Source organism: Meriones unguiculatus, chromosome X (assembly GCF_030254825.1).
Source record: "Meriones unguiculatus strain TT.TT164.6M chromosome X, Bangor_MerUng_6.1, whole genome shotgun sequence".
Classification (NCBI taxonomy): Eukaryota; Metazoa; Chordata; class Mammalia; order Rodentia; family Muridae; genus Meriones; species Meriones unguiculatus.
In genome coordinates this window covers 136415827-136519554 of record NC_083369.1, presented here as the reverse complement: position 1 = coordinate 136519554, position 103728 = coordinate 136415827, and the positions used below count along the sequence as shown (strand labels likewise).

General features: G+C 41.0%; 1 protein-coding gene and 1 long non-coding RNA gene across 3 annotated transcripts; both read right to left on the bottom strand.

Moving 5' to 3' along the window:
* Window positions 1-13820: 13820 nt before the first annotated feature.
* Ca5b (carbonic anhydrase 5B) lies at window positions 13821-69814 on the bottom strand. 2 transcript variants are annotated; one of them, XM_021663389.2, is made up of 8 exons: window positions 69703-69814; window positions 58043-58232; window positions 41405-41602; window positions 29786-29904; window positions 28329-28424; window positions 26383-26445; window positions 24949-25104; window positions 13821-14868 (listed from the first exon to the last, which is right to left on the bottom strand). In XM_021663389.2, exons 2-8 carry the CDS (start codon window positions 58182-58184, stop codon window positions 14689-14691), a joined length of 954 nt encoding a protein of 317 aa, XP_021519064.1. In that variant the 5' UTR covers window positions 58185-58232; window positions 69703-69814; the 3' UTR covers window positions 13821-14688. The 2 variants fall into 2 exon arrangements, with proteins under 2 accessions (XP_021519064.1, XP_021519066.1); XM_021663391.2 differs by lacking the exon at window positions 28329-28424.
* Window positions 69815-75403: 5589 nt separating this feature from the next.
* LOC132650091 (uncharacterized) lies at window positions 75404-100475 on the bottom strand. The gene is made up of 3 exons (XR_009588450.1): window positions 100403-100475; window positions 77415-77453; window positions 75404-75966 (listed from the first exon to the last, which is right to left on the bottom strand). It is a non-coding gene; the product is annotated as an uncharacterized LOC132650091 (long non-coding RNA).
* Between the last annotated feature and the right edge of the window lie 3253 nt (window positions 100476-103728).

Sequence of the window (103728 nt, the reverse complement as noted above, 5' to 3'; positions counted from 1 at the left end):
GCTGTTGTAGACCAGGCTGGCCTTAAGCTCTAGGAGCCTCATGCCTCTAGTGCCTGGGTGCTGGGGTTAAAGATGTGCACCACCAGGCCTGAGTTGGTCCCTGTACTTAATCCATCAACTTGAGCACAGAGAACAGAACTTTGTTAAATGTGTTCTCCCCATCTACTGCAGCTGTGCTTCTAGGGTCTTGGCCCTTGTGGATTTGTTGAGGAGAGTCTCCTTCAGCTCCCTGCTGCTTGAGGAAACCAGACCCCAGCCTCCTGCTGTGGAGTCTGGTCTGCATCCATTGCTTTGCCTCCTCCCTCACTGTTTTTGTTTTTGTTTGGTTTTTTCTTTAAAGCATAGAGGGTTTGCCTGCATGTACATGTAGACCACATGCTGCCCAGTTCCTGTAGAGGCCAGAAGGTGTCAGATCTCCAGGAAGTGGAATTACTAGTTATAAACTGTGACCTGGGTCCAGGGAATCCAACCCAAGTCCTCTGGAAAAGCAGCCCATGCTCTTAATGGCTTAGCTATCTCTCAAGCTTTCTCACTTCCTCCCATCCTCACCTGAAAGAGTCTGGTGGTGGAGTTTTGCCTCTTGGCCTTGGGAGATGTTGGCTTAATCTAAAGTTCAGTTTCTCAGAGACTGACCTTGGCTGTCTATCCAGCAAGGTGCTCTGCTCCTGAGAACTAGATAATAAACCTTGTGTAACCTTGAGTGAATCCTTGGGTGTTTTGCCAAGTAAAGCAAATGGGCTGTTGCCATGAGAAAGTTGCTTGTGGCTTTTTGCTTTAAAAAAGCTGTTTGAGTGCCTAATAAACGAGCCTTGATCAGAAACCTGTCTTGACTCTATTCTTCGAGTCTCTGGCCTGATCATTCCCACTCCCTCTTTCAGGTAGACCCTGCTCGACTTGTCCACTGGACAGGTCACTCACCCCTCCACACACACTGCCTTTTTTAAGCATTATAAGCTTTGATACTGCTCATTATACCTTCCTTCCTTCTTCTTTTATCCTATTATTATTATTATTATTGGTTTTCCAAGTCAGGGTTTTCTATGTAGCCTTGCTGTCCTGGACTTACTTTGTACAGACTGGCCTCGAACTCACAGAGATCTGCCTGCCTCTGGCTCCATGAGTGCTGGGATTAAATGGGTGCACCAACACAGCCAGCTTCCTTCTTTCTTTTATAGCATTGTTTCTTTCATCTCCAAATTGAAACTGCTGATGCACCCAGTTGCTAAACTGTCGCTGTCCCTTTTAACTCCTCTTTGGAATCTTCCATCTGAACTCCAACCCCTGTAGAAAATATCATCCTTCTCTTATTAGGACACCTATCAAGCCAGGTATGATGGTGTATGCCATCATTCCCAGTACTTGAGAGGTAGTGGCAGGCAGATCTCTGTGAGTTTAAGGCGAGCCTGGTCTACAAAGTGAATTCCAGGACACCCAGTCCTGTTACACAGAGAAACCTGTCTCAGAAAAAACAAAACAAAAAAAAAAAAAAAAAAAAAAAAAAGGACACCAAACAACAAGTGCTTCCTTTTGCCTCCATGTTTACTTTGCCCAGTCCAGTGCATCAATAACTAGGGAAACTGAACTTCACTTTGGAGCTAAATGAGCTCGGAAACTCAGTCTTTCGTTCTTAGCCATCTGATATGAATCCTGTAATGTCTAGTCTTTAGATTTCTCATCTGTAGATATCAAAGATGTAAAAATAGTTCTGTTAGTATTTGGGCAGCCTGCTTTTGGGTTGCCTAGCAACCTATGATGTCATCATGTGTGACCCACCAGGTGTTGCACCTGGCAGGCATGGCTCCTTAAAAGGATCAATCCTCCACTATGTCGCTCTCTTGCCCTCTTACTCTTACTCTCTTGCTCTCTTCCCTTTTTCTGTCAGGGCACTGCCCTCCCTTCCCACTATCACACCTCACTTTCTCCTTCTCTCTATTCATCCCCATCTAATAAACCTCTTCCATATAAAATCTCTTGTGTGCATCATCATTTCATTGGTCCTAACAAGTCCCTACCTTAGGAAACATTTTATTGTGAATATTGAATATGATAGCCTGTTGCAGGATATTTTATCCCATTGTGAACCCTAAAATTGTGAACTATAAAACAGTATTTATTGTTTAGTGTGGTTGAGCCCTATCACACACCTTTAATCCAAAACTTTCTGTTTATTGTAAACAGATCATTATGCTGTGCTTCAGCCAGCCCTAGAACACACCTTTAATCCAAGAGTTTTCTGAACATAGGATTCAATAAAGTTAAGCCTAGGTCAAGTTAACCCTAGGTCCAGAGTAAGAAACCAGCCGACAGATTAAAGAATAAGAGGGACTTTGAGTTGAGGGGTATTTAAGACATTGTGGAGGAGAAGAAAGGGCTTTTTGAGCTGGTTCTTTAGTGTGGCATTAGCTTTTTGGCTTTAACTCTTTGCTTGGGCTTAAGCTTTAGCTCTCTGGCTTTCTTGGAAGTTTTGGACTTTGAGGTAGCAATCTTTTTTTTTGATATTTTGGGCCTTTTCTTCCTGGGCTGTCAGCTGATCTAGTGAGCCTTTTGGGTTTTTTTCCATCCGGACCTGATCTGAAAAGGAAGGTCAGCTGGGTGCTTTCTCTGCCTCTCTGAGCTAGCAGGTTTTCACCCCAGCATCTGACTCTTGGTCAAGTAGAGCAGCTGGGATTTTCATTATTTTAAAACAACAATAGCCCATGGTATATGTGCACAAAATGCTTAGCAATTGTATCCCCAAACTTCAGCTGAGACAGTGTCATTACCATCATTAACATCATCACCATTATCACTACTTGCTGACTAGTCTACCAAATGTGGGTAAGCACTGGTGGTGTCACATTCCCATCACATATATTTTACATCTACTCCAGTATGCTGGACTGACTTCCTTCACTTGTGTGTTTCTTACATTAAAACTTTTGGAGTTTTTTGTTTGCTTGCTTGCTTGTTAATTCTTGCAAACAGGGTCTCATACAGTCTCAAATCTACTAGATAGCCCAGCATGACTTTGGATTCTGGATACATCCATCTCTGTATCCCAGGTGCTGGGATTATGGATGGGTACCTCATGCCTTGCATAAATATTAACTTTTTCTGATATTTGGCAAAAATAGACCCAAACTACAAACAGCTCTGGATTGCACTGATGATTTTAGCTGTGTGACTCACTGATCATAAGATCCCTGTGACTAGGATTTGTGATTCAAATTGCTGCCATTCTAAAAGCACAGCTTTAGGGGCTGAAACATGCACTCCCTGTGACTATCACTTTAGAACAAAAAGCTTACCTTCCAGGAAGATGTTCCAATTTTTAAAAAGACACAGATGTAGGTTTCGTTTTTACTATGATTGATAAATGAATGTAAATCTCCTTCAATTGAAGTAAGACATTTATTTTCAAGTTAACTACTGGATTCATTTTCAGAAAACAAGCTTGAATTGCTCAAGTTAATTTCTTTGCAGAAGGAGCTCTGGAAGCCAATTCCATTTCCAAACTAAAATTATTGTCATTTGAATTCAATAAAGAAAAATATCTTCCTAAACTTTTCAGGGAACAATGCCTAGTTTTAGGCTACACAACCTTAGCCTAACTTATGTGCAGGAGAGCTCACTGGATGACTTTTTAAGCTACCCAGTTCTCCCTCATGTCTTACCTATACATCTACAGAATAACTGTAGACTCTGCTAGCAAGGCATGGCCTGCCCAAAATAGCCTGGACCTTGTCCCTACCCTTCCTTGGGAATGTTCCGATAAGGGATGAACTACTATGTATAATCCAAACTTTATTTCACTCCATTCAAAGCACAATTCCCTTTAAATTTTTGCTCAGTATGTCCCACAGCCCTTGAGGTACACAACCTGGAGACAGAGACCTTTGAAGGGTAGAGACCCTCAGCTGTGATAAAAGTGAAGCAGATGTAGTACAGACTCTCTCTCTCTACCCCAGGAAGCTTTTGGAGGGCCAGCTCACAAATGATCCTTGGATTCCCTTGTGCCTTAAACCTACCTGTGAGAAAAATGTCTGCCTTGTCAAAATTCTACACAAACATGCTCTGTTTTACCACTTAGATGAGTTGGGAATGTCTGCACAGACAGTAAACCTAGGATAGTCCTGGGAAGGAAGATTGGGACTTGCAGCCAGCTATTCACAGAGAGGGGCTATTCACTGAGAGGTGAGCTGTGGGAAACTGGCTGGTTCTCCCCATTCCTGCTTCTCTAGCAAATCCCTTATGTGATTTCCAGTTGCTATCTAATCTGTTAAGGGGTGTCTCATCAATTTTACAGGCATCTTAGTATCAAAACAACTAATGAGAATGAAAATCCATTAAGAGCCATTAACATTGTAAATAATTATAAAACTGTATGCTCTACTACTGCTTACTGGAGATGAGCAATGCTTTTCTTGCAAAGCTTTTTATTATTATTATTATTTTTTTTTTTTTTTTTTTTTGGTGATGGGGTTAGCTCAATTGGTATTGCGTTTGCTGTCAAGGTACAAGGCACTGCATTCAGGCCACATGAAATTTTTCATGGTGATTGTTGTGGTTTGAATGAGAACTGTCCCCCATAGACTCATGTGTTTGAACACTTGGTCCTCAATTGGTGGCACTGTTTAGAAGAGCTATGGATCAAACCTTTAGAAAGTGGAGCCTTGCTGGAGGAAGTACATCACTGGGGGATAGATACTGACTGTGTATAAATCCACTTTCTCTTCTCTTTCTGATTCCTGTGTGAATGAAAATGTGATTAGCCAGCTTCATGCTCCTGCCACCATCCCTGCATTCCATGTGCCTTCTGCTCCATTGTAGATGCTATCCCTCAGGAACCATAAACCAAAATAAACCACAAGCACACATGTGGTGCACATACAAACATGAAAGCAAAATACCCATACATGTAAAATAAAAATTAAAAAAAAATCTTATAAAAACAAGTATCTGAAATAAAAAAAAAAAACTGTTAACTAACTGGCTCTGTATGGATTGTGATACCATAGTGTTTTGTTTATTTGTTTTACATTTCCAGAACTCACAGAAACCTATAAATAAGAGAAACTATGGACCCAAAGTTCTTATGACCAGTTACCTCAGATAACACCAGTGGGGCCCTGGTACTCTTCCCAGTCCAAGTGACTAGATTCCAGGGCCAGATGAAAAGTGATCTCCAAGTGAAAACACCAAAAAGACAGAGAGAAAGGATGCTTGCTTAGTTGATTTGCATATTTTTGGTGTATAGTAAGCCATGGCATTGAAGGGTAGAGAAGAAGTTCTGCTACCAAATACAAAATAAACATTATATTTCATTCCTGGAGGAATTTTCTTCTATCACCACCACCACCACCACCACCACCACCACCACCATCATCATTATCATTATCAGTATTATAGAGAATTTCATGTTTATCAGGCACCCTCAAATTCACTCTAAGGTATTGGTAGCAACAAGGGAATTTGGTCTAAATAAAATCCACATTTTCCTTGGTATAGTGTGCTTGGTAGGGATTAGGGTACTTCTTAAAGGCTTTGGCACACACACATACACACTCATAAATTCTCCCTTTTTTTTCATCTTTATTAAAATTCTTTTATTCAACCATAATAACAATGTATGTCTATTTACGGGTAATTTTTACTGATTAAAAAAAAACATTTAATTGGTGTAGCTTTTTTCTTTTTTTTATAAAACTTTTATTTTTTAATATTAGTTACAGTTTATTAACTTTGTATTCCAGCTATAGCCCACTCCCTCATTCCCTCCCAATCCCACCCTCCCTTCCTCATCTCCTCCCTGCCCCTTTCCAAGTCCACTGATAGGAGAGGTCCCCCTCCCCTTCCATCTGACCCTAGCTTATCAGGTATCTTCAGGACTGGCTGCAAAGTCCTCCTCTGTGACCTAGCAAGGCTGCTCCTCCCTCGGGGGGAGGGGGGAGGTCAAAGAGCCAGCCATTGAGTTCATGTCAGAGATAGTCCCTGTTCCCCTTACTAGGAAACACAATTGGGTACTGAGGAACCATGGGCTACATCCAAGCAGGGGTTCTAGGTTATATCCATACATGGTCTTTGGTTGGAGATAAAGTCTCAGAAAAGACCCCTGTACCCAGATATATTTGTGGAGCTCCTGTCCTCTCCAGGTCATACTAACTCCCCATTCTTTCATATGATTCCCTAAAGTCAGCCGAAGGTTTGGTTATGAGTCTCAGCATCTGCTGTGATATCTTGATGGGTAGAGTCTTTCAGAGACCCTCTGTGATAGGCTCCTGTCCTGTTTCTTGTTTTCTCTCTCTTCTGATGTCCATCTCATTTGCCTTTCTGAGTGAGGATTGACTTCATATGGAAAAACAAAATACCCGGAATTACCCAAATGATCCTTTACAGCAAGAAATTATCTGGAGGCATATCCATCCCTGGTCTCAAGCTGTACTACAGAGCAATAGTAATAAAAACTTCATGGTACTGGCAGAGAAACAGAATGATGGATCAATGGAATCAAATAGAAGGCCCAGAAATAAACCCACACACCTACAGATACTTGATTTTTGACGAAGAAGCCAAAACCGTACAATGGAAAAAAGACAGCATATTCAACAAATGGTGCTGGTCCAACTGGATGTCTACATGTAGAAAAATGCAAATAGATCCATACTTATCACCCTGCACAATACTAAAGTCCAAGTGGGTCAAAGACCTCAACATAAAACCAGATACACTAAACGTGTTAGGAGAAAAAGTAAGGAAGAGCCTAGAACTCGTTGCACGGGAGACAACTTCCTGAACAGAACACCAACAGCACAGGCTCTAAGAGCAACAGTCAATAAATGGAACCTCATAAAATTGAAAAGCTTCTGTAAAGCAAAGGACACTGTCATCAGAACAAAATAACAGCCTACAGACAGGGAAAGGATCTTCACCAACCCTATATCTGACAGGGGGCTAATAGCCAGAATATATAAAAAACTCAAGAAAATAAAAAGCAACAAAACATGTAATCCAAATTAAAAAATGGGGTACAGAGCTAAACTGAGGATTCTCTGTAGAAGGATAAAGAATGGCAGAAAAACACTTACCGAAATGCTCAACATCCTTAGTCATCAGAGAGATGCAAATCAAAACAACCCTGAGACTTCACCTTACACCCATCACAATGGCTAAGATCAAAAACTCAAGTGACAACACATGCTGGAGAAGATGTGGAGAAAGGGGAACCCTCCTCCATTGATGGTGAGAATGTAAACTTGTACAACCACTTCGGAAATCAATCTTCCGCTTTCTCAGACAATTAAGAATAGTGCTTCCTCAAGATCCAGCTATACCACTCTAGGCATACATCCAAAAGATGCTCCAGTACACAATAAGGACATTTGCTCAACCATGATTGTAGCAGTTTCATACATAATAGCCAGAACCTGGAAACAACCCAGATGTCCCTCAACTGAGCAATGAATACAGAAATGGTGGTATATTTTTACAATGGAATACTACTCAGCAATTAAAAACAAGGAAATCATAAAATCTGCAGGCAAATGGTGGGATCTAGAAAAGATTATCCTGAGTGAGGTATTCCACAAGCAGAAAGACACAAATGGTATATACTCACTTATAAGTGGATACTAGAAATATGATAGAGGATAAACATACTAAAATTTGTTAACCTAAAGAAGCTAAGCAAGAAGTAGGAACCTGGGTAAGATGATCAAAAACATGTTTTTTTAAAAAAATATATGTTGTGTCTGCATGAGTTTATGTGTACCACATGTGTGCAGAAGCCCTTAAAGGCTGGAAGAGAGCATCAGATCCCATGGAAACTGAAATTACAAGTGATTGATTGTGAGTTACCACGTTAGTGCTGGGAACTAATCTCAGGTTCTCTGGAGGAGCAGTAAGTTCTCTTAAACACTAAGCTGTCTCTCTGTCTAGCTCCTTATTCTAACTCTTAAAGTAGCTCCTCTTCATGTTTTAAAGTGAATCCTCTTGTGCTGGCTCAAAAGCTAGAGTCATAGGAGAGGGGGAAGCCTCAATTGGAAAAAAAATGCCTCCATAAAATCAGGGTGCAGGCAAGCCTGTGGGGCATTTTCTTAGTTAGTGATTAATGGGGGAGGGCACAGCCCACTGTGGGGTGCGGTATCCCTGAGCTGGTGGTTCTGGGTTCTACAAAGATGCAAGCTGAGCAAGCCATGAGAAGCAAGCCAGTAAGAGCAACACTCCCCCATAGACTGTCTCCAGGTTCCTGCCCTGTTTGAGTTCCTGTCCTGACTTCCTTTGATGATGAACAGTGACATGGAAGTGTAAGCCAAAATAAACCTTTTCCTCCTCAATGTTCTTTTGGTCATGGTGTTTTGTTACAGCATATAATCCTAATTAGGATATACCTCTTCTTTCCTCTAAAGCCACGTTTAGATCTCCATATAGTGCCTTGTTCCTGTCTAATACTCTTCCTCTTACGTGAAGGTTCTTTCTCCCATAAATAGCATCTTCTGAGGAGAATGTGTCAGCTTCCTTTCTTGACTAATATCTGATATTTTATTATTACTTGATTTATTATTGTATTTAAAAGGAAGAAGGAATGGGGCAGTAGGAAGGGAAGGATGAGGGAAGAAAGGATGGATTTGTATCTCTAAGATATAAAGGCAAGTCAGTTATTCTTTATATTGGTCCTTATTCCAATCTGGAAGAGTTGCTGCAGTACAGTGTAAAACGTGTGTAAAAGACTAGGAAAGAAGTTCATGTACCCTGAAAAATGACTATTTTGAGTTTGCACTTTGGAAAAAAAAACAGTTTGAAATACATGATTTTTATTTATTTTATTTTTCCATTTTGAAGATTATAAGGTTTTTTTTAATTTGATTAATTACATTTTATTCACTTTGTATCCCCCCTGTAGCTCCCTCCCTCCTCCCCTCCCAATCCCACCCTTCTTTCCCCCTCTCCAGGCATGCCTATACCCAAGTCCACTGATGGGGGAGGTCCCCCTCTCCTTCCTTCTCATCCTAGTCTATCAGATCTCATCAGGAGTGGCTGCATTGTCATCTTCTGTGGCCCGGTAAGACTGCTCCCCCTTCAGGGGGAGGTGATCAAAGAGCAGGCCAATTAGTTCATGTCAGAGATAGTCCCTCTTCCCATTACTATGGAACCCACTTGGACACTGAACTGCCATGGACTACATCTGTGCAGGGGTTCTAGGTCATCTCCATGAATGGTTCTTGATTGGAGTATCGGTCTCAGAAATGGCCCCTTGTGTCCAGATTTTTTGGTTCTGTTGCTCTTCTTGTGGAGCTTCTGTCCTCTCCAGTTCTTACTATTTCCCACTTCTTCCATAAGAGTTCCTGAACTCTGCCAAAAGGTTGGCCATAAGTCTTAGCATCTGCTTTGATAACTTGCAGGGTAGAGTCTTTCAGAGGCCCTCTGTGGTAGGCTCCTGTCCTGTTCCCTGTTTTCTCCTTTTTCTGATGTCCATCCTCTTTGCCTTTCTGGGGATTGAGCATTTTAGTCAGAGTCCTCCTTCTTGATTAGTTTCTTTAGGTGTACAGATTTTAGTAGGTTTATCCTATATTATATGTCTAATGTATATGTATAAGTATAGACTTATAAGTGAGTATATACATGATTTTTATTAAACCAGACAGTGATGCTGAACCATTTTCAAAGTGGATCGTATGGTAATTCTGGTTTTAGTGGCTATAGGATGACACTTTTTTGCATCTTCACAACACTTGGTATTTGGTTTTTGTCTGACAGTGATATAATGATGGGCATGCTGTGATAGCTCATTGTTGTTTTGATTTGCATTCTAACACTTAGGGCTGTTGAGTAGACTTTTGTGTGTTTACTGGCCCTCTGTGTACTTGCTTTAGAGAATTGTGTTTTCAAGTACTTTGCTTATTTTAAAATTGAGTTATTGGGGCTTTTGTTCCTAAGTTATTGATGTTTTTTAGTGTATTATGGATATTAAGCCCTTATCATGTATGTGACTTGCAATGATTTTTTTTTCCCAATTTATGGTGTCCTCTTCACTTTGTTGGTTGCTTTCTGTGATTAGCAGAAGCTGTAAGTTTATGTTACTTCAGTCTTGTTTTGAAGACTAATTAAAATACTTCTCATATTTGAAGCACTATCTTGGAGAAAATTGGAAACGTTCTAAGATATCTAGAACAGTGTTGTGGATTCTTCAAAATACATAGAATCATCTGGAATTCAGATTGACAAATGTCTCTGTTACTATAACAAAGGGCTTCTAAACCAACTGTATAAGTCAGGAGGTTTAAATCAAGCACCTGCCTTATAAAGAACCACAGCAGCACTACACATACACTCTCACATGCACCATATCTTGGCTAATGAGTAAGCAAAATAGATTTTATAAAATGTTAAAAGGTGCTGAAGAAATGGCTTATAAGTTTAGAGCACTTGATTCTCTTACAGAGGAACCCACAAGACAGCTGACAACTAACTGTAACTCCAGTTCCAGGGGATACAACACCTCTTCTGGCCGTTTGGGCACCTGGTATGCATGTGGTGCGCATACATGCAGGCGAAATCCCCATGCACATAAAAGAAAAATAATTATTGTTATGTGTTCATGACTAGTCACACGTTGACCATTCAAACACTATACTCAGAGTGATAGAGGTTTCTTGAATGCTGGACAAGGACTGACCAGTCAAGGACACAATCTGGCTAGGTGCTGGTATAATTTTTTCTTTCTTAAAGATTTATTATTATTTATGCAGCATTCTGCTTGCATGTGTGCCTGCACACAGGAAGAGGGCAACAGATCTCTCTATAGATGGTTATGAGCTACCACATGGTTGCTGGGAATTGAACTAGGGCCTTTGGAAGAATGACCTCTGAACCATCTCTCCAGCTCCCAATGCCAGTCTATTTCTGAGGAAGGCTTTTTATAAAAACGACAACAACAAAACATAACCAGGTAATAACCAGGCAACCAGTTATAGAAAATAAGGGGGGGCAGCATTATATCATTTTGACAAGTTAAGCACATCTCCAAACTGATTGGCTATGATACAGGCTTGGAGACTTGGCAGTTCATTACAATTCCAGGAGAAAGGATCATAGCAGGGTATTGTGGTTTTGTTTAAGTAAAACGTATACCATCAATTCAAGGAGAACATCCAGTAAGTACTGAATTGTAAGTAAAAAACTATTCAAGTTCTGAGGCAAGCAGAGCCTGCAAACCTGAACTTAATTTCATCTTATGATCAAAATGGCGACTTAAAAACAAAACGGTTATGATTATGCTAGGCAGTAAGGCTTAGACATGTCAAGATATGTCTCCATGTTGGTGTGCCTCAACAGTTGTTGTAAATATCATTATATTATATGTAACAATGCATAAACAATGCAAACTAATACTGCAAATGATAGACTAGTAGATGATTAGTCCTTTGAAACATATTTCTGTAAACTTAGCATGAAAGAATTCTATATTTTACCACTTCAGTCATTAGAACATTCTGTATGTGCTTTGTACTGGCTAGTTTTATGTCAAATTGACACAAGCTAGAGTCATCTGAAAGGAGGGAACCTCAATTGAAAATGCCTCTAGCTAGGAGTAGTGGCCCAAGCCTTTAGTCCCAGCACTCAGAGAGGAGAGGCAGGCTGATCACTGTGAGTTCAAGGCCAGTCTGGTGTACAAAGCAGTCCAGGACAGCCAAGGCTACAGAGAGAAACCCTGTCTCAAAAAAACAAAAACAAGCAAAAAACAAAACAAAAGCAAAAACAAAAACAAAAAGCCTCCATGAGATCCAGCTGTTAGGCATTTCCCTTTTTCTCTCTTTTTTTTTATTAATTACACTTTATACACTTTGTATCCCCCCATAAGCCCCTCCTTCCTCCCCTCCCAATCCCACTCTCCCTCCCCCTTCTTCACACATGCCCCTCCCCAAGTCCACTGATAGGGGAGGTCCTCCTCTCCTTCCTTCTGATCTTAGTCTATCAGATCTCATCAGGAGTGGCTGCATTGTCATCTTCTGTGGCCTGGTAAGGCTGCTCCCCACTCAGGAGGAGGTGATCAAAGAGCAGACCAATCAGTTTATGTCAGAGGCAGTCCCTCTTCCCATTATTAGGGAACCCACTTGGACACTGAACTGCCATGGGCTACATCTGTGCAGGGGTTCTAAGTTATCTCTATGCTGCCACAGAGGGCCTCTAAAAGGCTTTGCCCTGCAGACTATCAAAGCAGACACTGAGACTCATGGCCAACTGTTGGGCAGTGTGTATGGAACCCCACAAGGAGAAGAACAGAACCAAAAAATCTGAACCCAGGGGTCTTGGTTGGAGACTAATACTCCAACCAAGTACCATGCATGGTGATAACCTAGAATCCCTGCACAGATGTAGCCCATGGCATTTTCTTAATTAGTGACTGGTGGGGATGGCCAGTCCCTTGTGGGTGGTTCCAACCCTGGGCTGGTGGTCCTGCATTCTGTAAGGAAGCAGCCTGATCAAGCCAGTAAGCAAGATCTTTGCATGACCTCTGCATCAGCTCCTACTTCCAGATTCCACCCCTGTTTACAGTTCCTTTCCTGACTCCTTCTATGATGAACAGCACTATGGAAGTGTGAGCTAAATAAATCCCTTCCTCCCTGCAAGTTTCTTTGGTCGTGGTGTTTCATCACAGTAGTAGTACCCTTAACTAAGACATGTTTTCTACATAATCTCAAGCTTTATGGTAAATAAAACATCTGACTTTCAAAAATGCAAAAGAAATTCTAGATACAGTAAGACTTTGTTTTCTTGTGATTACAAAATATAACTTCTTTTATATTCTTTTAAAGTTTTATTTATTGTTTGCATCTATAATGCACATGGGTTTGTGTGTATGCCATGGAGCATTCTTGGTCAGACAACAACTTTGTGAGGCTAGTTTTCTTCTCCCACCATTATGTGGGCTCTGGGGATCAAACTCAAATAGTCAGGTTTATATGGCAAGTATATTTACCCATTGAGTCAGCCCATGTTTATAAAATGTATTTTCTATATACTAAATTGATAATAAGTAGACACATCATATGCTAGGAATAGCAACTAAAGATTGCTATTACTATGTATGCTTATACTATTGCTAAAGTACAAACATACTCATTGAGAAATCTGAATACAAAAATTTACATCCAAGTTTTCAAACAAAATATTCCTTAAACTATGGCCAATGTTTATCTAGGAGTTACCAGACTATATAGATGTTTTCTGAGAAGCCTGGGCTTTGGCGGTCAGTGTCTTCACCTTTGGTAGTTGTTAACATTTTGATGATAATCTCCACTTGTAATTCTTCAGAAGTATGAACACTAAAAGATAGCTAAAGCTCAATGCAGTGGCACACACTTGCAATCCCGGCAGTTGGGAGGTGGAGGCAGGAGTATCAGAAGTCTAAGAGCAGCTTCTGTTACAGAGTCCAACCTGAGCTACCTGATAGGTTGTTCAAAAAAATAAAAATGATAACCAAATTTGTCAAATATAATAGTTGAGTGTGGTGATTGGTACCTATAATCCTAGTACTTGAGAGACTGAGACAAAAGGATTCCTGTGAGTTCCAGGCCAGCCGGGACTATAGAGTGAAACACTGTCTCAAAACACACACTTCCTGTCTCTGTCTGTTTCTGTTTCTCCCTGTCTCTTATCTGTGTGTCTCTCGCTGTCTCTGTCTCTCTCTCACATACACACAATCTCAGATATAAAAACAAACCACAGTTACCAACAGGTTGCTATAAGAGCAACTTGCATATCACGTCCTGCTTGTGTTCCAATGGCACATATCGGCCAAAGAGCAAATGCATTTGACAAGACAAATGAAAGAAAGCAGGGCATGGTGGCACAAGCCTTTAATCCTAGCACTTGGCAGGCAAAGGCAGACATATTTTTGTGAGTTCAAGGCTAGAATGTTTTACACAGTGAGTTCCAAGACAGCCAGGGATACACAGTGAGACTTTATAATAATAATTAAAAAAGACAGATGAAATACTCTGAAACCAATAAATGCACACCTAACTTTTGACTGCCATTTTGAGATGGGCAGGTCCAAATGATGGTAAGTAGCTAAGAGTGGGACCAATACTGAAAGATGAGACAATTTAACAATTTGAACAAAAGGGGGCATTGTTAAATAAAATTCACAAGATCTTCTTGTTGTAGGTTAAGCTCCTCTATTAGGCCCAAACAAGGGGAAAAAAAAATCAAGATTGGGCACTAACATTAAACTTCCATGTCACCAAAGGGAAACTAAACTGTTTATCTGACTTTCTAAGAAACAGAGATTAGAGAGATTTAACAGCTAATAAAGAGTCCTCTGCCTTAATCCTGTCACAAGAAAGGGTAACCTCAGGTAACTTGATGTTATTTGGGTATTGGTTTTTGTTTTTATTGTTTTGTCTCCCTGTCTTTGCTTTACAAGAACAGGAATTTTGAAATGTTGTTACAGAAAATAAAGGGGGAAAAAAAAACACAGAAATATATATATATATATATATGTATATGTATTATTAAGTGCAGTGTTCCAAAATAATGTAGTTAAATGTATGTAATATATAAGCATTATTAAGTGCAGTGTTCTAAAATAATGTAGTTAAATGTATATCTATATATATAAGCATTATTAAGTGCAGTATTCTAAAATAATCTAGTTAAAATTTTAAGCTAATATGCATTAAAGCAAGATGCTGCCTAAATATGAACATCTTAGGGGGTGACTTGGCTGGCTGTTGGCTTGGGCTTCACTTGCATATTGAGCACATAATCATGGCGGAAGGATGAGCGGACAGTGCGATTCATCAGTGGCTGAAGTGGCCGGAAGTTGTCCACCATTCTTTTCTCTTTCTCTCCCTCAGAAGTGAAGAGCAGGGTCCGAAACTGCTCAAGCTAAAAATAGAAGACATTAAGAATATCAATCAAAAACCAGCTTTAGTATATGGATAAATTATTTTCATTTTCTTTGTTTTGAGACAAATGTCTAACTCATTATGTAGACCAGGTTAGCTTCAAACTCCCAGAGATCCACCTGCTTCCTGTCTTCTAAATGCTGTGATTACAGACATGCACCCCCACACTTATATAATTTTACATCACTTTGTCTCAAATTGAATTCAGAAATAGAAGTTATTTCTGAGAGAGATGTCTTTACCCCTTACTAAGGAGTTAAATACCATGTTGTTGGCATGGTTGTGTGACAGCAGCAGGAAGTGATGAAAGCAGCCAAGCTTTTAGGATCTGAAGTTTAGGGACAAAGGTCCTGATCCCCACATATTAGCTGTTTGCCATAGGTGAGTTACATCGTCTCTTTCATTCTGAGGTATGTCAGTGGAGAAAAAAGACCCTTTTTACTGCGGGCACTTTTTCAAATGCACACGCATTTTCACAGGGTTCCTCTGGAAGGATTTCCCATTCTCTACCAACCCTTTGCACTGTGGGGACCCAAGATAGGCAAGATGTTTCCTCTCAAGAGCCTGATGAGGGCCTTGAACTGTAACACTGTTCTCAGTGAGCATAGGCTTTTGCTTTCCAGGGCTCTATCTCCAGGAAGGCTGGGGTCCTGCTGGGCAAGAGGGGGTGTTTCAGTCATTGCCAGGACTCATGCCACAGGTACACACAGCTTCACTCCCCACCCCTGTTCCAGACAGTGGCAATTTCATCTTTCATTATTAGTCTCGCCTTGGCAGCATTGAGCAGACAGATGGGGAATGTGGGTGCCTGAGCAAACAGGCTTGCTTTGCAGTGTTCCTATTCATTTTCAGGAAAGCAACTCTAAAAAAACATAAACAGCTTTTAAAAGAGTCAGACCCAGAAATATGGCTACTCCCATCAATGAGGCTGAAAATGCTCCAAACTAAACTCTGTGCAGAATCTGAGGTACATCTGCACCACTGAGGGGGAAGATCTTCAACACCCTTGGTGTGGCCTTGGGGACACAAGCCTATGGGAGCAGCCAGTGGGTACCTGAGGAGATGGCATGTTTTTTGGTTAACATAGGAGGCTTTGAGCAAACCCACTTGGTTTGGAGTCCGTCCCCACTCATCTTATTTAAAGACCCTGGAGCATTGTCCTGAGTCCTGTGTCACAGAGGAAATGGATCTTATGTGACACTCTGATAAACAAATACATCAACGTGTCAATTATCTTTATACAATACTGAGCAACAATCATATGCATTGGGGTTAAGCATGAGTGGCCTAGGAAATGCTGAACCATGGCCTCACACTTAGTTCTCTGCTGTCTGTTAGTTCTGCTTTGGTAGGGTGGTGACTCATGAGAGAACAAGTTATTTCCATAACTAATTAATCTTCTCATGAGAGAGCTTTCTTATCCTTGGGAATGGCACAGCAGTGGAGAAGGAAAAGATTATTATGAAACAAGGCCTGCCAGAAGCTGTTCTTCTGAGCAGCATGTTCTTACCCAGTCAACTAAAGCATCCCCACTGCTCTAGGCCAGTGTTGTACAAACAGTGCTACACAGAACACTGGTCCCCTGAGTTAATCTCTGAAAGCAGTTTTGTGCCTAAATATGATGTGTAAGCCCAGCAAAATGCAGCCCACTGATGGAGACTCAGAATGCGTGCACACAGACTCTGAGAAGCTTCACTGTGGAGAGGTTCACTATTCCCCACATGCATGAGACTGCGTCTGCACTTACACAGAACACCTTGCTTATTCCAGAGGCCAAAGACCTCCACAGTCCTGTCGGCCTGGGTTTCCCTCTGTAACTCACAACTCCCTGTGGACTACTGTGAAGGTCAAACCTGCCTATGACCTGTCCCTGACTGCGTTTGTTCTTTGTGGCTTTAAGTCATTTAACACTATGCACTCAACCTGGTGTTTTACTGCATTTTGTTTGTCCTGATCAAACTGCTTGGCCTGTTCAAGTTTAACCTGCTTCTGACAGAATACTGTAACCAACTTTACATGCTTTGGGTTGCCCATGGAATCATCTTTTACAAACCTAAGTTAATGCCTAATTTTAAATTATGTACGCCTCCATGGCCTTAACCCAGGTTTTTGTTGTTGTTGTTGTTGTTGTGTGTGTGAGTGTGTGTATGTGTGTGACAATCATTTGCTAAAAGCAAACAACAGGCAGGTTGAAGGCAACCTTAAAACAAATATCCCATACATGCTGTTAATATGTGTTTGTAGGTTGATAATCTGTGTTCAGTTGGGGGTGTTATTCTGGGTTAGTTGGGGTCAGTAAAGCAGCCTCCCTTGTAAGACTCTGTTATATTTCTGTCTCATTTCTTTCCCTTGTCATGTTTTCTGTTCTGTTCAATAAACACAGAGCAAATATATATACATATACATATATATACATATACATATATATATATATATATATATATATATATATGCACTGGATGCTCTTCCAGCAGTCCTAAATTCAATTCCAAGAACGCACATGGCAACTCACAACCATTTATAACCATAGTCCCATGGTGGTCTGATGCCCTCTTCTGGTGTACAGATAAACATATAGATGAATACATAAATGAATAAACATTGAAAAAGCAAACAACAACAAAAAACTCGTCCAGACTCAGTTGGACTCCCTGGCAGCCATTATATTACAAAATAGATGGAGATTAATGTTGGGATTCAGACCCAGGACAAGTGGCTGAGATGCCTATTTAATATACTAAAAGTGGACTTTGTCTCCAGGTTCTCCTAGCATCCCTCAGTCCCTACCTATTACAGGGCATGGCTGGTATACCCTGCCCAGGGGCTGGGCATCCCCTTTCCCAGAAGCTCTTCCCTATACAGTCTAGACATTTTGGTCTCTTTCTCTCTGCATTTTTTTTTCTCTCTCTCTGTAAGTGGGCTATCTCTCTCTGCCCACCCCCTTTTGTCTCCCTCTGTATGGTGACTTCTCTGACTTCCTCCTGTGAGATCCATGAACCTACCTGAGAGCTTCCCCCAATAAGCCAGCCTTTATATACTCTAATTTGGCTTGACTTAGCTCATTTTGCTGGTGAAAGAATACCTATGAATTAGATGGCATTATGGCAGAGATGGTAGGAATCTGTGCTATACTAGTGGAGGAATATTGTTTCTACATGAATTTATCAGGTGTCATAAAGGAGAGGATAGGAGCTCCACAAGGAGAGCAACAGTACCAAAATATCTGGGCATAGAGGTCTTTTCTGAGACTGATACTTCAACCAAGGACCATGCATGGAGATAACCTAGAACCCCTGCTCAGATGTACCCATGGCAGCACAGGATCCAAGTGGGTAATGGGAACAGGGGCTTTCTCTGACTTGAACTAAGTGGCTGTCTCTTTGACTACCTCCCCCTGAGGGGGGAGCAGCCTTGCCAGGCCACAGAGGAAGACAATGCAGCCAGTCCTGATGAGACCTGATAAAGGTCAGATGGTAGGGGAGGAGGACCTCCCCTATCAGTGGATTTGGAGAGGGGCATGGGAGAAGATGAGAGAGGGAGGGTGAGATTGGGAGGGAATGAGGGAGGGGGCTACAGCTGGGATACAAAGTAAATAACCTGTGATTAATATAAAAAATAAATTAAGAAAAAGAATTGATAGTCCTATCACACTTCTTTCTGTGCTTCAGGGTCTGGAATGTCAGAGGGCCTGGATGTAAAAACAGGGCTCCCATGAAATTGCAGATGAGCTTGCTCATCCTTATCAGTCAGGGGCAACCTGACTGATAAGGGAAGAACTATTTGCTCTGATAGCCTATCTCCTAGGATAATATGCTCCAGCAAAGAAATTCAGGAAGGAGATTTGTAGAGCACATCTAGCCCCCTGAAGCCACATCAGCTTCCTTACTCCCAAGCCCACTACCCATCTCCATGAAGGGTTCTAGCTAGCTTTTTCTCTCCACAGAACCTCTATCCTATGGGAGAGTGCCTGCCTTTCACTGTTTGAAATAAGCAATGTCCTCTGTGGAGGTCAGGCTCTGGTCCCTTTCCAGCCTTCTGTTTCATTATTCTGCGTGTTTCAAAATCTAACACTTTCCCTCTTCCTAGCTACTTTCGTGTCTTTTAAAACATTATATGACCCAGTGAGTTTTATTAGGGTCACTTACAGGAGGATAGGCACCTTACTAGTGGCTGTGCTACTTAGGAAAATGTATTTCCCTCCCCCAGTTAAATACTGACTGTGTAGAAATCCTCAGGTAACATTTTTTAAATTACTGACTTATGTATGTGTACTGGTTATTTGTTGTCATCTTGACTAAACCTAGAGTCAGATTAGCATATAGGCAAGTTTGTTTGGGATATTTTCTTAACTAATAATTTATTTGGGTGGGCCCAGATCACTGTGGGCAGTGCCACCTCTAGTTAAGTGGTCCTGGCTTGTATAAGAAAGCAGGCTGAGCAAGCCACAGAGAGTAAGCCAGCAAGCAGCGCCCCTCCATGGCCTCTGCATGTGTGCGCTCTCTTTCTCTCTTTCTCTTTCTCCCTCTCTCAAATTTGTTTTATGTATATGAGTGCTCTATCTTCATTCACATCTGCATGCCAGAAAAGGACATAAGATCCCAGAATAGCTGGTTGTGAGCCAAAATGTAGTTGGGAGAACAGGCAGTACTCTTAACCACTGAGCCATCTCTCCAGTCCCTCCCTGACTTCTGTTAATGAGGAACTGTAAGCTATAAAAACATAATAAACCCTTCCCTGTCCAAGTTGTTCTCAGTTACGGTGTTTACCACCAAAAAAATAAAAAAAAAAGCAAACTAGGATACTATGTTAAAATTTTATAGAAAATTTCTTACATAAGCAACTGACCCTCTGGTTTACCTTTCAGGGTTACATCATTTTTTAATTATAATTTTATAATTTATTCACTTTGTATTTCCCTCCCTTGGTTATATCAATTTTTAATTATGAATGATAAACTAGGTCTGGTGGTGCATGCCTTTAATCCTAGCACTTTACACAGAGAAACCCTGTCTCAGAAAAAAAAAAAAAACATATGAAGTATAGTAGTATGATCAACTGAATATGTAGGTAACAGAGGCCAAGTTTATGAGCAGTCAGCCCAGCTCTGCGCTTTCTTATTTCTCTGTAATTCCTGTGTGTCAGTTTCCTCATAAAGAAAGTGTTTGGATGTAGGCTAATAAACCACTTGAGTTTCTTCAGACCTCTGGTTTTCTTTTATACTTAAAAGAGTGCCATTCATGTTGCACTATGAAAGGGTTTCCCTATGCTGAACTTTTATGATGCCTTCCTGTTTTGCAGTGTGTGGGTGCTCTCAGAAGCCAGACAAAGAATGGCTTCTGTTTTGCAGTGCCAAGTGTTAAATGTGGGGCCCTGTGTATGCTGGATAAGCAGTTTACCACTGAGCTGTATTGCTAGTTCCAACCAATTACACTGTTTTTGCACATTTTATCTATTGAGAATATGTTCTCCTATAAAGTTTGACTGCTAAACCCAACTCCCATTTTACCACCAACCATCACCCTTACCACATTTTATAGAATGTCTTATCCATTTTCCTCATTGAGTTGAGAAGCTACCCTCATCATAAAGTAAATTCTTATATGTAGTTGAACACATTTTTGAAGCTACTACTTTCTTCTTGCAAAGTCTAATCTTGTCTATCAGTTAGACTGGAGGTGTGCTGGTATCTGGTTAATTGTTATTTCTAAGTGTGTCTGGGAGGGTGTTTCCCTGAAAAGATTAGGATTTGAATTGGGAGACTGAGTAAAACAGATGGTTTTCTTTTTTGAAGTCTAAGCCACTGAGGAGAGCCTGAATAGGACAAAAAAGCGAAAGGTTCACTTTGCTCTCTGCTGACTATTTTGTGTTTTGTTTTGAGAAAGAATCTTACATAGCCTAGGCTGGCCTTGAAATGCTTTTTAACTAATGGTGGCTTTGGATACCTGATCTTCCAGTGGCTACCTCCAAAGTGCTGGTATTATAGGCTGTACTACCATACCCAGTTTGCATGGAATTAAAGAACTTACTGTTCTGTTTGTTTGTTTTCAAGACAGGGTTTCTCTGTGTAGCACTGACTGTCCTGGGCTCACTTTGTAGACCAGGCTGATCTGCCTGCCTCTGCCTCCCAAAGTGCTGGGATTACACACATGCACCACCTTGGTGGGCTTGAGAACCTACTGTTTTGGATTAAGTTCCTGCAGTAGGTCCCAATAGACCAACATAAAAACCAAGATGGAGGAGTTGGGTTTAAGGGTGGTTCCTCAATCCCAGCACTTGGGAGACAGAGGCAAGCAGATCTTTGAGAGTTGAGACCTGCCTAGTCTACATAGGGACTTTCATGTCAGCCAGGGCTACATACATGATGAGACCCTGTCTCAAAAAAAAATTAAGATGGAGTCACACTAGACTTTCATTTGGGAAACTGAACTGTTTATCTGACTTTCTGAGAAATAGAGATTAGTGAAATTTAGCAGTTAAATCCCAAACACATCATTTCAATTGGCATTGTAATGAACATTTCTCTTCCTTAATCCTGTCATAAGAAAGGAGTAAGCTGTTCTTGGGTTGTGGGTTATTTGCCTATTTTTTTGTCTCCCTTCTGTGCTTTACAAGGTTCACCATGTCTGCCTTGACTGCGTTTGAACTGAGCCATCAATCTGCCTCTACACTGGGAGCGCCTAGTTCTCACTGGGAGTTCTAGTTTAAAGTCAAAACTAGAACACACACCATTGGCTTTCCAGCTATCAGGCCTTTGATCTCACCCCTCGGGTGACCTTCAGATCCCAGTCTAATTCATTCCCATTTCCCTTCATTTTTCCCTTCCTTCTTCCCTCCTTCCCTCTCCTCTCCTCCCCCCTCTCTCTCATCTCTCCCTCTCTCTCTATCTCCCTCTCCTTTCTGCCCCCTCTCCTGCTCTTGCCCTCTTCCTATTTCTCTTTTTCTCTTTCCCTCCTCTGCCTCTCTCTCTCTCTCTCTCTCTCTCTCTCTCTCTCTCTCATTAGCTTTGTTTCTGTTTCTAAAAACGTCTCTTTATTGTTCTTGTTATTCCTGTGCCAGTACCATGGCATTCAGTTCTTGAAGCTTTATAGCTTCTGTGAATCTAAACACTCCTTCTTTGTTCTTTTAGAAATATCCCTGCTTATTTATGCATCTTAATTTGACTCAGATTTATGTCTGGAGAGATGGTTTAGTGGTTAAAGGTGCTTGATAGTCTTATAGATGATCCAAGTTTGGTTCCCAGTACCCATTCTGAGCAACTTATTAACAGCTTCTAAGTCAAGCTCAATTGGATCTGAGCTTTTTTTTCTGGCTTCTGAGAGCACTCACACATGTGAGTGCACACATATTTTCAGTTATAAACAGAATAAAATGTTGAAGAGGTGGTTCAGTGGTTAAGATCACTTGCTGCTCTTGCAGAGGGCCTTGATAGTCTTACAGAAGATCCAAGTTTGGTTCCCAGTACCCATTCTGAGCAACTCATTAACAGCTTCTAAGTCAAGCTCAGTTGGATCTGAGCTTTTTTTTCTGGCTTCTGAGAGCACTCACACACATGAGTGCACACATATTTTCAGTTAAAAACAGAATACAATGTTGAAGAGATGGTTCAGTGGTTAAGATCACTTGCTGCTCTTGCAGAGGGCCTGAGGTAAGTTCCCAGGACCCACACAGAGGCCCACAACCTTATCTGTAACTCCAGTTACAGGGGATCCAATGCCCTCTTCTGGTTTCCTTGGAGACTAAGCACAGGTGTGGTATATACACATACATATAGGCAAACATTCATATACATAAAATAAAAATCAACAAAATTTAAAAATAAAACTTTTTAAAAAGTAATGTATTTACTTTAAATCCTATTGGCATATTTATTGGAGCTACATTAACTTATGGAGAATAAACAATTAATGAAAAATACAAGTGAAGGAAAACTGACATCCTTAATATGATGTCTTTCTAGCCAGTAATATTATTAAGTTTTCTTCAGTGTCCTAAGTCTGAGTTTTAATATTAACATGTAATATTTAACATGGTAACAGTTACTTCTAGTGGGCATGGTGGAGTATGCCTAGAATCCCATAATTTGGGAGGACAAGGTGAGAAGATCAAGAATTCATCTTTAGCTATACTGTGAGTTAAAGGACAGTGTAGGCTACATGAGACAAAACAAAACAAAAAGCTTCCATATTAAACACAATTATTGGTACTCTGTATCCTTGGTTTCCACATAGATAACAGAAAAAAAACAAAAAACAAAAAACTGATGGTACTTAGGAGGCTGAATTGTAATTTCAAGGCCAGCTTGGTCTACATAGCGAATTCTAGGCCATTCAGGAAACTGCTTCTATTGAGAAGGTACAGATTCTTCTTGTATTTAGTCACTAACCAATACAGTAGGAAAATTATTTACATAGCATTTACACCATATGGCAATATGCTTGTAAGAGTAATATTGATGTGATTTAAAGTATATTGGAAGATGTATAAAAAGTAAGATAGATGTGATTTAAAGTATATTAGAAGATGTGTATAGGCTATATGTAAATGTTAAAATCTTAGGCAATTCTATATTATGGACGTGAGCCTCTGGATGTTTTGTATATTGGGGGTTCTGGAACTAGTCTTCCACAGCTACCAATGGATGACAGTATTTAATTTAAAAATATATTTTTTTATTTATGAGAGAGAGACAGTAAGAGAGAGAGAGAGAGAGAGTATGCCACTTTTGTATGGTACCTGTGGAGGCCAGAAGAGGATGTTGGATCCCCTGGAGCTGAAGTTATACATGGTTGTGGACTTTCTGACACAAATGCTTGGATTTAAACATTTGTCCTCTGGAAGAACAGCAAGTACTCTTAACTGCTAAGCCACCTTGCTAGCTTCTATATTTACTTTTGAACAAAGATCAATTGGCCATGTTAAGGAAGTCTCTATTTACTTGTATTTTGTTAAATTATTAAGGACAGAATAGATCTGGGTGGTGGACATACAGGCCTTTCATTCTCGCACTCAGGGGCACAGTCAGGAGGATCTCTGAGTTTGAGGCCAGCCTGGTCTACATGGGGAGTTCCGGGACAGCCAGGGCTACACACAAAGAAACCCTGTCTTAGAAAACCAAAACAAAATACAACAACAACAAAAGAATAGTAATATCCTTCTGCTTCTGCTATACTGCTGGATTCTGTTTCTAATATTTTATTTTACCTTTTGTTCCCTTGTGTATCAGTCTACAGTTCACTTTGGTAGGGGCATCACTGGCGTTGTCAGTTATCTTGGCTTCATAAAAAGAGCTTGGAAGGTTTTGTTTATTTCTTGTGACAGTGCTTTGAAATCAATATATATCCCTCACAGCAACTATGAGAAAATATTAGAAATTATTGGTTTGACGTGTGTGTGTTTAGAGTGGGGGTGACTGGGAATTGAACCTGGGACTAAGCTAGATCCCCAGCCCATGAGCAAATATTATTGCACTTTAGTTGTAAACTAAACAAGACTTTGTGTATATGTATAGTAATTAATATCTCAACTGATTTGCTAAAGAATAGACCATAGGTTTATTATTTATTATGAAGAAATATTAATATTTCTTTACAATCATTGTTAGAATCTCTTTCTCCTGGGCTACTATTGCAAATTTCCTTTAAGTATTATAAATGCTTGGGATATCTCTATATTTCACTCTTCCCTTCACCTGGGTCTTGATTTTAAGTAGAGATTCACAGTTGGAAAGAAAGCACACAATTCATAAGCAAATATTGAAGCAAATACTGTATGCCTTCTGTGCCTTAAGTCTTTTTCCTGATTAAATCTGGGAATATAATCCCAAATGCTTGCATAGTGTGTGCAAGGCCCTGAGTTCAATCTCTACCACCACAAAATAATAAAACAAGCACAAAAATAGTTCATTTGAAGTTCTAGGCCAGCCTAGGTTGCATGAGACCCTACTTCCCTCCTCAACCCCCCAAAAAAGAGCAAACAAACAAACAAGAATGATGTCAAGATTTGATGCCAGCTTGACCAGGCAGACTAGCACTTCCACAGATGGAAAATGGATGAGGAATACCTGATCATGGTCAACCTCTACTGGCTCCTTCTTAATGATCCAGGTAACAGACTCTGAGAGGGGCGGAGTAGTGAGAGACCCAGAGTAGGTCCAGTAATCTGGGCAAGTAGGCATCAGACAGGAGGGGTCAAATGAGCCAAACTCCACCAGGGTGTCCTGTCCAAGAGAAGGAGTTACTGAGTTATTAATTATTGGTGAAAGTCACTCATGTATCAGAGGGTGAGGCAGTGGCTCTACTGGAGTGTCCAGGGACCAACAGTGGTCCAAGGGAAGTTAAGGGACCCTAGGCAGCTTCTGAAACAATCATCACTACTTAACACAAAATCACACTGTGTATTTCTGAAAGTTTTCTCTGAGAAAACAGCAAAAATAATTTTTTTCTTCTTCAATTTTCTTGGGGAGGGAGTATTAGGTAGTGGCTGTTCATAAACAGAGAGGCTTCACTTCTTCAAGAGAAACTAACACAGATTTGTCCTTTTAAAACTAGTACAGAGCTGAGGGTGTAGCTCACTGGTACACAGCTTGCCTAGCATTCTCGAAGCCTTGAGTTCCATCCCCAGCATTGCAATGAAAAAGAAAGGGAGGGAAGGAAAAGACTGAAAAAAGGAAGTGAATGTCAAGATCCTAGACTAAGGAAAAAGAAAAAAAGAAGGAGACAGGAAATAAGGGAGAGAGGGTAATAAAAAAGACAGAGCTTCTTTGATCACCTCCCCCTGAGGGGAGAGCAGCCTTACCAGGCCATAGTAGAGGACAATGCAGCCACTTTTGATGTGAACTGATGGACTAAGATCAGAAAGGAGAGGAGAACCTCCCCTATCAGTAGACTTGGGGAGAGGCATGCATGCAGAAAGGGGAGGGAGGGTGGGATCGGGAGGGGAGGAGGGAGGGGCTTATGGGGGGATACAAAATGAATAAAGTGTAATTAATATAAAAAAAAGACAGAGCTTTATATACTATACTGATTTCTGGGAAGCAGCCCCTCTGGGATTCTGAACGTTGAAGAATTCATCTTGGGAGTTAGACAAAGGAGATGGGGTTCTTCACTTCTTAGACACGTTAAATCCATATAAAACTTTTCTCCCTGCCTACTTGTGGGAGGTAGCTAGAGAAAATAAGACTGCTCTGTGTGTTCATTCAAAGATGGAGAAGGAGCTGGTGTCAGGAACCCTGCGGATTCCTTAGTTAGCAAGTACTCAGCAAAAGCAGAAAGACACCCCCCCCCCCCCCAGGCAACTGCTCCTGTGCCCTGCAATGTATTAAGTAAGGGATAATCATCATCAATACACCATCATCCACAGCCAGTCTCCTCCTGCAACGCTGTTGAAAGAGACCTGAATAAAGTTCATTTAATTTGTCTCTCTGTTTCAAAGTGTATTGTCTACGCCGAGATTTAAATACAAAATACACTTCAAGTGATGTAAGGGGGGAAATTACCTTGTGCTTAATTGATGGCAAAGTGTCTACCAATTTCTGTAGTTCTTTATGATGTTTACCTAGCTAAAAAAAATAATAATAAAGAAGAAATATTACATACAATGGCCATCTCGCTGTAGAAATTCAAATAGAATGTGAATCAAAATTAACCACAAACAAGCTACACAACGGAAACTAGATTTCAGATGGTAAGTACAAATATTATAAATACCACTAAATTAAACTAGATTCAGAACAAAATGAACAGGTCATTTGCTGACAAGACCATCGTGCCTATAGAGAAAGGTGCCTCCTGCTCCCATTACAATTTCTTGCACTGAATTTTAAGTTGATGAAACTATAAATTACCCTGTATTTTCGCTAAGCCCCCTCCCCCAAGACAGGGTCTTATCTGGTACCTGGGCTGGTCTCAAACTCTTGATCCTCTTCTCTCAACCTCCCGAACAAAGCACATTTCAAATGCTCACATACCCCAGATGGCTTATTTCTACTTGATTTGGCTGTGTATGCTTTAGAGATTGGTTTTACTTTTTTATTTTTCTGCGTGTATGTGTGTCCGTGTGGGGATATGTGTATATGTGGGCAGATGCTCATGGAGGTCAGAGAGGGAGCTGGAGCCACTGAAGCTGCAGTTGCAGGCAGTTGTAAGCAGCCTGATGTTCGTGCTGAGAAGTATCAGTCTTCCACAAGAGCAGCAAGCACTCTAAACTGCTGAACTGCTCTAGTCTCTAGACTACATTTTTATACCTTTTAAAATTTATTCAAAATATTTTTTCATTTTAACCACTGTTTATTTTCACCATATATATGTAAAACATGTATATATACATACATATATCTATAGTAAGAGAGAATCTCATATATTCTTGGCTTGCCCATGTTTCCTGAGTACTAAAATCAAAGCTGTATGCCACCATACTTGGCCTAGTACTAATATTCTTCTTCAAATGTTAATAATATATAATAATAAATTTTCTTGTGGGGTTTTCATATATAGAGATAAATATACACATTACATATATATACACACGTGGAAATATCACAAGAAAAAATATAATATACTTATCCATTCCCCTCCTTCCTCCTCCTCTCTCTTATTGATCCCAATGTCCTTTTATGCATTACCCTGGCTGTTCTAGAACTCACTCTGTACACCAGGCTATCCTCAAACTATGAATTTGCTTGCCTCTGCCTCCCAAGTGCTGGGATTAAAGGCATGTGCCACCATGCCTGGCCTAACAGTCATCTTTTTCAAATATTTTTCATTGTTTTAAGTGTGTGTGTGTGTGCGTGTATATGTGTGTGTGTAAGGTTAGTGTGCATATGAATGAAGGCATCCTATATCCCTGAAGCTGCAGTTATAGGCAGGTAAGTTAGTGGACATAGATGCTGGGAAATGAACTGGGGTTCTCCACATGACTAGCACATGTTCTTAACCACTAAGCAATCTCTACAGATTTTTTTTAATTCTATTTTTTTTTCAAATAAGTAACTTGTGATGTCCTATCTTTTATTTTTTAAATTTTACAATAATGTGTCTATTACTTTTTTACGTGTGTTGGTGTTTTGCCTGCATGTATATATGTGTGAGGGTTCTGATCACCTGGAATTGTAGTTACAGACAGTTGTGATTTGCCATGTGGGTGCTAGAAATTGAACCTGAGTCCTCTGAAAGAGCAGTCAGCATTCTTTACCACCGAGCCATCTCTCCAGCCCCATAAAGCTCTATCTTTTTAGTGTAATATTCAATACATCATTTGATCTTGGTAAAGATAGTTTGTTGGTTTGTTCTTTTGTTTAAGGCAGGGTCTCTCTCTCCTGGCTGTCCTGGAACTCCTTAGGTAGACCAGGCTGTCCTGTAACTCACAAAGTTCTGCCTGATTCTGCCTCCCAAGTGCTGGGATTAAAGGTACACCACTGTGCTCAACTTGAATTTTTGTTTTTACCTTTAGAAACACACCTATCACAGCCAAACCATTTTCTTCCAGTGCTGCATCCTCAAAATTTTCAAATTTGACTGCATTCCAATGTACCAGGTGCAGCTGAAACAACAGTAAATGTGGGTTTATATCTGACCATGCAAGACTGCTCCAAACTAAACTGACAGCCCCATCTAACATGTAATATTAAATCTTGTTTCATGATCCAAAATAGAGCCACTGAGAAACTCTGTGACAACCTGGTGCAAAATGGGATTGATATAAAGAATAGAAAGAAGACATTGTGGCAAGAATAGCAAAATTCTTTGGAAAAGAGGGATTTGTTAGGGGAGAAAAAAAATAAAATTCACATAGTAAAGTAACTTTGCAGTGAGGGATCAACATTCCTTCATTCCTATCCTGGTTTGCATGAAATACTAATATCCTGAATCCATTTGCATCTAAAGGAGAGAGGATGTTTATATTAAGAGAAATACATCCTCCCTGTGAAAATTAGATGGGAGCTAAAGACAAATTTCCTCTTGGAGGGATGGTCACTTAAAATGTTTTCATTTTTGGCATCACATTTAAAACTAAATTAAGGGAAAAGTTGCAAGAAGAAATTTCATTTGCAAGAAGAAATTCTATCTCCTTGTGCTCTGCTTCCATTTCCATATCAATCATTCCTCACCAACTATTCTCAAGCCATAGCTTTATCATCACCTAGCCTCCCAAATGATCTACTTCAGAGTCCTAGTTAGCTTTCCCTTCGCCTGAGGAGCCCAACTGCAAGTTCTGGTGTTTTGTCATTTTGCTCTCTCTTCTGCCACAGCCTTCTACTAGGCTCACACTATTTCCATTTGGATTAATCCAGCCTTACAGCTTTACAGTAGCTGATGGCTTTAGAAATGATTGCACTTAGGTCAGAATTCAGAAAAAAAGAAACTAGTTCTAATTTCTAAAATATTTATTTGTTTTATTTTATGTAGATCGGTGCTGGGAACTGAACGAAGGTCGTCTGTAAGAGCAGTAAGTGCTCTTAACTGCTAACTGATCTCTCCAGCCCCAAAACTTTTTTTTTATCATCTTATGGTTTATGTTATGTGTGATATTTAGAATGGATATGAGTTTAACATGTCGAAGATGTCCCTGAAGAAGCTAAGTAGGATGCAAAGCATCACCTGAGACTTCTTGATCATTTATTTGAACTAGAAACTTCATAACTATCGCCACATTTACACACCATTGCTCTTTTGAACTTTTTTTTTAAAAATACCTCTGCTGTTCAATCCAGGTGTGAACACCTTTAATCCCAGTACTTGGAAGGTAGAGGCAGGAGGATCTCTGTGAGTTCAAAGCCAACCTGGTCTACATAGTAAATTCCAGGACAACCAAGACTACAGAAAGACCCTGTCTCAAAAAAAAAAAAAAGAAAGAAAGAAAAAAGAAAAGAAAGAAAAAGAATGAAAGGAAAAGAAACCTACCTCTGCTGGGTAGCATTTGCTGTCCACGGTATGCTCAGAGCCCCAAGCATCAATGGCCCCCCAGTGAAAATGAAACTGCTTCAGTCTGTAGTTGTGTTCCAGGGGTCCTCCCTCAATCACTGAAATGACACATCCAGCAATTCAGGGAATGTGGGAAAAGGTGGGCCTTGTCCTTGAATCATTTGGAGTATGTAATATCACATAGAAGTGTTTATTAGACTGATTACCACAGAGTAAATACATGTATAAAGTTATAGCCAAATTATATCAAGATTGAATCACATACCAAGCCACAAGCAAAAGTTAAATGATAGATTTCAGCTTAGTTTAATTTATCAATTAGACACAAGGTCTCATGTATCCCAGGCTGGCCCTCCAACTCACTCTATAGCCAGGATGACCTTGAACCTGATCTTCAGACATCCACCTCCCAAATGTTATGATTACTGCTTGATTTATTTTTGCTTTTGTAGTGACTGGGTCCAGTTTTCCATTTCTCTTGGTGTATTTATTTGCAAATTTCTCTTGGTGTATTTATCAAATTTAACTGGATAAAATTAAACCATGCAGACAAAAGATGTAAAATTTCTAAAAATTCATTTAGGCTCACCTTCCCTCAAATTTGGAATTACCCTGCCTCAGCCTCTGGAGTGCTAGCTTTAAAGGTATACATTCATTCTCCTTCTTGAATACATACATTTATTTGAGTGTATGTATGTGTGTGCCAGGCACCATCAGACATGGCAGCAAGCATCTTTATCTGCTGAGCCATCTCACCAGCCCCCATTCTTTTTCTTTATTTATACACTGACACCTTTCTTTTCAACTTTTGAGGTTGAGACAGGGTCTTATTATGTTGTTCTGAGTGGCCTGAAACTTGTTCAGACTCACAAAGATCCACCTGCCTCTGCCTCCTGAGTGTTTGCATTAAAGGTGCGCACTGCCATATGTGGCTCTTTTCAACTCTGGAGTTCTTTTTGTTCATCGGGTTTTCGAGATTAAAAACTTGTTTCACGTCAATGGGTGTTTTGCTTGCACATTTGTCTGTAAACCACTCATGTGCCTGGAGGCCAGAAGCGGGAATCAGATCCCTTAAAACTGGAGTTACAGATGGTTGTGAGCCATCATATGGATGCGAGGACTCAAAAGGTCTTCTAGAAGCATAGTAGTGCTCTTAGCTGCTGAGCCATCTCTTAAGGCTCCTCTTGTCAAGTTTTGAAAATACTAGTGTTTCTTTCACTTTTGTGGAAATGGAATAGGAAGTTTGCAAGTCAAAAATTATCACCAGAGATAATGTGCCCCAACATTACACATTTTCAGTTAGACAAGTTACATTTTCAAGATCTATTGCACAGCGTGGTGACCATAGCGAATAATAGTATCTATTCTAAATGTTCTAAAACAATTTATTTTAAATGTTCTCACTATAAATAGGCGGTATAGGAGGTGAAGGATATTTTAACTAGCTTGAGACTATCATTCAGCAGTGTCCATATAAAAAAACATCACAGTTTCCCATCATTGTACATACAGTTATTGCCAATAAATGACAATTATCACCCAATTTCCTTCAGACAGAATAGTTATTATGAACCATCACATAGTTTACCACTGGCTTTAGTGATGAATAATAAACAAAAAGGTATTTTGTTTAAAGTATTCTTTGACACCAGTGAAATCAGTACAGTATAAGAATATTTAGGAGGAAAAAAAAAAAACGTTTAGAAGTTAGGCCTGCTGGTTGTGGCTTTGTATCCCTTTAATCCTGGCACTCTAGAGGCTGAAACAGGCAGATATCTGTGAGTATGAGACCAGCCTGGTCTATAAAGCACCTTTCAGACCAGTCAAGTCTATATGGTAAGACCTGGTCTCTCAAGAAGGAAAAAAAAAAAAAAAGTCACTTCTTCCTTCAGCTTTGAGCTGTGCTGATCCCTGTCCTCAACTGTGTTAAAGCATAGCAGCTCCTCATTTCTTCCATCTTGTCACAAGTACATGGTCAAACCAATTGAGCAGCACTACACACATCCATTTAATGCATAATAACGAGTTTACTGTGTCATCAGTTGCAACTTATGTGCACAAATGATGAAGTCTGGTGACCCCAAGGACCAAACATTCCCATGTATCATATAGTGGTTAGCTCTGTATCTGACTGGCCTCTCATGTTTTCTCACATAATTTCTTCTCCAAAAAATGGTTTTGCCAGATGTGGTGGCACATGCCTTTAATCCTAGCACTCAGGAGGCAGAGGCAGGTGGATCTCTGTGAGCCTACATAGTAAAACCCCATCTGAAAAAAAGGGCCAGGTGGGCCAAAAGACATTTTCATTAAGAGGTAGGTAAAGTCATGAAGGATGGGTTTTCTTTGGAGGTCAGGGATGATGTGGAGTCAATGACCAAATCATTAATAATATGAGCACAATACTACAATGAACTGAAATAAAAAAGTCCCTCCCCCTAAAAAAAAATTAAAAGAAAATAGGGTTTCATGTTGTAGAGCTATCTTAACTCACTATGTAGCAGAGGATGACCTTGAGCTTCTGATTCTCCTGCCTCTATCTCCCAAGTGCTGAGATTACCCATTGGTACCACCAGGCCTTTTTTTCTGGGGGGGGGGTGTCTTATGCTAGAACCCAGGGCTTTGTTCATGCTAGGTAAGCATTCTACCAATGAGCTGCATGCTCAGCCCCATTTTCTCTAAAGCTCTAAATTGAGAACATGGTTTTGCCATATCTGATCTTTTGAATAAAACCGAAGGTCTAGGCCCAAATGACTAGTGAAGAGAAAGGGGCCAGTTTTTCCTCTTCTTAACCTACGACAACACTGAAAATATATTCTGGAACTTGATTATATGTTGCCTCCAAAGAGATGAGCAAAATAGAGAGATGTCACCAATTTAGTGGCTATGAGAGAAATGAGGAGCAGAATTGGTCTTAGTATGTTTCAATTCACCACATCAACCTTGGGGTTCCACATGTACAAGTGTTACCACGAATATAAAAAAACAAAACAAAACACATGCATACCATACATAAATGAAAAATGGAAAGAGGAAAAATGTTAAAGCTCGACCATTACATGTGAAAATATACATTTTCAACCTGCCTCACATCAGTGAGACTCCCCTGGCCATGATGGGCATACAATCTCACTGGGCAGCAGACTAGATAGATGAAAAAGCCACCCCCTTGAAAGAGACCCATACACTCTCCACTGCTGGTGTTTCTCTCCAACTCTGCCAGCCTCGCGGATTCTCATTGGCTCTCTGAACTGTAGCTATAACCACATTTGTGGTCCCCAGGCCCAAAGTAGTTAGAGGGCCAGCATTGGCTCTAGCACTTACTAAGTTACAAAATCTTTAGTGTGTGCTTAGTATCATATCTATGTAAACTATATAATTGGGAGAAGCAAGGCCGAGAAGTGTTATTAACACATCCTATGGTTGAGAGGATGGACTCTGAAGGAAAAGAACCTTGGTTTGAACCAGTTGGCTACCCATCATTGAGTCCATCTAGGCAAGGAGTTAGATATGAGGTAATTAAGCAAACAGCAGTTGTATGTTGGGAGTTGTGTCTCTTGGTGAGGGAGGGAGGTGAGACCAGAGGAAACCAATGAACTGAAACTGTACACTCGGAGCTTAGCACCCTATGGTTCTGAATGCCCTTTTGTAGCTTAATCATCATTGAAGCTACAGTTAGGTTTGTCCCCATGCATCAGAAACCCAGGCCACAGGAAACAACAGGACTGGCTTCCATCCTGCTTGCTTGCTTGCTTACAAAGCCTGATGAACTTCCTTAGATGCCAAACATGCTCACCAGCAAAGAGTCTTCTTACAAGTTCCAGGCTTCATATAGTATCACTTGTACTGTGGGTTTTTAGACAAAAAGATTTATTTTGATGTGTATGAGTGTTGTACCTGCTTGTATATATGTACACAACATGTGTGCCTGCTGCCCATGGAGTTCAGAAGAGGGTGTCAGATCTCTTGGAATTGGAGTTATGCATGGTTGTGAACCAACATGTAGGTGCTAGGAACTGAACCCAGATCCTCTGGAAGAGCAATAAGCACTGTTGATCACTGGGCCATAGCTCCAAGCCATACAATTGTAATTTTTGACACTCCTTTTAAGAGGATCATTGGAAGAAATGATGCTACTGGGTAGGGCTTCTCCTTGGTTCTTGCCTATGCAAAGGAAAGAATTTGTGTATCTGCAGAAGCTTACTTAAGCAAAGCAAATCGTACACTCAGAAGTCAAGATGGACTAAAGGTTAGGTACCAGCACTAGTTTACAAATTGAGCCCAGGACAGCTAAGCCTACACAGAGAAACCCTGTCACACCATACACACACACACACACACAAAAAAAAAAAAAAAAAAAAAAAAAAAAAAAAAAAAAAACACCTGCCCTTCTTGCAGAGGACTCAAGTGTGGTTTCTAGCACATACGTGGGGTGACTCATAACCACCTGTATGTAACTCCAGCCCCATTAAATCTGACTCCCTCTTTGGGCATCAGAGGGCACCCAAACACATACAGCACACAAACCCATCTACACATAAATAAAAATAATAAAATGAAAATATTAAAAAAGTCTTAAATGTGCTTATTGATTTATTTTTGTCTATTTAACAATGTTTGTTAATGATGGGATTATCACATACAGCTTTAGGCACCATTCACCATGGCCAACTAAACAACAAGAACAACAATAAATGTTACCAGATATGGAGTTTATTAAAAGACATTTTTAACATATTTAAATTTTTTATTATTGTCATTTATTATAATTTATTCACTTTGTATCCCGGCTGTGGCTCCCTCCCTCATCTCCTCCCAATCTCACCTTCCCTCCTTCTTCTTCCCTATGCCTCTCCCTAGTCTACCAAAAGGTGAGGTCCTCCTCCCCTTCTATTTGACCCTAGCCTATCAGGTCTCATCAGGACTAGTTACATTGTCTTCCTCTATGGCCTGGCAAGGCTGTACCTCCTGCCCCCCAGGGGAGGAGATCAGAGAGCCTGTTGTCACTGAGTTCATGCCAGAGAAAGCCCCTGCTCCCCTTACTAGGAACCCACTTGGAGACTGAGCCTATGGGCTACAACTGAGCCAGGGGTTTAGATCCTCTCCATGAATTGTCCTTGGTTGGGGTATCAGTCTCTGCAGGGCCCCCAAGGCTCAGTTTTATTGGCTCTGTTGGTCTCCTTTTGGAACTCCTCTCCCCTCCAGGTCTTTCTCTCTTCCCCTTCTTTCATAAGATTACCTGCACTCTAACCAAAGTTTGGCTATGAGTCTCAGCCTCTGCTTCAAAACCTTGATCAGTAGTCTTTCAGAGGCCGACTGTGGTAGGCTCCTGTTCTGTTCCCTGTCTTCTGCTTTCAATGTTTACCACATTTGTCCTTCTGAATGAGGATTGAACATCTTCCCTAGGGTCTTCCTTGTTGTTTAGCTTCTTTAAGAAGTTAAACACCAACAAACCAACTAATCCAATTAAAAAATGGGATACAGAGCTAAACAGATAATTCTCAATAGAGCAATATCAAATGGCAGAGAAACAGTTAAAGAAATGTTCAACATCCTTAGTCATCAGGGAAATCAAAACAATCCTGAGATTTCACCTTACACCCATCAAAATAGCTAAGATAAAAAACTCAAGTGACAGCACATGCTGGAGAGGATGTGGAGAAAGGGGAACCCTCCTGCATTGTTGGTGGGAAAGGAAACTTGTATAACCACTTTGGAAATCAATCTGGTGCTTTCTCAGAAAATTGAGAATGGTGCTACCTCAAGATCCAGCTATACTACTCCTAGGCATATATCCAAACTATGCTCAACTATACAACAAGGACATATGCTCAACCATGTTTGTAGCAGCTTTATTTGTAATAGTTAGGACCTGGAAAAAAACCCAGATGTCCCTCAGTAGAAGAATTAATACAGAAATTGTGGTATATTTGCACAATGGAATACTACTCAGAAATTAAAAACAAGGAAATCATGAAATTTGCAGGTAAATGTTGGGAACTAGAAAAGATCATCTTGAGTGAGGTAACCCAGAAGCAGAAAGACACACATGGTATATACTCACTCATAAGTGGATATTAGCCATATAATATAGGATAAACATACTAACATCTATACTCCTAAAGAAGATGGTAGCAGATGTACATGTGGAACCCCAAGGTTGATGTCAGGGGTCATCTTCAACTGTTTTCCTCCCTATTGCTCTCTCAATCAAAACCAGAGCTTGCTAATAATAGGACCTTACTTCTATGAATATGTCACCCACCTCATAAATATTGGCAACTTCTAACTTGATACCCAGTCACCTATCCCTTGGTATTTGCAGCATTGTATGATCCCCTCCCTTGAGTGTGACCTCACAGCTTGTTTCTAAAGTGAGGAAGTAACAGGATTTCTCTTTGGGATTTGGTTATAAAAAAGGCTGTCATCCTGCTTGCCCTCTCTGACTTTTCTCACGGGCTTGTTTGCAAACCTTGATAAAGCGTGCTGTCGGGTGGTAAGTGGCCCTATGATTAAGTCTTCAGGACAAGAAAAAGGACGTGGCTTCTAGCTATTGCCAATCGAGTGAGTTTGCAGAAGAACATTTTGCCTAAGGAACCTTGAGATGAAACCCCAGACATGATGATGCTTGTTCACAACCCTGTAAGAAAAGTCGATGTAGAGCACCCACCTAAGCTGTGTCTGGATTTTCAGTGTATGTGCATGGTCTGTACAAGTTTCCCTAAACCAGTCCCTGCTGCACCTCTGAGCTTGCCCAATGCCACCTCCTTCTTCCAACGGACACACAGTACAAACCTTACACAACTTCTCACCTCTGTTAACCTGTAGATCTCCTATGTCTCCCGTCTGCCAGGAAGTCTTTTCCTCTGCCTCATGTACATACCACTGTCACAGCTCTTCCTACGCTACAGTAACAGCACCTCTTCTAAGGTCTGTCTCCACCATACTACACACTCCTTAAAAGCAGGGGTCACACCCCCTTCCTGTTTCTCTTTTGAGTGCCTTCCATAACTTTGACCCTATGCTGAAGCCCTGATAAGAGAGGAGTCATTCTCAAGATACTTGTGAACCCCTTCAGTTAGAGAAAAAGAACTCTGGGAGACCTGGAATGGGATCTTATTACCCTCCCCCAACACACACCCTCTTGTATAAAAACTATCTCTGTAGCCTCTTCAACAAATGGGTCTGGGAAAATATTCGCATGTAGAAGAATGAGAGTTGATCCCTTTTACTCTGTATTAACATCAACACCACAGAAGGCATGGGGATGTATGCCTGTAATCCTGGCATTCAAGAGGTAGAAGTAGAAGAATCAGCAATTCAAGGCTACATGAGACCTCCACCTCAAACAAATAAGCACTCTTGCCTCACAAATCAACTCCAAATGGATCAAAGAAAGTAATATAAAATCTAAAGGGACTGGAGAGGTGGGTTCAGGTAGTTAAGAGCACTGATTGCTCTTCCAGAAGACCAAGGTTTGATGCTCAGCACCTACATGTTGGTTCACAACCATCTGTAACTCCACTTCCAGGAGATCTGATGCCCTCTTATGACCTATACAGGTATTGAACATATGTAATGCAGAGACATACTCATAGGCTAAACACCCATACACATAAAATAAAAAATTTTTAATTAAAAACTCCTTGACCTGTATGTGTATGTGTGTGTATGTACATATATATGTGTGTATGTATGCTTTCAGCCAGAAAAAGTAAGACAATTATGTCTTTTGCTGGAAAGTAAATGGATATAAATCTTGAAATAAGCCAGACTCAAAAAGACAAGTAATTATGTTTTCTCTCACTTGTGGATACTATTTTTATAGATATGTAAAACCATATGCATACACACACACACACACACACACACACACACATACACACACACACACACACGTATATGTAAAGCACAAGGGAAAATAGGGTAATGAAGAAAAGTAGCAGGAATAGGATAAAGGATAGGATGTGGGGGTTACTATCCTTAAAATACAAGATGCACTTTAAAGTTATCTTTACGAAACTGAATGTTCAGTCCAATGACAAAACAAGAATTAAAAGAAAAATGTGTGTTAAACAGAGATTGGTGGCAACCTGGGGCCCTCAGTTCAACCCCTCTCCTGCCTCTCCCAGTAAAAGATCAGTCTCTTTTGTCATCCCAGATTTTAGAATCGTCTTCTTTCAAGTTTTTCTTGGCCCATCTGATTGAACCTTTGTCAATTTTGTTGCTCCTTCCAAAGAACCACTTTTTCATCCCATTGATTTCTACTCAGCTTATTATCATGTCCTTCTTTCTTTCTTTGAGTTTAATTTCTTCTTCTGTCACAATTTCTTAGGGTATAAAGCTAGGCTTAGTGATAGAACAATGCTCTTCTGTGTTATTGGTCCTTTTCACCGATGAATTTTCTTCCAAACACTCATTTAGCTGCATCCTATAAGGTCTGGCAAGATATTTTCTGCCACATATGTTCCCTGGCTCCTTTTCCTTTACTTTATCCCAGATCTTTTCTTTTTCCCAGATCTTACAATATTCTCTGCAGCATCATTTCTCAGGGCATGTTCATTTTGTACTCTATTTTGAAACTGATAAATTAAATTCCCCCTAGAACAGTTTTCTTGTTTTTCTTCATTTCTAGGATGTCTTTGCTTTCTTTTATTACTTTCTTTAGTTTTAATGTTTAGTTGCTCTATTTTTGCCCCTCTTTGAGTGCTATGATTTTTTTTGAAACAGGATGAAGAAATAACAGTAAAGAACAAGCAGGAATTAAGAGGCAGTCAGTCACTGAAAGGAAAAAAGAGGGAGATAGAAAGTTAGGTACTTATTAGAGATGGTTTTCTCTAGCAAATAATAATTGAGCACTATAAAAATGTCATTTTTAGTCCTTTCCAAGAAAGAGAAAAATAAGTAACTGTTTTAGAAATTTTCTCCATTTTTATTAAAACAAATATGACAAAACAGTATAACTGACTCTGAGAGATCAACAGGGAAACAGGAGCAGAGGGATTTTAGTTAGATGGCTCTATAGTTCCTAAATATTTACTGTGATGAAAATCTGAGTCAGTTGTTTTCCATCTGAGATTACCCATGCACATGAATAGAATAAGCCTTTTAAATCTACAGTTCAAAAGAAAAAGACAAGCTAACTTAAAAAGAAAAAAAAAAAAACAGCTATGGAAGCCAGGTTGTTGCACAACTGCAAATACCAGTGGCAGAGGTTGGAGGATTAGGAGTTCAAGGTTATCCTTGGCTACACAGAAAGTTGGAGATTAGCCTCCCCTACATGAGATCCAGTCTAAATAAATAAATAAATAAATAAATGCAACAAAACAAAACAAAACCACAGCTATTTAACTCTGAATACTCTTGGCCTTAACTCTTCGGCCAAGGAAAACCATTGAACAGCTTCCTAAAAATTCCCAACTCAACACAACGATGATAATTGAACACATACTAAGTCTACCAAGAGCTTTCAAAGCTGACCAGCACCCTAGGATCTTCAGAAGAAAAGAGATTACCAGATAAGATTATTCCGTCATATTGATATGACAGAGCTCTGAATGGAGTTTGGGGTGTATCCAGAGTGAATGTGTGAGGGTAGGTACTCACAGCTAGAGCTGCCCATTCATTTAACAGGAATGGTAGTAGAGTTCCAGCATAGTCATGGGGAATGTAGGGATTTAGTTTGCTGTTTGAAATTTTCTAGAATTCTTACATATGGGGTAATATGAGCTTCCAGTTGAAGTGGGAACAGACTCTAGAGTTTTGGGGAAATTGTAGGGGAAAAACATGCCCCTGAAAAGGAGAAAATTCCTTCTTAGTTTGAGACATGTTAAGTAACACATTCAAAGTTTGGGAGACTGTGTCATACTATAAACAACAAAGCAGAGCAGGTTGGAAAGATGTCTCAGTGAGTAAGAAGATTTGTTGTGTAAGTATTATGACCTGGGTTTTAAGCCCCAGCATCCATGCAAACACTAGGCATGCTTTTAACACCAGCATTGGAAGACAGAAAAAGGATCCCAACAGCCACTTAACCAAAATGAAAGCATTGGGTTCAGTGAGAAACCCTCATCTGCAGGAAATAAAGTGGCTAGTGATAGAAGAAGATTGCTGACATCCTTTTTGGCCTCTGCATGCACGTGCATGGGTAGACATACCTGCATATACTATACTTACCTACATATACTACACATATCTACATATACTACACACACAAGCATACATACACATAGGACAAACAAGAGAAGTGAATGGGGGATGTGAAGACATTTTAGTTCAAAAGGACAGGTTTGAATACTTCCTGAATCATAGCACAGAAGGATGCTAGAAGGAAGATTACCAGAGAGAGAGAGCGCGAGAGGAGAGAGAGGGAAGGAGGAAAGGGGGGGGGGAGAGACAGACAGACAGAGACAGAGAACTCACTGGAAGAGTGGTCTATTTGTAGTCCAGGGGGCCAAAGAGGCCAGAGCACCATAGCTAAGCACCAAAGAATTACAGGAAAATATAAATAAAACAAAGAAATAGCTGAAATTTCCAGATCAGTTAAATAAGCCTGTGCTTTTAAGTTACACATCTTTACCTAATATGCACATTACCTTCACTATTAAAACTCACCTCATATTCGTGAGAGAAAGCCATTTTCTTTGAGCTCAGTTCTAATGGTATCTGGGGCCTGCTAATCTTCATGAATGGTGTCCTGCGCATGGTAGGACTGTGAGGACCATCCCTAGCTCTAAATCACTAAATGCTACGTGTATTCGCATTCCCCAGTAGTTGAAATACCAAAAAAAAAAAAAAAAAAAAAAAAGCCTACAGAATTTCTGGAGAATCCCCAGTCCAGGGACCAGGAGAGGAGTGGCAGAATAAGAGGATAATGTCAAAACTGTCCCTGATTAGCTATACTATTTTGAGTAATAGTTGTATCCGAGTAATAAATATTGGACATCATCAAATTCACAGTATTTTCCTGTTGCTGTTTCGCTTGAAATAGGATCTTACCATGCAGTCACAGCTAGCCTGGACCTCACTATGTAGACCAGACTGACATTGAACTCACAGAGATCCACCTGCTTCTGTTTCCACACCTAGGAAAACTATGTAACACTCTTTAAAAAAAACTAGCATGACTTAAGTTTCTTATTTCTCTATATGTGACTCATCTTAACTAGTTAAGGCTATAATCTAGCATACACATAAATATTATTTTGCCCCATTTCAGGTGTATTGCAATCTGGTAAGCTAAATGTGATTAATAATCTTTCTGTGTAATATGATGACTCATTTAAAGTCAGTAAGCAGAGGAAACTTTGTACACATTAAATAAATACATATAAAATAAATTTCTAGCAAAGTTAAAGTTCACACATTCTCTTCCATACTGATTATTAAACTTATTTGTAAGCAATAAAATATGACTTATATTGGATGGAAGAAAATGGTCATAAAACATTTTTATATATTCAAAAAATAAAAACAGTGAGTTTCATGTCACCATTAATAAAGAGGTCTCTAGTACAATAGAGACCCTCTGATGTGTCATATTTTGATATAACATAGTTATTTTTATTATATAAATGAATACCAGCTCTTGCCTTTCTTTACCTGATTTATCTGTAGAATCTTCAAATTCCACGAGGAAAGAGTACCCATTATTCCAGATGTGGAGGCAGGTGGCCGGGTCATATGAGATGGTGAGTGGTTTTAAGTCAGGGTCATAAACACTGTCCCTCCATCGGATGTTGATGGGTGACTGACGATCACCCGCAGGAACAAGGTTCAAGTTCTCCCAGAGTGGCGGTACTAGGAGAGAGCAAACACAGGCAGTTAACAAAAACAACCACTACCTAGCATAGCACCACACACAGCACCATCTCATTTTGGAAGAACCCAAGGAGTGCAAAGGCATCTTGCAGTCTCAAAAATCAACTATTTGGGGCCTTAATGAACCGTATAAAGCAGATTAGGGCAGGCCAGAGAGCACCTTGTGGAGGAGTCTTTATTCTGTCATCTCATAAAACTAACCCTTCTAAGCCTGTCTGCTAATGTTATCTGAAGTCATTGCCACCAGTTCTGTGGAATCAGCAAAATACATGGAGATTAGAGTGTAGAAACAGTTTTCACAAATGGTGTTCTTTGTTTCATTGCAATGTCTTGAATGCCAATCATCTAAACTGTTTTCAAATACAAAATCAAGTAAACTTTCAATAACAGACTTTATCTCAACAAAGGAACCAGAGTGAGAACTGTTGGAAAACAAACTTTAATTCAGTATTGTCAGATTTCAATTGCTTGACTGGTACATAAAAAAAATATGATTGTGCTACATAAGTGTGTGTGCCAGGTCACTAAACAACTGTGAGGACTAAGCAGTCACCCTCTAAGGCCTGGATAGACACCAGCATTGCTGAAGTTCCTCAAGTTCACAATTTGTCACAAGACTGAAGACATATCTCTTAAGGTATGCAAATGCAGTTTGTCCAAAACACATATTGACTAAATGGTTTGTGCTGGTCCTTCTTCCATAGAGTGAAGACCAGGTCTTTGCAGCAATAAATATCAGCAGACTTCCTGATGACAGCACAGAGAGATCTGCTGAGCCACACAGAAATGATGAGCAGAACCCACATCTCTCAGTTTGGGGTGGTCTTCCTGGTCCAACTTGATGGCAGCATGTAGAAGAATCTAAGTAGATTCTTTCTTTTGGGGAGGGAGTGGGGCTCAAGAAAGGGTTTCTCTGTGCAATATCCCTAGCTGACCTGGAACTCACTCTGTACACCAGGCTGGATTCGAACTCACAGAGATCTACCTCCCTCTGCCTCCCAAGTGCTGGGATTAAAGAAGAGTGCCACCACCACCTGGCATGTAAGTAGATCCATATTTATCACTGGCAAAGCAAGTCCAAATGTATCAAAGACTTCAACATAAAACCAAATACAATGAACCTTAAAGAAGAGAAAATGGAGAATGGCCCTGAACACATTGGCACAGGAAACAACTTCCTGAACATAACAGCAACAGCTCAGGCGTTAAAATCAACAATTAATAAATGGGACCTCATGAAACTGAAAAGCTTCTGTAAGGCAAGGACACTGTCAGCTGAACAAAGCAACAGCCTCAAGATGGAAAAAGATCTTCACCAACCCTACATCCAACAGAGTGCTAATATCCAAAATGTTTAAAGAACTCAAGATACTAAACACCAACAAACCAAACAACCAAACAAAAATGGGATACAGAGCTAAACAGAGAATTAACAGAGGAATCTCAAATGGCCAAGAAGCACTCAAAGAAATGCTCAACGTCCTTAGTATTCAGGGAAATGTAAATCCAAACGACTCTGAGATTCTATCTTATACCTGTCAGAATGGCTAAGATGAATAAATCAAGTGATAATTCATGCTGGCAAGGATGCAGAGTGAGGGGAACATTGTTAGTGGAAGTCAGAGTGGCAGTTCCTCAGAAAATTGGGAAGGGATTTACCTCAAGATCTGGCTAAACCCAAAGGATGCTTCATCCTACCACAGAGACACTTTCTGCTCTATTCCTAATATCCAGAAACAGTAAACACCTAGATGTCACTCAACAGAAGAATGGATAAAGAAAATGGGATAAATTTACACAATGGATTATTATTCAACTGTTTTTAAAAAAAGAAATCATGAAGTAGATGGAACTAGAAAAATTATTCTGAATGAGGCAATCAAAACACAGAAAGACAAGTACGGTATGTATTTGCTTATATGTGAATATTGGCTGTTAAGTCAATGATAAGCAAGCTACAGTCCATAGAACCACATAGGTTATGGACTTAAAAGGACAAATAGATCTTCCTAGGAAAAGGTAATAGAATAGATAGATATAAAGGGAGGCTGGAACAAGAGGATCAAGTGGGGAGGAGATAGGAAAACAGGAACGAGGAAGAAAATATAGGGAGAGACAGCTAAAATTAAGGGTCATTTGTGTGGTTGTATGGAAACCTAATACAGTAGAAGCTTTTGAAATATATACATATATGGAGGTGATCTAAATGATATCACCATAAATGGGGAAAACAGAGCCCCAACTGGACATTTCTTGTCACCAAATGAAGCTTCCAATACTGGGAATGGGTTACATCTAATTGAGGTGTTGGCCAAATCTTTATGTATAATATATATGTATGTGTGTGTATACATACATATTTTGTCTCCTTTTTTTAACCTATCGGCCCTTCGAATAAATATTATGGCTTAGAGTTTATTGTTTTTATGGGAATTCTGAGTGTGTGAATGAGTGGGTCTCTGCATATATATCTGTTTCTTGTGCCTTTTCTTGGGCTATTTTCCTTCTGTTTGTTTGTTTTGTCCTATTCCAATGTGTTAGCTTCAACACCATATCACAGCATAGCATAGCATATATCATATCATATCATATCATATCATATCATAATCCCTTAGAAGCCTGTTTTTTTTTTTTTTCTAGCCTGATCTACATAGTGAGTTCCAGGATAGCCAGGACAATATAGAGAAACCCTCAAAACAAACAAACAAACAAACTAGCCCCACCCCTTTCTAGCTGCAACACTCAGGAGAGTGGGCCCTGTACCTCTCCTGGACAGCACAGCAGAGCTGATCCTGGTGGTGGGTTCATGTGGGTGAGCCCACCCAGAGGACAAGAGTGTGGGAGAGCTAGCCTACCACTGTCTGCTATGAGGTAGCATGGGGGGGTGATGACCCCACCCCTGTTGCTTCTGACCACCTGTAGCAGTGTGGTGAGCTAGTCCTGGGCTCCTGAGTGCAGGTGAGATGGTCCTGTCCTTCATGCGCAGCAGCACTTAGGAGAGGTGACCCTGAACCTTCCCTGGGCAGCACAGTAGTGCTGGCTCTGGTGAAGGGGGCTCAGAAGAGCCAGCCCTGAGGGCTAGAATGCATGAGAGAGATTACCTGCCACTAGTCTGCTGTAAGGTGGAGTGGTCGTGGGGGTAGTGCCCTCCTCCCTCGCTACCTGCAATAGTTGGAAGGGATGGACCCCAGGTCATAAGAGTGGGAGACCTAGCCCTGCCTGGCTGTAGCACTCAGGAGAGCAAGAATGGCACCCTGCAGGCAAAGGCACCAATGAGCCAGCCCCCAGGTTGTAAGAGTGGGAGACCTTGTCCAGCCCCCTGCAGGCTGCAGCACTTGGGAGGGTGTGCCCCCACATCTTTACTGGGCAGCACAGTGGAGTTGGTCCCGAGGGCCTGGGTGTGGGTGAGCCAGCCCTGAGAGCATGAGAGAAGGGAGAGCTGACCCTCTTTTTGGCATTGGGTGGCCTAGCCAAGAGCTGTGCTGGACAGCTCTCGTCCTGGTGATGCTGATAAGGGAGAGTGTGCTAACCAGCTCAGCTACCACTTAGGCCCAGATCTAGGACTCTGATTTGGCCCACCCCAAAATCTCTATCATCTGAGAATGGTTGGGATATGTAAAAGGGCCATTCCTGCTGGTCCAAAGCTACAGGATCTCCATGACACAGGATAACTGGGAGCAGTCCCAGTGAGTATCCAATATTGATGGTGTCACAGAAACCAGAGATCTCAAACCAGACCAATGACTCATTGCAAATGGACATTTGCAAGAGAATATACTGTGCGACACTGTGACATACTACAGCTTCCATGGTGAGGTGTGTTCTATGCTTTTGTTGTTTGTTTGCATGTGTTTGTTGGGGGGGAGGTTGAAAGAGTAAAGAGTGGATATAAGGGGACAGGGAATGAGAGGATAAGTAGGACTGCAGTGCATGATTTAAAACTCAGAAAGAATCAATTAAAAGTTAAAAAAAATCCTGGTCATGATAGCACACACCTTTAATCCCAGCTCTTGCTGGAGGTAGAGGAAATCATGTTTCTGAGTTCAAGGACATTCTAGTCTATGCAGGGAGTCCCAGGACAGCCAGGGATATATGTATTTATATGTATGTATACACACACACACACACACACACACACACACACACAATAGTCTCAAACAAACAACAGAAACAAATGATGATGACAATAATAATAATAATAAGAAGAAGAAGAATAGAAGCCTATTTATTTTCTAATGAGAGACAGAAATGAGGTGGCTCTGAATCAAAGGGAAGTAGAGAGGAACTGGGAGAAGTAGAGGGAGGGGAAACAGTAATCTGGATAAATTGTATGAGAAAAAAATATCTATTCTCTGTCTCTCTTGGCTTTTCAAGATAGGATTTCTCTGTGTAGCCCTGACTATCCTAGAAATAGCTCTGTACACCAGGCTACCAGGCTAGCCTCAAACTCACAGAGATCTGCCTGGATCTGCCTGCCTCTGCCTCCCAAGCACTGGGATTAAAGGCATGCATCACCACCAACTAACAAAAAAAAATCTATTTTTAATAAAAGGGAAAAAATAGAAGCACCAGGATTAGACACAGAATCAAGGCCAGCAAGGAAAGGAGAAGAAACATGGGGCTTCAGAGATGGCTCACTGGTTAAGTGTGCCTGCTACTCTGTAAATTTGGTTCCCAGAACCAGTATCAGGGGCCCTACAACCACATGTAGCTCTTCTGACCTCTTCAGGTACCTGCACGGTTATATACACATAACACATGAATAAAAATTAAATAAAACCTTAAAAAAATAAGGAGCAACATAAATGGACAGAAGTTAGTAGCAATGCCACATCTCACTCCACCACTGAGTCTAAGGGGTTGATTAAGATACCATCCTGAATGAGGTAACCCAGACTGAGAAAGACATCTATGGTATGGACTCACTTCTAAGTGGATATGAGCCATACAGGATAGCCATCCTACAATCCACAGACCCAAAGAAGCTAAGTAGGGACCAAGGGAAGATGCTTGAATCTCACTCAGAAGGGGGAATAAAATATATATCTGAAATAGATGGAGGGAGGGAACTGGATGGGAGAGGGGGTGGGGATGGTACCAGGTTGAGGATCAGTTCTGGAGAGAGCCGGATGGGGGGAAAGAGGAGGACTGGGAAAGAGAATGGGGATTGGTGGAGGGGGGCATGTCTGGGTCAGGTGAGACTCCTGGGAGTCTATGGTGGTGACCCTAGCTGAGATTCCTAGCAGCAGGGGAGGAAAGGGAACCTGAAGTCGCCACCAGGCAGGACTTCCAGTGGAGGGAGAGAGACACCAACCCACGCACACAACCTTTAACCCAGCCAATCAATGAGTGACTGGTCCAACTTGAATCGAATGCCACTCAGAGAGCCCACACCTGACACTATTAATAATATTCTGCTATTCTTGCAGACCTGAGTGGCTTTACCCAGCAGCTGTTGAAAACAGATGCAGAGATCCACAGCCAAACATTAGGGGGAGCTCCAGGAATCTTATGGAAGAGGGGAAGGAAGGATTGAAAGAGCCAGAAAGGTCAAGGACACCACAAGAAAACCTACAAAATCAACTAACCTGGGCCCACAGGGGCTCACAGAGACTGAATCACCAAGCAGAGAGTATCTATGGGGATGGACCTAGCTCCTCCCCACCCCCACTATGTAACAGATGTACAGCTTGGTCCTCATGTGGGACCTCTAACAACAGGAGCAGGGCCTGTCTCTGACTTTGTTGCCTGCCTTTGGATCCCTTTCCCCTAACTGGTCTGTGTTGTCTGGCCTCAATAGGAGAAGATGGGTTCAGTCCTACTTGATATGCCAAGGTGGGTTGATACCCATGGAACATGTCTCCATCTCTGAGAAGAAAGGGAGGGGTCACAGCAGGAGAGGAGGGGAAGAGAGAAGGAGGGGAACTTCCTACTGTGTATACAGTAAATACATAAATTAATTAATGCAAAAGAGATAACTGTGTTGTTAGACAGTAAAATCTCTCATATATGCCAGTAACATTCTCATCCTCCTATTAACTCAAAAACAGAATCTTGTCTCTGGTTCAATATAATGGAGAAGATATTTCACTTCCTCTTGGTTCCTTCCCAGAGCTAAATTCTCCAAGTCTTAGCTTTATTTATTTATTTTTGCTTGCTTGATTTATTTTCAAAAGTGTCCCATTGGTATAGATATTGAGTCCTCCTGAGGGTGTCAGGATGGATTAAACCCTCCAAGAGAAATCTGAGTTTCCCTGATGCTTCCTTCAAGACAAAACTGGGGTAGGGTTCTACTGACCTCTGCTGGACAAAAGCTGAAGATGCTGATAAATATCCTCTGCATAGGATGGACAGAGGCAAGAATTATCCTAGATGTGAAAAATGTCCCTAGAGCCAGAATAGAGAAACCTTCATCTAGAGCCAAAAACAATACATGAACTGTAAGTTTTGTTCACAGTCCACTCAGTTTCAAAGATTCCCACCCCAAGGAAACCTATATTATACCTCTGACATCCTCAGACTATGGCTAATAACCTGACTGCCTCCCACGTGCTGGGATTCAAGGTGTGCACTACCACACCCAGCACACTCATTTTTTATTTTTCCCCTCTCCCTTTCTTTCTTCTTCTAAACAAAAATAAAATGGAACTTGATTTTTTCCTTTGAAATAAGATTATATTGTGTTACAAGACGTTTTATTTTCACACATTTCTTATAGAAAATAAAACAGCAGTGATTGTGTCAATCATAGCTTAACTTAGTAGAATCAGATTGTCCATAGAATCTGTAATTACTATGATTACTATGGGGTTGGTTCAGTGGTATAGTTTTCACCTCCCAGGCATGATACCCTAGGTTCAATCCCAAGGACTACAAATAATAGTTATTATAATAATAAAAAGTTCTGCAGCTGACAGAACTTATGTTTTTAATATTTATTTTTATCTTTATGAATATGGTTGCTTTGACTACATGGCTGGCAGGGTACTACGTGCATCTCCTCAGCCCATCAAAACTTTAGATTCCATGTTGACCATACATTTGGTCTCAGCTCTTTATCATGTAGCTTTGATGTAATGCATGCTTTGGCACTGTCTTGGTCTCTTCAGGCTTCTTTAACAGATTATCATGGAATGGGTGGCTTATATACGAAAGAAATACAATTTTTCTCAGAGTTCTAGAGTGTGGAAAGACCGACAGAAGGTACCAGCAGATTTGGTGTTGGCTGAAGGCTACTTTCTGTTTCATAGACAGCTGTCCTCTTGGTGTCTTCTCACTCCAGTCTTATAAAAGGGTGCTTATCCAATTCTTAAGGGCAGAGTCCTCATCATCTCATTGCCTCCCAAGGCCCCATCTTCTAACATAATCACTGGGAGGTCATAAATTCAACATACAAATTTTAGGGAGATGCACATTCAATTCACTGCAATGAGTTATTTTTTCCAGCCTTAAGAGTATCCCTCTTTTGGTCTTTGAAACATGAAGAGCACACTCCTAGCACCTTTTTTCCTTTCACAGAAGCTAATTTCCTCTCACTCAGCTCAAGGAATGACTCTCATTAGGTCTTGGGCTTAATTGTTCCCTCCATAGCAAAGTTGCCTTTGATTCTCTTATAATACGATTCTCCCTCTATCTTTAAAAAAAAAAAAAAAAACTAAATAAAAACAAAAAACAGGGTCTCACTATGTAGCCTTGGCTGTCCTTGGAACTCACTATGTAACATAGACCAGAAGGGTTTCAAACTTACAGCAATCCTCTTGCCTCTGTATCTCCAGCACTGAGATTAAAGGTGTGTACCATAATATCCAGCCATTTTAAAATCAAAGCATTGATTTCCCATACTAATCTTTATTCACAGTTATAATTACAACTGTATGCTTAAATATATTCCTCTTCCACTATTCTGCAAGCCAACCTGGCTTTCAATCAGTATTTGCAGCTCAAATGAATAAGAGAAAGAGCATCTTTTGAAGGTCATAAAGATACATGGCCCAGTTTTGTGGAATAGTTTGAAGAGTATTAGTGTTCACTCTTCTTTGAAGGTCTGGTAGAATTCTGCACTGAAAATATCTGGCCCTGGGCTTTTTTTGGATGGGAGACTTTTGATGACAGCTTCTATTTCCTTAGGAAATATAGGACTGTTTAATTTATTTATCTGATCTTGATTCAACTTTGGCAAGTGGAATCGATCAAGAAAATCATCCATTTCCTTTAGATTTTCAAATTTTGTGGCATATAGGCTTTTGAAATAAGACCTAATGTTTTTTTATTATTATACTGGTTACATTTTATTAACTCTGTATCCTAGATGTATCCCGTTCCCTCATTCCTTCCCAAACCCTCCCTCCTTCCCTTATCTCCTCCCTGCCCCTTTCCAAGTCCACTGATTAGGCAGGACCTCCTCCCCTTTCATCTGACCCTGTTTTATCAGGTATCTTCAGGACTGGCTGCAAAGTCCTCCTCTGTGGCCTAGCAGGGCTGCTCCTCCCTTGGGGGGTGGGGAGGTCAAAGAGCCTGCCATTGAGTTCCTGTCAGAAATAGTCCCTGTTCCCCTTACTATGGGAAACCAATTGATTACTGAGCTACTACGGGCTTCATCCAAGCAGAGGTTCTAGGTTATATTCATACATGGTCCTTGGTGGAGTGTCAGTCTCAGAAAAGATCCCGGTACCCAGATATATTTGGTCCTTGTGGAGCTCCATGGCTGTTCAGTGTCCAAGTGGGTTCCATAGTAATAGGAAAAGGGACTGTCTCTGACATGAACTGATCGGCCTGCTCTCTGATCACCTCCCCCTGAGGGGGGAGCAGCCTTACCAGGCCACAGAAGAAGACACTGCAGCCAGTCCTGATGAGACCCAATTGACTTGGATCAGAAGGAAGGAGAGGAGGACCTCCCTTATCAGTGGACTTGGGGAGGGACATGGGTAGAGAAGAGGGAGAGAGGGTAGGGTTGGGAGGGGAGGAGGGGGGCTACAAAGTGAATAAACTGTAATTAATAAAAAATTTTAAAAGGCAAAAAAAAAAAAGTTGCATGGCATTCTCATGCATGGAATCAACACTCTTTAAAATAGACCTACGCAGTCTTGGGGTCTTTCCCACCTTTTTAAAAATATTTTTAAAATTTATTTATTATTACAATTTATTCACTTTGTATCCCAGCTATAGCACCCTCCCTTGTCCCCTCCCAGTCCTGGCCCCTCATCTCCCTCCATGCCCCTCTCCAAGTCCACTGATGGGAAGGCCCTCCTCCCCTTCTATCCAACTCTAGCCTGTCAGGTCTCATCAGTTGGCATCTTTAAAATAAAAACCAAACGTCTCCTGGACACTTTACCTTCTAGCGCCTTATTGTTGGACTTCCCAGCCTCCAGAAGTGAGAAATCATTGTTTGTTGTTGATAAATTACTCAGTTTAAGGAATTTTGTTATAGCAGCATAGATGTGGCACCATTGCTATAACTGTGGACATGAACCTGCTATAACAGGATGAGGCAGTCTGATTCTACCTTTTGCTTTATGTCTCCTTGTCCCATTAGACTGCCATATTCCTTCTGTAGGATCTTTCAGAGTCATTCTTCCTTGCCTTGCCCATGACTACCAGTCTAGTTCAAGCCTCTACAACCTAGACTTTCCCATGAAGTCTTCTGGTGGTGTTCCCTTATCTTTCACCCTTCTATACGTGTGTCTTGCCTTTTCTTTCTTTCTCATTCTCTTTTTCTTTTTCTTTCTTTCTTTCTTTCTTTCTTTCTTTCTTTCTTTCTTTCTTCCTTCCTTCCTTCCTTCCTTCCTCCCTCCCTCCCTCCCTCCCTCTCTCACCCCCTTCCTTCCTGTCTTTCTTTCTTTCTTTCTTTACTTCCTTTTTGTTTTTTGTTTATTTGTTATGTTTTGGTTTTTGGAGACAGGGTTTCTCTGTGTAGCACTGGGTGTCCTGGAACTCACTCTGTAGACCAGGCTGGCCTTGAACTCACAAAGATCCGCCTGCCTCTGCCTCTAGAGTGCTGGGATTAAAGGTGTGTGCTACCTATGGCTGGCTGTATCCTGCCATTTTTGATAGTTTCTGGAAATGATCAGTTTCATGACATGCATGTGCTAGACTGTACCTCAAGTTGTGGTTTCTGGGGCCTGGGGCCAAGCTGATTCTACTTAAGCAATGCCATCTCACCTCTCCCCTTCCTTCAAGGCTCTTCTGCTGCTGCTTTTCTTATTACTCTTCCTCCAACTGCCTGCCTATACAGACTTAGCTCTCTCTTTGCTCATGCTTGACTGCCATTCATTTTCCCTTCCATTTGGGGAAATAATTCCACTTTATGTCTCTAAGCCATTTTCTCCTTACATCCAGATCTTCCTTTTTTGAAACTCACTGTATTCACTTTCACACCACTTAACACCCAAACATTCCTCATGGAATATAAGTTTTCTTCATCTCCTCAAAGGGACTATGTCCAGGCCCACAGGGGCTATGTCCTGTACTTTCTTTATAGTCTCTTGGGCTACACTTGGTACCAGAAACAGTGAAGGTCCTAAATGAATAGTAGGAATATATATCCATGAATCTGAAAAATAGCAAGAAGGAATATATGAGGAGGTTTGGAAAAAAGGAAGACAAGGGTAAAATAATGTAGCTATTATAATCTCAAATATTAAAAAAAATATTTAAAGGGAGGTATTACAATTGTTGGCCCAATTGTTGGCTTCAGCTCTCTGAAGCAAGTTTTGATAGCAGTTAGAAAAATGAAAGATCAAGAAACCCAGAGTATTTAAAAAATGAAACCACGAGAAAAGAAGTTATAAATTATTCCTATTGAACCTACACGGGATATGGATTAAAGGAACACAGTTACCTGAAACACAGCTTTGGGACAGAAAAGAGAGCTTGTAAAGAGATGCCATTCTCCTTCCTTCTCCCAATTCTCTTATCTCTCATCCTTAGGCTTTTGGTAATTAAATTTAAAACAGCTCAAATGACTGCTCTGGCTCCTCTCTGCACCTGAGCTTTTCAGTATGATACTTAGCTCACGCAGCTAGTGTAAATTGAGATGCACTATAAATGAATGACACTAAGGTCTTTGAAGGCTTAGCACAAAATCATGCAAAAATTTCACTTATACTTTTTATATTGATTTCAAGTTAGAAATATCTTTGATATATTAGGTTAACTAAAACATATTAGAAGAATATATCTAATTTGTGCTTCTTAAATTATTGTTGTTTGGTCATTAAATGTACATGGGTGCTTTGCCTACATATATGCAGTTTTGTCTACATTTACATCTGTGCACCACATGTGTGTATGCAGTCTGCAGAGACCAGATATCAGGGACCCTGGGACTAGAGTTATAGTGTGTGCCATCATGCTGGTGTTGGGAATTGAACTTGGGTCCTCTTTAAGAGCAAGCAGCCAGTGCTGTTAACCACTGAACCATCTCTCTAGCCTTTATTTGTACTTAAAAAAAATGAAGTCATTAGAAAATATAGAATTACCAGTATGGCTCATATATGTGGCTATGTTGAACATCTGTTGGATGGCATCATTTGTGAATAATTCTTACACTAATTATGTGTTTAAAAAGATCAACATCTAGAATATACTGGATTAAATAAAATATGTCACCAAATTAATTGGCTTCCTTTCTGTTTTCTAACCCATTAGTAAAACAAGAGTGACTTTTGTGGCTTATTCCCCATCACTATCCATGGACAACACTGTTCTCTACCCTCCCTGGCTTTCTAATCCTGTCTTTTTCATTAGGCTGTGCTTTCCCCATGGAACCAAAGACTATCTTTGTAGGCTTTGGTCTTAAGACAGGGTACACAGATTCTTCTTAAGGCATTACTGACATAAGGCTTTACTGACAATCACAGAAGCACAAATTGCTTTGCTGGACTATCAGGGTTGTAGGGAAAACTCTAATTCTGAATTGAGGACCCAGAGGAATCACATGCCATTACCAGCATAGGCAACAAAGCTTGTATTTCCTAGGCTTAGCTCCAGGGCTTCCTGTTAGTCCCAGGGAGCTGGAGATAGCATTAAACTCAAGGAATTTTAAGGGGTTCTTAATTGCAAATGTAATTTGAAACATCTGTGGCCTATATCGCGAAGGAGTTATCAATGAGGTTTTGTTTTGTTTTGTTTAGTTTTGAGTCAGGTTCTCAGTATGTAACTCAGGCTGGCCTGGATCCTCCTGCTTTAGATATCTGAGTACTTGTGCTAGAATAATAAGAGTGAGTCTTTACGGTAAACTTTAAATTTAAATGAGCTGGAGAGACTGCTCTCCAGTTAAAAGCACCTGCTCGCCAGGCATGGTGGCCCACACCTGTAATCCCAGCATTCTGGGAGGCAGAGGCAAATGGATATCTGTGAGTTCAAGATCAGCCTGATCTGCAATTGAGTCCAGGACAGCCAAGACTACACAAAGAAACCCTGTCTCGAAAAAACAAAGCAAAGAAACAAAAAAAAAAGCACCTGCCCTTCTTGCAGAGGACTCAAGTGTGGTTTCTAGCATGAACATGGGGTGACTCACAACTACCTGTTTGTAAATCCAGCCCCATCAAGTCTGATTCTCTCTTTGGGCATCAGAGGGCACCTACACACATGTGGCATGCAAACCCATCTACAGATAAATAAAAATAATAAAAAAAAAATGTAAAAAAAGAAAAAATCTTAAATGTGCTTATTGATTTATTTTTGTTTGTTTAACCAAGTTTGTTTGTTGACGATGGGATTACCACACACAGCTTTAGCCACCATCCACCATGCCCAGCTAAACAAAAAAAAAAAAAAATGTTATCAGAAATGAACTTCGTTAAAAGACATTTTTAATATGGTCTTTTGAGACAGAGTGTCACTATTTAGTCCTGTCTGTCTTGAAAACCAGGCTGGCCTCGAATTCACAAACATTTGCTGCCTCTGTCTCCCAAGTGCTGGGGTTAAAGGTGTGTGCCACAACTCCTGGTATAATATAGATTTCTAAGTATAGGAGTTAAAAAAAGAAAAAAGAAAAGAAAAGAAAAGGCCGAGACATACCCAAGTGTAGGTATGAGCTTCTTAAAGGAGACTCACCTAAATAAGTTTTTCTCTCCCTCAGATAGATAGATAGATAGATAGATTGATTGATTGATTGATTGGCTGGTTGGTTGGTTGGTTGATTGAGTGACTGATTTAGAAGAGTGTGGAGCTGGAGTTATAGGTAGATGTGAGATGCCCAGCATGGGTGCTGGTCCTCTGCAAGGGTGGCAAGAGCTCTTAACTGCTCTCCAACCCCTAAGGAAACTTCATAAATGCAATTGTGGTTCAGGCCTTGTGTTCTTCAAAATTAAATATAGAAATAATAAAACAATGTTGTAAAAACTCCATACGAAAACATTCAGTAGAATTTCTTCTGAGGATGGAAACTTCCAGTATGGTTAAATATTAGGCACACACAGCTATAAAGTATTAATGAATTTAAGTTTACATGTAGATACATGAAACTAGTGACTACATTTTTTTTCTTTTCCTTTTTGTCTTTTATTTCTTTTTGTTTTATCTTGTAGTTTCATGTTATTTTTTAGTGGCTGTATTTGATACAGTACAGTTCAATTATTTCAACGTTCCTCTTTCTTGTCAAAAGAAGCCAGATGTGGTGATGCACAGCTTTAATCCCAATACTGAGGAAACGGAGACAGGAGAATCAGAAATTTAAGGGCAACCTTCCCTAAAGAACAAGTATGAAGCCAGCCTGGGCTACAAGAAACCCTGTCTCAAAAAACAAACAAATAGATAAATAAATAAATATAAGAGGATCAAGAACATTAAGCATCCTTAATGTAATAACAAATCTGTACCATTTTTATTCTCCATCGTCTTCTTTATATATTTATAAATTAAAAATTAATAAATCATCACATTCATTTTCCTATGTTTTAAGATCTTTTGTCTATTTTTTTGGTGGTGGCACATGTCTTTTTTAATTTTAATCACAGTTTATTTACTTTGTATCCCAGCCGTAGCCCCCACCTCATTCCCTCCCAATCCCTCCTCCCTCATCTCCTCCCTGCCCCCTTCTGAGTCCACTGATAGGGGAAATCCTTCTCCCTTCCATCTGATCCTAGTCTATCAGGTATCTTCAGGACTGGCTGCAATGTCCTTATCTGTGGCCTTGCAAGTTATAACAATTAGGCTAAATGGCACTCTGAGTGAAACTAATTTTATTTTCATCTCGGGTAATAGTTTATATAGCCCATTAAGTCTTCAAGAGTTATCGACTGCATCTTGGGAAAACAGTAAACAGCAATTTGAATAAACATCCCATGATTACTGAACAAAGAAAAAAGGGTGAGGCTGGAGAGATGGCTCAGAGGTTAAGAGCACTGGCTGTTCTTCCAAAGGTCCTGAGTTCAATTCCCAGCAACCACACGGTGGCTCACAACCATAGATGATCGGATCTGGTTCCCTCTTCTGGTCTGCTAGCACACAGGCAGGTAGAATACTGTATAAATAATGAATAAATAAACCTTAAAAAAAAAAGAAGAAAAAAGGTGAAAGGCCTTGAGCACAATGCTGAATTTGCCACAATCTCCTACTTCCTTGCTCTCTGCTTTATATGACCTTAAAAAGGTCAGATTTGAAGCTGGGTATAGAGGTACATGGCTGTGATATTGGCACACTCAGAGACTAAGGCAAGAAGAAAATCAAAACTTCAAGGCCATCCTGGGCTGTATAGTGAGTTGGAAGTCAGTCTGGGCAACATAAGACTGAAAAACAAAACAAAACAAAACAAAACAGATAAAATGGTCAGATTTGAACTCTGGCACAGATATTAAACCTATGATGATGACAAGGATGATGAAGATAAGAATTATGATACTAAAATAAGCTGCCAGAACTGAATTTCTAACCTCTGACAGTCCTTCTTGTCTCAGAGTAGCCAGCTTTCTGTTGGGCTACTGAGCTGTCAGAAACAATGAATATCATCCTTACAACTAAGCAGGGCAAGGCTGGGTTGGCAGAAGAGGAAATACGCCCATTGGGGCAGTAAAGACAATAATATTCTCCTGCCCGAAAAAAGGCTAGGACAGTGTTACATGCCAAGGGCCAAATAAAGGGAAACTGTGCCCCATTTTTTTTCCCACCAACTTAGAAACAGGAACATATCTTATTATGTGGAAGATTAATGAAGGGAAGTTGGCCTTCTCTGCCACTACTGTCTGCTGCAAACTGTCCTAAAATCACAGCAGACAGGATTTTAGATGCTTAACTTTTAACCTTCTGTTAAAAATTAAAAGAGGAAAACTTTAGTAGCTGGATTAATATGACTAATTTTTTCCTTTTCAGGCCATAGACCACAAAGTACCGGAATTCACAGTAAGCCAGTCTGGATAGGATGTGGGCATGCTTGTAGGAAGCCACACCCAACAACCAAAAATTTCTTATGACTCAGACCAGTTTGTTTTAATAAGAAGATAGACAACCAGTGCTGAAAGCGGGTAAGGGAACTTACAGTTAACATAGATTTATGGAGCAGTTTCAGAATCCTGGGCTCAAGCTAGATTAAATTAGATTAGATTGGCAAACATTTCTTTTTACCCATCTTTTAGTTATATACATATGGGGTCAGGGAGAAAGCTAGGTCTCAGTGCAGGCCAACATTCAAAAAGTCCATAGTGGGCTTTGTTTTCTTGTTTTGTTTTGTTTCTGAGAGTGGAAAATTTCTCTATAGTGCTGTACTTAGTTACTCCATCTGCCCATAAACTCAAATGAACTGTGTCACAAAGGTACACACCATTTTTTCTCATCACCTCAATGGTCCTAATCTGGTCTCGGGGGGTTGAGGGGGCAGTTTTGTTCCCTAGAACTCATCGGGAAATGTCTACAGACACTTTTGGCTTTTATAACTGGAGAGGGGTATGGTGCCTGGGATCAAGGGAGTAAACCCACTCCCGCACAGCCCTGCACCCGTGCTAAGGTAGAGAATCCCTGCACCATCATGACTTGGACAATAACTCATGTCTCCAAGAGTGCAACAGGGCATTGAGAGAAGAACATCTGCTGCCTCCTTTGATCCCCTGTGTTCACAGCGGAGCACACTTGCAAGCCAGTCTGACAGAATTCATTCTTTGATTTATAACTCCGGAAAGAACATTTTGGAGCATGAAGAAAATGACCCACTTGCAAAACTTAATATGCAAATCCTATAAACTTAAGATCCACTGCAACTGTTTGTAGTCTGCGGGTCAAACTTAGTCAAAAGAAATGATAAAACATCAGACATGAAGACATTTCAAAGTTTTCATAGCCCTTGTCCACTTTCAGCGTGACATCATTTAGCATGCTAAAACAGGTCTAAAAAGATATTCCACACCGGCTGTCTTTATAATCATGTTCAAAGTTCTTAAGGTGCCTAATGCCAACTTTTTCACTGTCTTAAAGGAGGGGTGTACTCACAGGCTCGGTTCCTGGTTCTGTAAGTGCAAGTGTAGAGACTGCAGGACCTCACTGGCATAGACCTCAGAACCCGGAACCTTCTCCATAGCAATGTACATGAAGATGCTTGCAGAATCACTCTCAGGTGACTCATCACCGTCATCTTGGAATATCCACCAGTGGCAAAACACCTCGAGGGAGTCTAAAAAACCTGGAGGAAGACAAAGGAAGGAAAGCTATACCCAACAGGAGTGAAAAGCCTGAGGAAACCTGGGAGGAGAACACTGGGAAGGCCAGTTCACACCCTAATGTGGAGGCAGGGCCAAATGAGAGTCAATAGTTTATTCACGCTTGTTTTGCAAACTGAGTGCCTTGGTGGCATGCAGGGTTCAGAGGACTGACTCATGAGCTTGACCATTCCCTCAGAATTGGCAAACATCTGAGGCCCGGAGGGAAACGTTCTTCTTCTGACACACAAATAAAGACTGTTTGTGGTTCCTACTGTTCCTTAAAATTAAAAGAAAATTTATTCCCTCAAATCCTGATTAGTTACCCAGTATGGTATTTACATGTAGGAAGAATTCAATGATTAATGCTCCTTTCAGGCAGCCTGTATAAGAAAATAAATCATTTTTTTCTGGCTTGCTTTAAAAAATAAAACAAAAACAAAAACAAACAACAAACAAACAAAACAAAAAACAAAACAAAACAAAACAAAAAAACCCAGTAAATACATCTTGCCAAAATAGCTGTGAGTGGTTTCAAAATCTAAGCTTCAGTACAAGCCGTGACTCTTGCCAGTTTTTTAGTGTAACACTGGCCCTGGCACACAGGAGAAATGCACAATGGTAAGTCTTGAACTTTGTCTCTAGCACTCACACATTCACTGGGAAAGCATCAGAAGCAATGTTTTCCAAGGTGTTCACCACAGAGACCTCAGATTATGGGGACATCAACTCGGAATGTTTCCCTTCTAGCAGTCCCTCACCCCTGCTCCACTATTGCTTCACTTAAAGCCTCCTGAAACCTCCTATGACAAGTGAACAAACTAGTTCTGAAACAAAAGGCTACGTTGTTTAAAAGCTACGTTCTTTCCTAAAACCACTCTCCCCTCATCTGTGCCTGGTTAATCCCTGCCTCCCTTTACTGGACCGATTATAGAGCCACTTCCTTTTTTTTAAGATTTATTTATTTATTATGTATAAAATATTCTGTCTGCATGTACAGCTGCATACCAGAAGACAGCATCCAATCTCATTATAGGTGGTTGTGAGCCACCATGTGGTTCCTGGGAATTGAACTCAGGACCTCTGGAAGAGCAGCCAGTGCTCTTAACCCCTGAGCCATCTCTCCAGGCCTAGAGCTACTTCCTTAAAGGTTCCCTTGACTGTGCTCACTGGGTTAGCCTAACACCCTCTTCTTGTGCTTATCACAGCTGAACTAGGCCGCTGATCAGAAATACAGATAACAACTCCCTTCTGCCCAGAATCTAAGCCCCATGGCGGGAGAGGTCTCTCTTGTTCATAGCTGCATCTCTTGGGGACAGTGCCTTACAGAACATGAGTATAGGGACTAGAGAGATAACTCAGCAGTTAATGGCAATGGCTGCTCTTCCAAAAGACCTGAGACTCCAGTTCCAAGCAATCCAAAGCCCTCTTTCTGGCCTTCATAGGCACTACATGCATGTAGTGCAGACATATATGCAGGCAAAATACCTGTACACATAATATTTAAAAAAAAACAATAATAAAACATGGAGTTGGGGACCTGAGCAAATTTCCTTGTGGTGGTGAAGTTGTTGATCCTAATTTTAAGAACTGAGAACTATGACATGACAACCAGTATGTTATTGAACAGTACTAAGGGTCTTTCCTAGATTTTTATTTTAATTTTTATTTATTTTATTTTATTTATTACAGTGTTAAGTATCCCATGGTCTCAAGTATGCCAAGCAAGTACTTTACCACACAGTTATACCCCCAGACCACATGGTTTTCTTATATTTTTGATATACCCTTTCAGTAGAGCATCTCATATCTCTTCTTATAGGACATAAAAGATCCACAATGTCTTGCCTAATCCACATAAGAAACTACCAGAGTATGATTCTAATCTAGGCATTCAAGGTGGGAATTCTCCCAACACTTTGTTGTTGTTTCAACATTTATTATCATTTTCTTTGTTCCAGATACTATGTTGGATACTCTGATTCTAAGAAGGGATGAAAGTCATAGAAAAGAATAAATCCTAATACATGTTTTAATGTTATTCTGCTGAAGGGAAAAAAGCCCGTTTCTTCTCTGTTGCTGTATATTTCAGCTTACACTTTCAGGTCATAGTCCATTCTAAAGGGGAAGAAGGTCAGGAACTGCAGCGTGAGCTTGAAGCAGATGGCATGGCTCGCTTGCTTGATGGCTTGCTCTGGCACAAGCTCATCTAGCTTCCTTGTCTAGCTCAGGACCACCTGCCCAGAGAATGGTAATATCCAAAGTGGGATAGGCCCTCTGACATCAACTAATAGTCAAGACAGATACAGACACAACTTGATAATGTTGACAGTTAATGCTAACCAGGACAAGCTCACATATAAAGTTACACATTAGTTTCTACCACCACTGCTGATTAAACAAGAACAAGAAAATATGCTATGAGTATCTGTTTGTTTTAAACAAGGAAACTGTGGTGAACTTTTTTCTTTTTTTAAGGAAACAGCTTTGCCATTTCTACTTCATCAATCTACGCCAGACCTGTTAAGTGGTGTGGCATGCTAAACATTTGTTGCGTCCTGAGTGTTTTGAAGATAGAAAAATATTGATCAAGCCCAGTGCAGTACTATGTGCCTTTAATCTCAACACTTTAGAAATGAAAGCAGGAGGAACAGAAATTTAAAACCATCTTTGGTTACACAGTCATTTTGAGGCCAGCCTGGGCTACATGAGACCCTATCTCAAAAAGGGGTATGGGAAACCGGGTGTAGTAGTACATGCCTTTAATCCCAGGACTTGGGGAGGCAGAGTCAGGCAGCTCTCTGTGACTTCGAGGCCAGCCTGGTCTACAAAGCAAGTCCAGGACAGCCCAAGCTGCACAGAGAAACCCTGTCTTGAAAAAAAAAATAAAAAAAAACAAAAACAAAAAACAAGAACAACAAAAAAGAGTTATTGCGGGAGCTTTATATAGATCAGTGGGTAAAGTTACTTGCCATATAAGCCTCGGATCTGAGTTTGATTCCTGGTGGAAAGATAGAACTGACTTCTGGAAAATTGTAGAATTTGTCCTCTCACTGACACCTGTGTACATGCACACCCATGCATAAAAACAATAGCAAGAATGTAAAATAATCGTGCTCAGAATGACATGATTCCAAAAGCAGCTTCACATTATCTGCATGTCACAGCTGAAACAGAGTGGGGGAGTTTCTCAAGTTTCTCATCAATTGTAAAGTAATGTGCATTGTCTTGTATAAAGTACTGACAATAGGAAACTACAGAGACCCATGGTTGGTAGGGCGTGAGTGAAAGGGAAAAGAGCAACTGGCCATTTAGTGGGTAGGGGTTTGTTTTTGTGGTGATGGAATATTTTGGAATTGTCTGCTTTCTTCTCTATTGCTGTCCTTGATCTTGCTCCTTTTGATCTACAGGGAAGAAGGAAGGCTACACGCAAGTGAACAGACAGAGAAGTCCTATCAGTATCGACAGCAGTGGCCAATGAAAACAGGAGCAGAGTTACTTCCCATGGTTGCTCTACAAGGGATAGTCCAGGGCTCCAGGCAGAACAGTAAGTGTCATCAAGCCATCTCCCCAGGTGGTTACAGTGATCTCTCACCCAGTACCCAGGATGCAGTACACATCACTTTGTCAAATGTACATCCTGGAGCAACATGGTACATCCACCACTCAAGAGGAGAAATAAAAAGTTTATGAGAACCATGAGGGACCTCACTTTGAGGCCTGACTCTCTACCTAGGATTTTTAGGCAAGGGATTTCTAAACTGCGTGGAAATTTGCTCAAAAGGTGTTTGAAATTTTCCAGCCAAAGTTAAAATCAATTTTGTTTATAGTTTTATGTTTCTCGGTGTATATCTCTTTGGACAAAGCATGTATATGCCAAGCCTGACTCAGGATCTGAACACAATCTCGTGAGCAACTTTAAAAAAGATTATCTTGCTAAGGTGGTGGTGGGGGAGGGGAGATAGCTCAACTGGTAAAGTGGTTGGTAGGCAAGCATGAGGATCTAAGTTTGCAATCTTCAGCACACACTGAAAAGCAGGTGTCTCAGAGCATGCCTGTAATCTCAGCACTGGGCAAACAGAGACAGAAGGATTCCTACTGCTGGTCAGCTAGTGTAGCCAATTGGAGAGCTCCAGTTCAATGAGAGACCCTGTCTTTAAAAAAAAAAGTGATGGCTGAGGAAGATACATACAAATAATCTTTGTCTTTTTCCCAAATCAGTTTTTAAAATCACATTTGTGTATTTATTCATCTTACATCCCCTTCCTCCTCTCCACCTGGTTCCACCCTCCCACTTTCCTTCCCTCTTCCCTTTTCCCTCTCCTCAGGAAAAAAAAGGGGGCCCCCACCTACAAACCCACCCTAGAACATCAAATTGCATCAGGACTCAAAGCATTCTCTTCCATTGAGGCCAGACCAAGTAATCTTGATAGTGTCTTCAAACAAATAATAATCCTTTCTTTTCAAATATCTTCTTTAACTGAATTAACTGAATTAACTGAGCAGCTTTACTGGCCACCTCAGTTCAGCATCTGATTCTGCTTTCTTTTCTTAATCTTTAATTATTAAAAACTTCAAATTTACAGAGTGCCCCCCCCGTACTTGCATTCATGGATTCAGCCCAATATGAATACGAAATATTTTTTAAAGAATTGCACCTGTATTGGACATATACCACTTATTTTCAGTTTCAATATTTTTTTTGTAATTTAAAATTGTTTTTCAGTGGGTCTCCTGGTACAAACCTAGCACTGAGAGGCTAAAGTAAGAAGAGGTCTAACACGAGGCTATCCTGGGCTAGTGAGACTCTTTCCAAAAAGGGGGCATCAAAATAAATAAATGAAAATATTTAACATACATTAAAAACATAAAATTGTGCATATTTACAGAGTACTATATGATATTTCAATACATGTATACATTATAACTGTGTCATTTTATATAAAAGACGTGAGCATCTTCAGATTTCGGTTTCTGAGTAGATTATACAATCAATTTCCATGGATATTAAAGGATGACTAGAGGGAAATAATATATTAAAACCAGCTTTGTGTCCAGTATTCTATTTCAACAATTACCTATCCATAATACGACTAATACTCCCTCCTTGGGTCATTTTAAATATTTGTTTAAATTTACGTGTTTGTTTATTTTCTCTCTGTCTCTGTCTCTCTCTCTCTGTGTGTGTGTGTGTGTGTGTGTGTGTGTGTGTGTGTGCATGTGTCTGTGTCTGTGTGTGTTTTGTTTCATTTTTGGTTTTGTTTTGTGAGAGGGTCTCACTTGGTAGCCCTGGCTGGCCTGGAACTGGCTACCCACACCAGAGTGTCCTTGTACTCATAGAAATCTATCTGCCTCTGCCTCCCAAGCGCTATTAAAGATATTCACAACCATGGCCGGCTTAGCCTCCCTTTGGCTTTTTCTAAGACTAGGTCTCACTATGTATCCCTGGCCAGCCTGGAACTCACTATTCAGCCCAGGCTGGCCTTAAACCTACAGGGAATCTTCTGCCTCTGGGTCACTACTATTGGGGTTCTAGGCATGCCGCACTATAGTCAGCACTTTGGAATCGTTTTAATGAGCAAACGGGATAGACATCGGAAGTGGAAGAAGACAGGGAACAGGACAGGAGCCTTCCACAGAGGGCCTCTGAAAGACTCTACCCAGCAGGGTTATTTCTGAAGCAAATGCTAAGACTACTCACAGCCTAACTTTGGGCAGAGTGCAAGGAACCTTATGGAAGAAGGGGGAGATAAAAAGACCTGGAGGGGACAGGAGCTCCATAAGACCAACAGAGCCAAAAATTGGGGCCCAGGGGTCCTGCAGAGATGGATACTCCAACCATGGGTCATGCATGGAGAGAACCTAGACCCCCAGTTCAGATGTAGCCCATGAGCGGCTCAGTCTCCATGGGGATAGTCTCTGGCATGATCTTGGTTGGCTGCTCTTAGCTCACCTCCCCCTGGTGAGGTGGCCTTACTAGGCCACAGAGAAACATGATCCAGACAGTCGTGCCGAGACTTGATAGGCTAGGATCAGAAACTAGGGGAAGAGGACCCCTCCTATCAGTGGACTAGGGGAGGGACATAGGTGGGGAAGAGGGAGAGTGGGTGGGACTGGGAGGAGATGAGAGAGGGGCCTACAAAGTAAATAAACTGTAAATAATAATAATAATAATGTAGACTGAAAAACAAACAAAACAAAATATCATGTTTTAAAGCCAATAACATCAAACAACTATAACAACTCTGGATTTCCTCTACAAAACTGATTTGATACTAAAATGGAATTTCGAAAACTATCAGGAAACATAAGGAAAACTTGTTGAGCTCTGTGCTTTCTCTCAACTGAGTTTCATTCCCACACAGAAGCAATAGTGGACAGCAGTGTACTGCGGTATATGCCCCTCCCCCAAAGCTCATGATCAATAAGAAAAAAAAAAAAAAGAAATACCTTAGGTTTTTTCTATCTTTAAAAATTTGTGATAAAATATGCATAGTTACCATTTTAACCAATTTTAGTTCTACAAATTCCAAAGCATTAAATACATCGCCATCACTCCTTTCTGTGCTCAACCTTTTTCCACATCCCCGGTGTAAACTCTGTACTTAGTAATACCTCTTTCCCACTCCTTGCTAACCTCAAGTCTACCATAAGTCCTTGTGTAGCTGCCTATTCCAGCTACCCCATATAAACAGAATGACATTCTATTATTGTGACTGGCTTACTTCATTTAGTGTAACAGAACAGGAATCTCTTAAAGCTAGTTGATGTAACAGTTACAGTTTAGGGCTCCTAAGTTTTAGGCCAGAGGCATCAGAGATAATAAAACAGGAGGACTGAAAGTGCAGGGGACAAGGGAAATTTCAGGTAGAGTGATGAAGAGGGTGACCAGGCACCAAAGCCAGAAAGGGCAATTGAGGTTGAAATGGGAAGAACTCAGCTTTACGCTGTGATCAATGCCATTGTTGGGGAGGGGAGGAGGGGGCATGCACAAAGGCTCCACACACAAAAAGACTCCTTTCTTGCTGACAATGTGAGTGGTATGAGAGACTTAGTAACTTTCGGGAAGTTAATTGCAGGTACAGTGTGTACTCAACAGAAGAAGTATAGCAGCTCAGCCTTCAAATAGAAGGTTGTGATAAGACAAAAGCCAAGGGTATGTTGGCTGGTCACAAGAACTGTACAAACAGATGAATGGCCAGAGCACAAGATCCTGCACAGGCACTCTCTGGGGGCGTTAGACGTTAGCATGGTTCTCAGAGAAGTCTTGTCTATGGCTTCATTTCCTCATACAGTTTTCCGGAAATCCCTGAGGTGAGGCTGGGCTGTTTGGCAAGTTGAGAATGAACGCAGAGCCTCCGTCATACCAGGGTGAATGAATGCCTCACACTCAACAAACACGCTGTCATATAACAATGTGCAAGCTGATGATCCCTAACACCTGGCCCAGAAGAAGCATTTCCTCTGCATCTTCAGACTGGCTTTTTAGGAGCAGGAGTTTGGAAGTCTCTAGAGCACCTGATGTCACCCTTACCCTCTTTGTCATTCTTCAGAAAGGCCATTAGTGCTCTGGAAATCTGATTGCCAATCTCACTGTAAGGGAATTAGAGGAGCCTAACTCTTCAGACTTTTTTTTGTGTGTGTGTGTTATATATGGAAAAAACAAAACAACAACAGGGGACTAAGGATATGGCTCAGTTGGTACCATGCTTGCCTAAAATGTATAAAGCCCTGTTTGGGTACCCCAGTACCCCATAAACAGGGCATGGTGGATCAGGCCTGTAGTACTAGTACTCAGAACTCAGGAGGCAAAGTCAGGAGGATCAGAACTTCAAAGTCATCCTCAGCTATGTAGGGAATTCAAGTCCAGACTGGGTTATATGAGAATATATATATATATATATATATATATATATATATATATATATTTCCAGATCTCTCTTTTGAAACTAGGTGAAAATATAGCAGATCTTCCTACCCATCATCCCTATAATTGCACTGGCCTAGGAGATACAAGGACATGCAGCAGAAGGCAGGGCTGAAGGAAGATCTGGGATTGATTTGGGAGAATACAAGTTTCCCAGAGACTAGAAGAGTTTTGCATGTCCTCCTATATAACGGATGGTTTCTGATGGCTCTGGCAGCTGAGCAGCAGGCAGAGATGAGCCAGACAAGTCAAGGAGCAGTTGATTACTTCAGTAACCCTTTGTTTGTTTTCTGTTTCTTCAAGAGAGCAATTGAACATCTACTAAATGCCAGACAGTCTTCTAGACTCAGGGGAACAAAACAAAGTTCCTATCCTTGTGAAGCTCATATTTTGAAAGGGAAAAACATATAGTGAACAAGTAGTGTGATAAGCCAATGATAGGGACTATTCAAGTATGTTCCATGAAATATGGATCAGGATATGGTGAATCTGGAGTGCCACTAGGGTGGAAGTGCTATATTTGGTCTCATTGACAAGGTAACATTTGAACTAAGGACTGAAAGGGGTAGAGAGTATCTAAAGAAAGGACATTCTCAGTAAGGTAAAATGTTTGTGCAAAGACCCTGAGGTAGGAACATAACTGGCATATTAAAGGGATAGTAAGGAGGCTAATATGGCCAAAGCAAAGTGACCAGGGAAAAAAAAGGAGCATATGAGATCCAGAGGCAATGGATGGCAATGGATGTCACATATAGTAGACTTCTAGACCATAATAATGGTTCTTTCTCTAAACCAAGGTTTCTCAAACTTGGCATTTTTAACTAGAAGATTGCTAGTTTTGAGGAGCTGTCTTGTACATTGTACTTGTACATTGGCGTTTACCACATCCTTACTATCTGGGCTCCAGTAGAAGCTAGTAGCACCTACACCAGAGCTGGAAAAACAAAAACATCTCTACACATTGCCAGATGTTGCCTGGGGGAAAAAGGTCATCCCAGGTAGAGGATAGCATTCTCAGGAAAATGGAGGTGAAAAGACAGATTTTTGACCAAAGAAATAGCAATCTGACTTATATTTGCATAAGATCACTCAGTGTTACCTATTTAAAAATTGCCTTGGAGCTGGGTGTGCTACACATTTATAATCTCAGAACTTGGGAAGGTGAGGCAGGAGGATGACAGTGCATTTGTTGTCAACTGGGGCTACAAAGCAAATTCCAGGCCGGTCAGAGCTTAAAGCAAGCAAACAAACAAGCAAGCAAGCAAAACAGTAACAAAATGTCCCTGAGAGGGCTCAGTGGTAGAATGCCATTTCAATATTAAATCAAAACAGTAAGGTTTACAGTCAATGAACAAATCAAAGAAATGCTCACAATTGAACGGCTTATAGAAAAAAGAACGAATCACTGAAAAGAGAAACAAGAGAAAGACCCTAACGTGAGCAACAAGAACACATTGCTTGTACTCGAATGGAGACAGCAATGGGGGGGGGGGGGAGAGGATAGTTGCCAAAGCATTTCTGTTGTGTAGGAGCAGTGACAAAGCTAGACACAAAACAAAATGAGCCCCCTCTGACTTACCGGTACACTGAGGGAGAATGGCCAAAGGGATAGTTAAGAGCAGCCAAAACCGCAAAGGAATAAAGAGTCAGGAAAGAAACTGAAGAGGAAAGGTCAGGGATGAAGGGAGTTCCAAGAAAATCTGAATAAGTAAGAAACTCCCTTTAACTACTGCTAGGCTACATTACCTAGAACAATACTTGAGTTTTTAAGGTTCAGGTCTACGGTCAATATCTTCTGTTAAACCAAAAGTAATAATTTCTTGAGAGTTGGCTGTTTATAACGTGCTTACTGAACTTATAGTGTTCAATCTTATTAAACAGTAAATACCATTTAACTGTCAAACACACATCTCAATGATCTACCACCATATATTACTGCGTGCCATGCATAAAAATGTATCAATGTGCCACAGGGAAACTAAGCTTCCCACACGCGTGTGCACTTTGCTCTCACTGATTATTTGTGTAGATCCTTGGATTTGATTGACATGCCTGATGTTCTGCGTGAGAGGGAGAACATGTAAAAAGCTCCTAAAGAAGCTTTCATAAGTTGTGTATTTACTACAATAAGTAGTGTGAACTTTGCCTGATTAAACTTACTTTGTGCAAAACAGCATCAAGAAAATGTGTTCTGAATAAAGGTTACAATCACACTGAAAGAAACTGTTGTTTCTCATCAGATTGACTCTTGATTTCAAAAGGAAGCAGGGCTTTTGCAACTCTTCAAATCTGAATTAGAGATTATCTTGCCAAATCCTGATGGAGTAAGTTCAGCTTTCTCCTCTCACTCACTTTTTCCCTGGGAGCATGACTCCCAACTGAGGATGGCACCCTTGCTGCTTCAGGCCTTCAAAGAAATTTAGCGTGATTTTAAAGGTTGTGAAAAAAGGAAGAAACTCCTAAGAAGAAAGGGTTTCTTTTCCAGCATATCTGTGAACCTGCTCTGAACAATGTGCAGGGTCTATAGCAGTTTCACACACACACACACACACACACACACACACACACACACACACACACACAAATCATAAAAAATGGGGCTACTTCTGTTCATAATCTAGGCAAGTTTTAAACAGCAGCACATACAGAAGCTAACAGATTACCACCAGGAAGCAGAAAGCAACGTGGTTTTCAATGGTTGAGAAGGCACAAGTTGTCACTGAACTAAGCTGTGCCCGCTAATGTTTCTCAAACCCTTCCAGAGAAAGCACATTTAAAGGGAGGGCACTGACATTAATATTAAAAAGCCGCCACCAGCCTCAAGGCAGAAATACTTAACAAAGACTGTCTCAAAGAACAGCCATCACTAATCATCGTTCTGTATTTTGGAGGTACCTCTCCTCTGGATCTAGGGCGGGGCACAAAAAGACAAGGCCAGAAGGAAGAATTTCAGGGTGAAAAAGTTTATGATTTCTGCAGGCATAGTTCTGACAGTGTGCCACAGCCTAGGGATAGCTGTGAGCCTGTCCCCAGCTCCTGGCTTAGTAGGGGTGGGGATGAAGAAGAAACACCATTCTGATCAGAGAGAGTCTTGACTCATGGCACCTCGGTTTCTGAACTCAGCCTCAGAACTGGTAATCTTTACCCTAGTCTCCGGCCTTTTTTTTTTTTTTTAAACAGGCTGGACTTTCTCACTTAGATTCAGCTAACTCTGACAACATGCCCTCACAAGGGTCTGCTCCTCCCTGAGTCCGACAAACTCTCTCAAGTGAAACAAAACAAAACAAACAAACAAAGAGCGGTCAGGAGTCTGATGTCTCCCAATTGTGGAGAAAGGGCTGGGGCAGAGAAGAGGAAACCCCCTCGTCAGGCCCCCGGGAACTGAGGCAAGACTGGCAGAACCAACAGCTGTCGCTGCTCCAGACACCTGGATCGGTGGGGTGGAAGGTACAGGGTAGAGTCGCGGTCCTCTCTGGGTCTGTCTAAACTCCCCGAGGCTCCCACTCCACTGGGCTGCCCATCCTTACCTGAATGTTTCTCCAACAACACTTAACAAGTGCCACTTGCAAGTTAGCTTCCCAGGACCTGCGACTCGCAAAGGTCCGTCAAGGCCTCGCCCCTTGGCGCCTGCGCCACGCCTCCTTAGAAGCCAACCCCCGCCCCTCCAGCCCTGCGAGTCTCTAGAGCCATAGAGACCGCCCTAATCACGCCCCATTTGGACCGGGTGTTGCTCTGCTCTCTGCCTTAACACACCACTTCTACTGAAACCTCGCCACTCAGCCCTAGCCATGCCCCTGAGCTCCTGTCTGTGCCCCGCCCCACCCGACCCTCTTGTCTGGACTAGCCCTACTTCCCTCTCTCTCTGCCCTCTGCAGGCAACGTTTCTGGGCTAAAAGCAACATTTCTCAGATAAAATCAGACTGCTGGCCTAAAAGCCTAGTTTAAAAAGTGTCTCCTCCGAAAACCATGATTTTGACATGTTCAGGACAGGCGACCTCACTAGGAAAAGAAACCCTGGAAGGCAAGGCAGAGACACCAAATAAGCACTCTCCTCTCTTTTCTGTAGTCTCCTTCAGGTGATTTTTCTTAGGTGACCAGTGCCCTCTTGCTATGTAGGGACTGATCCTCTTGACATTAAACTAATTCAAATTCTGGTTGTGGCTCAGTGCTCTGAGAGTACATACTCAGTTATCCTTCCTCCTTCCAGTCAAAGAAAAACATGAAGTTACAACCCTCTTGCTGTGCTTGTACTTACATCCCTGACTCATTCATTCAAATCACATTTATGCTGTAGCTACATCTCCGGCAAACAAGATGTAGCAAGGAGCTGACAGGGAAGAGGACTTAATAGTCAGTCACATACCCTCCTCCTCCTCTTAATTACCCTGAAATTATGCTTCCTTCTTTAAAATATTTTTGATTAATTTTTTTCATGTATTTTATTGTTTTGCATGTATGTCCACCACATGAATGCCTGGTGTCCACGGAGGTCAGAAAGCGGACGTTGGATCCCCTGGAACTGGAACTATGGATGGTTGTGAGCTGCCATGTGGGTGGGGAACCAAACTCCGGTCTTCTGCAAGCCCAAAAGGTGATCTTAATCTCTGAGCCATCTCTCTAGCCCCCCCAAAATACATTTCTTTTAAAAAGTTTTCATGTATATCACACAAGAAGCAAACAAGTTTATCTTTAAAAAAATACCAAGTGTCACATCTATAGCCCACTGCTAATTTATAATTACTTCTTAAAGCAACTTTGCTTACAAATAGAGTGTCAGGTGACAAAAGCCGAATATCTATTGTTTTCTGTTCAAAGTACCAGCAAGTATGTTTCTCAAATCACATTTTAGGTAGTTTAACACAAAGTGCACGACAGTAACATGAATTAAATTTCTCATTTCACAGGTCTGCTCAATCCCCTTAGCAAGAATATTACTGGACAGCAAACACATAAACACATTTTATAGTACTTAGGACATTAGTTCATACAAGAAATTTCCCATTGATCTTTAGTGAGTACCTATCTTTTCACATGCACACAAAGACACAATATCTGCCCTCATTGCTCTGTGATTTCCTGGCTGGCTATACATCTTCATATCCTAATACTAAAAACATTATGATTGTATATCAGTTTTTTTTTAAATTTTTATTTATCATTATTTATAAACATATTACAATTTATTAACTTTGTATCCCACCTGTAGCTCCCTCCCTCATCTCTTCCCAGTCTCACCCTCCCTCCCCTGTACACCTCCCCTAGTCTTCTACCCCTATGCTCCTCTCCTAGTCCACTGATAGGGGAGGACCTCCTCCCGTACTATCTGATCCTAGCCTATCAGGTCTCAGCCTTGCCAGGCCACAGAGGAAGACATGCATATCAGTTCTTTTGTGCTTCCTCTACCTCTATTACATTTCTGGCTTGAAGATGGTGAGAATAGTCAAAATGTTGTCCTCAAAAGAACACATTACAACAGATGATTTGATTAACCTCATCCTGCCCCTGAGAACTCTGCCTCATTTGTAACATGTTTCAGTTGCAATTGTGTAAGAGATAGAACTGAAGAACATAATGGGGAACTGTGGGCTACAGCGGAAAATTGTCTAAAAATGGATAATTAGAAAAAGAATGACAACAAAAGTAAATGAGGACTTGTGAAAATAAAAATAATTGTGAAATAAAAAGAAAACGGGGCCTGATGTGATGGCACATACCAACTAGCAAAAGCAGGTATATTACTGCAAGTTTGGAGGCAGTCTGGTCTACATAGTGAGTTTTAGGCCAGTCAGGTATACACACTGAGACCCTGTTTTCCCAAAGGGGTGGGGAGCTGAAAGGTAGTGGGAAACTGTGGGAGAGAGTGGACAGTTGTGAGAAAGACAGAGACTTTGTTCTAAGGGAGAATAAAAGATCAAAGGAAAAACAAAGATTTTTACAGAGGCCAACTTCTTTTGTGAGATTTTGCAATTAATGATTATAGCTTCATTAAACTGTCTGGAATGCAGTGCCCAGATATTTGGTCAAAAACTGTTCTGGAGGCTGGAGAGATGGTTCATCACTTAAGAGCACTTCTTGCTCTTACAGAGAACCCTGGTTTGATTATCAGCACCCACATGGTAGTTCACAACCATATGTAACTCCAATTCCAGGAGAGCCAATGCCCTTTTCTGGCTTCCTTAGGCACCAGGCACAGATATATACAGTGCACAGACATACACATACACGCAGGCAAAAGACCCATAAACATAATAAAATCAAATACTTTAAAAATAAAAAAATAACAATGCAGTCAGTAACAAGTAAAAGTAAGACAAAAATTCAAGTTTCTCAACATGAAGGGGAAAATCTTTATTTAAAATGAGGTGGTGGGCTGCCTCTGCATTCCTTGTGCTCCTATCAAGAGAGTATGACAAAAATTTTAATATTCAAAATTATTCATAAATTAAAACTGCAGCTTGGTTTCTCTCTATGGTTCATTTTCATTGTCAACCTGACTGAATGTAAAATCATGTACAAGATGGTAAAGCATACCTATGGGGGTGTCCAAGAGTATGTTTCTGGAGAAGATTGGGAGGATCCACTCTGAATATTCACAGCAGTATTCGATGAGCTGGTGATCTACACTGATTAAAAAGAGCAAAGGAGAAAGCAAGCCAAACACTGACAGCCTAGTTAGCTTTAACTCTCAGTTTGATGGCGCTTAGAGTTCCCTAGGAAGGGAGTCTCAGTTAGGGGATTGCCCAGATCATACTGGCCTGTAAACTCGTCTGTGAGTAATTGTCTTGTTATTTGATGTAGAGGGCCAAGCCTACTATGGGCGGCACCATTCCCTAATCAGGTGGTCCTGGGTTGTATAAAAAAAAAAAAAGCCAGCTAAGTAGGTGTCTGCAATTGAGCCAAACAATGTTCCTCCATGTTTTCTGCTATACTTCTTTGGCTATGAATTATTTCTTTGGTCAAGGAAGCTATGTGGAATAGTGAGCAGGACCAGGCCTGGCTTCAAGCTCCTGCTTGAAGTTTTTGTTTACATCTGGAAGTGTAAACCAAATAGATCCTTTAAGTTGCTTTTGGTCAGCAACAGAGAGGAAAGTGGAACAATTGGGATTCCTCATCTGTCTATTTCCCGGCTCACCATATCATGGACTGTCTTGCTTTGCTACACCCTTCCTGCCATAATGGACTGAACTCTCTGAAGCTGGGTAAAAAGAAATATTTACTCCCTTATGTTGTTTCTGTCAGACTCGGTGGTAAAAGAAATGGTAAAACTACCTCATACAATTTGTTTTACTGGTTTTGTGACATATGGTGCTTAAATTTTAGTACAAAGGAAAAATTTCAAATTGTAATGAGGGTGATATTGTGAGCTATGCAGAAAATGTCTTAAAAAAATCACAGTATCAACATGATGGCTCAGTTGGTAAAGGTGCTTGCTGTACAAGCCTAAGACATAAGCATGATCCCTGGAACCCATAGTAGGAGAGAGCTGACTCTTGGAGGAACTGCACACAGTTTCCTTCAAAGTATACCATTGTTACAATCACAAAGTACATTACATTAAGTCAATTCTATGCACTGTGCAAATGTTCCTGCCTAATTAAGTACAGTACACAGTTCCAGAATGGGCTGACTTACTTAATGGTAGCATTTAGATTAGTGTCCTTTGGATGGTAAGTAGGTGTCAATGTACATTTCAACTTTGATCTGTTTACAGTAGCTGCCTGAGTAAAATGTGCTGTGAAATTAGGTGAGTCTAGTCTCAGAAGGAAAATGTTCTGTGACTGATTAACAATGTCTACTGGGTACAGGATGTGTGAGTAGTTGCATGAAACAACCTATCTGGTATCTCTAATTTGTAGTAACAGAAGTATTTTTTTTTCCTTTTTTCTTCTTGGTTTTTTGAGACAGGGCTTCTCTGTGTAGCCCTGGCTGTCCTGAACTCACGATATAGACCAAGATGGCCTCAAAATCACAGAGATACACCTGCCTCTGCCGCCCTGAATGCTGGGGTTTAAAGGCATATACCACCGCCACTAAATATTTTTAGTAGTTTTAAAATTGACAGATTCTCATCTTCACTGGTGTCTCTAGCATTTTTTTCACATCTTTAACATTTCTCTCTTGTCAATATGAGCTGAAATTTCTTTGACAGCAGGGCCTACAACTTGGTGCATAGTATTTCTCAGATCCCATGATTATTTATTTGATGTGTGAGTATGAGCAACTCATCCTAACCTCAAGTAGAATCCTACAAAGCTCCAAACTTGTTGGGAATGATGTAAAAGAGAGAGAGAGAGAGAGAGAGAGAGAGAGAGAGAGAAAATCATATGAAACTAGTATATTCAAAAGACTCATCGAAAAAGAAAAGCTGGATGTCTTACTTAGGGTTACTGTTGCTGTGATGAAACACCATAACGAGAAGCACCTTGGGGAGGAAAAGGTTTCTTTGGTTTATATTTCCACATCATCAAAGGAAGTCAGGACAGGAACTCAAACAGAGAAAGAACATGAAGGCAGAAGCTCATGCAGAGACCATGGGAGGTAGGTGCTATTTACTGGCTTGCTCAGCCTGATTTCTAATAGGTCCCAGAACCACCAGCCCAAGGTGGCACCACCCACAATGGACTGGACCCTCCCTCATCAATCACTTATGAAGAAAATGCCCTACAAGCTACAGTATGCTCTTATGGAGCCATTTTCTAAATTGAATTTCCTTATTGTCAGATGGCTATAGCTTGTATCAAGTTGACATAAAATTAGAGTACACTGGCTATGGTGGGCACATGCCTTTAAACCCAATTACTCAGCAGACTAAGATCTGTACTTTTGAGGCCAGCCTGATTTACATAGCAAGTTCTAGTACAGCCAATGCTATGTAGAGAGACCCTGTCTCAAAAAAAAAAAAAAAAAACAAAATAACAAACAAAAGAATATCATATTGGGGGATGAGAAATGGCTCAGAGGTTAAGAATACTGTCTTCTTTTAGAAAGGACTTGTGTTCAATTCCCAGTGCCCCTATGGTGCCTCACAACTGTCTATAATTCCAGTTCCAGCGTAATCTCATGCCCTCTTCTGGTCTCCAAAGGCACTGCATGAAAATATTGCACAGACAAACATGCAGGCAAACCACTCATACACATATGAAAACTTTAAAAAAAAATAAAGAACTATAATGTTGGCAAAATTACACTCAGTTTGCCTGAGTTAATCTTTATTTCCAAAGAGTAGTGATTACCTTTCCATGAACTAAACAAAAGGAGTTGGTCTGTGGGGGAGAAAAATCAAAGTTCATATCGGTATGCCTGCCTGCCTGCTGACATGCTCTTCAACATGATCATGGATTAACCCTCTGAAAATGCAAGCAAGCCCACAATTAAAGACTTTTACTATCAGTTGCCTTGGTCACGGTGTTTTTTTCACAACAATGGAACAGTAACTAAGACAGCTACTATGGACAGTGCTGCAGAAAGCATGGCAGAGCAGACATCTCTATCACATACCAGTTTCATCTCCTTCACGGGCATAGTCAGGAGTGGTATGGCTGGGTCACAAGAAAGTTTGGTTTTAGTTGTTTGGTCGTTTTGGAACCCACATTGTTTTCCACTGTGTCTGTGTTAATTTGTTCAAGTGTACAAAGCTTGGGTTCTGTTTTCTCATCATCTCCATCAGTAAATCAGCATTTTGAAAACAGCTCTTTCTAAAGGCAGTGAGATGAAGTCTCATTGTACAGCTGGGTGTGGTGGTGCACACCTGTGATCCAAGCACTCAGGGAGGTGGAGGCAGGAATGAGACCCTGTATTGAAACAAAACGAAACAGAACTGTAATAAAATAAATAAATAAGCTGTGCAGTAAGTGTCAGATACTCAAATGGAAGCTTGATATGAGCCTAATGGCCTTGAAGTGAAGCCTATCTTCTCTTCACTAGCTACATACTTGAAGAAATGTAAGTGTATGATGCACAAGTCAACATGACCATTTAAATAATGAGCCTATCTATATTTATTATACTCCTTTTTAAAGGTAGCATCTGGCTATGTAGTCCTGGCTGGCCTAGAACTTGCTTTGTAGACCAGGAGGGCCTCAAATTCACAGAGATTTACCTGCCTCTGCCCCCAGAGTCCTGGGATTAAAGGTATGTAATACCACGCATGGCTTAAAAATAAATTATTGCTGCTGGACGTGGTGGTGTATGCCTTTAACCCCAGCACTCTGGAGGCAGAAGCAAGTGGATCTCTGTGAGTTTGAGGCCAGCCTGGTTTACAAAGCTAGTCCAGGACAGCCAAGGCTACACAGGAAAACCCTGTATCAAAAAATCAAAAGAAAAAAAAAACAATTATTGATCATGATATTTTTAGTAATGTAAGAATAAAAGGATATTTTAACTGAAACATGTCACATGCACACATGTCTGTGTTTGTGTGTTTTTGAGACCCTATTTCCCTATGTAGCTCAGACTAAGGTCCATGCTGAGATTCTCCTAGACCAGTCTTCTGAGTTGTTGTGATTCTAGTCTGTACAACTATGCTCAGCTAATACGTATCTTTTAAAAAAAAATAGTAATTTACCAGATTCAGTGGAATAGAAACTTTTCCATTAGAATAAGAAAATTTAAACCACGTGTGGCGGTGGTATATGCCTTTGACCCCAGCATTCAAGAGGCAGAGGAAGGTGGATCTTTGTGACTTTAAGGTCAGCCTGGTCAACATAGTGAGGTACAGGTAGGTTAGCCAGGGATACGTACATACATACATATGTGAAACTCTGACTTAAAACAAATCTTTGTCCCCAAAACAAAATAGTAATTGAATGATGGCTTAGTGGTTAAGAGTACTTGTGCCTATCATCGCAGCATTCTGGGAGGCAAAGGCAGGTGGATCTCTGTGAGTTCGAGGCCACCCTGGTCTACAAAGCAAGTCCAAGACAGGCTACACAGAAAAAACCTGTTTTGAAAACCAAAAACAAACAAAGAGTACTTGTTACCCTGGCAGAGGACTGGAGTTCATTTCTTAGCACCCACATCAGATGGCTCACAAACACCTGTAACTCCAGTTCCAGGGTATCTGATACCCTCTTCTGGCTTCCATCAGGACCCTCATGCACATGTACATACATATACATAAACATGGACACACAGACATATACACATACATAAAAAAGAATAAGAAAAAATGTCTTTTTGTTCTGGTAGTGGTACTACAATTCAACAAAACACTAAAACCAAATTGAATATGATGACTTACTGTAATCCAGGCCCTCAAGATGCTGAAGCAGAAAAATCACTGTAAATTCAAGGACAGTCTGGGTTAACAAGTAAGACCATGTCTCAAAATCAACAAATGATACACAAAACAACAGCAGCCTTAGTGACTAGGTATTACTTTCAAAAATGAGATCCATTTTAAGGTAGAAGACATGAAAATCAGGGCAATGACCATATGACAAATTGAAAAGTGAACTAAGAACATGCACAGAATGTCTTTACTCACTCAAACTCATGCAAAAAGCTGAGAGAGAAGGCCAAGGAATACACTATGGAATTTATGCACAGTAAACAATCATTACGCTTTAAGATACAGGGGTCCTGAGCTCTACTATGAAACAAAGAACTGCAAACCAGTCAACCGTTCACATATTACTGTATCATGGCTTTGCCAAAATGGAGGTTCTCAGTACTAATAACAGGTGGTGAAAGACATCAGAAAATGGACACTCATATACTGCAAACAATGTGTATGTTGACATATCCTTTTGGAGAAAAGTAAACAGAGATTTAAAATCTTAGGTTTTGGCATGTCCACACTCTCGAGTTTAAATATCTATCAAAAATGTTCATCAAAATGCATGAAGATTTATCAGAATCTAGAATATTTGTGAAGAGTGAGGAAAGACATGTGATTCCCTCTCTCCAGTTTTTGAAACAGGGTCTCATTATAGCTCAGGCTGCCCTCATTACATAGCCTGTGTTAGCCATGAACTCTTGATCCTCCTTCCTCCCAAGGGGTGGAACTGTAGAAATGTGATAAAGATCATGTCTCTAACATGCCACTGTGCCCTCACTGAAATGCTTATTAAATCTCTATCTCTCTGTGGACTGACTTTTTCTTCTCAAGACAACTTCATCTATCTATTTTTTCAGGGTGGGAATAGTTAGGTCAGCTCTTTTCTTTGGGAAATTTCCATTGCATTTAACAATGACACTGTTGATTGTAGTATGGTTATCCTGCATTATATGGCTAACATCCTCTTATATAAGTGAGTATATTCAATAAATGTCTTTCTGCTTCTGGGATACCTCACTCAGAATGATCTTTTCTAGATCTCACCATTTGCCTGCAAATTTCATGATTTCCTTGTTTTTAGTGGCTGAATAGTATTTCGTTGTGTAAATGTACATAGTTTCTTTATCCATTCTTCGGTTGAAGGACATCTAGGTTGGTGCCAAATTCTGGCTAATACTAATAAGCTGCTGTGAACATGGTTTAGCAAATGTCCTTGTTGTATACTTGAGCATCTTTCAGGTATATGCCCAGGAGTAGTATAGCTGGGTCTTGAGATAGCACTATTCTCAGTTGTCTGAGAAAGCGCCAGATTGATATCAAAAGACGCTAAATAACAAGGAAGACCTTAGGGATATGCTTAATTCGCATTCATAAGGGCAAAAAGAATAGACACTAAAAGTGTTTGAAGAGAGAGAAAAGGATGGGAGCCTTCCATAAATATCCTCTGAAAGACTCTATCCAGCAGGGGATTGAAGCTGATACAAAGACTCACAGCCAACTTAGGGGGAAAAAACAGGGAGTTACAGGAAACAGTGTGGAAATAGAAGAACCCAGAGCAAACAGGAGCTCCATAAAAAGACTTCCAGAGCTGGGCATAGTGGTGCATGCCTCTAATCACAGCATTCGGGGAGGCAGAGGCAGGCAGATTGCTGAGAGTTCAAGGCCAGCCTGGACTACAAAGAGAGTCCAGGACAGCCAAAGCTACACAGAGAAACCCTGTCATGTAAAAAAAAAAAAAAAAAGACCAATAAGCCAACAAATCTGGGCCCAGTTGGCAGGGCCTGCAGAGACTGATGCACCAAAGACCATGCACGAAAAGGACCTAGACTCCCTGCTTAGATATAGTTGATAGGCAGCTCAGTCTCCATGTGGGTAAGCTAGAAAGGGGAGCAATTGCTATTTCTGACATGGTTTCTGTTGCCAGCTCTTTGATCACTTCCTCTTGGAGGGACAACCTTTTCAGGCCACAGAGGAGGAGGATTCAGGCAGTCCTGATGAGACTTGATAGGCTAGGGTCAGATGACAATGGAGGAGGACTCCCTGTTTCTGAGGACTAAGGTGGAGAGGGGAGAAGAAAATTGGGACCAGAAAGAGACCAGGGAGGGGGCTGCAATTGGGATGTAAAGCAAACAAATTATTAAAAATAAATAATAAAAAAACAGTGACATTGTTAGAATGATTGGGCTGGCTTGGCTGCCTCTTCCTTGGGGAGAGCTTTTCCTCTCCTAATGTTCTTAGTACCAAGGTGGAAGAGATAGTAAAGAACTTTTTCAGGTGGGTTGAGCTAAAGGAACCATCTCCAACAAAATCCCACCCTCACTGTCTCTCAAAGTACCACAGAAATGTCCCTGTTCATAGCTTCATCCTGAATATCCTATTTAACATCAGAACCATCCAGTCTAGTCTTCCAACTCATGACTTTCTAGGAAGGAAGTGCCACAAGGGAGAAAGGAAAACCCAGGCATAGACCCCAGAGGACTTATACTGGCCTGGTTGGGGGAGTGCTAACTGGGGAGAGCTTTTCATCCCTAGCATTTTAGGGAAGAAAAGTATCTCAGGGTTTGGTTGTAATTTCAGTTTTGACCTCTTTGGACCAGAGACACTGGCTCAGTGTGATGGTGAAAAGGTTTAAAGTAAGTCATTGTAGTTGGGAAAGGGGCTGCCATTCTATTCATGCCTTTCCTAACAACGAACTTAACACCAGGTCAACAGTCACCTATATCTATTGGTCACAATACTGGGATAGCACAGACAGCATTACCATTATACAGCATGGCTCCATTTTATTAATCTTGATTTTTGACAACTATTAGTCTTTATTTTTTTAATTATTTATTAATTACACTTTATTCATTTTGTATCCCCCCTGTGGTTCCCTTCCTCCTCTCGTCCCAATCCCTCCCTTCCTCCACCCTCTGCATGCATGCATGCCCCTCCCCAAGTCCACTGATAGGGGAGGTCTTTTTTTCCTTCCTTCTGACCCTAGTCAATTAGGTCTCATCAGGAGTGGCTGCATTGTCTTCTTCTGTAGCCTGGTAATGCTGCTTCCCCCTCAGGGGGAGGTGATCAAAGAGCAGGCCAATCAGTTCATGTCAGAGACAGTCCCTGTTCTTATTACAATGGAACCCACTTGGATATTGAACTGTCATGGGCTACATCTGTGCAGGGGTCTTAGGTTATCTCCATGCATAGTCCTTGTTGCCCTGTAGACTATCAATGCAGATGCTGAGACTTATGGGCAACCTTTGGGCAGAGTGCAGGGAATCTTATGAAAGAAGTGGGAAACAGTAAGATCTGGAGAGGACAGGAACTCCACAAGGAGAGCAACAGAACCAAAAAATCTGAGCACAGGGGTCTTTCCTGAGACTGATATTCCAGTCTGTATTTTTAATTTATATTTTATTATTTACTGTTTATTCACTTTGTATCCCAGCTGTAGCCCCCTACTTCATCCCCTTCCAATCCCACACTTCCTCCCTCTTCTCCCATGCCCCTCTCCAAGTCCACTCATATGGGAGGTCCCCCTTCCCTTCCAACTGACCCTAGCCTATCAGGTTTCATCTGGATTTGGTTGCATTGTCTTCCTCTGTGGCCTGGTAAGGCTGCTCCCCTCTTAGGGGGAGGTGATCAAAGAGCCAGCCACTGAGTTCATGGCAGAGGCAGTCCCTGTTCCCCTTACTAGGCAACCTAGTTGGACATTGAGCTGCCATGGGCTCTATCATTGCAGGGTTCTCTTCATGCATGCTCCTGGGTTTGGAGTATCAGTCTCAGAAAAGACCCCTGGGCTCAGATTTTTCATTTCTGTTGCTCTCCTTGTGGAGCTCTTGTCTCTTTCAGGTCTTTCTATCTTCCCTTTCTTTCTTAAGATTCTCTACACTCTGCCTAAAGTTTAGCTATGAGTTTCAGCATCTGCTTTGATATACTACTGGGTTGAGTCTTTCAGAGGCCCTCTGTGGCAGGCTCCTGTCCTGCTCCCTGTTTTCTCCCTTTTCTGATGTCCATCCATTTGCCTTTTTGAATGAGGATTGATCATCTTACCCACGGTCCTCCTTCCTGCTTAGTTTCTTTAGGTGTACAGATTTTAGTATGTTTATCCTATATTATATGTCTAATATTCACTTTTTTATTTTTTATTTATTATTTTTATATTAATTACAGTTTATTTATTTTGTATCCCAGCTATAGCCCCCTCCCTCATTCCCTTCCATTCCCACCTGTCCACTGATGGGGGAGGTTCTCCTCCCCTTCCATCTGATCCTAGCTTATCAGATCTCTTCAGGGCTACAGTGTCCTCTTCTGTAGCCTAGCAAGGCTACTCCTCCCTCGGGGTGAGAAAAGGTCAAAGAGCCAGCCATTGAGTTTATGTCTGAGACAGTTTCTGTTCCCCTAACTAGGGATCCCACTTGGATACTGAGCTGTGATGGGCTATATCTGGGCAGGAGTTCCAGGTTATATCCATTCATGGTCCTTCATTGGAGAAACAGTCTCAGAAAAGACTCCTGGGCCCAGATATATTTGGTCCTTGTGGAGCTCCTGTCCTCTCCAGGTCATACTAACTCCCCCTTCTTTCATATGATTCCCTGCACTCTGCCCAAGATTTGGTTATGAGTCGTAGTGTCTGTTTTGATACACTGCTAGGAAGAGTCTTTCAGGAGCCTTTTGTGGTAGGCTCCTGCCCTGTTACTTGTTTTCTCCTATTTCCAATGTACATCCCATTTGTCTTTCTAAGTGAGGATTGATCATCTTATCCGGGTCCTTTTTCTTGTTTATATTCTTTAGGTGTACAGATTTTAGTATGTTTCTCCTATTTTATAGGTCTAGTACCCACTTATAAGTGAGTATATACCATGTGTGTCTTTCTGCTTCTGGGATAGGTCACTCAGGATGATCTTTTCTAGGTCCCACCATTTGCCTGCAAAGTTCATGATTTCCTTGTTTTTAATTGCTGAATAGTACTCCATTGTGTAAAAGTACCACAATTTCTGTATCCATTCCTCAACTGAGGGCCATCTGGGTTGTTTCCAGGTTCTAGCTATTACGAATAAAGCTGCTACAAATATGGTTGAGCAAATGTCCTTGTTGTGTACTTGAGCATCTTTTGGATATATGCCTAGGAGTGGTATAGCTGGATCTTGAGGAAGCACTATTCCTAATTGTCTGAGAAAGCACCAGATTGATTTCCAAAGTGGTTGTACAAGTTTACATTCTTACCAGCAATGGAGGAGGGTTCCCCTTTCTCCACATCTTCTCCAGCATGTGCTGTCACTTGAGTTTTTTTATCTTAGCCATTCTGATGGGTATCAGGTAAAATCTCAGGGTCATTTTGATTTGCATCTCTCTGATGGCTAAGGACTTTGAGCATTTCTTCAAGTGTTTCTCTGCCATTCTGTATTCCTCTACAGAGAATTCTCTCTTTAGCTCTAAATCCCATTTTTTAATTGGATTGCTTGATTTGTTGCTTTTTAACTTCTTTGGTTCCTTATATATTCTGGATATCAGCCCTCTGTCAGATATAGGGTTGGTGAAGATCCTTTCCCAGTCTGTAGGCTGTTGTTTTGTTCTGACAACAGTATCTTTTGCTTTACAGCAGCTTTTCAGTTTCATGAGGTCCCATTTATTGATTGTTGATCTTAGAGCCTGTGCTATTGGTGTTCTGTTCAGGAAGCTGTCTCGTGTACCAATGAGTTCTAGGCTCTTTCCCACTTTTTCTTCTGATTTAGTGTGTCTGGTTTTATGTTGAGGTTTTTGATCCACTTGGACTTTAGTTTTTTGCAGGGTGGTAAATATGGATCTATTTTTATTTTTCTGCATGCAGACCTCCAGTTGGATCAGCGCCATTTGTTGAAGATGCTGGTTTTTTTTCCTTTGAATGATTTTGGCTTCTCTGTCAAAAATCAAGTATCTGTAGGTGTGTGGGTTTATTTCTGGGTCTTCTATTTAGTTCCATTGATCGACCATTCTTTTTCTATGCCAATACCATGCAGTTTTTATCACTATTGCTGTGTAGTACAGCTTGAGATCAGGGATGGAGAGACCTCCAGACGATCTGTTGCTGTACAGGATCGTTTTGGAAATTCTGGGTTTTTTGTTTCTCCATATGAAGTTGATAATTCTTCTCTCAAGGTCTATAAAGAATTGTGTTGGTATTTTGATGGGAAGTGAGTATATACCATATGATTATCCTGAGTGAGGTATCCCAGAAGCAGAAAGACACACATGGTATATATTCACTATCAGTCTTTAAACAAAATCATTTCCTTCAGCTGGGCTTGGTGGTTCATGCCTGCCCAATACTCAGGGAGATGAGGTAGAAGAATTTCCAAGAGTTTAAGGCCAACCTAGGATACTAAGTGGGTTCCAGGCCAGCCTGGAACTACATAGTAAGACCCTGCTTCGATAAAACAATTACAAAACCCCAAAACACTTGCCCCCAAAGATGAGTTTTCTCTCAGTGACTGACATGGTAGAAGGGAGTACTGACTCAGTCGTCCTTTGAACTCCACACTTGTAGCATGACATGTGCGTATGCAAGCTCATCCACACACAAACACTAAGTAAACAACAAACACCCTCTTTGAAGAGGTAGCTGTTTTGGGATTTTGCCTTCTCAGTGAGACACAGATGACAACATTCTAGATTGTACTTTGTTCATCAGCAATGAAAAGCAATGACACATGCTTCCAAAATTTGATAGACCTTCTAAGAACCAGATACTTTGTTAGGAATGGGCAGAAAAGTTATACCAAGAACGACCCTCTGCCACCAGAAGACTCAGTTCTAACATCTGCTGAATCAGACAGTTGGGGGAGGGCATGTCCCAATTTGAGTCAAGTGAGAGAATACTGTTTTGAGCTAGTCCGAAAAAAAAAAAAATAAAAGCCTGTATACTTCCACGAATAACTGGTAGGAGATGGCTTTTTCAATGAAAGTATTAGCCCAAACCATGGATGTTAATTATTAAGCCTTTTAGATGCTGCTGCTTTGCTTGTTTTCCTGATACCCTAATTCCAGCCACAGAATGACTAAGCCTGCTTTAAGAGGAGGTTAGATTTTTGTTTTCCTATATGCCTTGTGATTGAGCTGACACAATGCTATGGTCATCTGTGTGCTCCCCACCTCCTTTTCTATCTCCTCTCTTCTCTTGACTGTTCAGTATTTTGAACTCTGTCAACATGAAACAGCCTTGAAACTTAAACACAGGTGAACAGTTTTGTGAGTAAACCCTTGGCATAAAGGACTTGTTATGTTTCTTAATGTCTAGACATGATCACGTGAAATTTGAGCCTGTGATTGTTTTGTGAGTTGGGAAATAAAAATTAAACTGTGAGCCATGGCATATGTTTCTATAATCCCAACAATAGAGAGAGAGAGAGGCAGGCTAGCCTGGGCTACATAGTAAGACCCTGTCTCAAAAAACTAAAAGAAGAGAAGGAAAAGGAGAAATAATTAAACTATCTTACATGAGTGAAGGTCATATTGGGGTCATTTAATTGCAGATTTGTTTTCTGTTCATTCTAGCTGTGTAAAATATTAGGTCTTATTGTCTCTGGTACATTTTGTTATCTGCTGCTCTGTTTAGTGTTCAGTAAGCACTTCTGTCTAGTGGATTCCACATTGGGCATCACAGCAGAACATTCTATCACTTGCAGAAAGATCCATTACACAGCACTGTTCTTTGACTTTTGAGAGGGTGGGGGGTTGAGATAAGGTCTCACTATGAAGCCTTGGTTGTCCTGGATTTTGTTATGTGGTGCTCTGCCCTGCATGGTTTGGGGACTTAACTGGGAAACGAGGGAATGAAGAAAGGACAAACATATTCCTAAAGCAGAGCTGGGATCCAGTGGACCATGTGCTCTCTGGTGAAGATACACCCACAGCAGCAAGCATGAAAACCTGTGCACTTCTGTTAAACATCTGATGGAGAAAGAAGTTCATGTATACAGCTCAACAAAGAGGCAGGCTTAACTCATCTCAGGAGGAAGCATCGATAGGGGAGCAGTGTCAGGGTGCAATCCTTGTGGAGGAAGAAGCTGTGGCTGATGTGTAGTGGAAAGTTTTGGTGTCTTTATAAACTCACTTATGCTACTGTAAACGTGTTTTTGTTTTAATCCTAGGTGTGGGATATAGGGCTGATTTAGACTGTGCACAATAGCAAACTATTTGACTCATTCAGGCTCTGATAGCCGCTCTGTGCCAGCTGCAGATAGTTTAATTCTGAGGACTCTGGAGAGAGAATAAATGCCAGAGCCCAGAGAGAGGGGGTGGGGTAGGGTTCTCTGTTGTGGATATAAACATGTTTTTTGTTTGTTTGTATATTTGGGTCCCAGGTGTGGGATGTGGAACTGATTCAGCAGGTCCACAGCAGCAGATTATTTGCCTCAGGCAGGCTCTGAGAGGGGCTTCTTGCCAGCTGCAGACAGTTTGAATCTGAGGACTCTGGAGAGAGAATAAATGCCAGAGCCCAGAGAGTGTGGAGATCAGAGAAAGAATAGGCTGCTCTTGCTTTCCTCTTGCTGCATCTGGTTGCTCTTGTGAGACAACTTGGAGATCTCCTGAAATGTGGATTGGACTGGCTCCAATGAACCCAATGGACCAGCTGCAGGAAGCAGCTAAGAGAACCATACCCCCTCTCCCATTAACCCTTTCTCTTTCCTACCTGGTGTTGGGGTGTTGTAAAGGATTTGGGTGGAGTAGGGAGAAAAAGAAGAAGAAATGTAAATAAAAGCTTTTAATAAGTATGCCAACAGGGTGGGGTAGGGGGATCCAAAATGGCAGCGCCGAGAGAAGATGGACAATAGTGACTGCACAGTGACCTACAGATTGAACTGTGGGACCTAAAACATCAAAGATTTTGTTTCCCAGGTGAGAGGAAACCCCACGGTGTGGGAAGCAATCAGGTACATTCTCAGGCCACCCAGCTAAACCCTGGAAGATTTCCTGGGTCCTGGTAGGCGCTCTGTCACTACCTCAGAGCCACATGCCTGCCTGCTTTAATCACATCCCAGACTGCACTTTGGGCAAAACAACAACAGAGACTGGGTTTTCCACTCTTGTGAAAACCCCACAGTGAAGGAAGAAATTAGGACCAATCTACCTCAGGTCACTGAGACACCTGGGAAAAGGTCCCGGGCTCCAGCATGCTCTCAGCCGCCAGCCCAGAGAAACATGCCTGTACACCTGACACACTGTCCCAGACAAAACTGTGTGCCACAAAATACCAGAGACTGGGTTTCTCTGTTGGGAAGAAACCACACAATGAAGGAAACATCAGGTCCGACCTCAGGGTCCTAGGCCAAACCCCCGTGCTCCCACCACAGAAAGTTCCTGGGAAAAGATCCCGGGTTTCTGTAGGTGCCCAGGCGCCAGCATGGAGCCATTGCCTGTGACTTTATGCTCTACTCAACATCCCAGACTGAACTGTGGTAACCCAAATACCACAGACTGGGTGTCCCTGTCAAGAGGAAACCCCATGGTGGGGAAAACATCAGGTCTGACCTCAGGAACCCAGCTAGTCCCCAGAAAAGTTCCTGGGTTCCTGCAGGCTCAAGGCTCTAGCCTTGTGCCACATGCCTGAGTGCTGCACTCACCTGCCACTGATTACCACTTGGGTGCCGGGGCACAGTGCTCCAACCTCAGACCTATACAAGGCTGTGACCCAGACACTGCTGCACAGCACAAACTATTTCCCTAGCTAAACTGAACAAACCACAGGTCTCCCTGCTTCTTCAAGAGGGCTGTGCCCAGCAAACACAGTGTAAGAGCAGCAGCAGTAGCCCACTAAATTCAGAACAAGAAACATAGTGGCAGGGCAGCTGTCTCCAGGACTTCTGGTGGGAGGAGAGCCCCCCTGACTACTGATGACCCCAGTTAACCCACAGGTCCATACACTTGAGGTGAGCTGTGGCAATTCTGTGAGAAGCCACTAGGCATTCGGTGACCATGCACAAGATGCTGAGAAGGCCTCCTTCAGGAACAACCATCTTCCTGCCAAGGGGATTCTCCCTACCCCAGGATTCCAGCAGGCACCAGAAACTAACAGCCAGCACCTGAAAAAGCCAGATGGGTAGAGGCAAGCGTAGAAGCACAACCATCAAAAGGCAAAGCAATATGGCATCTCCAGAACCCAGTTATCCAATGGTAAGTAGCCCTGGACACCCTAACATAAGTGAAATTCAAGAAGATGACCTTACATTTGTGCTTAACAAAGAGGATAATGGAGGAAACAAATAAAATGCATAAAGAATCAGAGGAAGATAAAGTCAAAGAGATTATGGACATCCGTAAAGAAATACAGGAAGATGCAGCCAAATAGTTTGTGTCCTTCAGAGAGGAAATAATTAAATCACTGAAAGAAATAAAAGAAACACATGAACATTCAAACAAACAGGTGAAGAAATTGAAGGAAAAGCAGGAAAATATAGTCAGAGGGGTGAAGAAAATCAACAAAACAGTTAAAGATCTGAAGATAGAATAGGAAAAATTAAAACACAAACAGAGGAAATCACGGAGAGGAAGAACTTAGGGAGGAAAACAAGAACTAAAGAGGTAATCATAACCAACAGACTACAAGAGATGGAAGAACGAATCTCAGATGTGGAAGATACAATGGAAGAAATCGATGTATCTGTCAAAGAAAATGTTAAATCTAAAAAATTCCTGACATAAAACATCCGAGAAATCCAAGGCAACAAGAAAAGACAAAACCTAAGAATAATAGGAACAGAGGAAAAAGAAGATTCCTGTCTCCAAGGAAGACCCAGAAAATATTTTCAACAAAATCATAGGAGAAAATTTCCCCAATTTAAAAAAGAGGCCTATAAGCATACAAGAGGCCTCCAGAACACCCAATAGATTAGACCAGAAAAGAAAATCCTCTTGACACATAATAATTCAAACAGCAAGTATACAGAACAAAGAAAAATTACTAAAAGTTGCAAGGGAAAAAGGCCAAGTAACAAATAATGGCAAACCCATCAGAATCACACCTGACTTCTCAACAGAGACTATGGAAGCCAGAAGGGACTGGACAGATATCATGCAGACCCTAGGAGAACACAGATGTCAGCTACTATACCCAGCAAAACTCTCAATCATCATAGATGGAGAAAACAAGATATTCAACAACAAAACCAAATTTAGACAATACCTACCAATAAATCCAGCCTTACAGAAGATAGTAGGAGGAAAAATATAACTCAAGAAAGCTAACTACATTCAGGAAAACACAGGAAATAAATAACCTCACTACAGCAAAACTAAAAGTAGCCAAGCACACAAACACACCACCACAGCCAACATCCAAATCAAAGAATCTAACAGCCACTGGTCATTAATCTCTCTCAACATCAATGTACTCAACTCTTCAAGAAAGAGACACAGAAAGAATGTGTAAACAAGACCTAACAATATGTTGCATACGAGAAACACACCTAAGACACAAAGATAGTCATTACCTGAGAATAAAGGGCTGGAAGACAGTTTTCCAAGCAAATGGACCCAAGAAGCAAGCAGGAGTAGCCACTCTAATACCTAATAAAATAGATTTTCAACCAAAATTAATCAAAAGAGACAGAGAGGGACACTTCATTCTCATCAAAGAAAAAATCCACCAAGAAGACATCACAATTATTAACATCTATGACCCAAATACAAGGGCACCCACATTTGTCAAAGAAACATTGATAAAACTTAAACCTCACATAGATCCCACACATCAATAAGGAGAGACTTCAACAGCCCACTCTCCACCAAAGACAGGGCAACAAAACAATAAAAAAAACATGATTTTAACAAATGTCATGAATCAAATGGACCTAACAGACATCTACAGAACCTTTCATCCAAACACAAAAGAATTTACCTTCTTCTCAGCACCTCATGGAACCTTCTCCAAAATAGACCATACAGTTGGTCACAAAGTAAGCCTCAATAGAAACAAGAAGATTGAAATAATCCATTGTATCGTACCAGACCACCATGGACTAAAGCTGGACCTCAACAACAACAGAAATAGCAAAAAGCCTACAGACACATTGAAACTGAACAACTCTTTACTCCATGACATCTGGGTCAGGGAAGAAATAAAGAAATTAAAGACTTCCCAGTATTCAATGAAAATGAAGGCACAACATACCCAAAGTTATGGGACACAATGAAATCAGTGCTAAATGGAAAATTCATCACACTAAGTGCCTTCAAGAAGAAATTCGAAACATCTCATACAAGCAACTTAATAGCTCACCTGAAATACCTAGAGGAGAACAAAGAAGAAGCAGACACACCAAAGAGGAGTAGACGGCTGGAAATAATCAAACTCGGGGCTGAAATCAATAAACAAAGAGAACAATTCAAAGAATCAATGAAACCAAGAGCTGGTCATTTGAGAAAATCAACAAGATAGACAAATCCTTAGCGAAACTAACTAACAGGCAGAGAGAAACTATCCAAGTCAACAAAATCAGAAATGAAAAGGGGGACATAACAACAGACACTGAGGAAATCCAAACAATCATTAGGTCTTACTTAAAAAGCCTGTATGCCACAAAATTTGAAAATCTAAATGAAATGGACAATTTTCTTGATTGATTCAACTTACCAAAGCTGAATCAAGACCAGGTAAATCAATTAAATAGTCCTATATCCCCTAAGGAAATAGAAGCTGTCATCAAAAGTCTCCCATCCAAATAAAAGCCAGGGCCAGGTGATTTCAGTACGGAATTCTACTAGATCTTCAACGAAGAGCTAACACCAATACTCTTCAAACTATTCCACAAAACAGAAACAGAAGGAACATTACCAAACTCATTCTATAAAACCACAGTCACCTTGAAACATAAACCTCAGAAGGACTCAACAAAGAAAGAGAATTTAAGGCCAATCTCCCTCATGAACATTGATGCAAACATACTCAACAAAACACTCACAAATCGAATCCAAGAACATATCAAAGATATCATCCGCTATGACCAACTGGGCTTCATCCCAGATATGCAGGGGTGGTTCAATATATGGAAATCCATGAATGTAATCCACCATATAAAAAAATTTAAAGAGGGCTGGAGAGATGGCTCAGTGTTTAAGAGCACTGCCTGCTCTTCCAAACAACCGGGGTAAAATTCCCAGCACCCATACAGCAGCTCACAACTGTTTATAACTCCAGTTCCAAGTGTCTGACACCCTCACACCAATGTCCATAAAATAAAATTAAATAAGTTATTAAAAAATTGAAAGGAAAAAAACCATGATCTTCTCCTTAGATGCTGAAAAAGCATTTGATAAAATCCAACACTCGTTCCTGTTTAAAGCCTTGGAGAGATCAGGAAAACAAGGGGCTTACATAAACATAGTAAAGGCAACATACAACAAGCATATAGCTAACATCAAACTAAATGGAGAGAAACTTGAAACAATCCAAATGAAATCAGGAACAAAGAAAGGCTGCCCACTCTCTCCATATCTCCTCAACATAATTCTTGAAGTCCTAGCTAGAGCAAAAGGACAATTAAAGGAGTTTAATGGAAATCAAATCGGAAAGGAAGAAGTCAAAATATTACTGTTTGCTGATGATATGATAGCATACATGAGTGACCCAAAAATTCTTCCAGGGAACTCCTACAGCTGACAAACACCTTCAGAAAAGTGGCTTAATACAAAATTAACTTAAAAAATCAGTAGCCCCCCTTTAAACAAAACACAAATGGGCTGAGAAAGAAATTAAGGAAATAACACCCTTCACAATAGCCACAAATAATATAATGTACCTTGGTGTGACTCTAACCAAGCAAGTTAAAGACTTGTATGAAAAAATTTCAAGTCTCTGAAGAAAGAAACAGAAGATGATATCAGAAGATGGTAAGATCTCCTTTGCTCATGGGTCGGTAGGATTAACACAGTAAAAATGACTATCTTACCAAAAGCAATCTACAGATTCAATGCAATTTCAATCAAAATACAAACACAATTCTTTACAGATCTTGAAAGAAAAATTCTCAACTTCATATGGAATAACATGAAACTTAGAATCTCTAAAACAATCCTCTACAATAAAAGATCTTCTGGAGGTATCTCCATCCCTGATATCAAGCTGTAATGTAGAGCAGCAGTAATAAAAACTGCATATTAGTGGCATAGAAACAGAATGGTGGATCAGTAGAATAGGATAGAAGACCTAGAAATAAACCCACACACCTATGGACACCTGATTTTTGACAAAGATGCCAAAATCATACAATGGAAAAAAGATAGCATCTTCAACAAATGGTGCTGGTCCAACTGGATATCTACATGGATAAAAATGCAAATGGATCCATACTTATCACCCTGCACAAAACTAAATTCTAAGTGAATCAAAGACCTCAACATAAAGCCAAACATACTAAACCTGTTAGAAGAAAAGTGGGGAAAAGCCTTGAACTCATTGGCACAGGAGACAAATTCCTAAACAGAACATCCACAGCACAGGCTCTAAGATTAACAATCAATAAATGGGACCTCCAAAGACTGAACAGCTACTGTAAAGCAAAGGACAGTGTAATCACAACCAAATGACAGCCTACAGACTGGGAAAGGATCTTCACCAACCCTATATCTGACAGAGGGCTAATATCCAGAATTTATAAAGAATTCTGACACATAAAGAAGTTAAAAGGCAACAAACCAAGCAATCCAATTAAAAAATGGGGTTCAGAGATAAACAGAAAATTCTGAATAGAGGATTATCAAATTGTAGAGAAACACTTAAAGAATGCTCAACATCCTTAGTCATCAGGGAAATGCAAATCAAAACGACCCTGATATTTCACCTGACACCTATCAGAATGACTAAGATCAAAAACTCAAGTGACAACACATGCTGGAGAGTATGTGGAGAAAGGGAAACCCTCCTCCATTGCAGGTGGGAATGTAAACTTGTACAACCACTCTGGAAATCAATCTGCCACTTTCTCAGACAATTAGGAATAGCGCTTCCTCAAGATCCAGCTATACCACTCCTAGGCATATATCCAAAAGATGTTCAAGTATATAACAAGGACAGTTGCTCAACCATGTATATAGCAGCTTTATTTGTAGTAGCCAGAAGCTGGAAACATCTCAGATGTCCTTCAGCTGAGAAATGGATACAGAAATTGTATTTACAGAATGCAATACTACTAGCAATTACAAAAATTACAAACAAGGGTATCACAAAATTTTGAGGCAAATGGTGAGAAGTAGAAAAGATGGTCCTGAGTGAGGTACCCCAGAAGCAGAAAGACACACATGGTATATACTCATTTATAAGTGGATATTAGACATATAATATAGTCTAAATATATAAATATAGTCATAAATATACTAAAATATGTACACCTAAAGAAGCTAAGCAAGGAGGACCCTGGGTAAGATGCTCAATTCTCATTCATAAAGACAAAGAGGATAGACACCAGAAGAGGGAGAAAACAGGGAACAGGACAGGAGCCTACCACAGAGGGCCTCTGAAAGACTCTACCCAGCAGGGTATCAAAACTTGCTGAGACTCAACCAAACTTTGGGCAGAGTGCAGGGAATCTTATGAAAGAAGGGGGAGATAGAAAGACCTGGAGGTGACAGGAACTCCACAAGGAGAGCAACAGAACAAAAAATATCTGGGCCCAAGGGTCTATTCTCAGACTGATACTCCAACCAAGGACCTTGCATGGAGATAACCTAGAACCCCTGTACGGATGTAGTCCATGGCAGCTCTATCTCCAAGTGCATTCTTTAGTAAGACAGGCACTGTCTCTGACATGAACTCAGTGGCTGGCTCTTTCATCACCTTCCCTTGAGGAGGGGGCAGCCTTACAAGGCCCACAGAGGAAGATAATGCAGTCAGTCCTGATAAGACCTGATAGGCTAGGGTCAGAGGGAAGGGGAGGAGGACCTTCCCTATCAGTGGACTGAGGGAGGGGCATCGGAGGAAAAAAACGAAGAAGGGTGGGGTTGGGAGGGCAAGAGGGAAGGGGTACAGCCAGAACAGGAAGTGAATAAATTGTAATAAATAAAAAAATATTAAATAAATATTTTTTTGAAAAGTTCACCAACAGGGTTCCAAGAAAGAAGGCTGCTCGTGCACCCCTCTGCTGCTCCTTGCTGTTGTTGCTGCAGTTTGATGAGAAGAGGTTGGAGATATCCCAACTATGAAGATTGGAATTTCCCCAAGGGACCTAATGAACCTAAACAGTAGGAAGTAACTCAATACACTTACGCTGACACTTTCCCTGCTTCTTTCTCTCCTATCTGGTGTTGGAAGGGATTGGGGTGGGGAAAAGGTAGAGCCATAGAAACCGAGTAAAACAGAGTTTAAAAAGGAAATGATTAATAAAATAACACTGACACTTTCTGGATACACTGTCAATATTTGCACTCAGACCAGAAGAAGTCTTTGCCATCCCTCTGAGCTTTACCCGGGGAAGACTTTATCAATTCCCATGGGTCTGAGGTACTAGGGTACTTGACATGGTTGTGTTCATGTCAACAATGCACATTTTCTGGGTGCTTCCTCTACTCCCCATACCTTGCACTAGGCTGACATCAAACACACAGAGATGCATCTATATCTGTCTCCCAAGTGCTGAGATGAAAGGTGTACATGGACTTTTACTACCAAACTCTAGGGCTAAAAACCCAGATCCCTTACAAAAAAATACTTTTAAGGTGATACTTCGGGCCAGGTCAGCTTTGGTAGATAAAGCCTGTTCACTTTTAAATGTTTCAAATAACATTGAACTTTATTACTGTGATCTTCTGCATAATTTCTATGAAAATATTTAAGTTCAAGTGCATATAGAGTCCAAAGACATTGTCAGATCCCCTGGAGCTAAAGATAGAGGCAGTTGTGAACAACCATCCATATGGGTGCTCTCTAGCCCTTACACAGTTCTCTTAAGCTTAAGCGTGATTAAATTATTCCTAAGGGCTGGAGCTATGGCTGTGGTTAACTCCCAGCACCCACAGTGGGTGGCTTACAACCACCTGTAATTTCAACTCCAGGGAATTTGATATCCTCCTCTGGCCTCCATAGACACCCAAACACATCTCTCTCCCTCTCTCTTTCATACACACACAGAAATGTTTTAAAAATATTTTGAAAGACCTCTACCTCATGTTTTATTAAAGCAAATCTAGATTGAAAAGGAGATGATAAATAAAATAAATTTGCTTCCATATTTTTTATTCAATTTAAAAAATGTGTATGGGTGTTTTGCCTGTATGTATACGTATGCACCAAATGGATGCCTGGTACTGGAGGAGGCCATAAGAGGTGTCAGATATCCTGGGACTAGAGTTATAGACAGATGTGAGCCACCAAGTGGGTGCTGGGAATCAAAACTAAGTCTTCTGGAAGAGCAGCCAGTGTTCTCAATTGCTGAATCATATCTCACACCCCTGCTTTAAGTATTCAATCTACATTACAAAACAGACATCTGAGCTGGGCATGGTGGCACACACCCATAATCCCAGCACTCAGGGAGGCAGAGGCAGCTAGATTTTTGTTATTTTGAGGCCAGCCTGGTCTACAAAGTGAGTCCAGCACAGCCAAGGCTACACAGAGAAGCCCTGTCTCAAACAAACAAACAAACAAAATATACATCTGAACTAATGACAAAACAAACTGTCACTCAGCTAGTGAAGTCACATGTGAGATATAATGATGTGTTTGATTTTATATATTTACTGAGTAGCTACTTTGTGGCAAACATTGCAGGCAACTGGGCCGCTATGAGCAATTATATGTGCATGTTTCCCAAATCTTTTTTTCTTGAGAATTTATTTGGGAGTAGAATTGCTCGGTCATGTGCTTAGTTTTAGCTTTTCTTCCCAATTTTTTACTAAGCTCTGTGTTTTCTCTGTAGTCCTTTGCCCCATGCTCCATTTTGAATTTAGAGCAGAAAAAACTACCTCCAGTATGTAAGCTTTCAAGCTTTTACATTTGTTCAAGATAAGTTGGTTCTACTGGCAGGACACCATACCCAGACTGTGTTAACTGTGCTCTGATCTCAATAGCCTGGGCTATGTTTTGTGAAACAAAATAGGACTCCTACCCATCACCAGACAACTTATGCTAGTGGCTTGAGCAACCCATGAAAAGACATGGGACCAGGTCAAGTTAATTCTAACATCCAAGGATCAATTTAAATCTCTATTCTGACAAGGTCTGGCTGACGTCTTCATCTTTACTTCTATCCTTCATTCTCAACTACGCACATCCTCCACCTCTGCATTCTGTCAAGTAGCCTTCTCTGTGTTGTGAAGAGTGTGTAACTACTACTGATCAACAATGGTCCTTCTGATTTCGAAGTGTTCAAGTTTTATTCCATTGCTGTGACAAACATCACAACCAAAAGCAACTTACAGAACAAAGAGCTTATCCAGCTTAAACTTCCAAGTCACAGTACATCACTGAGAGAGGAATTTAGGTCATGACTTTGGAGCAGAAACCATAGAGGAATGCTCCTTGTTGATGTGCTTTCAGGCTCACCTGCCTAGGGAATGGCATTGCCCACAGTGAGGTGAGCCCTCCTCCATTAATTAACAATCAAGACAATGTCCTCCACACACATGCTTATAGGTCAATTTGAGGTCTTGCTACATTTCTGCTTCTTTCGCCGGGAAAGGAAAAGTGGGGAGAGTGAAAGTACAATAATTTTTTCCTTATATTTGTCAAAGTAATTTTGAGTAAAGGAAATCTTAAAATTATTCACTAAAATGAAGATTTAACAGCCTTGAGATATAGCTTAGTTGTTAAGAGTGTCTGCCTAATATGAATGAAATTGATTTCAGTCCCTAAGACTACACATACTGGGTATGGTGGTACACACCTGTAATTCCAGCACTCAAGAGGACAAGGCAGGGGGATCATAATTTCAATGCCATCCTTGGTAACACAACAAGTTCGAGTTTCAGCCTGGGTCATACCAGGCCCTCTTTCAAAAAAAAAAAAAAAGCATTTACATTTTATTTGTATTTCAGAAAGTTATATTTTCCCTGTCCAAAGTTATTAAGCCTCAAAGTGAGTTATTTTATTGCAATGTAAATTAGTTTCTAAAAATGCATCTCTCTGGAGCTTAAGAGGTAGCTCAGTTGTTAAGACTGCTCTTCCAGAGGACCCAGGTTCAGTTTTCTATAGGGTGGTTCATAACCATCCAGGGCATATGGAACCATTTTCTGACTTCTGTGGGTACTATGCACACATATGGTACACAGTATACACATAAGCAAAACACTCAAAACACATAAAAGAAAAAAAAATTAAGATTTTAAAAATACATTTGTCTATGCTGGGTCACATCCATAATCCCAGCAGTCCTAATGAGATAATATGAGATGGTGAAGACAGGACAACTACTCAGTTAGAGTGCTAGCTAGCCTGGAGTACACAGTGTAGCAGGAGAGATAACAAAAGCAGCCCTGCCTCAAAACCAAAGTAGAAGAGGATCAACTCCCAAAAGTTGTCTTCAGACTTTCATGTCACCTGTTTATGCAATTTCTCTTTCTCTTCCTCCCTTCACACACACACACACACACACACACACACACACACACACGTGCTTGAACACACATACAAATAATTTTCTTAAAAATGTATCTGTTGGATCTTAGGAGATATGAGCTCTTGTTATTCTTACACGAGAAAGACCTGGATTTGGTTCCCAGCACCCACACATTGGCTCACATGTACTTCTGACTCCAGTTCTAGGGGATTCAAGTTTTAGCCTCTGTGAGCATCAGTAATGCACACACACACACACACACACACAAATGCTCATATACAAAAAATTTGAAAAAAAAATGGTTTTATAGCTTACAACATGTATGAAAAATGGTTTTATAGCTTACAACATGTATGAAAACATCTTAATGAAACCCATCATTTTGCACAATATGCTATTAATAAAAATTTCATCTCCGAGCAAAACAGTCAGTAGAGACACATAAGCCAGGTTGTAGTGGTCAGTGAGAATGCCTATGAGAAAAATAAAAAATAAAAAAATAAAAAATAAAAAAAAAAAAAGAGAATGCCTATGAGAAGCAGTTGTGTCTTCCAATTTAATTGATACCTGGAGAGGGTGTAGGGGCTGTGTGTTGAAATTGTACTTTGGCAGCACTCTTTCTTCTCACTGAGATCTCGTAATTTTATGGAGTGGCTAAGACACAGATGCTGACAGAAATTATAATGAACTAGAGACTCCCAAACCATGCCATGGAACCTCTTGCCATGCTCTTCACCTTTTAATGAAAAAGCAGCAACAAACTGTATAGGTCACAGTGACATAAATGACAGATGTTGCTAGGTCTATGGCACACAGAATTTTCCAGGGCAAAGTGTAGCACATTACTGAATATTGTAAGTGTCCTTAGGGTATGTTTGTCAAGGTTTCTGTAGCAGCAGTGGTGATACTGGAAGTAAACATGTTCCAGAGATAAACAACTATTGACTACTTTGATAATGATATTCAATGGTGGGGTTTGTTAGTCAGAAGGTGGCTTCTCTGTGGATGATGAATCTAAAATGAGACAGAATTAACAAGGACCCTGCAAGGGCTAAAGGCTTGAGGCAGAGGAATTGGCTCTTGGCAGGATGCCCTGGATGGAGAGGCATACTGATCATGCTGCCAGATCCTATGAGATCAACAACACTGCTGTCAAAGGGTGGGGAATGGGGGCAGACTAGTAATGAGGGCTGCTTAAGAAGGCAGGATGTTTAAGATGCAATTCAAGTACTGGGCTGGACTCCATATGCACTGCCATAAAGAAGGCTACAGCCCTCCATGGCAAGCTTTCTCCTCTGGGAAAAGAAGTCATATAAAGCAAGATACGACTGAAATTTCCTTCCAAGCACAGGTATCTCTCGTGAGCATGGTGGACAGAAGGAAGACACCAGTAGCTTGGCCCCTGAATCAATATGCTGATCTGCTTTTCAGAGGTCTTTTAGTCTCAACATGACACAGTGCATCTTGGATGGTCTCTGTTATGGGCTGAGCTGTTTCACCTAATAAGTTCATATGCTGAAATCTTAATTCTCTGTACCTTGGAATGTGACGGTATTTGAAGGTGGGGTCTTCAAACAGGTAATTAACGTAAAACTGTGGTTGGTAGGCTGGACTCTAGTCCAATATAACTGCCATCCTCATATGAAGAGAAAGCTAACACAGATATGCACATGTGAACATAGAGCCTCAGGAGCTGCTTGCTGCTACTGGAGCCACAGCCATAGCAATCTGTCCAGAAAGCCAGCTATCCACTGAGCACAGATCAAAATGATAGACACCACTAGGTGTCAGCAAACCACAGCCTGGGAACCAAGTGCTTGCAGGGTAACAATAGTCTGATATTTCAAATGGCTTAAAATTAAAAAGATCTGTAATACCTGAAAATTATCTCAATTTCTAGTTTCAGTCTACACAATGTTTTATTGGAATACAACCTTAGGCATCTGTGTTATCTGTTGTCTAGGGCCCCTTTCCTACCACAAATGCAAAGTCTGATTATCCCCAGAGGCCATGCCTGCAGTCTGAAATCAGCTTCTAGATTTTTCAGAACATGTTGGCCTCTATGAAGACCATAGCCTGCCATTCTGAGTCAGATTTAAGCATCCTTCCTAGGGTCCTCCTTAGTTTAACTTCTTTAGGTCTGTAGATGCTATCCTATATTACACAGCTAATATCCACTTATTAGTGAATGTATAACATGGCTGTTTTTCTGTTTCTGGGTTACCTCACTCAGGATTATCTCTTCTAGTTCCATCCATTTGCCTGCAGATTTCATGATTTCCTCGTTTTTAATTGCTGAGTAGTATTCCATTGTGTAGATGTACCACGATTTCTGTATCCATTCTTCAGTTGAGGGACATCTGGGTTGTTTCCAGCTCCTGGCTATTACAAATAAAGCTGCTACAAACATGGTTGAGCAAATGTCCTTGTTGTGTACTTGAGCATCTTTTGGATATATGCCTAGGAGTGGTATAGCTGGATCTTGAGGAAGTGCTATTCCTAATTGTCTGAGAAAGCAGCAGATTGATTTCCAAAGTGGTTGCACAAGTTTACATTCCCACCTGAAATGGAGGAGGGTTCCCCTTTCTCCACATCTTCTCCAGCCTGTGCTGTCACTTGAGTTTTTGATCTTAGCCATTCTGATGGGTGTAAGGAGAAATCTAAGGGTTGTTTTGATTTGCATCTCCCTAATGACTAAGGATGTTGAACATTTCTTTAAGCGTTTCTCTGTCATTCTATATTCCTGTGTTGAAAATTCTCTCCTTAGCTCTGTACTGCATTTTTAATTGGATTGTTTGGTTTGTTGGTGTCTAATTCCTTGAGTTCTTGCAGAGAAATGCAAATAGACCCATTTCTATAATCCTGCACAAAAATAAGTCCAAGTGGATCAATGATCTCAACATAAAACCAGACACACTAAATCTGTTGGAAGAAAAAGTGGGGAAGAACCTCGAACTCAGTGGCACGGGAGACAGCACAACACTTAGGCTCTAAGATCTACAATTAACAAACGGGACCTTGTAAAACTGAAAAGCTTCTGTAAAGCAAAGGACACTGTCAGCAGAACAAAATGACAGCCTACAGACTGGGAAAAGATCTTCACCAACCCTATATCTGATAGAGGACTAATATCAAATTGCCTTCTTGACCAGATCTACTACCATTATTTCATGAGGATTTTAAAATATTGAATGTAGTTTCCGTGAAAGCTATAATGTAAGTTTAAAGTTTCATCTATTTCCGTATTTCCTACAGTTGCAAGAGGCGAAGAGTGTGATTCAGTCAAGCCTATTTCTGAGTTAAATGGTGTGGGCCACATAATGAATGGGCTTCCTCTCTATTGAGGGAGGAATCTTGTGATCTCCAAAGAAACATGCTCTTGTATCCACAGTGAGTAAAGGGGATTAACAGTCTTGTGCTTGTGAAACGGCAACAACCTACCTCCCATTCAGTCCTTTTGATTTCCAGAAACAAGAACCCAATTCTTAGCACTCCTCGGATAGTGTTGGCTTCACCTGGCCCGGCTGAGGAGAAATGGCAGTGGAATCAATTTGTTAACAGATACCTTCAGGCCAAAGCTTCTCACACTTAAGGAAAGAGAGTACGCATTTTTGCTTCTTTTTAGTTATCTCCTTAAAGAAGCCATTTGTATGTGTTAATATGACATATTGATTAAAAAATAATAGGCTGAAACGATCAGTGGACTTATCAGAGCCATATATATCTAACATCTTGAAAATAAAAATTTTGTATTTACTTGTGTTGATGGTACTGCACTTTATTACACAAAAACAGACAAACAAAAACAGCAACAACAAAATCTCAGGGGTTGGGAATGTGGCTTCATTGATAAGAGCGCTTGCCTGGTATGCATGAGGCTCTAGGTTTCATCCTCATCAATGGTATAAGCCAACTGTAGCAATGTATTGCTATAATCCCAACACTGGCAGATGAAAGAGAATCAGACGTCCAGAGATTATTCTCTTTACATAATGACTTCAAGCCCACCTGAATTATATGATACTATATGTCTTAGTCAGTGTTCTATGGCTGGCAAGAGACACCATGACCAAGGCAACTTAACTTATAAAGGAAAGCATTTAATTGGGGGCTGGCTTATGGTTTCAGAGGTTTAGATCATTATCAGTATGTGGGAAACGGTGGGAAAGCATCGCAGCACATGCGCAGTCATGGTGCTAGAGAAGGAGCCCACAGTTCTACACAACTCCATGGCTGGTGTTGGTTCAAACTTCAACAACCTGACCGTGAGTGAGTCGTTTATTTCAGCCATACTTATGCGCAGCACAATTATGTGAAAATTTTCCTGGTGATAATTAACTCAATCCTGTGTACACAGGGTCTCTGCATCACTATCACTGAACCGTTATTTCTTCTCCTCTTCTACCTGTTCCTCTTTGTCGTCCTCTCCCTCCTCCTCCACCAGGAGGATGCCCCTATGGTAGCTATAGCATAGGAAGACCATAGTAGAAGTTTATCAGATCCTCCTGGAGCTGAAGTTACAGGTGACTGTGGGTAACCTGATATGGGTCTGGGGAACTGAACTCACATCTTCTGAAAAAGCAGTATGTGCTCTTAACTGCTGAGCCATCTCCAGCTCCTAGCTACACATTTTTGAAAATCTCTTTAATCTGATATTCTCCAATGTTTCCTCACCATTTAGCCATAGCATAAAGATTTAGAGAGACTGAACAAAAAACACAAAAGGCTCTTCTCAGCACATGCTGTAGCCACATAAAGAGGCAACAATGAAATAAACGTTTATTCTAGGCAAATACAAGTTTCCATTCCCTAGTAGCATGAACCTAAATCACCCAGAACAATGTGTTTGTTTCTGAATTCCATGGTCTCTCATGGAGCTTTGATAGTCACAGAAAAAAAGCACATGCACTTATCAAGTACTTTGAATGAAAAATAAATAAATAAAAAGAAAGGACAGGACCATTCCTAGGTATGGTGAGGGAGAAAGTTTACCATAGATAAAAGAGAGAGCATAGCCAGAGGCAGAGACATCTGGGAGAGTCCAGAGTGAACATGAACTTAAGCTGGGCCATGTAAGGAGTGAGGGAGGAAAAAGAGTAAAGGGTAGACAAAAGGGCTGGGTAATCAATATGGGTGTATTATATAGGGAAAGGCAGCTGGGGGAAGGACAGCCTAGACCCTGGGCTGGAGTTTAGGGCAGGGGCAAGGTATGTCAGCCATACCCTGTAACAGGTAGGGACTGAGGGATGCTGGGAGAAAGAGGCAGCCTGGTCTGCTTTGATAAGCTATATCAGCACCTCAGCCTTTTGTCCAGGGTTTGAGACTTAATACTCTTCCACAGGATTTGGGTGTTATCTTAGGCAAGGGGGCCTCCTGCAGGATCCAGGTGTTACCTCAACTGCATTCTTACTGTTACGTCAGATACACAGGCTGATTACTACCTATTTATTGAAAAGGACTAGAAAGGCTGGAGATATACATTTAGAGCTCAGGGATACAGCATTTGCATAGCAGTACCAAAAAAGGGAAGGAGAGACACTAAAATCCTAGCACAGTGTTCCACATGTGCCACATAAATGCTTGAGAGGCTTAGATAGGAGGATTGACAGGTTAAGGCCAGCCTGTGCTATACAGCAAGACCTATAGCATAAGACCTCTCCCAACGCTGCTCTATGTAGCTCTGGCTGCCTTGAAATTCATTATACAGCTTAAACTGGCTTGAACTCGTGGCAACTCTCCTGCTAAGATTAAAGGCATGTGTTAACACACCTGGCCCTATTTCTTAACAAATGGTCTCTGCTTCTGGTACTATCCACATGTTCCTGTCTCCCCTGTTTGCTAAGAAACAAAACCCAGGAAACCTAGTAGATGCCCATTAGACCCCAGTATCTGCCACTAAATCAGGGTGTCTTCCATCTTGAAAAAGTATCCACAAATACTAATAACAGCTTAAAATCATGTTGTTTTTTTTAAATTTCAGGTTACTTACTTTACATCCCAAAGGTGCCCCTCCCTCCTTTCCTCTCAGTCCCTGCCCCTGTCCCCCTTCTCCTCTCCTTTACCCCAAGAAAGGAGGAATCCCCCTTCCCCCATACCAACCCTTTCCAGCACATCAAGTCATATCAGGATGGCAAATCCCTATCCCCTGAGGATAGGCAAGGCAGCCCTGCCAGAGGGAATTGATCCAAAAGCAGACAATAGAGTCCATGTTAGAAAAGCCCCACCCCCTCCAATTGCCAGGTGACCCACATGAAGACCAAGCTGCCCATTGGCCACATGTGTGCAGGGGGCCTAGGTCCAGATCATACATGCTCCTTAGTCCTTAGTTGATGTCTCAGTCTCTAAAAGCCCCCATGAGACTGGGTTAGTTGTCTCTGTAGGTCTTTTTGTGAGGTTCCTGTCCCCTCCAGGTCCTTCGATCTTCTCCCCAAACTTCTACAGGACCCCCCAGAGCTCTGCCCCATGCTTGGCTGCAAGTCCCAGCATTTGTCTCAACCCACTGCTGGCTGGAGCATCCCAGATGACAGTCAGGTTAGGCTCCTGTCTACAAGAATAGCACAGTATCATTAATAATGTCAGGGGCTGGCTCTCTACCGTGAGGTGGGTCTCAGGTTGGCCAATTTTTGTTTGGACATTCTCTCAATTTTTATTTCCTCTTTATCCTTGTACCTCTTGTAGGCAGGGTAATTTTTGGATCGAAGGTTTCTGTCCTGCCTGGCTAAGAGGTAGTCACTTCAATCTTCATGCCACTCCCACCCCCGTTAGGA

What these genes read in the sequence shown, in the direction of transcription:
- Ca5b (XM_021663389.2), bottom strand. Translation starts at nt 58,184, where the DNA reads ATGACGGTGATGAGTCACCTGAGAGTGATTCTGCAAGCATCTTCATGT. An exon ending in CAGAACCAGGAACCGAGCCT is followed by an intron (nt 41,603 to 58,042) that starts GTGAGTACACCC and finishes GCTCTCTCCTAG; the next exon opens with TACCGCCACTCTGGGAGAAC. An exon ending in GCAAATGCTACCCAGCAGAG is followed by an intron (nt 28,425 to 29,785) that starts GTAGGTTTCTTT and finishes CTGTTGTTTCAG; the next exon opens with CTGCACCTGGTACATTGGAA.